Source organism: Ranitomeya imitator, chromosome 6, assembly GCF_032444005.1.
Source record: "Ranitomeya imitator isolate aRanImi1 chromosome 6, aRanImi1.pri, whole genome shotgun sequence".
NCBI lineage: Eukaryota > Metazoa > Chordata > Amphibia > Anura > Dendrobatidae > Ranitomeya > Ranitomeya imitator.
In genome coordinates, this window is record NC_091287.1 from 1,882,275 (window position 1) to 2,016,686 (window position 134,412).

The 134,412-nt window shown below is 46.9% G+C and overlaps 1 protein-coding gene across 1 annotated transcript; it reads right to left on the bottom strand.

Annotated features, from left to right (window-relative positions):
• Positions 1 to 23,437: 23,437 nt before the first annotated feature.
• Positions 23,438 to 120,825, bottom strand: LOC138643525 (tyrosinase-like). Its single transcript, XM_069732422.1, has 5 exons — positions 120,796 to 120,825; positions 70,878 to 71,687; positions 38,328 to 38,541; positions 27,477 to 27,615; positions 23,438 to 24,065 (listed from the first exon to the last, which is right to left on the bottom strand). The coding sequence occupies exons 2-5, from the start codon at positions 71,661 to 71,663 to the stop codon at positions 23,882 to 23,884; spliced, it is 1,323 nt and encodes a 440-aa protein (XP_069588523.1). The 5' UTR covers positions 71,664 to 71,687; positions 120,796 to 120,825; the 3' UTR covers positions 23,438 to 23,881.
• Positions 120,826 to 134,412: the final 13,587 nt, after the last annotated feature.

Here is a 134,412-nt window from a genome sequence, read left to right on the forward strand (position 1 = left end):
TGCCTGATTCTCACCAGATTATACGCACCACGAAGATCTATCTTAGTGAACCAACTAGCCCCCTTAATCCGAGCAAACAAGTCAGATAACAATGGCAAGGGATACTGAAATTTAACAGTGATCTTATTAAGAAGGCGGTAATCAATACACGGTCTCAGCGAACCATCCTTCTTGGCTACAAAGAAGAACCCTGCTCCCAGTGGTGATGACGATGGGCGAATATGTCCCTTCTCCAGGGATTCCTTCACATAACTGCGCATAGCGGCGTGTTCGGGCACGGATAAATTAAATAATCGACCTTTAGGGAATTTACTACCAGGAATCAAATTGACAGCACAATCACAATCCCTATGCGGAGGTAGAGCATCGGACTTGGGCTCTTCAAATACATCCTGATAATCAGACAAGAACTCTGGGACCTCAGAAGGGGTGGATGACGAAATCGACAAAAATGGAACATCACCATGTACCCCCTGACAACCCCAGCTGGATACCGACATGGAATTCCAATCCAATACTGGATTATGGGTTTGTAGCCATGGCAACCCCAACACGACCACATCATGCAGATTATGCAACACCAGAAAGCGAATAACTTCCTGATGTGCAGGAGCCATGCTCATGGTCAGCTGGGCCCAGTATTGAGGTTTATTCTTGGCCAAAGGTGTAGCATCAATTCCTCTCAATGGAATAGGACACCGCAAAGGCTCCAAGAAAAACCCACAACGTTTAGCATAATCCAAATCCATCAGATTCAGGGCAGCGCCCGAATCCACAAACGCCATGACAGAAAACGACGACAAAGAGCATATCAAGGTAATGGACAGAAGGAATTTGGACTGTACAGTACCAATGACGGCAGACCTAGCAGACCGCTTAGTGCGCTTAGGACAATCAGAAATAGCATGAGTGGAATCACCACAGTAGAAACACAGACCATTCAGACGTCTGTATTCCTGCCGTTCAACTCTAGTCATAGTCCTATCGCACTGCATAGGCTCAGGTTTAACCTCAGGCAGTACCGCCAAATGGTGCACAGATTTACGCTCGCGCAAGCGTCGACCGATCTGAATGGCCAAAGACAAAGACTCATTCAAACCAGCAGGCATAGGAAATCCCACCATGACATCCTTAAGAGCCTCAGAGAGACCCTTTCTGAACAAAGCTGCCAGCGCAGATTCATTCCACTGAGTGAGTACTGACCATTTCCTAAATTTCTGACAATATACTTCTATATCATCCTGACCCTGGCACAAAGCCAGCAAATTTTTCTCAGCCTGATCCACTGAATTAGGCTCATCGTACAGCAATCCGAGCGCCAGGAAAAACGCATCGACACTACTCAATGCAGGGTCTCCTGGCGCAAGAGAAAATGCCCAGTCTTGAGGGTCGCCGCGCAAAAAAGAAATAATAATCAAAACCTGTTGAATAGGATTACCAGAAGAATGAGGTTTCAAGGCCAGAAATAGCTTACAATTATTTTTGAAACTTAGAAACTTAGTTCTATCTCCAAAAAACAAATCAGGAATAGGAATTCTTGGTTCTAACATAGATTTCTGATCAATAGTATCTTGAACTTTTTGTACATTTATAACGAGATTATCCATTGAAGAGCACAGACCCTGAATATCCATGTCCACACCTGTGTCCAGAATCACCCAAATGTCTAGGGGAAAAAAAAAAAAGTGAACACAGAGCAGAAAAAAAAAAAAAATGATGTCAGAACTTTTTCTTTCCCTCTATTGAGAATCATTAGTTAGGCTCCTTGTACTGTTATGTATGCTAATGACAGGTGTTATGAAGGCAATCCAGAAACACAGTGTGCTTAGCGATCAGAGCGCACACAGTGATCTGACAAATACCCAAAAATACAAGAACGAGCTCTGAGACGTGGAAACTCTGTAGACTGCACACCTGATCCTATCCTAAACACAACTAAAAGCGGCTGTGGATTGCGCCTAACAACTACCTAGGCAACTCGGCACAGCCTAAGAAACTAGCTAGCCTGAAGATAGAAAAATAGGCCTGACTTGCCCCAGAGAAATTCCCCAAAGGAAAAGGCAGCCCCCCACATATAATGACTGTGAGTAAGATGAAAAGACAAAACGTAGGGATGAAATAGATTCAGCAAAGTGGGGCCCGATATTCTAGGACAGAGCGAGGACAGTAAAGCGAACTTTGCAGTCTACAAAAAACCCTAAAGCAAAACCACGCAAAGGGGGCAAAAAAAAACCACCGTGCCGAACTAACGGCACGGCGGTACACCCTTTGCGTCTCAGAGCTTCCAGCAAAACAAAAGACAAGCTGGACAGAAAAAAAGCAACAAAAAAGCAAAAAGCACTTAGCTATACAGAGCAGCAGGTCACAGGAACAATCAGGAGAAGCTCAGATCCAACACTGAAACATTGACAAGGAGCAAGGATAGCAGCATCAGGCGGAGTTAAGTAATGAAGCAGTTAACGAGCTCACCAGAACACCTGAGGGAGGAAGCTCAGAAGCTGCAGTACCACTTGTGACCACAGGAGTGAATTCAGCCACAGAATTCACAACAGGGAAAACGTTCGATCGGTCGCATTAAGTTACTTGGAGACCGGGATTGGCGTCATGTTCCCCTAACCCTAACCCTAACCCTAACCCGGGGGTGGCGTTTTTAAGATTCTCCTCTAACCCTAACCCCAGGGGTCATTAAGTTACTTGGAGACCAGGGTTGGTTCGGCAAGTTACTTGGGAAAGGGGGAAAACGCAAACTCCTGGGATTAGGTTTAGGCTGCAACTCCAATGGTTAGGGTTAGAGTAGAGAACAGGGGAGGGATAGCACGTTCGATCGCATTAAGTTACTTGGAGACCAGGGTTGGTTCGGCAAGTTACTTGGGAAAGGGGGAAAACGTTCGATCGGTCGCATTGTTACTTGGAGACCAGGGTTGGTTTGGCAAGTTACTTGGGAAAGGGGGAAAACGTTCGATCGGTCGCATTAAGTTACTTGGAGACCGGGATTGGCGTCATGTTCCCCTAACCCTAACCCTAACCCGGGGGTGGCGTTTTTAAGATTCTCCTCTAACCCTAACCCCAGGGGTCATTAAGTTACTTGGAGACCAGGGTTGGTTCGGCAAGTTACTTGGGAAAGGGGGAAAACGCAAACTCCTGGGATTAGGTTTAGGCTGCAACTCCAATGGTTAGGGTTAGAGTAGAGAACAGGGGAGGGATAGCACGTTCGATCGCATTAAGTTACTTGGAGACCAGGGTTGGTTCGGCAAGTTACTTGGGAAAGGGGGAAAACGTTCGATCGGTCGCATTAAGTTACTTGGAGACCAGGGTTGGTTCGGCAAGTTACTTGGGAAAGGGGGAAAACGCAAACTCCTGGGATTAGGTTTAGGCTGCAACTCCATTGGTTAGGGTTAGAGTAGAGAACAGGGGAGGGATAGCACGTTCGATCGCATTAAGTTACTTGAAGACCAGGGTTGGTTCGGCAAGTTACTTGGGTAAGGGGGAAAACGTTCGATCGGTCGCATTAAGTTACTTGGAGACCAGGGTTGGTTCGGCAAGTTACTTGGGAAAGGGGGAAAACGTTCGATCGGTCGCATTAAGTTACTTGGAGACCGGGATTGGCATCATGTTCCCCTAACCCTAACCCTAACCCGGGGGTGGCGTTTTTAAGATTCTCCTCTAACCCTAACCCCAGGGGTCATTAAGTTACTTGGAGACCAGGGTTGGTTCGGCAAGTTACTTGGGAAAGGGGGAAAACGCAAACTCCTGGGATTAGGTTTAGGCTGCAACTCCAATGGTTAGGGTTAGAGTAGAGAACAGGGGAGGGATAGCACGTTCGATCGCATTAAGTTACTTGGAGACCAGGGTTGGTTCGGCAAGTTACTTGGGAAAGGGGGAAAACGTTCGATCGGTCGCATTAAGTTACTTGGAGACCGGGATTGGCGTCATGTTCCCCTAACCCTAACCCTAACCCCTAACCCCTAACCCCTAACAACCCCCTAGCACTTTCGGGCACCAACTAGCGGTGTTAGAGCCCAGGGTCTGCAGTAGGAGCAGAGTGTAGGCCGAAGCCTGCACTGGAGCAAGTTGAAAGGGAACCTTTTTAACCCCAACCTCCCCCCCCCCCCCTTCCCAGGCGTTTGTTGCTGAAAGAGCCATCTTGTACAGCACTAATACTGCACAAGGAAAAGGTGGCTCTTTAAATTATGCTCCTTGCAAACGCTGAACTACACACTCATGTAATGTGTCCCCTCACACCATCAAACCGTCCCAGAGGTGGGAATTTCCTTTGTAATGTGACGCAGCACAGCCGTCATTCCTACCCCCTTGGCTCCATGCGCCGCCTCCTTAGCGTTGTTTGATTCTGTCACGGACCCTGCGCTGTTATGTTATCCCAGGCCCACTGTGGGATCACATTAGACGACACTGCGAGGTGGGATTTCGGGCAGCGTAGACGCACAGGCGCAGCCAGCCCGACAACAAATGATGTCAGAGGACGGCCAGCGCAAACTGTGCTTGGCCAAGGGATAACATAACAGCGCAGGGTCCGTGACAGAATCAAACAACGCTAAGGAGGCGGCGCACAGAGCCAAGGGGGTAGGAATAATGGCTGTGCTGCGTCACATTACGAAGTTAAGTCCCACCTCCGGGACGGTGTTACGGTATTAGTGGACACATTTTATAAGTGTTAAGTTCTGCGTGTGCAAGGAGCTAAACTAAAAGAGCTACCTTTTCCTTGTGCAGCATCACTGCTGCACAAGGTGGCTCTTTCAGTAATAAACACCTGGGGGGGGGACAGGTTCCCTCACATTACAGTTGTTGTGTCAGCGTGGCGGTCGCAGGACACATTGCCGGCTACACAGCTGGGGACCAGCTGACGTTACTGAAACCCAATAACACTGGGTCGTATGTTTTCACTGTGCAGCCTGCACTTCTGCAAGAAAATTTTTCGTGCGTCCGATTTTCGTCAAAAAACGGCGCATGCGTCGCAAAACGCAGCGTTTTTGCGCGCGTTTTGCGCGCGTTTTTTGTGCGTCGTGCGTTGCGTCGCCGATGCACCGGCGCGCAACGCTAATGTGAACGTAGCCTTAGAGACCCAAAACTTGAAAGGGGAAGAGCCGTCTGGGAGTACAGTAAGAGAGCAAGACATGTAGTCTGTTACCATCTGACGGAACCGTTGCCTCCTGCTGACTGGAGCCGCCGGTGATGGTGTAGACATTTGGGGCGGGCACACAAAAGTTTGCCACAGTTGTGCCATACTGGTCTTGCCTTGGGCAGGCATTGCTTCTGCTCCCTCTTTGTGCAGAGCCTCCTCCACTGCCTCGACACCCTGAGCTGCTTTGTAAAGCACTAGCAGCACTCCTCTCAATTGGACTGGAGAAGATGATGGAATTCCCCAGTGTGTCTTGGTACACCCGCATTTTACGCTCCCGGGTCAACGGTGTGATGAGGTTTTGGACGTTGTCCCGGTAGCGAGGATCGAGGAGGGTGTACACCCAATAATCAGGCATGTTGAGAATGTGGTCGATGCGGCTGTCGTCTCTCAGGCACTGCAGCATGAAATCAACCATGTGCTGCAGACTGCCAACTGGCCCAGAAACGCTGTCCCCTGCTTGAGACATGATCTCTGCCCGCTCGTCATCACCCCACCCTCGCTGTACACACTCACCACTGGACAATTGTGTAACTCCCTCCTCTGGATGGAGCTCTTCCTCCTCCATTAACTCCTCCTCATCCTCCTCACAAAGTGGTCCCTGCCTACCCCTTTGTGAGGAACCACGTGGCGCTGACTGACCAGAAGCTGATGGAAATGGTGACTCCTCATCCTCCACCTCTTCCACAACATCATCCCTTAGCGCTTGCAGTGTATGTTGAACCAGGCAGATAAGGGGGACAGTCATGCTGACTAGTGCATCATCTGCACTTGCCATCCACGTGGAATAATCGAAGGGACGCAAAACCTGGCAGACGTCCTTCATAGTGGCCCACTCAGTGGTTGTGAAGTCTGAACGGCGCGGAGTGCGACTTCTTTGCGCCTGATGCAGCTGGTACTCCATTACTGCTTGCTGCTGCTCACACAACCGCTCCAACATATGTAACGTGGAATTCCACCTGGTAGGTAGGTCACATATGATGCGATGTTCCGGAAGGCGGAATCGGCGCTGCAGAGCAGCAATGCGCGATCTTGCCATGCTGGAACGCCGCAAGTGAGCACACTCTAGGCGGGCCTTGTGCAGCAGTGCATCAAGATCCGGATAGTCCCTCAGAAAACTCTGCACAACCAAATTGAGCACATGTGCCAGACATGGGATGTGAGTGAGGTTGCCAAGGGCCAAAGCTGCCCCCAGATTTCGGCCATTGTCACACACTACCATGCCTGGCTGGAGATTCACTGGCACAAACCACACATCGCTCTCCTGCTTGATGGCATTCCAGAGCTCCTGTGCTGTGTGGCTTCGATTCCCCAAAGAAACTAATTTCAAGACGGCCTGTTGACGTTTGGCCACGGCTGTGCTCATGTTGGTCGTAACAGGTAAACGTTCACGGGTCCATGTGGAGGTGGACTATGACGGCTCCTGCAGCGATGATTCTGAGGAACTTGTGTATGAGGAGGAGTCAATGCGTACAGACTGGATTCCTGCAATCCTTGGAGTGGGCAGGACACGTCCTGCGCCACTCGCACGATCTGTACCCGGCTCAACAACATTAACCCAATGGGCAGTGAGGGAAAGGTATCGCCCCTGTCCATGTTGACTGGTCCACGCATCGGTGGTGAGGTGGACCTTGCTACTGACGGCGTTCAGTAGCACGTGTTTTATGTGTCCCTCCACATGCTTGTGCAGGACAGGGACGGCTTGCCTGCTGAAATAAAAGCGGCTGGGCACCTTGTACTGTGGGACTGCCAATGCCATCAAGTCACGGAAGCTGTCAGTCTCCACCAGCCTGAATGAGAGCATTTCCAGTGACAGAAGTTTGGCAATGCCTGCATTCAGAGCCTGTGCTCGGGGGTGGTTTGCCAAGAATGGCCGCCTTTTCTCCCATGCCTGTACTGCCGATGGCTGTGACTGGGCTGGGAGTGTGAGGATGACTGGGAACGTGGTGCTGTGGGTGGAATTACAGTGGGTCTCTGGACAACAGTGCCAGAGGTTCTTCCATGGCGATCCTGGGAGGAAGCCGAACCAGCTGTGTGTGAGCTGGAGGAAGAGGCAACACGAGCTGAAGAGGTGGTAGCTGCCGCTGTTGGTTGGCCTAGGTCTTCAGTGTGTTTTTGTAACTCCACCGCGTGCCTGGTCCGCACATGTTTCCACATATTTGTGGTATTGAGGTTGCTGACACTTTTCCATCTTTTGACTTTCTGATGACACAGCTTGCATTTGACAAAGCAAATGTCATCTGCAACTGTGTCAAAAAAGGACCAGGCACTGCAAGTCTTGGGAGCGCCCTTTTTGTCTTTTGGAAGAGACAAGCTCCTAACGGGTGCCAAAGTGGAGGCTACAGGCTCCGCAGTCTTCCCCCTCCCTCTCCCTCTTTGGCCCGTTCGGGGAATCTCTTCCTCAGAGCTGCTCCCACCACCTTCCTGTACTTCACGCCACGATGGGTCAAGGACCTCATCATCTACACTACCCTCTGCCACCAACTGCTCCTCCTGGGTAGTCTCGGCAGCACAGTACGCACCAGAAAGCGGCACCTGAGTTTCATCATCAGATGTGTACTGCGCTGTGGTGACCGGAGGCACTGGCCCACCTGCCTCTTCAGAGTCAGAGAGACAAAGCTGTTGGGCATCACTGAACACTGCCTCTTGTTCCATTTCTCCAATGCTGCTTGGCTGGCCCCCTGTTTCCAAGCCAAGAGATTCAAAAAACAGAAGTAGAAACGACTCCTGTCCTGGGCTCTCTGACTGCCTGGCCAATTTGACAGGTGGTGAAGAGACAGATGGCTGCTCTCCAGTGCTCTGTGCCTGAGAGGATGTGGCACTAATTGAAGTCGATGCGTTAGCTGCCATCCATCCGACAACGGCTTCTATTTGATCTTCACGCAGCAGCGGTGTACGGCGCTCTCCTACAAAGCTGCGCATGAAGGACTGTTCCCTGCTGAAACTGGGTGATGATGAGTCACCGGTGCCCGCAGCAGGCACAGAATCACCACGTCCTCTCCCTGCTCCTCTCCCTGCTCCGCGCCCACGCCCATGTGCCTTACTCCCTGCCCTCTTCATCTTGGTTCACAGATAAAGATAAGCAGAAAAGTACTAAGGCCTTAGTGTGCTTATTCCTGAAATGCTCCTCCGAACAGGTGTAAGAAACACTAATTTTCTAAAGTGTGGACTAGACTTTATTATGAGTTAATGTGGCCTACACAACTGTTAAGTGGTGTGTTTGGTGAACTTTACTTTTTTTTGGGGGGGGCAGATCGGACTACAGAGCGAGTTTCACTCACACAGAGACCGTGCAGACAGCCGTAAACGGCGCTGCAAGGCCCAAAAACCCTCCTCTATGTTATCCTATGTAGTGTTTTTCCACAATTTAGCTGGATACGGGTGGAAAGCCACTAATAGGAAATTTTTGAAAAAATGTGCAGCAGGCTGCACTATTAGCAAAAAAGAACAATTTATTTTACGGTATGAGGCAGTGACGCACCCTGAGCTGAATACAACCGGCTGTGGCTGAACACAGACTACAGGGCGAGCTGCACTCACACGGAGACCGTGCAGACAGCCGTAAACGGTGCTGCAAGGCCCAAAAACCCTCCTCTATGTTATCCCATGTAGTGTTTTTCCACAATCTAGCTGGATACGGGTGGAAAGCCACTAATAGGACATTTTTGAAAAAATGTGCAGCAGGCTGCACTATTAGCAAAAAAGGACAATAGATAGAACAGTATGAGGAAGTGTGAACCCCCCTGAGCTGAATACAACCGGCTATGGCTGCACACACACACACACACACATACACACACACACACACACACACACACCTTGCAGAACACTGTTAAAACAGTGCTGCAAGGTGAACACACAGCGGTTGCTAAGTTAGCCTGGGAAAAGCGAAATGAAGCAATTCGTTATCTCAACTGGCCCTCAGTCAGAACACAGCATCCTGTCCCTAACTAAATTCACAGCAGAGTGAGTGCAAAATGGCGGCAGCGTTTTTTATAGTGCATCATGACATCATTTCAGCAGCCAATCACAGCCTTGCCAGTAGTTACATGCCCACCATGCTAAACAGGATGTGCCCACACTTCCAATCATTCCTCATTGGCTGCATGCGTGCAGTTTGAATTCTGGGAACTTCCGATTCTGTTATCCGATATGCGGTAAATATCGGAAATTGGTATCGGAATTCTGATACCGCAAATATCGGCCGATACCCGATACTTGCGGTATCGGAATGCTCAACACTAGTAGGAACTCTTTCAAGGAACTTCAACCTTTGGATTACAAATGGGTTGGAGACAGTTTGGTCTAGCGTGGCTACTCCAGTCAGAAGATAGGTTGTCCTTTGGATTACTTCAAGAACTCGTTATAGACATTCGTCTATCTTGTTATACAATATGTTATTGTTGCATTGCATGCGTTGTTTTTATTTTACTGGTTGAGGTATCCCTCCATGTACTTCCGGTAAACACTTCCAATTTGAGACTGTTTAGTATAGTGAAATCCGAGGATTTCAGACGGGGAGTGTGCTGTTCAGTTTATTCTGATAGACTTTCGGTCATACATGGACATTTATGTAATGCTAATATACCTAGTTCTATCATTTATTGTATTTGTTATACTTTGCTGCCATCTACTGGCCTTTGCTGTATTACATTGTAATATTTTGTTATGGTACTTCCCACAATACCTTTCTGTCATAGCTCCTCCTATCTTTTTCCTTCTCTTCCTGTTTTGTACTCCGTGCCATCTTGGAATACACATGTGCTGCAGAGCTGGAGAAGGATTCTCTTGTTACCTCTAACCTGGAGCTTCTATTATCTCTGTCTGGTGATTCTATAACAGCTCTAACCTACAGTCCTCACTCTCACCTCATCTCACCAAGGTACTGTAAATAAATCTGTTGAATGTATCACTGCATCATCCTTCTGAATCACCACGCGCAGCTGATAAGGACTAGGAGCACAGTTTAGCGAGTAACGCTAGCCGCCATTGTTTATATAGCGATTTGTGATCACATCCCTCAGACACATCTCATCCACGTATATCGGTGGCAGAATAACCTACTACGTTACTGTGCGCAAGGGGTAAGCTACTGATTTCCACCTGGATCAGGGGGACTCTGGAATTGCCATCAGACCGGCTGGACTCTGCCTACCCTGTCATCCGGCACTCTGGACTGTGGATGCTGAAGCTTTCAGTAAAGGTAAAGAGACTGCACCCATTGTGTCCTCGTTATTTGCCGCGCCTTACATCATCCACCATCAACATCTACACTTCTGGGAAGCCCTGGGGATATACTTCACCTGTGGGAAGGTATACCATCTAGCTGCCATAACATCACCCCAGCGGACCCCTGAGCAGCGTCAGTCACCCTGAGTGAACACCACAGGTGGCGTCACGAACGCTACCATCATCGACAAACTATTTGAACCCTATTTAATTTGGGCGCCCCTCATAGGGCCACGGTCCGGGTCGGGCCACCGTGACATCCCAACTGTGGGAACTGAAGAACCCGGTACCGAGTACCCCATTGCCCTTACGCAGGGTGCGCTGCACATGTTGTATGTCGTATGGTGCAAGTTGTATGTCGCATGGTTCATGTCACATGTTGCATGACGCATGGTGCATGTTCTATGTCGCATGTTGTATGTTGCATGATGCATGTTGTATGTCGTATGTCACATGGTGCATGTGGTATGTCGCATGGTGCATGTTGTATGTCACATGTCGCATGGTGCATGTTGTATGTCCCATGTTGTATGTCGCATGTTGCATGATGTATGTGCATGTTGTATGTTGTATGGTGTATGTTGTATGTCGCATGTTGCATATTGTATGTTGCATGTTGTATGGTGTATGTTGTATGTTCAATGTTGTATGTTGTGTGTTGTATGTGCACACCGTCTAGACGAGTCCAGCTCTGCTATATCCAGAAGAAGCACAGCCTGTAGTTGATAACTCTCCAGCGATCACCTACACTGCAGCGTTCTCACAATCAGCTGATCAGCTGACCGTGAGAACCAGCCTAGTGACCGGAGATAACCCCGGGTCACATGCACGGCAATTCTCGTAATAAGCTCTTGAAGCGCCCCAGAGACCTTATCTGCAGTATGGCACTCTGTCGCTAAGGAGAGTGGCGGTACATCTGATGGCACTAAGGAGTTCTCCTGACCAGGTATCACCAGAACACATTACACTTCACACTCCGGCCACTAGGGGGAGAAAAAGGCTTTATTTATTGGGCTACTCCTCACATTGGTAAAACTAGGGGCTGGGGAGGAAGTTAGTCAGAAGCTGACTGGGTTGGAACCAGGCAACATCCCGTGGCAGGGGGTGTTGCAGGGAGAAGGCACAGGGGGGTCCCTGTCAGGCGTGGGAACCTGGCAGGTGCCTAGTGAACAGAACAGAACGTAACGGAACCGCGCCTGCACACCCTGCGGCGGTATCCAGGAGAGAGACACGAAGGGAAGGATATTGTGGAACAGTGTAAACGAGATCAAGCACAAAGGAGAGCCAGTAAGAGTCGTGCCGAGAGAGAGAGGCAACATCTTACTGAGGCGCGTAGTCGGTGGCCAGAACACCGCAGGAGTAACTGACTTCAGGCCTTACTTCAAACTCCGCCGGACAGTCAATTATTGCTTGGCTGTCTACCTTACTACACCTATGAAGACATAGGGGGCAACGCGTGGAGAGGGGCATCTCTAGGGTCCCGGAAGAGCTCCGAGCCTTATCGTCAAACGGGTGGCATCCTAGCCATAACATACCTGGGGGACGTTAGAAACTAGAAACATCTGGAACCATAGAACGAGAGAGAAAGAGAGCTGTAGAGAACGAACGAACGAGAACAGCAGTTGTGAGGACTATTCCGAATGCTCAGCAGGGTAGGACTACAATACACAGGCGCTAGTGGTAGGCAACGATTTCCATCTGTGAAGGAAACTCTGGATGTGCCCATCGGACCGGCCGGTCTCTGATAGCCCTGTTAAACGTGCTCTGGATTGAGGATTCTGAAGTCTTCAGTAAAGAGGTAAAGAGACTGCAACCATGTGTCCTCGTTATTGCCTGCACCTCACACCATCACCATCTCCCTTACTGGGAAGCCCTGGGGACATACTTCACCTGTGGGAAGGCATACCATCCAGCTGCCATCCCATCACCCCAGCGGACCCCACAGCAGCGTCGGTCACCCTGACCGCACACCACAGGTGGCGTCACGAACCCCTGACAGACTGTTTCACCATCTTCATTGGACGCCCCTTAGCAGGGTCGCGAACCGGGTCTAGCCACAGTGACAGCCTCAGAGAGGCCCGGTACCGAGAACCCGTGGCCCTGTGTCTGGGGGCGATCCACTGTTATCACGAGAACTGCAGTGGATGAGGGACTTGTGGCGGCGGGACAGGTGAGCCAGCATGTAAATTTGGAGACATGCGTAGTGAGCTGCGTTTATGTAGTTACTACGCATGTGTCTAATCATTAGATGCGATTTTACCGCATCTAATGATTGTCTATGGTAAATTTACGATGCGGCGACGGAGCGTCGCCGCATTGTAAACAGACATGCTGCATTCTCAAAGGTGCGCCGCATGTCCATTTACGCGGGTCAAACGCCTGCGTGTTTTAACGCATAGTGGAGACGGGATTTCATGAAATCCCCTCCACTATGCTGTAACATCTGGACGCTGCGTGTTTGACGCTGCGGCTCTACGCAGCGTCAAACACGTGGTGTTTCCTGACCGTGGAAACACAACCATAGGGACTCTATAGTGACTGGGTATGTTCCACACAACTGGCGCATAGCAAATGTAGTACCAATATTCAAAACCTGGAAATTATAGGCCAGTAAGTCTAACCTCTGTTGTTGGTAAAATATTTGAAGGGTTTCTGAGGGATGTTATTCTGGATTATCTCAATGAGCGTAACTGTGTAACTCCATAACAGCATGGGTTTATGAGAAATCGCTCCTGTCAAACCAATCTAATCAGTTTTAATGAACCTATAGACTGGACCAAGGTGAGTCATTGGACGTGGTATATCTTGATTTTTCCAAAGCGTTTGATACCGTGCCGCACAAGAGGTTGGTACACAAAATGAGAATGCTTGGTCTGGGGGAAAATGTGTGTAAATAGATAAGTAACTGGCTTAGTGATAGAAAGCAGAGGGTGGTTATAAATGGTAAATTCTCTAACTGGGTCGCTGTGACCAGTGGGGGACCGCAGGGGTCAGTATTGGGACCTGTTCTCTTCAACATATTCATTAATGATCTGGTAGAAGGTTTACACAGTAAAATATCGATATTTGCAGATGATACAAAACTATGTAAAGCAGTTAATACAAGAGAAGATAGTATTCTGCTACAGATGGATCTGGATAAGTTGGAAACTTGGGCTGAAAGGTGGCAGATGAGGTTTAACAATGATAAATGTAAGGTTATACACATGGGGAGAAGGAATCAATATCACCATTACACACTGAATGGGAAACCACTGGGTAAATCTGACATGGAGAAGGACTTGGGGATCCTAGTTAATGATAAACTTACCTGGAGCAGCCAGTGCCAGGCAGCAGCTGCCAAGGCAAACAGGATCATGGGGTGCATTAAAAGAGGTCTGGATACACATGATGAGAGCATTATACTGCCTCTGTACAAATCCCTAGTTAGACCGCACATGGAGTACTGTGTACAGTTTTGGGCACCGGTGCTCAGGAAGGATATAATGGAACTAGAGAGAGTACAAAGGAGGGCAACAAAATTAATAAAGGGGATGGGTGAACTACAATACCCGGAGAGATTAGCAAAATTAGGATTATTCAGTGTAGAAAAAAGGTGACTAAGGGGTTAGGGTTACTCTAACCCTAATAACCATGTATAAGTATATAAGGGGACAGTACAAATATCTCTCCGAGCCTCTGTTTATACCAAGGAAGGTGACGGGCACAAGGGGGCATTCTCTGCGTCTGGAGCAAAGAAGGTTTTTCCACCAACATACAACAGGATTCTTTACTGTTAGGGCAGTGAGAATCTGGAATTGCTTGCCTGAGGAGGTGGTGATGGCGAACTCAGTAGAGGGGTTCAAAAGAGACCTGGATGTCTTCATGGAGCGTAACAATATTGTATATAACAGTTATTAGTTTCTTTAGAAGGACGTAGATCTGGGGATTTATTCTGATGGAATATAGGCTAACCCTAACCCTAAGGTCATACATTTCAGGTTGGAGAGAAGGTTTGGCTTTCCACGTGGAATATCAAACTCAAGGTTCCGTCAGCCAAGTTAGGTCCAAAGTTCATTGGTCCATATGATATTGTGGAAATAGTCAATCCTGTAGCCTATAGGTTACGCCTCCCAGCTTCATTTAAGATTTCCAATGTGTTCCACAAGTCTGAGTGTTGCTGTCTGATTCTGTGCCTGCTTTATCTCTCCGTTTGACCCTTGCTACGTCCCTGACTTTACGTCTTATTGTTCCCACCTTGTACCTCGCTGCTCTCTCTGGTTCTGATCCTGGCTAGTTGTTGACCACGTCTTTGTCCTCTTCCTCTGGTAACCATGTCATTCTCTGATCTTACCCATGCCTGTCTGCCACCCTTTTCGGCTTCCTTAGCCAGTGCTCTGCTCTCCAGAGCTCTGGGGTTAGGCTCCACCCCCGGCCACTCCCCCGGTGATCACGTGCTTCAGGTCTGTTCATCTGTTGCACATCTCGCCGCCGCTGCCGCACCACATCTCAAGCATCTCCGAGCTCTGCCAGCTCAGCTCAGGACACACGCACTGACTCAGGTAGTAAGTACAGTGCGGTGTCCCTGACACATTGTTGCTCAAAACCATGCAAGAGATACATTATGTCTGATTGTGCCGGTGATGTGCGTGGTCGCGCTCACAGGGCGCATGCGCAGGTGCAGAAGACTTACTGCAGACCACACGACCGGAAGCCGAGGAGAAGCACGGCGGGACCAGGCAGGATCAGTGCGCCGGGTTGCCAGCACAGCAATGGAAGCCTGGGCGGCAGTAGTGGAGGACCAAGCGACAGCAGCGGCAACCCGAGGAGAAGCAGCAGCAGCAGCGGAGGACTGGGAAACGGCAGCAGCGGGGGACCAAGCAGCGGAGCGGACAGCAGCGGTAACAGGTAATCCTGCCTCTTTCCCTTAAGGAGGCTGCTTCCATGTAAAATGGGACTTGTACATGTTCCTAACATGGGTTTCAGGCCTGATGGACTGACAATACAAACCCTTGCTTGTTACGCTGTATTCAGAATTTAATTCTAATGCTTTTGGTGTCTGGTAGAATCCAATTTCCTGACATTGATCATACAGCCCCCCCCAACTCCTGTATTATATTCACCTTAGGGTACGTTCACACTAGCGTTGCGCCGCCCTGCGTCGGCGACGCAACGCGCGACGCATCGAAAAACGCGCGCAAACGCGCGCAAAAACGCGCGCGTTTTGCGACGCGTGCGTCGTTTTTGACCAAAATCGGACGCACAGAAAATGCAACTTGTAGCGTTTTCGTGCGTCCGACGCCAGCGTCGGAAACGACGCACACGGCGAAAAACGCAAACAAAAAGACGCACGCGTCCCCTATGTTAAACATAGGGGCGCGTCGCCGCTGCGTCGCCGACGCAACAGCGGCGCAACGCTAATGTGAACTTACAGTGGCTTCACCCACTATGACAGTTGTTCCATTGAGATCCCATGGCAAAAATTAACTGTTGAGTTTACAAAACGTAGGTTTCACAGCACCTGCTGGCCCTTTGAAGATGTGAAACGAGGGCCGCGTAATGACATGGCGATGGACGTGGTGGCAGGCAAAGCCCAAAATTAAAATGGACTTGTTTGAAATGACATTGTAAAGTGATGGGGAAAATGTATTCCACTATTTTGCTAACTATTTGGCATGAGGGAGGGACCTCCCAAATGTAGGAGTGAGAGCCCTCACAAATGTTTTTTTTATTTTGTAGTTTAGCATTATATACATCTAATTACGAAGGAATTAATGTTTCTTAGCATTATCCCCTTTAAAAGAAAATTTTGGTTTAGTTTGGTAGGTCTTTTTAAATATCCATAGAAACGACGCAATAGTCTGACAACATTATTCCCAGATACCATGAGTGAGTCAGAAAGGCGTGCAGGCATCTATTCCAAGATAGAAGAACAGCGCTCCAACCGGGTGTTATAATCTTATAATAATAATAATAATTTTTATTTATATAGCGCCAACATATTCCGCAGCGCTTTACAAATTATAGAGGGGACTTGTACATACAATAGACATTACAGCATAACAGAAATACAGTTCAAAACAGATACCAAGAGGAGTGAGGGCCCTGCTCGTAAGCTTACAAACTATGAGGAAAAGGGGAGACACGAGAGGTGGATGGTAACAATTGCTATAGTTATTCGGACCAGCCATAGTGTAAGGCTTGGGTGTTCATGTAAAGCTGCATGAACCAGTTAATTAATTTTTTTTTTTTTTTAATATAGGCCACACAGGGATCGTTAGGTTAATGCATTGAGGCGGTAGGCCAGTCTGAACAAATGAGTTTTTAGGGCACGCTTAAAACTGTGGGGATTGGGGATTAATCGTATTATCCTAGGTAGTGCATTCCAAAGAATCGGCGCAGCACGTGTAAAGTCTTGGAGACGGGAGTGGGAGGTTCTGATTATTGAGGATGCTAACCTGAGGTCATCAGCGGAGCGGAGGGCACGGGTAGGGTGGTAGACTGAGACCATAATCTTCTATATATATAATTGCCTAAGGGTTTTTCCATCTGTCTGTCTGTCTGTCTGTCTGTCTGTCCTGGAAATCCCGGCTCTCTGATTGGTCGAGGCCGCCAGGCCTTGACCAATCAGAGACCGGCACAGCATCGACGTAGAAATCCCGCGTCTCTGATTGGTCGAGGCCGCCAGACCTCGACCAATCAGCAACGGGCACAGCAACGATGATGTCATAAAGGACGTAGAAATCCCGCGTCTGATTGGTCGAGGCCGCCAGGCCTCGACCAATCAGCAACGGGCACAGCGACGATGATGTCATAAAGGAAGTAGACATCCCGCGTCTCTGATTGGTCGAGGCTGCCAGGTCTCGACCAATCAGCAATGGGCACAGCGACGATGATGTCATAAAGGACGTAGACATCCCGCGTCTCTGATTGGTCGAGGCTGCCAGGTCTCGACCAATCAGCAACGGGCACAGCGACGATGATGTCATAATGGTTGCCATGGCGACGATGATGTCATAAAGGTTGCCTCGACCAATCAGCGACGGGCACAGTGTGCCGCGAATTCTGGAATCATCATTGTCCATATACTACGGGGACATGCATATTCTAGAATACCCGATGCCAGGCCTCGACCAATCAGAGACCGGCACAGCATCGACGTAGAAATCCCGCGTCTCTGATTGGTCGAGGTCGCCAGGCCTCGACCAATCAGCAACGGGCACAGCGACGATGATGTCATAAAGGACGTAGAAATCTCGCGTCTGATTGGTCGAGGCCGCCAGGCCTCGACCAATCAGCAATGGGCACAGCGACGATGATGTCATAAAGGACGTAGACATCCCGCGTCTCTGATTGGTCGAGGCCGCCAGGTCTCGACCAATCAGCAACGGGCACAGCGACGATGATGTCATAATGGTTGCCATGGCGACGATGATGTCATAAAGGTTGCCTCGACCAATCAGCGACGGGCACAGTGTGCCGCGAATTCTGGAATCATCATTGTCCATATACTACGGGGACATGCATATTCTAGAATACCCGATGCCAGGCCTCGACCAGTCAGCGACGGGCACAGTATCGACGTAGAAATCCCGCGTCTCTGATTGGTCGAGGCCACCAGGCCTCGACCAATCAGCAACGGGCACAGCGACGATGATGTCATAAAGGACGTAGAAATCCCACGTCTCTGATTCAGCAACGGGCACAGTATCGACATAGATGTCATAATGGTTGCCATGGCGACGATGATGTCATAAAGTTTGCGTCGACCAATCAGCGACGGGCACAATCTGCCGCGAATTCTGGAATCATCATTGTCCATATACTACGGGGACATGCATATTCTAGAATACCCGATGCGTTAGAATCGGGCCACAGTCTTGACCAATCAGCAATGGGCACAGCGACGATGATGTCATAATGGTTGCCATGGCGACGATGATGTCATAAAGGTTGCCTCGACCAATCAGCGACGGGCACAGCGACGATGATGTCATAATGGTTGCCATGGCGGCGATGATGTCATAAAGGTTGCCTCGACCAATCAGCAACGGGCACAGCGACGATGATGTCATAATGGTTGCCATGGCGACGATGATGTCATAAAGGTTGCCTCGACCAATCAGCGACGGGCACAGTCTGCCGCGAATTCTGAAATCATCATTGTCCATATACTACGGGGACATGCATAATCTAGAATACCCGATGCGTTAGAATCGGGCCACAATCTAGGCCAGGCCTCGACCAATCAGCAACGGGCACAGCGATGATGATGTCATAATGGTTGCCATGGCGACGATGATGTCATAAAGGTTGCCTCGACCAATCAGCGACGGGCACAGTCTGCCGCGAATTCTGGAATCATCATTGTCCATATACTACGGGGACATGCATATTCTAGAATACCCGATGCATTAGAATCGGGCCACAATCTAGTCTATATATATAATTGTCTAAGATTTTTTCCGTCTGTCTGTCTGTCTGTCTTTCTTTCTGTCTGTCTTTCTGTCTGTCTGTCTCTCTGTCCTGGAAATGCCGCGTCTCTGATTGGCCGAGGCCGCCAGGCCTCGACCAATCAGGGACGGGCACAGCGACGATGATGTCATAAAGGACGTAGATATCCCGCGTCTGATTGGTCAAGGCCGCTAGGCCTCGACCAATCAGCAACGGGCACAGTATCGACGTAGATGTCATAATGGTTGCCATGGCGACGATGATGTCATAAGCAACGGGCACAGTATCGACGTAGATGTCATAATGGTTGCCATGGCGATGATGATGTCATAAAGGTTGCCTCGATCAATCAGCGACAGGCACAGTCTGCCGCGAATTCTGGAATCATCATTGTCCATATACTACGGGGACATGCATAATCTAGAATACCCGATGCGTTAGAATCGGGCCACAATCTAGTCCAGTATAAAGGTGGCTGACAGCACTCACTTCTTTAGGGCGCTCGTTCCAAGTCAGTATAAAGGTGGTTATACTGTATCGGCATGCGGCATCTTCTCCATGCTGTTGCCATTTAGTTTTAGCTCTTTCCCATACATTTCAGCTTTAACCCTAAGGCCCCCAGACCTGTTTGTTGGGTCCAACTGAAAAATATTCAGCTTTTCCATTAACTTGCATTGGATTTGTTATTAGGTGCAAATACACGGATATTAGAAATTATTTGTGCCGATTTTCACGAATCCGAATATTTCACTATTTGCTCATCACTAGTAATCATTCATCATGCCATGCATCCCACAAGTGTGGGTGATGGTCAACATTAATCATGCCATACATCCCAGGTGTATGAGGAATAGTGATCACTTATTATGTCCTGTATCCCATGTGTGAGTGATGGTCATCATTCATCAAATCCTGCATTCAGGATGTGTCATGAACCAACATTATTCGCCATGCCCTGCATCTCGGATGCATGAGGTGCAGTCATCATTCTGTATATCCTGTATATCTGATCTGTGAAGGGTGAAGAAGTCATTATTCATCATGTCCTGCATCCCAGATGTGTAGGGAGTGGTCATTCACCATACACTGCATGGAGTGTGACGAACCGACATCAATCATTATGCCCTTCATCCCAGATATGTGAGTGATGTTAATTGTTCATCATGCCCTGCATCTCAGATGTTTGAGGGTCAGTCATCATTCAACATACTTTGCATCACATGTATATGAGGCGAAGTCATAATTCATCATGCCCCTCATCATAGTTTTGTGATGGACAGTTATCATTCATCATTTCCTGAATATCAGGTCTGTGAGGGTAAGTAAATATTCATCATGTTCATCATCTCACATACGTGAGGGGCAGTCATCATTCATCATTCTCTGCATCTCAGCTGCATCAGGGACAGTTATTGTTCATCATGCTCTGCATACCAGGCATGAGATAGTCAGCCATCACTTATCAAATCCTGAATTGCAGGTGTGTGAGGCTCAGTAATCATTCTTCATGCCCTCCCTGCATCTCTGGTGTATGAGTGGCAGTCTAAATTCTTCATGCCCTGTATATCAGTTGTGTACGTGCAGTTATCATTCATCATGTTCTGCATCATAGGCATCTGAGGGGAAATCAGCACTCATCCTGCTGGTATCAGGGAAAGTCATTAATAATCTTACCCTGCATCCTAGATATGTGGGTGATAGTCATCATTCATCATTTCAGGTGTGTGAGGTGCAGTCATCTTTTAACATGCCCAATATGACTTCAAAGAATGTAATCTTAATGATCCAAATGTCTATTTTCAGTAAGCCAGGAGGCATATACTTTTATATTTATGTTGACTCTTTTTGTAAGTTGAATTGATATTTGAAAGTGAATGAACGGTTATTCACCTCAGCTCCTACAGTTTACTGTACTGTTATCTTTGTAAAACAGGGATGTAGGGTCACTGAACAATGATATTTGCTGATTTGTAGATTACGCATTATACCAGGCCATGCAGTTTGTGGACTTGCAAACATTGATGAATAAACTAAATAATCAAACAATGTGAGTTAATCTCATCACCCCTTCCCCTTCACCTGTGAATAATGGCTTGAAAAACAGTTGTGAACTGTAAAAAGGGGATATGTCATTGTAACAATATACATACAAGTCATCCAAGACATTTAAAAAACAGAGATTCTTTACAAAACCATAGCCAGGAACACTCTACATGATAGTTGCCAGATTATGGCTTCATCTCGAGGGACACAGGATGTCAGCTTGGTGGACCACGGACCCAGCTGGAAGAAAACAAATTTTCTCCTTTGACCATCACTGAGCTCTCAGAGACATCTTGAATAATCCAGTAATCCAGGTTGGGACAATCAGGTCACCTGGCCACATACCTCACTGCCCTCGGTCAGCTTCCTACGCTTGTTGTTACCTCCTCTCTGTAGTGGCAGCCAAAAGCGGAGTGCCACAGGTGTTGGTAGTCGGCTCTGTAAGTGGCTCTAATCCCTAGGAGTCAATGGAAGAGTGAGACTCTGTAATTTCCACCATCTTGGGTATATTGATGGAACTGTTCTAGGTGTTATTTGCATGTTTTGTAGTTCGATAAAGTATTGCCACACTGTTTTATCCTCACCCTGTGTTGTCTGATTAGTATTATGCCCATGGTAAAAGGAGATCTGGCATTTAGTGGCATGATCTCTGGTCAATGGGGTCTCAAGACAGCGGACTAGAACACCTGTGCTGAACCCTGTGTCTCCACACCCTGCTTATCAGGTGTGTGAAGGATAATTATCATTCATCATGCCCTGCATCTCAAAAGTATGATGGAAAGTCCTATACTTGTAGATTGTAAGCTTGCGAGCAGGTACCTCACTCCTAATGTCACTGTTTAAATTGTCTTAACTCGTACCGAATTTATCCCCGCTTAATTGTAAAATGCTGCGGAATATGTTGGCGCTTTATAAATAAAAATTATTATTATAATATTCCATGCATTCCAGGAATGTTGGAGGAAATCACCATTCATCGTGTGGTGCATCTCTGAAGTGTGTGGGACAGTCCATCATTCATCATGCCTTGCAACCCATGTGTGCGAAAGACAGTCATCAGATATATGAGGAGGAATCATAATTTTTGATACTCTTTATCTCAGGTGTGTGATGGGCAGTCATCATTTATTATACCTTTATCTAGGGTATGAGGGGCGATCATCATTTTTCATGTGCTGCAACCCAGGTGTGTGACGAATGGTCATTATGACTGAGTGCTAAGGTGTGGAAATAAGCAGGCTGCCATGGTATGTGGTAATATCCAAGGTACTATTCCAATTTACAATGCACAACTGTAACACCCCAGGTAACCGGTTGTTACAGTGGTATTGCCTTCCTCTCGGGGAGGGTGATTACATGCTTAGAAGCCAAGAAGGATCCCTTTAGCTCTGATTCCAAGCCAGAAGGGGGAGCTCGAGACCTGGATTCAGGGGAACTTCCCTATTTTTCTGACTGGAGAAGGAATTAGTCTGTCGATGAGAGAGCCGAGATTTAAGAGGAAGCAAACAAATAGGGTCTGTGACAGGAAAGCTGGGGCCGTGCAGACTAGTGGTTCTGCAGCTCCTGGAAGGAGAGAGAAACAGAGCAGTCTGTAGGAGACTAATAGGGGAAGAGAAGAAGAGAAGCAAAGGAGAGTGAAGAGCTGGAGAGAAGCTGCGACTGAGCTTCCTCCACGCTGAAGCGCAGAATACCAGTGGCCGGAAGACCGAGGTTGTGGGGTTAACTGTATGCCCCTCAGCAGAAACCGGCAGACAGGAGATTGCAGATCGCCTGTCCACAATTAACACCCGAAGGCACAGTTACACATAGAGCCTGGAGTCCTCACGAGAGACACCTGTAAAAAGGCTCGAGTTCCCTGCCATGCGGGTAGTGTCCTACCTAAAAGGGACAGAGAGAGAAAGTGAGGACCTTGTGAGAGGCCTAAGGCAGCAAGGGACTACAACACAGAACAGAGAGGAAGGCTTCCAACCCCACCTGGCTAGGGGGATTCCTGAATTGCTTCCAAGCACCTGTGATCCATACCCTTGACTGTGGCTGTCTTACACCAGTAAAAAGGTAAAGAGACTGCACCTTGTGTCCTCTGATTCTTTCTACACCATCTACCATCTGTCCCTACTACACCAGGAGCCCTGAGGACCCAGCTTCACCTGTGAGAAGCCATACCATCCCTGCTGCAGTACCATCACCCCAGTGGACTCCTTTAAGCAGCGTTGGTTAATCCTGACAGAATACCACAGGTGGCGTCACGAACAAACTTTATTCTTTATTCTCCAACCCCTTTAAAGACCTTTCCTTTAATTTGGATGCCCAGCGCCATGGACCGGGTCACTGCCACCGTGCCACATCCCTTTAAGAATCGAGTACCCCCAAGGCCCAGGCAGGCGCTCCACAACCTAAGGTCTATCTTTTCATATCATGACACGGAACAATCTCTGTTTTGTGATTTAATTTTTCTCTTTACTTTTCATTGTCAGATCCCAGTTCTAAGTTTGGTTCTAACCAAAAAGATCACCCTAAAACTCCTTATTCCTCTTAATTACATATTACTAGTTTTCTCCTTTAAAATGTGTGTAAACTATTATATAATTCCATAAATTACTTAAAAGAGTTCTTTATTCATTTTAGAATTTTCCTAAAATAAAAGCATCGCTTCATATGACCAGGGTTCATGTACTTGGCAGCCTTTGGATACAGTTACGTGTTCAGTGTGGTCATCACTAGGGTGGATGGACGGGGACAGCAGGATTCCTTAGTTAACTAAACTTTTGTTTTTATTCAAAGGTTTCAAAAGTTTTAATATAGTGAGAAAGAATATGTCTGATTAGATGATCATATTATTAGCTCATAGAACTTCAGAAGACTTAATAATGAAATTCACTTTCATTCTCAGATATAATGATCAATTGCGTCTCTGTATTTAATCCAGAAATAAATATAGATGCATCAATGAGCAGGTTAGTCCCCAGATGTCTGAACCAAATGTATATCCAGTGATGATAGTGGAGATGTGATTCTCAGGGCTGCACCAGATTCCTGGGCTCAGATTTTACCAGAAAAAGAAGAAAACTCATATCCAAACTCTGCTGATCTGAAGATGAGATCCCTGTTCTTGTAACATGGGAAATAGGGTGTAGCACAATCATTTGGACCTTGTCCAGGCTGGTTATTTTCAGGGTAAGTGAGCGGCGATCCATTGTACTGTGCAATCCATGACTCAAATATCCTGTGGAAAAAAAAGATATATGTTCTATGGTCATAACGTCATGGAATCATGTCTTTATTACTAACTAAAACCTAAAAAAATGTAACTATCTGCCTTGTTATTGTAGACATTGGTCCCCATTCATCAATCAGTGTTTTTCTAGTATTCTGGACTAAAACTTCTTGAAATGTCACAAACTGTTTGGAAAACTCATATTTGAGCAAACTTTTGTGACTTTTTGTGTGTTTACACAAGACCCAGCCAGATCCAATGATTTTTTGAAAAGTAGGCAGAGCTTATCCAAGAGGGGGAATATCCAAGCACAGCCCACACATATATCATAATTTAGGCCAAAAAATGGGCCTAATGATGACAGAAATGTGCTTCAGTATATGACTGAGTGTACTTCCTCTGGATCAACATGTTAGGGCATGTTAGGTTAGGCTATGGGTTGAACTAGATGGACTTAAAGTCTTCCTTCAACCTTAATAGCTATGTAACTATGTAAAGCAATGTGGAAGGAAAAATTAACATTTTACTTTTTTCACAAAAATTTACTTTGGAACAATTTTTTTTTTATTCACACAAGGGTATTGGTATCAGGAGAAAATGGAACACAAAATTTGTTGTGCAATTTCTCCTGAGCATGCCAATACCCCGTATGTGGGGGAAAGCCACTGTTTGGGTGCATGGCAGGGCTCAGAAGGGAGGAAGCACCGTTTGACTGTTTGAACGCAAAATTGGCTTGAATCAATGGTGGTGCCATGTCGCGTTTGGAGAACCCCTGATATATATAAGCAGTGGATCCCCCCAATTTTCACCCCAACCCTATCCCCAACACACCGGGTCTCACAGTATTTCCAGTGCTGGACTGTTGAATGCCATAGTGCCGAGTGCCAGATATGTGGACGTTCATCTGTCTGGCACTGGCACTCGCAAAGCAAGAAAAAAACAGCTGTTCTCAACTCAGGTGACCTTAAAGTTTTTTTGACAAATAAAAAAGAAATGGAAAAAAACTCTGTGGGGGTATCCCATAATTTTCAGAATCAGCAGAGGGAAATCCAACGGCTGGGGGCTGATGTTAATATTCTGGAAAAGAGACAATTTGCATAAAGGTTCCCAAGCGGTTAATATCGGCTCACAGTTGTATACTTAGCCTTTCCTGGTTATTAAAATGGGGGATCCCCCAAAAAACTGACATAGGGTCCTTTTATGGTTAATAACCAGCAAAGGCTAGGCAGACAGCTGCTCTGGAATGTAATTCATCTGCACCAGGAAATTTAAATTCATGTAAATTAGCCAAGTGTTCCCTCACCATCTCTCTGTTTATGGATAGAGTGGATTCTTTTATTACTTCAGTGGCACCATGACGATCAGTTGATGTTACATTTGCTTTCTTAGAGAACACAGATGCAAAATAGGAATTTAAAAGTTCGGCCTTCTCAATATCATTTTTGACCACTTCTCCTTTTTCATCCTGTAAAACTCCTATAGCATCTTTGACTTTCCTATTAAATCTGTGATCCAAGAAGTATTGTTTCTCCTTTCGGAGAGTGACATGTAAGCATGTCGAGGTGAGGAGACTTTAACGAGCCTTGTCACATGACTTAGGATAAAAGCCAAACCAGAATCTCAAATTGCAGACACTGTGTTTCGGTGTACTGCCCGTGATCAGTGCAAAGTGGAGATTTGGATTGGCTGAATGACAGGGGTCTGACCGGGATCCGAGAAGTATCGTTTCTCCTTTCGGAGAGTGACATGTTAAAGGGAAGGTGCCACCAGTTTTCTTGTATTTTTTTTTTTTTGTGAAATTAAGCTTAAAATAGTAATTAAAATGTATTAATGCACTGTTTGCAAACATTTCTATATGAAAAATATACATATTTACCACTAGGGGGAGCATTTTCCGTTTTAGACCTCAAGCAGCTATAGTAAGATTTAGCAGCTCTGCCCCAGGGATATTAGACCACCCAAAAGGGGAGGGAAATGGTGATGTCAGCAGTTACTGCCCCAACAGTAAGAATGAAGAGCAGCATCACAGGGCAGTGCCATTTTGTGTGTGACTGCCCTGTGACCTGCTATCACCAGCAGTTACTGCATCAGAGGCACAGCTTGTTTACAGAGGAGCAGAACACAGTGGGCTCAGCAGCATTTTTTGTGACTAACATTCTTGCCATCCCCCTTCCCCCACCTTAATCCCTGTCCTGTCAGCTGCCCTGCTCTCTCTCTGCAGGCTATTAGTGCAGCTTACCAGAGATCACAGGGACTGTGTGTGAGGGGGAGGGGGAGACACAGCAGGAGAAGCACACAGGGCAGCGTGTGAGGAGCAGAGGACGTGTGCCTGCTTGGAGTACAGAGGAGCAGTGAGGGCTTCTTCTGTCCTGCGATAGAGAGCACTGGGCTATAATAAAATGGCAGCTAGTCACACCTACAGCACTGAGTTGTGCAGCCCACATAGGCGTGCCCAGCTCACTGCTAATGCTGCTGCAATGTTGCAGATAGGGTCAGCGCCGGTCTATTATCTTCTATGTCCATGGGGTTCCGTAATCTGACACTGCTACTGCTGCAAAACCAAGATGTCAGCCCCCAGTGCATTCTTTAATCTCATATAACACATGAAATCTGTTTCACATGAATTTCAAACTTGCTTATAGCAGCATGTTATGCTACATTGCAGTGATTTATTAATGACCTACAAACGCGGTACCTTCCCTTTAAGCATGTCGAGGCGAGGAGACTTAAAGCCGCAATGCTCCTCTGGGAAATATGCAAATTGTCTCTTCAAAGAGGAAGAGGACTAGAACTCTAGTGCCACCTATTGGAAGTAGCAATCCTAACAGTCAATGTCGACCCTTTAACGAGCCTTGTCGCATGACTTAGGATAATAGCCAAACCAGAATCTCAATTTGCAGACACTGTGTTTCGGGGTCCTGCCCCTCGTCAGTGGAAAGTGGAGATTTGGTTTGGCTGTGTGAGAGGCGTCTGACCGGGATCCAAGAAGTATCGTTTCTCCTTTCGGAGAGTGACATGTTAAGCATGTCGAGGTGAGGAGACTTAAAGCCGCAATTTCCCAGAGGAGCATTGCGGCTTTCATTCTCCTCACCTCAACATGCTTAACATGTCACTCTCCACAAGGAGAAACAATAGTTCTTGGATCCCGGTCAGACGCCTCTCATTCAGCCAAACCAAATCTCTGCTTTGCACTGATCACGGGCAGTACACCAAAACACAGTGTCTGCAAATTCAGATTCCGGTTTGGCTTGTGATAAGTCATGTGACAAGGCTCGTTAAAGGGTCGACATTGACTGTTAGGATCGCTACTTCCATTAAGTGGCATTAGAGTTCTAGTCCTCTTCCTTTCTGAAGAGACAATTTTCTTATTAAATCTGTGAATGATATTAATGGATGTAAATGCTTTTTCTATTCACTCACTTGTCAATAAAACTGTGATGTAAAATGAAGATTGGGTCATTACTGGAGATGGGAATCTGCGACATGGTGCCCCCCAAGTAGATGTGGACAAGGTTGTGCATACTCCTTTTTAATGTCACTCCATCTGGCGATAAGAAACCTGTAAAAAGAAATAGAATGATAGAAGGTATCAGATACAGAAGATTTAATGGAATCCTAATATCATCTTTAGACTGAAATAGAATTTCTCAAACACTCAGAAGGATCAAAATATTCTCTTAAAACATGAGACCTTCCTCTGCTGGTCACTGGGATATCAACACTTCTCTTTTTTGTACCTCTTGACCAATACTGTGTGAAAATTGTGGAATTATTGGAATTATTATTCTATAGACTGTAGCTACATCCTGAGGCCTTCAGTGTTGTGAATTCTGCTCTTGGGCTCCCTCCGGTGGTTATGAGTGGAAGTGCTGCTGTCTTTGGATCGCAGCATTCATCAGGTGTGTCCACTTAGTGCTTTGGACTGGGCTATTTAGTCTTGCTTGTTTCTTTAGTCAGTGCCAGTTGTCCATTGTTTTTGGAGGATTCACATCCTGCCTGGTCTCTCCTGCTTTTGCTGTTCTTTTCAACAAAGATAAGTTCTGGCTTTGTTTTTGCTGTCCACATGCTGTGGGCCTTATAGTTCAGTGCATTTACAGTATATGTTTTGCCTTGTCCAGCTTGGTCTGTGTAAGGATTTATTCAGCCAAGCTGTGTCTCTGTAGATGCAGATTTACCCTCCATGTCTTTAGTCAGATGTGGAGATTTTGTATGGTCTGTGGTGGATATTTTCTAGTGTTTTAATACTGACCGCATAGTACTCTGTCCTATACTTTCTTTCTAGCTAGAATGGCCTCCTGTGCTAAATCCTGATTTCAGTCTGCGTATGTCATTTCCCTCTCCTCTCACAGTCAATATTTGTGGGGGGCTGTCTATCCTTTGGGGATTTTCTCTGAGGCAAGATAGTTTTCCCGTTTCTATCTTTAGGGGTATTTAGCCGTCAGGCTGTGTCGAGGGGTCTAGGGAGAGTTAGGTACATCCCACGGCTACTTCTAGTTGCGGTGTTAAGTTCAGGGTCTGCGGTCAGTACAGGGACCACCTTCTCCAGAGTACGTCTCATGCTGCTCCTAGGCCACCAGATCATAACACTTCAGATACAGAAAGGCCATAGATAAAACAGCATGCAGCAGCTAACAAATCCCCTAATTGCTATTTTGGCTCATTAAAGGGACTCTGTCAACAGGTATTTTGTTATTTAATTTGAAAGCAGCATGATACCCTAATTCCAGAGGTGTGTCACTTACTAGGCTGTGTTTTGCTGCTTCAGTACAGTGTTTTATCAGCAGCATTATCAATATAGGACAATTGGCCTCGTACCTCCTAGCCCAACCCTGCTGGCAACACTTTTCAACTTCTCTCTACCATCATACAATGTACACAGAAAGCTGTGGCGGGGATACCCACAGCTCAACATCTGAGCTCTACTGAATATGCTACAGAGAAAACTGTGATTCTATCATAACTGCTTCACCCAGTAAAATAAGTAACACATCACTGTAATCAGGATCGCTGTCCATAGCTTATGCTGCTGTCAGATTACATAGCAATGTCCTGCAGATTCCATGTAATACCTTGGGGATTTTATATGGGTTTTACAGGTGCCTTATGTGGAATTTTTGTGTTTTTACAAATTTGTCATATTATTTTTTCTAATAAGGAAAAACTGAAACAGACCTATACCGTGACCACATTTTATGGTAATAATAATCCTAAAATTGGCAAGATGTTGAAGTTCAATTTTACAATTTTTTGTGGGAAGGAAAGACTCTTTCGTAATATGCGAGTCAGAATGATGTTACGGTCTGGGTAGTTTCCCTATGATTTCTGCTGGAGTCAGCCTCTCTAACGTTATAACCAATGTCCCAGATTGTAATAAAAGCAAACAAACCTCTATCATAAAATCAAGGATTTTTACACATCCTACACACGAGGAAGGTCTGGTTACCCATATCTCATTGAACTGGCATATCAAAAACTCTTTTGATGTGGCAAAATTTTTTAGACTTGATCCATTTAAATTGGGATAATTGTGACTTGGAATAAGGTGTCTAAGTGGATAGCACAGCAGCCTTGCAGCGCGGGAGTCCTGGGTTCAAATCCCACCAGCAATGTCTGTTCTCCCGTGTTTGCATGGGTTTCCTCCGGGTTCTCCGGTTTCCACCCACATTCCAAAGACATACTGATAGGGAATTTAGATTGTGAGCACCATTGGGGACAGCGATGATAATGTGTGCAAGCTGTAAAGCGCTGCGTAATATGTTAGCGCTATATAAAGATTATTATTATTATTACCCCAGGGCTAATATTTCATCAAGGATTCAAGAATGAAAAAAGGAAATAGTTGGAGGGTTTTACTTAAAATGTAAAACAGCATTGTGGGAATACAAATCTATTGATACAAATGTGGCCATACTGATTGTTGGATTAATTACATTTATTATAATGACTACAATTGTTGGCTTTTACATTTATTCCTTTATTTTAAATCTTTGAATGTTGTGAAGGGGTTTAATGTTTCAATCTCATCTCTTGTGAGTGTGCACGGAGTAGGACAGAGAGCACTGGGAATCTCTGAGTACAAGAGGAACAAGTTGCAGTTGTGTACCCCAAAATGACTGACAGTGATGTGGGAAATGAAACCTGTGAAGCTGACACCCTATTAGAAAGGAACTTGAGGGTTCACCATACTGTGGGGTGTGACACAGACTCAGGGGGTGACTGTGACGTGTCCTTGTCAGTAGCAACCGCTGGGACTGAGTACAATGGTGTGCTGACAGAAACACTGACACAGGGGAATGACAGTGCTCCACAAGGTGATGTCAGGATGGCGGGGGTAACCATACCAGAAAATGTGACCTGTTTAGGTGGTGACTCCCATTCAGACGGTGACGAAAGCGGAAAACAGGGTAGTAAGACTGACTCTGGTATAAATAGCAGAACCTCCTCCGGTCGCCGGAGACGTAAAAGAGGAAAACGGGCTGAACAAATTGCACCCTCAGAGAAGAGTGATAAAGAAGAGACAGGGACAGGTGCCAAGAAAGATAATGTCCTTGAGATAAAAGACACTTTGTCCTTGGCAAAACTCAGCACTGAAGTAGCTGAGGAAGGGGGAAATGTAAAACTGTCCCAGGGTGGTGGTAGGGCTCCAACAGCTGGTATCGCAGTTGGAGATCAACTCCAAAATAAAATAGAGAGCCTGCAGGGGAAGCTGTCTAATTCGACCGCTATCACCCGACAACTAGAGGATAAAGTTGACAAGCTGACCAATGAAATGTGCACATGGAAAGAGCAAGCTGACAGCTTTCGCCAGGTAGAAGCGCACGTACAAAGCTTAGAAAAAGAGCGTGAAAAGGTCTGTCAACAGCTAGCAAAGGAAAGTTTGAAGGTGGTGAGTATGGAAGTCGCCAACTCTGCGCAGCTGGATCAGGTGCATCACCTGGAGTCCGAGCTCTCAGCGGTCAAGGCCTGGCTTGTAGCAAAGGAAGCACAGGGGTTCCAGGAAATCGCTAAAGGATTATCTCGTGAGAAGGAAATTGTGGCAGATTTACAGGCCGAATTAAAAACACTAAAAGGGCATCTGGAACAAGAAAAGGCCCTGATACAAATGGTGGAGAACAGGTTGGATGAGCTGGAGAAGGACGTCTCTGAGCTCAGAGGTCACCTGACAGCGTCGCACAGTGTGAATAAGGCCTTAGGTGAAAATGTGGTAGTGCTCCGAGAAGCAGTATGAGGTCTTCTTCTAGAGGAGAAGTTACGGGTCAGAGACGTACAGCAGCCATGCCCCAGTGATAACAAGGCGGAGCTGCAGATGCCCATCTTGGCAAGGAATGTTGAGAAGTGTGAAGCGGAGGAAGAATTGGCGCTAAAAGCAGAACAAGACAGTTGTCCGGTCGCGGCAGATGTCTTGATGGAAAGGTCCGAGGTAAAACGGGAGCCACCCATCCATGAAGAGAGTGAGACACCACTATTCAAGTGTGTGATAGATGTACCCGAAGATGTGTAAGAAGCCTGAACTGGTGAAGGTGTGCATGAGGCCTTTAAGAAGGGGGTCGAAGCGAATAGTGTGAACTGGGCCCCAGAGATGAAACAGTTGGTGATACTGTCAACTAAGGAAGTCACAGTGAAGCGGGTGGCTATCCTGAAGGATATGCACCTACAATGTCTTCGCATGAAACAAATGATCCTGTTGAGGAACAAGGAAGCAGCGCGACGTTTGGAGCATGCCAGGAAAGCGCAAAGTCGGCTGGGCTTTGTGGAAGACGTCGTTCGAGTACCCAGAAGTCTGGTGGGGAAATGTCATTGGTAGGTTTGGAAAAGTGATGCAGGACCTGGTGAATAGATCCGGCATGGCAAGAGTGAGGATTCCAGATGTTGGCGAAGTCCAGGTAACTGATGAAGATGAGATGGTTCCATTTGTTGTAATTGGCTCAGTAGATAGCCTTAGGAACATTCAAGTGCTTCTTGAATACCGGGTGACATATCTAAAGGAGATAGAGCAGCTAAGACTGAAACGTCTGAAGATTAATAAACAGCTGCAGAATATAAAATGGTGACCACTTCCAACCCAGGGTATGGAGGTACGAAAAGGTACCCTAAAGAATAGAAGAGTTCAAAGTAGTGACTCCTCTGTTAGCTCGAGGCTGAGTGACCCAGGTGGGAGACTTGGTAGCAGACGTAGTAGCAAAGGGTCACTCTCAGACCAGACAGTCAGCTCGACTGTAAGTGGGTTGACCAAAAAGGGTCTGCTGACACAGACAGGAGGTGACTCAAGGGTTGAAGCCCAAGGCCGACAAACTGACTGCTGGGAGCGGGAGAGGCCTATCAAAGGTGACGTGGGTTCCCGGTATCGGAACCACTGGTTTATGTCATGTGTCCACCCCAATAGGGTTGAACAAAGGGGAAGGTATGTGGTGCAGTGACCAATGTTACAGCCAGGGGGCGCTACGTGTGCACTTCAAGATGCAATTGGAGGCACTGTTGTGATGAGACAAAGTCCAACAGAATTGTAGATGGCTGGTATGTGTGTCGCAGAGGAGGACACTCTGCGCTGTCAGTCGAAAGTTATATTGTGGTCTGGGACCTGTAGTCCCACATGTAAATGTGTAAGTTCTAATGGGAGATTGGCAGGGCTAGTTATGTGATATGGGCGGGACAAACTAGCCACACACACCCACACTCCCACCCAAGAGAGTGGTTACGGGTATGTAATGTGACCAGGGTGTGGGTCACATGGTTCCTGTGTTTGGATCTGAATGGTCCAGTGCCCTGGAAGCCTGTGTTGGAAATCCTGGGAATTCCTGAATAGCACATGGTTGGGCTTTGGCATTGAGTAGCCTGTGTGCTGTAGGTCCTGGATGGTCAGTGTTGGAGGCTCCTGGGAGTGGAGTCGTCCTGGAAGCACTGTGAGACCATCAACCTGGACGGTCCTGTTGTGGACCTTGGACTGGCGTGGAGTCAACCTGTGGACCAGGAGCTCCTAAGAGGTAACCCCTGGTATGGGGAAAAGAACTGTGGGCACTAACATAGGACAGTTGCTGAACTGAGCAGTCACCCAGTGATTGGAGAGATACCAGTGTGACCACTGAAGGATTTGTAAAGCCATATATGATGAACTAAAGGACTATGTGAGGTCTGTGATATGTAACATGGCCTACAGTGGTTTATGCTTAGAGTATAATAAACCACATAGATTGTTTATCTGAAAAAAACGTGCCTGTCTATGATTATTCTTCTGCCAAGCAAGTGTCCCCCAAGACACGTAGTGGGTGAAACACTACAGGTAGGAGAGAAAACAAGGAGATCTGCTACATTTGATCTAATCCTCATAAACAGGGAGGAAATGGTTGAGGAGGTAAGAGTGGCTGGGACCCTAGTGTTGTGAATTCCGCTCTTGGGCTCCCTCCGGTGGTTGTAAGTGGCACTTTTGTGAGTTCTGCTCTTGGGCTCCCTCTTGTGGTTTCTAGTGGTATGGCTGCTCCTTGGAGTTAGCTGTCATCAGCTGCCTCCACTTATCGTCTCTTCTGCTCGACTATTTAGTCCTGGCTCTTTCTTCAGCCAGTGCCACTTGTAAATGGTTCCTGGTTGGATTCACATCTCTTTGGAGTTCCCTGACCAGTTCAGCTAAGCTAAGTTTTTGCTTGCCCTTTTCTGTCCATAGATTGTGGACTTATCCATTCTGTGCTTTCTATGTTTGTCCAGCTCATCAGTGTGAATTAATTCTGTCTTGCTGGAAGCTCTGGGAGGCAGATTTGCCCTCCACACCTTTAGTCAGGTGTGGAGATTTTTTGCAAACTCTGCATGGATTTTTGTAGTGTTTTATACTGACCGCACAGTATTCCATCCTGTCCTATCTATTTAGTTAGACTGGCCTCCTGTGCTCATCCTGGTTTCATTCTGTGTATGTCTTTTCCCTCTCCACTCACAGTCATTATTTGTGGGGGGCTAATCTATCCTTTGGGGATTTTCTCTGAGGCAAGATAGCTTTCCTGCTTCTATCTTTAGGGGTAGTTAGCTCTTAGGCTGTGACGAGATGCCTAGGGAGAGTTAGGAGCATTCCACGGCTACTTCTAGTGTTGTGTTGAGCTTAGGGACTGTGGTCAGTACAGGTTCCACTTCCTTCGGAGCTCGTTCCATGTTGCTCCTAGACCACCGTATCATAACACCTAGAAGGTGACCATGCTATTTTAGAAATTTAAAATTAGAGGAGGAAGACCTGTGAAGACTCAGACGTCAAGGTTAGATTTCAGAAAGGCAGATTTTAAAGGGATTCACAAAGAGAATCAGAGGGATCCAATGGCTATATATCCTTAAGGACAAAAATGTCCAGGAAGGATGGGAAATCTTGAAAAATGAGATTCTCAAAGAACAATTGTTAACAATTCAAAAAAAGGGAAGAATAGGAAGCATTTAAGGAAACCAGGAAGGATGAACACAGAACTTAAACACATGCTAAAAAGGAAGAAAGAAATGTTTATCAAATGGAAAGAGGAAGGCATATCTAAAGAAGAATAGAATCCTGTCTGCAGAACCTGCAGGGCCCAAATCAGATTAGCTAAAGCTGACAATGAATTAAGGCTTACAAGAGATGTCAAAAGCAATAAAAAAGGATTTTAGGGATATGTCAAAAGTAAAAGAAAAGTTAAAGATGCTATAGGATTTTTACAGGGTGAAAATGATGAAATGGTGAGAAAGTGTTACGGATCTGCAACACAGGACTAAGGTAGAAGGGGGAAAACTGACCCTGCACTATGACTAAGCTGAAACCCTACGATGGAGTGGGCGACCCATTCCTAGCGAATAGATCCACCGGCGATCCTAGGTTAATCTCAAGCAAAGATCTATAGATAAGGGGAAGGGGTATCCTAAAAGAACTCAGGACTGGGTACAAAAATGGGTCACCTCCTAGTAGAAAACACAGAGAAGGCTGCAGAAACCAATAGAAAACAGAAACTAAGGCGAGCCGAACCAGAGGTACCAGCACTGCACAAATAACACACACAGAACAGCAAAGCACCAAGCTAGAGCTCAAGCAGATTAACACTGTTGTCCAGCAAGGACTGGGAGGCAGGTGCTGGTTAATAAAGAGTGATACAAACACCTGACCACCGGAGGAAAACGACCAGCAGCCAGAACTCCACAAGAAAATGGCGGATAGTCACAAGCTAAACAGATTCTAACAGTAGAAAGTTCAGAGGGTGGAGGCAGAGTTGGGGTGGAGCCTGGGCTGAGTCTTATGGGGTCCCACAAATGTTGCCAGTATGGGACACTATAGTATATACAGACAGATCCATGTATAGCATATGCAGAGAGCCTTATTATATTCTATAATATTGGATATTTTGTAGACATGTGTTCAGCCCATTTATGAGCAGCAGGATAAATATTCATAGCGTTATACCAGTTACAACCCATAGAGGTCATTAATTACCCATTTATCCTGTTAATACATACATTAGTATTTCTCCATTAAAAAGTAGTGTGTTCTGATTAGAACCACCCCCTTAGTTTCCCTGGGAGAAGAAGAGCTCCAGACATCTTTTCCCGGGCTTTCTGAAGTGATACACGTGTGTTTCTGGCTCTCTCTTCCCTACAATCACTCTTCCTGTCCAGCGCATCCTCGTGAGGGTCTTAATGCAGTTATGTGTTTGTGTCAGAATCTGTATATGCCAGACGTTATGCAGCCACCATGTAGAATATTGTTAAGTGTGGCATAGTGTGCTCTGTATCCTCCAGTTTAGTTTTAATGCAATTTGCACTGCATACAGATGGGTGCATTTCTGTATAGAGTAGAACAGTGCTAATTAGTGATGAGCGAGTATATTCGTTGCTCGGGTGACATCCGAGTATTTATGACTGCTCGGAGATTTAGTTTTCATCGGGGCAGCTGAATGATTTACAGCTACTAGCCTGCTTAATTACATGTGGGGATTCTCTAGCAACCAGGCAATCTCCACATGTACTCAGCCTGGCTAGTAGCTGTAAATCATTCAGCTGCCGCGATGAAAACTAAATCTCCGAGCAGTCATAAATACTCGGATGTCACCCGAGCATGCTCGGAAAAACCCGAGCAACGAGTATACTCGTTCATCACTAGTGCTAACAGCAAGAACTCTGCCACTATAACTAATGTTAATTGCACCCTGTATCATGCTGTTTCTGTGATGGGCCAGTACTGATACACTGTTTATTCTTTGCAGCTTTTACCCATTATCGTTCACATAGACCAAGTTCACATTATTACCTCAATAAATACAGACTTAAAAATCCATAGAGTCTGTTTACTGGGGAAGTGGATGAGGGTTAAGCTGCATGGTGAAATGCACCCAGCATCATACGTGGAGGAAGGCAGAACAACCTGTGTATACAGTATGATACTGTTTATGAAGAAAAAAAATCAGACACACACAGTTATACTCACCCACACTGCTGGACAATACTTCTTCTTCTGCCATGATACTCAGAGGCAGAAGGTTCAAATGGAGACCCAGAATGGTCAGCGGTGATTGGATCCTCTAGCTAACATCCTTCCTGTGCACTCAGCAGTATTTTAACTCTTATTGCTATTATTTTACTGAGGGGTGACATAGTGATTGAGAAGAGGTTGTGGATAGTGTTGAGCGATACCGTCCGATACTTGAAAGTATCGGTATCGGATAGTATCGGCCGATACCCGAAAAATATCGGATATCGCCGATACCGATATCCGATACCAATACAAGTCAATGGGACATCAAGTATCGGAAGGTATTCTCATGGTTCCCAGGGTCTGAAGGAGAGGAAACTCTCCTTCAGGCCCTGGGATCCATAGGGAGGTGTAAAATAAAGAATAAAAATAATAAATATTGATATATTTACCTCTCCGGAGGCCCCTGAACTCAGCGCGGGTAACCGGCAGGCTTCTTTGTTCAAAATCAGCGCTTTTAGGACCTGAGAAACACGTCCCGGCTTCTGATTGGTCGCGGGCCGCCCATGTGACCGCCACGCGACCAATCACAAGCCGCGACGTCACCGCAAGCTATTAGCGCGCTCATTTTTGAAAAATGAGCGCGTTAATGACTTTCAAAGACGTAGCGGCTTGTGATTGGTCGCGGCCACGCGACCAATCACAAGCCGCTATGTCTTTCAAAGCCATTAACGCGCTCATTTTTAAAAATGAGCGCGTCAATAGCTTGCGGTGACGTCGCGGCTTGTGATTGGTCGCGGCCGCGACCAATCACAACCCGCTACGTCTTTGAAAGCCATTAACGCGCTCATTTTTAAAAATAAGCGCGTTAATAGCTTGCGGTGACGTCGCGGCTTGTGATTGGTCGCGGCCGCGACCAATCACAACCCGCTACGTCTTTGAAAGCCATTAACGCGCTCATTTTTAAAAATAAGCGCGTTAATAGCTTGCGGTGACGTCGCGGCTTGTGATTGGTCGCGGCCGCGACCAATCACAACCCGCTACGTCTTTGAAAGCCATTAACGCGCTCATTTTTAAAAATGAGCGCGTTAATAGCTTGCGGTGACGTCGCGGCTTGTGATTGGTCGCGTGGCCGTGACCAATCACAAGCCGCAACGTCTTTGAAAGTCATTAACGCGCTCATTTTTCAAAAATGAGCGCGCTAATAGCTTGCGGTGACGTCGCGGCTTGTGATTGGTCGCGTGGCGGTCACATGGGCGGCCCGCGACCAATCAGAAGCCGGGACGTGTTTCTCAGGTCCTAAAAGCGCTGATTTTGAACAACGAAGCCTGCCGGTTACCCGCGGACTCACCAGGGGCCGCCGGAGAGGTAAATATATCAATATTTTTTATTTTAATTCTTTATTTTACACATCTCTATGTATCCGATACCGATACCCGATACCACAAAAGTATCGGATCTCGGTATCGGAATTCCGATACCGCAAGTATCGGCCGATACCCGATACTTGCGGTATCGGAATGCTCAACACTAGTTGTGGACAAACTCTGTAAAATAAAACTCATAATTATCTGCCTATTTCCATGCTGTTGCCACTGGTCCCACTCAAATACTACTGCTAAATAGCTGCCACTCTAAAGCTGGGTTGCCAACCATCTGTACATTTACTGTTTCAAAATTATTTGATTTTGCAGAGAAAGCAGCTGTTTCACCTATAAAACCACTCAGCTGATTTTTGCAGGGATTTTTTTTAGGATAAAACACTCAAAATGGAAGAAATGAAATTAATAAAAAGCTATGGAATGAGAACACATACATACTAGTGTGTAGTAAGGATGTTCTGCTTTACAGTGTTAAATGATAAATCCCACCTTCCAGGGCATTTCTGAAGCTGTATATGGAGGTTTCATTATAAGGTGGAGTGTCAAAGTTCTTCAACTTCAGTGTATTCTCCACATCCTGCATAGTGGGCATGTTGGGGGCATATGGCGTGGTCCCTGGCTTTCTGTGCAGTCTTTCCATCTTGTACTCCGAGTCCGCCAAAGGACAATATTCATCAGGGAAGTTAAACCCGCTACAAATTGCCTGAAAACAAAGGCAACACAGAGACCAATATAGATTAAAAAACAAGTCTAGAGATTTATGGATTACTATATACAGTATAATTCATCTAATAATACTGAGGATTATTACATACAGGCTGTTCCCAGGTCACAAACCAGATGCGTTCTTAGCTTTGCTCTTAACCTGGATATGTTTGTAAGGTAGAACAGGGCTGGAAAAAAATAACAGTCACCTCACCACTGACTGCTCCAGCCGCCCCACTGCCACTGCTCATCGCTAGAGTTGAGCAACTTTTACTTTTTTCAGATCGAGTCAAGTTTTGCGAAACACGACTTTGTCAAAAGTCGGGTCGGGTGAAATCGGCCGATTATTGCGAAAAGTCGGGGGCCGACCGAAACACGAAACCCAATGCAATTCAATGGGGGATCAAAGTCGGCAGTGAGTGGAGGACAGGAAAACACCTACAGTGCCCATTTTAATGCCAAAAACATCAATTCGTATTACTGAAGCTTGTCAATCTTAATTTACTTTATAATAATAGTTAGGCATTGAAAACTGGGGGTCATTTGGCTAAAGTTGTGGGGGGGTAGGGCTGGTTCAAGATTTTTGTGGGCCCAGGAAACGCGGAATACGTCACAGCCGTGGAGCAGGGAGAGGTAAGTATTTCAACTTTGCATGTGCTGTGATCCTGAGCAAGCAGTGGGGGCCCACTCGTTGGCATTGGCACTGGCACGAGGCCCCTCATAGTATGGCGGTGTGTTTGACAGCGGGTAGCGCCTCCCATTGGCAGAGATACTTTTGCGTACTATGAGGTGCCAGTGACGTCGCCAACGAGTATGCCCCCCCACCTGATGAAGGGACCTGCACTTTCATCTGCACCCTCCTCTTTGTCGCCGTGTAAGGTGGTATAGTATGCGGGAAGGGGAACCTCACTTTCAGCAGGGTCAGATTCTGGCTGTGTAGAGTGCAAGGGGAATGTAGTGGTCTGGGTCAATATACCAGCAGACTCATCTAGCAGTGGCTGGCCAATGGGCAGGATGAGGAGGAAACACAGATATAGGCCCAAATAAAAAAGTAGGCTAAATCCAGTTCAAAATTGGTAACAGGACTAAACAGGCGGCATTGCTTTGTTCAGTGGAGGACAACTGTAATGAGAGGCTGACACAGGTAGTAGGCCCAAATAAGTAAGTAGGCTAAATGCAGTTCAAAATTGGTAACAGGACTAAACAGGCGGCATAGCTTTGTTCAGTGGAGGACAACTGTAATGAGACTGAGTGTCCCGTTGTTGGCTAAGCTCCTGCTGAAGAGCAGCCAACTGTGAGGTGTTGCCAGGATCAGAGGACTATAAGGCCGCTAAGCAAGACTCCATATTTTTTAGAAAAGACATGATCCTGATTTGGTTCTCCCGCAAAAAGAGCAACTCTTTCTGAGTAGCAGAAACACCAGCAGGGTCCATGGCCTATGGTACTGTGACGCTTAGGGTGAAAAAGTGGACCCTCTGGACCGCGGCAACGAACCCCTCACGGACGAGCTAACCAGATGGACCACCCCCTATACAGGGATAGCGAGGGGAAGGCCCATGAGGGACTATCACCACGGGAGCTGGGGGACCAAGACGGAAAAGAAGAAACACTAGGCTGATGAGAGTGACAGAGGCTAGGGAAATGGCAAGGACCCAACAGGAGACACAGGAGATGCAAGGACACAGTGACTGACAGGAGTACCGCAGAGACACAGGAGCTGACAGGTACATCACAGGGACAGAGGAACCGGCAGGGTACTGCAGAGACGCAGAGGCTGGCTGGAACAACACAGGAACACAGGAACGGACAGGGTACAGGAGTGACAGAGAGACTGGCAGGAACAACGCAGGAACACAGGAACGGACGAGGTAATGGAGAGATGGAGAGGCTGGCAGGAACAATGCAGGGACACAGGAACGGACAGGGTACTGCAGAGTCGGAAACAGAAACCAAAAGTCAAAGTACACAAGAATGCACAAATGACCAAAGGCACAGGAGAGAGGAAGAGGCGGGTATATATAAAGCAGCGCTGCGCATTACCTCCGGGTGAGAGTCTTCCAGAATGATAGACAGGACAAGGCAGGAAGTGCAGGAGGGAGACTAGAAGTGTGCATGCGCATAACTGAAACTGGTGTGCGCACGCACTCGACGGGCAGCAGGGGGCGGGAGCGGACGCCGAAGAGAAGACGCTGCAGAAGAGGAGCTGCGCCATGACGCCGAGGACAGGTAAGTATGAGAGGACACGGCAAGCGGCGGCAGCGGCGTGACACTGGCTTCTTCGCTTTCTCTCGGCTGACATTCCCACCATCATCATGGGTGACTTCAACATCCCCACTGATACCCATCATCCAACAGCCTCCAAACTTCTGTCCCTTACTTCATCTTTTGGACTTACTTAGTGGTCCTCCGCAATCACCCACACAGACGGACATACGCTAGACCTGGTCTTCACCCGTCTCTGCTCTCTATCTAACTTCGCAAACCTCCCCACTCCTTCTATCTGACCACCATCTGCTCACTTTCTCATCCCTGTCTTCCACACTGGTCACTCATGTCCAGCAACATGCGCACCTCTGCAGAAACCTTGCACACTTAGACACCCACACGCTCTCTGACTCTATCCTACCTCTGGCATCCATATCCTCACTCCATGACACAGACACTGCCACTGCTTTCTACAATGCCACTCTCGCATCAGCTATTGACACAACCCTTGTATCCTCCCTATCCTACAACCCCAAACAGTTATTCAAAACCTTTATCTCCCTCCTCCACCCCCACTGCCCCCCCCAACCTCCCTCAACTCTGCTGATGACTTTACCACACACTTTAAAAATAAGATCGACCAAACAAGGCAAGCCTTCATTGTTGAACCACCACAACCCCTTTGTATACTAGACCAATGCCCAAACCCTATAACTTCTCTCTCCAACATCACTTAAGGGGGGCTTAATTGTCTCTTCTCCAAATCGCACCTTACCACCTGCGCGCTCGACCCTATCCCATCCCACCTCCTCCCCCCCAACCTTATCCCATCCCTAACCCACCTCTTCAACCTATCACTAACTTCTGGCACCTTTCCTTCTGCTTTCAAACATGTCACAATCCTTAAAAAAACAACCCTTGATCCAACTGCTATGTGCAGCTACCGCCCAATATCGCTGCTCCCATTCACTTCCAAATTCCTGGAGCAGCACGTCCACGCTGAACTTTCCTCCCACCTCTCATCTAACTTGTTCTTTGACAATCTACAATCTGGTTTCCGCCACATCACTCAACTGAGACAGCCCTGACCAAAATTACTAATGACCTACTTATAGCCAAAGCTAACGGACAATACTCTGTACTCCTCCTTCTAGACCTGTCCTCTGCTTTCGACACTGTTGACCACTGTCTCCTACTACAGATCCTCTCCTCCTTTGGCATCAAAGACCTCGCCCTATCCTGGATCTCCTCATACCTTTTCAACCGCACATTCAGCATCTCACACTCTCACACCACTTCCTCATCCCACCCTCTCTCTGTTGGAGTCCCCCAAGGCTCTGTTCTAGGACCCCTTCTCTTCTCAATCTATACACTTGGCCTGGGACAACTCATAAAGTCCCATGGATTCCAGTACCACCTTTATGCTGATGACACTCAGAACTACCTCTCTGGCCCAGATGTCACCTCTCTGCTGTCCAGAATCCCGGAGTGTCTATCAGCCATATCTTCCTTTTTCTTCTCTCGCTTTCTCAAGCTCAATGTGGACAAATCTGAACTCATCATCTTTCCTCCATCTCACAGATCTTCCTTACCTGACCTTTCTATCACTATTAACGACATCACGCTTTCCCCCGTACCGGAAGTCCGCTGCCTCGGAGTAACCCTTGACTGCCCTATCCTTCAAACAGCACATCCAAGATCTTTCCACCTCCTGTAGCCTCCAACTCAAAAATATCTCCAGAATCCGTCCTTTCCTCAACTGTCAATCTACTAAAATGCTTGTGAATGCCCCCATCATCTCCCGCCTTGACTACTGTAACATCCTTTTCTGTGGCCTCCCTGCTAACACCCTTGCACCTCTCCAGTCCATCCTTAACTCTGCTGCCCGACTAATTCATCTCTCTCCTCGCTACTCCTCCGCTTCCCCCCTCTGCATATCTCTTCACTGACTCCCATTCCCTCAGCGTATACAGTTTACATTACTTATACTAACCTACAAAGCCATCCATAGCCTGTCTCCTCCATATATCTCCATATATCTCTGAACTAATCTCCCGATATCTTCCCTCACGTAATCTCCGGTCCTCCCAAGACCTCCTTCTCTCCTCACTTATTCGCTCCTCACCCAACTGCCTCCAAGAATTCTCCTGAATATCTCCCATCTTCTGGAATTCTTTGCCCCAACACAACTGACTATCAACCACATTCGGAGCCTTCAGACGGAACCTGAAAACCCACCTCTTAAGGAAAGCCTACAGCCTGCAGTGACCACGCTGCCTCCTCACCACTACCGGAGCTACCGCATCACCAACACCGAAGCTCCTGCAACCATCAACCTACTGTCTCCTTGCCCACCATCCTGTAGAATGTAAGCCCGCAAGGGCAGGGTCCTCGTCGCTCTGTATCAGTCTGTAATTGTTAGTTTGCTTACTGTAAGTAATATCTGTAATTTGTATGTAACGCAGTCTCATGTACAGCACCATGGAATCAATGGTGCTATATAAATAAATAATAATAATAATAATCGTTTGGGATGCTAGGCTAGCGCAGATACAAGACTTAATTTCATAACCCAAATTGTTTGGGATATTAGTCTAGTGGAGACATCAGACCTCATTTCAGAACTCAAATTATTTTGGATAATAGTCTGTTGCAGACACCAGGCCTCATTTCATAATCAAAATCTTTTGTGCTAATTCTGTTGTCTAGCCACACAATATAAGCCAAAAATTATTTATTTAAAAAAATAAAAAGACTTGAAAAAGGTTCAGTGTGAGCCGAAACATCGCCACGCCATGTGGGTCTGAATTAAAACCAATTTTTTTCACCACAAATCTAAGGAGTGCTGCCTTAATTTTTTCTTTATTTTTCTTTATTTGGATTGGAGCAAGTATTGGATCCTTTGCTGGGGAGGCTTGTGCACCCACTTATGTAACACCCAAGGTAACCGGTTGTTACAGTGCTATTGCCTACCTTACGGGGAGGGTGGTGCCATGCTTGGAAGCGAAGAAGGATCCCTTTAAGGGCTCATACTCACTTGCGAGAAACTCGGATGAGTCTCGCACGGCAATACCTGGCTCTGCACCCGGCACTCAGGAGTGGAGCGTGCGGCTGCATGTATTCCTATGCGGCCGCATGCTCCAGTCTGAGTGCCGGCAGCAGCACCGGGTATTAACATGCGAGACTCTTCCGAGTTTCTCACAAGTGAGTATGAGCTCTAACAGGTATTCAGCACATGCAACACTGTTCTGACTCCAGGCCAGAAGGGGGAGCTGTGAACCCAGTTTCAAGGGAGCTTCCCTAGATAATATATATATACTGGCTTGGAGGAGGAGTTAGACAGTTGGTCAGAAAGACAGAAGTGAGAGGAAGCAGACAGAGAGAGTCTGGGAAAGGAAAGCTGGGGCCGTGCAGATGAGTGATTCTGCAGCTCCTGGGAAGGGAAGAGGAAAGTAGAGCAGTCTGTAGGAGACTGATAGGGGAAGAGAAGCGAAGGATAGAAAAGGGCTGGAGGGAAGCTGCGATTGAGCTTCCTCGACGCTGAAGCGCAGATACCTGTAGCCGGAAGTTCTCCTTCCATGGAAGTTTTCAAACAGAGGCTGGATAAACATCTGTCTGGGATGATTTAGTGAATCCTGCTTTGAGCAGGGGGTTTGACCTGATGACCCAGGAGGTCCCTTCCAACTATATCATTCTATGATTCTATGATTCTAGGATGGACCGACCTGAAAAATCGGGTCCTGTGCACTATGGACTGTATTTAATTGTTAATGGTCGCCATTGTTACACCACGAGGCGGGTAAGGAACGAAGAAGATGTGCTGTCACGGGTGAAGCCCGTGGATGGGCGCGAAAGCTGGACCCACCCACTGCAGAGACTTTAATGTAAAAAGAACATGTCCATAAGAAGGATGGATCTGCCCCTGGAGAAGGCCGGCGGGAAAGTGGAGCAGAGACCACCCACGCAAGAGAGAGAAGGAGGAAGATGCGGGAAATTGTGGCAGGAACCTGACTGCACGCTACCCGGTTGATGCAATGGCAAGGAGGTGAGGAGCCGCAGAAGCAGATGGAAGGAGAAGTGGATGTCCCCGGTCGGCCAGAAGAAACCCCGGACCAGAAAACAACATTGGTTCCGGAGCTCCTCGGTGCAGAAATGGAGGAGCTGGCCCAACAACCCCTGCTGACCCAAGTAGCAGCGGTGACCGCATGGAAGGAGTCCCTGATAAAAAGGATGATGACCGCACAGCACCAAACCTTATGAACAGTGCTCACAGCCCCAGCGGAGCCGGAGAAGGAGACGCAGCTGAAGACACAGCAGAAACAGACCCTGCAACCAGCGATCCTGACCCCAGCGGAGGCTGAGAAGGAGTCTGGCACTGGAGGAGCAGGTATGGAAACTGCCCCAGTAGCTGTGGAGACCCCGGTGGGATCCTTAGAACCCCTGCCAATTCTAATACCCGGCCAGGTAGTAACAGCAGTAACCTGGGACCACATGGCAGTCCTGGGGGTGTACTGACAGACCCACTGGTACCCGGACCCTTGTCCCTGGGGGCATGCAGGCAGGAGGAAGCCATACACTGGAGGTACCCTAAGACAGACTTGATGGGATTCCCAGAAGAGGCCAAGGAAGGGGCAAATCATGTAGAGATTGTAGAGAAGGAGGCTACTGCTGGCGGCAGATCTTGAAGCTAGTCGCAGAGGAGAAGGAGCACAGGGCCAAGTGGGAGGCTATGGAGGAGCGCAATATGCTGGCCAAAGCCCGGTCCCCCAAAGCCAGACCCGCAGATCAAGGTCAGACCAGACAAGGAACTGTGGTCTTCTTTAACCTGGATAGAGGATGGGGTTCATTAGAGAGCAAGGCGAGCCTTCAGAACTCTTTGTTAACCGTAGAGACATTGAATCGCATCTCTTAAAGGGAGACCCATACCGTGACTTTTACCATGGAGACAAAGTGACATTCATCCGGCACAAGGGAGAAAGGGGATACTATGCCCTGAATGTAAATAGATGTACAGGACAGAGAGATGATCTAGATATAGTGACTGAGAGTAAAGTGCAAACCCAGCCTACACAAACTCCAGTTGCCGAACTGTTTTCAATTGAGTCACCTGTAAACCTGAAAACCTGCCCTGCAAGAGAAAATAAAGAACAAGAACGAACAGAAAATGACAGCTGTGATTTAGAGTTAGTTACCTGGTTCAAAAAAATTTGAAAATATTTATTAAAGTTTATAGGACAGTATGGTAATGAACGGTGAAATACCTGAAAACTTTCCTTTGTAAGTAGTTGGCACCTCTTAAGGTACACCTTATTGGTTTTACAATGCGCTGGCAGCGTGAGTAGAGCCTGAGTTGTTTCAAAGACCTGAAGAAAAACCGTTTGGTGTGGTCGAAGACAAGGTCTACATGTTATGCCTTGCAGCCCGCCCAAAGCCTACGTTGGGGATTTAAAACGGGTCCCAGCATTAAAGTATCAATGGATCAATGCTGTTGTTAGTGAGACAAATCTCACAATTTGCTAACTAAAACTATTATAATGTGAAGTACTTGAATTTTTGCACCTTTAAATGCATTACCTCAATTTAGAGAATGTTGACCGTGTTGCACTTTATTAAAGTGACAGTATATGATATTGCTAGAGAAGTTAGTCAGTAAAAAAGAATAGGATCATATTTTATATGTCAGATAGTTAATATATGCAATATTTTTGGTAAAGCTAATGTTTTGCCCTTATACAGTCATGGCCAAAAGTATTGACACCCCTGCAATTCTGTCAGATAATACTCATTTTCTTCCTGAAAATGATTGCAAACACAAATTATTTGGTATTATTATCTTCATTTAATTTATCTTAAATGAAAAAACACAAAAATAATTGTCCTAAAGCCAAATTGGATATAATTCCACACCAAACATAAAAAAGGGGGTGGACAAAAGTATTGGCACTGTTCGAAGAATCATGTGATGCTTCTGTAATTAGTGTAATTAACAGCACCTGTAACTTACCTGTGGCACCTAACCGGTGCTGGCAATAACTAAATCACACTTGCAGCAAGTTGACATGGATTAAAGTTGACTCAACCTCTGTCCTGTGTCCTTGTGTGACCACATTGAGCATGGAGAAAAGAAAGAAGACCAAAGAACTGTCTGAGGACTTGAGAAACCAAATTGTGAGGAAGCATGAGCAATCTCAAGGCTACAAGTCCATCTCCAAAGACCTGAATGTTCCTGTGTCTACCGTGCGCAGTGTCATCAAGAAGTGTAAAGCCCATGGCACTGTGGCTAACCTCCCTAGATGTGGACGGAAAAGAAAAATTGACAAGAGATTTCAACACAAGATTGTGCGGATGTTGGATAAAGAACCTCGACTAACATCCAAACAAGTTCATGCTGCCCTGCAGTCCGAGGGTACAACAGTGTCAACCCGTACTATCCGTCGGCGTCTGAATGAAAAGGGACTGTATGGTAGGAGACCCAGGAAGACCCCACTTCTTACCCCGAGACATAAAAAAAGCCAGGTTGGAGTTTGCCAAAACTTACCTGAAAAAGCCTAAAACGTTTTGGAAGAATGTTCTCTGGTCAGATGAGACAAAAGTAGAGCTTTTTGGGCAAAGGCATCAACATAGAGTTTACAGGAGAAAAAAAGTGGCATTCAAAGAAAAGAACACGGTCCCTACAGTCAAACATGGCGGAGGTTCCCTGATGTTTTGGGGTTGCTTTGCTGCCTCTGGCACTGGACTGCTTGACCGTGTGCATGGCATTATGAAGTCTGAAGACTACCAACAAATTTTGCAGCATAATGTAGGGCCCAGTGTGAGAAAGCTGGGTCTCCCTCAGAGGTCATGGGTCTTCCAGCAGGACAATGACCCAAACACACTTCAAAAAGCACTAGAAAATGGTTTGAGGGAAAGCACTGGAGACTTCTAAGGTGGCCAGCAATGAGTCCAGACATGAATCCCATAGACCACCTGTGGAGAGATCTAAAAATGGCAGTTTGGAGAAGGCACCCTTCAAATATCAGGGCCCTGGAGCAGTTTGCCAAAGAAGAATGGTCTAAAATTCCAGCAGAGCATTGTAAGAAACTCATTGATGGTTACCAGAAGCGGTTGGTCGCAGTTATTTTGGCTAAAGGTTGTGCAACCAAGTATTAGGCTGAGGGTGCCAATACTTTTGTCTGGCCCATTTTTGGAGTTTTGCGTGAAATGATCAATATTTTGCTTTTTGCTTCATTCTCTTTTATGTGTTTTCATTTAAGACAAATTAAATGAAGATAATAATACCAAATAATTTGTGATTGCAATCATTTTCAGGAGGAAACTGAGTATTATCTGACAGAATTGCAGGGGTGTCAATACTTTTGCCCATGACTGTATATATAGTTACTGTAAAGTTAAAGAAAATAACCTCCCATAAAGGGAAGCAAAAATTTTCATAACCTGTTTAACCTGTTGTATGCACGTAAAAAATCTTGTATGTCTTTAGCCAACCTGTTATTGTTGTTTTTGTTTTCCCAGTCCGGGAGTACTGGATTTAACGGAGGGGTGGGGGGGTAAACCCTAACCGGCAGTTACAGGGGTATTGCCTTCCTTACCGGGAGGGTGATGCCATGCTTGGCAGCAAGGAAGGATCCCTTTAACAGGTATTCAGCACATGCAACACTGTTCTGACTCCAGGCCAGAAGGGGGAGCTCTGAATCCAGTTTCAGGTGAGTTTCCCTAGATAATATATATTCTGGATTGGAGGAGGAGTTAGGCAGTTGGTCAGAGAGACAGAAGTGAGAGAAAGCAGACAGATAGAGTCTGGGAAAGGAAAGCTGGGGACGTGTAGATGAGTGATTCTGCAGCTCCTGGGAAGGAAAGAGGAAAGTAGAGCAGTCTGTAGGAGACTGATAGGGTAAGAGAAGCAAAGGATAGAAAAGGGCTGGAGGGAAGCTGTGACTGAGCTTCCTACACGCTGAAGTGCAGATGCCGGTAGCCGGAAGACCGAGGTTGGGGAGGTAACTTTATGCCCCATGGCAGAAAACAGCGGACAGCAGATTGCAAGTCTCCTGTCCACCATTAACACAGTAATGGATAGAGCCTGGAGTCATCTGAGAGACCCTGTTAAAAGACTCGAGATACCAGCCATGCAGGTAGTGTCCTACCTAAAGGGGGACAGAAAGAAAGTGAGGACCTTGTGTGAGGCCTAAGGCAGAAAGGGAGTACAACACAGTGCAGAGAGAAAAGCTTCCAACCCCACCTGGAGTCCTGAATCACTTCCAAGCCAGCCGGACCATACCAGCACCTGTGATCCGGTACCCTGGACTGTGGCTGCCTTCAGAGGTGTATCTAGCCTTTACTGCACCCGGGGCAAAGGATCAGTTCGGCGCCCCCCCTCCAACCTCTCCCCCCTCCAACCTCTCCCCCCACCTCCCCCATTTGAACATTAACTGTAGCTCTGCTACATCTGACATATCAGGACTACAAGAGCTGCTACATGTGAATTAGGGTATGTGTCCACGTTCAGGATTGCATCAGGATTTGATCAGGATTTTATCTCAGTATTTGTAAGCCAAAACCAGGAGTGGGTGATAAATACAGAAGTGGTGCATATGTTTCTATTATACTTTTCCTCTAATTGTTCCACTCCTGGTTTTGGCTTACAAATACTGACATAAAATCCTGACCAAATCCTGATGCAATCCTGAACGTGGACACATACCCTAACAGGTTCAGGTTTGCTACATTTCACAAATTTAGATAGGTGGCACTTAACAAACTCAGCTCTACAATATCAGACAATCTCAGCTCTGCTACATCAGATCATCACATCTCTGTTGCATCAGACCATCTCAGCTCTGCTGCATCAGACCAACTCAGCTCTGCTTCATCAGACCATCACAGCTCTGCTTCATCAGACCATCACAGCTCTGCTACATCAGACCATCTCAGCTCTGCTTCATCAGACCATCACAGCTCTGCTTCATCAGACCATCACAGCTCTGCTACATTAGACCATCACAGCTCTGCTGCATCAGACCATCTCAGCTCTGCTTCATCAGACCATCTCAGCTTTGCTTCATCAGACCATCACAGCTCTGCTTCATCAGACCATCTCAGCTCTGCTTCATCAGACCATCTCAGCTCTGCTACATCAGACCATCACAGCTCTGCTACATTAGACCATCACAGCTCTGCTGCATCAGACCATCTCAGCTCTGCTTCATCAGACCATCTCAGCTCTGCTTCATCAGACCATCTCAGCTCTGCTTCATCAGACCATCACAGCTCTGCTGCATCAGACCATCTCAGCTCTGCTTCATTAGACCATCTCAGCTCTGCTACATCAGACCATCACAGCTCTGCTCCATCAGACCATCTCAGCTCTGCTACATCAGACCATCACAGCTCTGCTTCATCAGACCATCACAGCTCTGCTACATCAGACCATCACAGCTCTGCTGCATCAGACCATCTCAGCTCTGCTTCATCAGACCATCTCAGCTCTGCTTCATCAGACCATCTCAGCTCTGCTTCATCAGACCATCTCAGCTCTGCTTCATCAGACCATCTCAGCTCTGCTGCATCATACCATATCAGCTCTGCTTCATCAAAACATAACAGCTCTGCTGCATCACACCATCTCAGCCCTGCTGCATCAATCTTGGCTCTGCTGCCTCACACAATCTCAGCTCGGCTGCCTGTGAAAAATCAAACACACCAACACAGTTCTGCTGTGCAGTGTATATTACAGTGTCTCTTGGGATGTGGGCTGTAGCTGCCTATGACAATCAGGGAACTTGGAGTCACCCGGTGGTCCCCGCGGCCGCAGTCTGGAGTAGTGGAGCACGACGCACCTGTCCTGACCCTGACCTGACCTACCACCGACGACGTCACCGTCCAACCACGCAACAACAGCACCTACACACTGTGAGTGACTACTGACTAAACACACAGGAGGAGTGTGTCTGGAGGAGAGAAGGTTTTTCCACCAACATAGAAGAGGATTCTTTACTGTTAGGGCAGTGAGAATCTGGAATTGCTTGCCTGAGGAGGTGGTGATGGCGAACTCAGTCGAGGGGTTCAAGAGAGGCCTGGATGTCTTCCTGGAGCAGAACAATATTGTATCATACAATTAGGTTCTGTAGAAGGACGTAGATCTGGGTATTTATTATGATGGAATATAGGCTGAACTGGATGGACAAATGTCTTTTTTCGGCCTTACTAACTATGTTACTATGTTACTATGTTACAGGACACCCGCGGCCGCGAACCTAGTCACCGGCGCTGCGGCGCAACGACGAACGATGCAGCAGCAGCCTGTCACACTCTCCATGACGTCAGCCGCTGCTGGCGCTTCCCTGATACGGAAGTGCCAGCGGCGGTCAGAGCACCTCTCAGCGGTTGTCAGGGTCCAGCCCAGGGCGCAGGCAGCAGGCTTTAAACAGAGAAGGAAGGGACTCCTCTTGTCTCACAAAACAAGAAAGCGAACCGCAACCGCCGGGTACTAGCGCAGCAGCACGGGACTATTATCTCACTGGTCTGTGGGGCCGGCAGAAGGCTGCCGACGAGGAGCCTGGCTTATGACAGCTGTAATGCCGCATCACATCAGGCGGCCCGCTGGCGCCCCCCTGTCAGCTGCGCCCGGGGCACATGCCCCGGCTGCCCCCCCCTGGATACGCCACTGGCTGCCTTGCACCAGTAAAGAGTTAAAGAGACTGCAACCTTGTGTCCTCTGATTATTTCTGGCACCACACCATCTTTATCTACTACACCAGGAGCCCTAGGGACCCAACTTCACCTGTGAGAAGCCATACTATCCTTGCTGCAGCACCATCACTCCCAAGAGGACCCCTTTAAGCAGCGTCGGTCATCCCTGACCGAAAACCACAGGTGGTGTCACGAACAAACTTTATTTAACATATCCTTAAAGTCCTTAGGGTTCCTTAGGCTTCTTTCACACTAGCGTCGGGCCCGGCCCGTCGCAGTGCGTCGGGCCGAGGTTACCGACGCTAGCGTTGCCTCCGCCGCACAACGGGTGCAGCGGATGCTGCTTTTCAGCGCATCCGCTGCCCCATTGTGAGGTGCGGGGAGGTGGGGGAGGAGTTCCGGCCGCGCATGCGCGGTCGGAAAAGACGGTCCGTCGGCTGCAAAAAATGTTACATGGAACGTTTTTTGCGGCCGACGGTTGGCCGAAAAACGGCGCAACCGTCGCGCGACGGTTGCGACGTGTGGCAATCCGTCGCAATGCGTCGCGTAATGTTAGTCAATGGAGAAAAAACGCATCCTGCAAACACTTTTGCAGGATGCGTTTTTTCTGCAAAACGACGCATTGTGACGGATTGCAGTTAACGCTAGTGTGAAAGTAGCCTTAGGTGCTCCACTTATTGGTATTGCGCTGTTCCATTTTTTGTATATGATTATTAATTTAGTCACAGGTGACTAACAGGTCTGGGCCTAGGGTTGTAAAACAGCTGGTTAAAAGAGGGGAATGCCACATTTAACATGAGTGTGAAAAAGCGAGGTTATGGTGGGAGCAGTGGGGACTGCAGGGATCTCTACTGGGAGCAGCAGGAACCGCAGGGATCTGTACTAGGAGCAGTGGTGATCACAAGGATCTGTACTAGTAGCAGTGATGACCATAAAGTTCTGTGCTGGGAACAGTGGGGACCACATGGATCTGTACTGGGAGCAGTGGGGACTGCAGAGATCTTTACTGGGAGCAATGGGGGACCACAGGGATCTGTACTGTGAGCAGTGGGGACTACAAGGATCTGTACTGGGAGCAGTGATGACCTCCGGGATCTCTACTGGGAGCAGTGGGGACCACAAGGATCTGTGCTGGGAGCAGTGGGGACCACAAAGATCTATACTTTGAGCTGTGTGGACCACAAGGATCAGTACTGGGAACAGTGGGGACCTCAAGGATCTGTACTGGGAGCAGTGGGGACCATAAGGATCTGTACTAGGTGCAGTGGAGACCACAAAGATCTGTACTGGAAGCAGTGATGACCATAAGGATCTGTACTGGGAACAGTGGTGGCCACAAGGATCAGTACTGGGAACAGTGAGGACCTCCGGGATCTCTACTGGGAACAGTGCGGACCTCAAGGATCTGTACTGGGTGCAGTGGAGACCACAAAGATCTGTACTGGAAGCAGTGGCGTAGGAAGAGGGGTGCGGGGGGGGCGGTCCGCCCCGGGTGGCACAATGCGGGGGGCGGCCGGCGCTGCAGGAGAAGAAAAAAAAAAAAAAAAGACGCCCCTTTAAATCTTCGGGCGGCGCCGTCCGCCGCCACGACCAGGGCCAGCTCCCCCCACCACCGGACCCCGCCCCCCGCTCTATACTCACCTCTCCTGGTTCCTGCGGCGCCGGCAGCTGCAGCGTCCTCTGACTCTGCGACGTCTCAGAGCAGAGGGCGCGATGACGTCACTACTGTGTGCGCCGCTCTGCCTCTCTGTCCTGTGCGTCGCAGAGCCGGAGAGACGCTGACTGCACCGGACCTGCGCTAGGAACGGGAGAGGTGAGGATTTTACTTTTTTTTTTTTTTCTTTATGTCTGACTGTCTGGGGCTGGGGCAATGCTGGAGACCATGGGGCAGATTGCTGGACACACTGGGGCAATACATGAGACCATGGGGCAGATTGCTGGACACACTGGGGCAATACATGAGACCATGGGGCAGATTGCTGGACACACTGGGGCAATACATGAGACCATGGGGCAGATTGCTGGACACACTGGGGCAATACAGGAGACTATGGGGCAGATTGCTGGACACACTGGGGCAATACTGGAGACCATGGGGCAGATTGCTGGACACACTGGGGCAATACAGGAGACTATGGGGCAGATTGCTGGACACACTGGGGCAATACTGGAGACCATGGGGCAGAATGCTGGACACACTGGGGCAATACAGGAGACCATGGGGCAGATTGCTGGACACACTGGGGCAATACAGGAGACCATGGGGCAGATTGCTGGACACACTGGGGCAATACAGGAGACCATGGGGCAGATTGCTGGACACACTGGGGCAATACTGGAGACCATGGGGCAGAATGCTGGACACACTGGGGCAATACAGGAGACCATGGGGCAGATTGCTGGACACACTGGGGCAATACAGGAGACCATGGGGCAGATTGCTGGACACACTGGGGCAATACAGGAGACCATGTGGCAGAATGCTGGACACACTGGGGCAATACAGGAGACCATGGGGCAGATTGCTGGACACACTGGGGCAATACAGGAGACCATGGGGCAGATTGCTGGACACACTGGGGCAATACAGGAGACCATGGGGCAGAATGCTGGACACACTGGGGCAATACAGGAGACCATGGGGCAGATTGCTGGACACACTGGGGCAATACTGGAGACCATGGGGCAGAATGCTGGACACACTGGGGAAATACTGGAGACCATGGGGCAGAATGCTGGACACACTGGGGCAATACAGGAGACTATGGGGCAGATTGCTGGACACACTGAATACTGGAGACCATGGGGCAGATTGCTGGACACACCGGGGCAATACTGGAGACCATGGGGCAGAATGCTGGACACACTGGGGCAATACAGGAGACCATGGGGCAGATTGCTGGATACACCGGGGCAATACTGGAGACCATGGGGCAGAATGCTGGACACACTGGGGCAATACAGGAGACCCTGGGGCAGATTTCTGGACACATTGAGGCAATGCTGGAGACCCTGGGGCAGACTTCTGGACACACTGGGGCAATGCTGGACACTGGGGCAGATTGCTGGACACACTGGGGGTAATATGCTGGACACACTGGGGCAATGCTGGACACTGGGGCAGATTGCTGGACACACTGGGGGCAGTGCTGGACATACTGGGGCAGATTGCTGGACACACTGGGGGTAATATGCTGGACACACTGGGGCAGATTGCTGGACAACATGGGGGTAATATGCTGGACACACTGGGGCAGATTGCTGGACAACATGGGGGTAATATGCTGGACACACTGGGGGCAGGACTTGAGGCATGGGCAGAATGTAGATACGGGGCATGATTGGAGACACGGGGCAGGATTGGATCATGGGGCAGGACGGATACGATGGAGGCTGGTGGGGCAGGATGTAGAGATCATATGGGGTAGAATGGATACTCATGAGGGCAGGATGCGAGAACATATGGCTGGAGCCAGGAATGAGAAACGGGGCCAGGGTGGGGAATATTATTACCATAGGGGCTAATTAAGGGATATTATTACTGCAGTGATGTATTTATTTTATTTTTTGAGTATACTGTTTTAAATGGGGGGGCGGTCCTGTTACTGTGCAGAGTGACACTATATCACCTTTTTTTCTTCATGTGATGTAATGTAGAAGTTGTGAAAAATTAAGTAATGTGTTCTGCAAGCGGAGCTCGAGATAACTGTGTTATTTCCTGCAGAAACGAGTCCTGGCTGGAAGGAATGATGGCGGTCTGTGCTGGATGAAAGATGAAGGACTTCACCTAGAGACGTCACTGGTGAGTCAGTGTTACCTATACACTGACACTATACACTGTATACTATATAGAGGTCCTGTGTATAATGTCACCAGTGATCTCTGTATTACCTCTACACAGACACTGCATACTAAGTACAGATCTCCTGTGAATACTGGCACTTATGGTGATAGTATTGTGTTTTTTTTTTTATTACTGATCAGTATTGTAGTATTCAGTCACTATGTGGTGGTAATATGTGGTCTGGAAATGGTGTTGTGGTATTTGTCCCTTGTATGTAGTATTATTCGGTCACTATGTGGCCTGGTCATGGTGTGGTGGCATTAAGTCACAGGTGTGGCATGTGAGGGTGACACCATTAGGCCCAGTTTAAGTTCTACAAAACAGGAAAACTGTTTTTGGTAACCTTTGTGTGTATTGAGCCGGGGGGGGGGGGAGGGGGGGCGCCAAACTCGGGAACAGCCCCGGGCGGCAAAAGCTCTAGCTACGCCTCTGACTGGAAGCAGTGATGACCATAGGGATCTGTACTGGGAACAGTGGTGGCCACAAGGACCTGTACTGGGAACAGTGGGGGCCACAAGGACCTGTACTGGGAGCAGTGATGACCACAAGGATCTGTACCGGAAGCAGTGAGGACCGCAAGGAAAAGTACTGGGAGCAGTGGAGACCACAGGGATCTGTGCTAGGACTTATTCTCTTTAATCTCTTTATAACTGACTTTGTGGATGGGATTGAGAGTAAAGTGTCAGTTTTTGCTGATTGCACAAAACTATGTAGATAATAAAATCCGAGCTTGGCAGTATAACATTACAAAAGAATCTGGACAAGATGATTGCATGAGCAAACAGAAGGAATATGGAATGTAATGATGATAAATGTAGAATAATGCACCATGGCCCTAGTAATCCTTTTGTTGCATATAGATTTAATGGAAATTTACTAGGGAATATAGAACAGAAGCACTTGGGTATTCAGGACCCATGGAAGGTTGAGCTCTGTTACTAAACCCAAACTTTTTTCCAAAGTTTGATTTGGGAACCAGAACAATACCTGAACTTGAACCCGAACCCCATTGAAAACAATGGGGACTCACACTTTTGAGCTAGAAACACACACTTTCTCTCTCCCTCTCCATCCCTCTCTCTTTCTCTCCTCGGAGCTCTGAACATTGCTGCGGACATCCGGGAGACACCCGTGATCAGCAATTAGCTCTGGATCGCAACTGTCCAGAGTTGAACTTGGGAGTTTGGGTTTGCTCATCTCTAGTTATAATTAAATGAAGCAGAAAAACGTAATGTCATGCAGCAGTCGCCAAAGCAAACAAGATTTTAGGGGATATAAAAAGAGAGATAAAATCCAGACATCCCAAAGTATCCAAAGCCCCTCTATAAATCACTTGTGAGGCCAAATCTAGACTACGCGATCCAACCTTGTGCTCCACAGTTTAAACAGGATATTGGGAAGTTAGTCAATAGGGTGGGCAACTAGATTATTAAAGTTGTGAAAATAGATTTTTCAATCCAGCAAAGTGATCTAAAAGCACAAATACAGTATTATGACTTTATTAAAATAGTAGCATGGGCATAAAATATGTATCTAAAACATTTCAAGTCTAGCTGACTCTTAATCGCAGAAATAGTTAAAAAAAGACAAAATTCCTTGTATAAAACACATAAAGCCACTAATCAGATGACAACACACATTGACAGCACCTGAATAACTAAGTATTAACCATAGAATGAAATGTTGTGGATGTGTGCCATAGACAACCATGCAACAAGAAAAATGAAAAAGACCCCTATTGAATGCGTCTTCCCACAAGGTTAATTTTAATCAATATTTTGAATTAACATTAAATGTGCCCTGCTGTGTACTGTGCAATGGCTGTGTCTGATCGTGCAGGAACAGGGTCTGATCACAGCTGATTCTTTCTTTGGGATAAAACATTGCCTAAAAAATAGGCAGGGAATGTTTTGCCTCACAAGAAGAATCATCTGTGATGCTGTAAAGTCTGTACTTTCTTTTGTTTTGTTCCCTGCGCAGGAGATGTGATATGATCAGGTATGATCAGACCATGACCATGTCCCGAGATTCGAACTCGGCTTCAGGAAAATGGGCGCTGCGATGTCCATCTGAGCACACGCGTGCATCCCGCGGCCATTTTCCTGAAGCCCCGGGAAGCAGGAGACTCCATCTGCGCACGCGCGGCCTCAGGAAGATGGCCGCGCCCACCGAGAAACCGCTGAATAGCGGCGAGCGTGCTCTTTTTCTACAGCTGCGCAGTGCATTCGGCACTTGCGCATGCGAGAAGCACTACGCCACCAACGGGAACATAAGCAAGATGTGGGGGAGAAACAGCGCTGGGACCATGCCCATCTGACCTGACCAGCCTGATTGACAGGCGAAAAAGGCCACTTTTGTAAGGTATTTCGGCAGCATAGGTGGGGAATCAGGGGACAAAAAATACCCTATTGTAAAGCACAGCTCAGGCCCTATTTAACGGTATTTTTATCTCCTACTGAAAAAACGGGGTGACAGGTTCCCTTTAAGTCTTATATAATTATACAGTGTGTAGGGATTTCACTCACTCAGCTGCGACGGCTGACACTCAGGAGACGTGTTCCTTTAAAGTTCACTGGGTTTATTGCTTCATAAACCATGTGGCAAACAACAGAAAACAAATAGCCTTTGGTTCAGGTAAAGAAAAACAAGTGTCCAGTTCATCCGGCTCAGTCCTGAAGCCGTAACACACTCAGGAGGGTTTCACCTCCACACATACCTACCTGTGTTAAGCATTAGGCTTTCTTTTATATGTCTAACCACACCCAGAACCCATCACATGACCAGACATGTGGTTGTGACATCACCACAGGTCCTGAAACACATATAGGTAGCCATGGTTACATCACAGTAACAAGCCATCTATAAGACACATATCTCCCATCGATTAGACATCCTTTAGCCACGCTACATACCTCCCCCCTCTGCCTAAAGCCGTGGGGCTTGGCACTTTCTCCCACTAGACAAGGGATTCTTGACAGGGCATCAGCATTACCGTGCAGCTTTCCGGCCCTATGTTCCACATGGAAACAGAAGTCCTGCAGGGCTAAGAACCAACGGGTGACCCTAGCATTTCTACCCTTCGTTTCCCTCATCCACCTAAGTGGGGCATGGTCGGATATCAGTCTAAATTTACGTCCCAGCAAATAGTACTGTAATGTGTCGACTGCCCATTTTATGGCCAAGCACTCCTTTTCAACGACTGAGTAGTTCTTTTCAGACGAGGACAGCTTCCTACTCAGATAGAGAACAGGATGCTCCTCTCCATGTAGTTCTTGGGAAAGGACTGCTCCCACCCCAACATCTGAGGCATCTGTCTGAAGAATAAACTCTTTCTTGAAGTTTGGGGCCATCAGAACGGGTTGCTTACATAAAGCCTCTTTCATTTCTTGGAAGGCTGAATCTGTTTCTTCGGACCACTTAACCATTACTGATTTTGTCCCTTTTAGCAGGTCAGTCAGAGGCGCCGCCATTGTGGCGAAGTTTGGGATGAACCTCCTGTAATATCCCACGATTCCCAGGAAGGCTTTAACTTGCTTCTTGGAAACTGGTTTTGGCCATGTTTGAATTGCCTCCACTTTACTGATTTGGGGTTTTATTTCTCCATGACCCACTATGTATCCAAGGTACTTAGCTTCTTCTTTACCCAATGCACACTTCTTCGGGTTTATTGTAAATCCGGCCTCTCTTATAGCATCAAACACCGCTTGGACTTTCTCCAGATGACTCTCCCAGTCCGGGCTAAAGATGACGATATCATCTAGGTACGCAGCAGCGTATGCCTTGTGGGGTGCAAGGACTCTATCCATAGCCCTTTGGAAGGTGGCCGGAGCTCCCTGTAGGCCAAATGGCATCCGGACATACTGGAAGCATCCATCTGGTGTAGAAAACGCCGTCTTCTCCTTGGCTTCCTGTGCCATGGGGATCTGCCAATACCCCTTCGTCAAATCCAAGGTGGTTATGTACCTGGCGGGCCCAAGCCTTTCGATGAGCTCATCAACTCGGGGCATGGGATATGCGTCGAACTTGGAGACCTCATTCAACTTCCTATAGTCGTTGCAAAATCTCCACTCCCCATCAGGTTTTGGGACCAGGACAATTGGGCTCGACCAACCGCTCTTGGATTCCTCAATGACTCCAAGCTTCAACATACGCTCCACTTCCTTGGAGACTATTTCTCGACGGGCCTCAGGAATTCTATAGGGCTTCACGTTCACGCGCACATGGGGCTCTGTCAGGACCTCATGCTCTATGACCTTCGTGTACCCAGGCAACTCGGAAAACAGGTCCCTGTTTTTCTGGAGTAACTCCCGGCATTGCTGTTTCTGGGACTCCGATAGCGTCTCCGCTATAGTAACCGCTCCAACCTCATCTTCTGGGTTGCTTAACAACGATGGAGTTACTGTCGGCTCTCTATCTTGCCACGGCTTGATAAGGTTGACATGGTATACTTGGAATGGTTTCCGTCTTCCTGGTTGGTGAATTTTATAGTTTACTTCACCAAGTTTCTCGACAACCTCATATGGCCCTTGCCATTTGGCCAAAAACTTGCTTTCCACTGTCGGAACTAACACAAGAACTCGGTCTCCCGGATTGAATTGCCTCACTCTTGCAGACCGGTTGTAGACCCTGGCCTGAGCTTCTTGTGCTTGGAGAAGGTGTTCTTTCACGATAGGCATCACCTTTGCAATCCTCTGCTGCATCAGGGCCACATGCTCAATGACGCTTCTGTGGGGCGTGACTTCGACTTCCCAGGTTTCCTTGGCTATATCCAGGAGTCCTCGTGGATGTCGGCCATACAGAAGCTCAAACGGTGAGAAACCTGTGGAGGCCTGTGGAACTTCACGAATGGAAAACATCAAATAGGGTAAGAGACAATCCCAGTCTCTACCGTCTTTCTCTATAGCTTTTCTCAGCATGCTCATCAGTGTCTTGTTAAATCTCTCAACAAGGCCATCTGACTGGGGATGGTACACCGAGGTCCTCAACTGGGAGATTTTCAGGGCTTTGCATAGTTCCCTCATCACCTTGCTCATGAAAGGTGTCCCCTGGTCAGTCAGGATTTCCTTCGGCAGACCTGTCCGGGAAAAGACATGGACCAACTCGCGAGCTATACTCTTTGAAGAAGAATTTCTCAAGGGAATTGCCTCAGGATAGCGTGTGGCATAGTCCAGGATGACTAATATATACTGATGGCCCCGGGCTGATTTAACTAAGGGACCGACCAAGTCCATGGCAATTCTCTCGAATGGCACCTCAATAATGGGCAGTGGCACAAGGGGGTTCCGGAAATGAAGAGTGGGAGCAGTTAGCTGACATGTAGGGCAGGACCTGCAATAGTTCACTATTTCCCGGTGGCACCCAGGCCAATAGAACCTCTGCACAACCCGTTCCTGTGTTTTTTCCACGCCTAGGTGTCCACCCAAGATGTGTGAATGGGCCATGTCCAACACCTTCCGTCTATATGGACCCGGCACTACCAACTGCTCTACCAACTCCTCCCTTATTTTCGTGACCCGGTACAACAACTCCCTGCTCATTAGAAAATGGGGAAATCTTGTGTCTGCCCCCGGCTCCTGTACCACCCCGTCAATAACTGTGACATTATTAAAGGCTTCCCTCAGAGTGGGGTCCCTATGTTGGGCAGTCCCAAAATTTTCACCGGATACCTCTAACTCCAGAATGTCAGATGCAGGGGACACTTCCTCCTCATCTCCAGCCAGGACACAAAAAGGAAATCTGTCTGACTCTGGGTGTGGCACCACCCTTCCCGGGTTCACTGGTTCCCTACTCTTGCTAGGGAGCTCAGAACCTTTCCCCCACAAATCCCAAAACAAACAGAAATCCCGGCCAATAATTATAGGGTGCAACAAGTCCTGAACGACGCCGACTATGTGGGACTCCGTGCCACATGTCGTTTCAATGTTCACACTGGCCACAGGGTAGTCCTTTGCATCACCATGTATGCACCGCACTCCGACCTTCTTTCCCGGGAGCAGGTGGAGAGGAAAAGTGGCCCTCACCAGGGTCACTAGGCTCCCCGAGTCTAACAGTGCCGTTACTGCTTGACCGTTCACCTTCACGGGACATGCTTGAGGTCCCTCATTGGGCGGAGAGTTCACACTGCAAGCTGGATACGCATAGTATGAACAACGGCGTCCCATGCTGCAGTCCATCTGCTCAGTGGTTTGGGAACAACGGGCAGCTATATGTCCTGGCTTGTGGCACCTCCAACAAATAATATCACCCGTGGGGACCTTGGGCACCACCTCCCCCGCCCTTTGTGACCTTGGACGCACCACCCCTTTTTGGGACTCAGCTGCCTTCTGGGATCCCCAGTACGGCATGGGCTGCCTCCCGAAGGAGCCTTCCAACCCTTGGTACCTCTCAACCAGTCCGATCAGCTCGTCGGCATTCTGGGGATCACCCTGGGCAACCCAAGACTGTATAGGCCTCGGGAGGGAATGGACAAACCGATCCATCATCACCCGTTCTACCATCTGTGCAGGCGCAGAGGACTCTGGCTGCAGCCATTTCTGGACCAGGTGCAACAGATCAAACATTTGGGAACGAGGTGGTTTGTCCCGGTGATAGCCCCAGGAGTGAACTCGCTGTGCCCTGACAGTCAGTGTCACCCCCAAACGTGCGAGAATCTCGGCTTTCAATTTGTGATACTCTTTGGCATCCTGCAAGGTCAAATCATAGTACGCCTTCTGGGGTTCTCCCGTCAGGTATGGCGCAAGTACCTCTGCCCACTGCTCTGGCGGAAGTTTTTCCCTCTCAGCGACCCTCTCAAACACCGTCAGGAAGGCCTCAACATCATCCCCGGGAGTCATTTTCTGCAATGCGCGTCTTACCGTTTTCCGGACGTGGGTGTCATCAGCCAAACCTGGGGTTGGGGCGCTCGCCTTGCCCTGGATGGCGGTTGCCAGAAGCTGCATCTGCTGCTGATGCTCCTGCTGGCTCTGCTGCATCTGCTGCCGTTGCTCCTGCTGGCTCTGCTGCATCTGCTGCTGGCTTTGTTGCATCTGCTGCCGTTGCTCCTGCTGGCTCTGTTGTATCTGCTGCATCAACAGCCTGTTGGTCTCTTGCTGCCTTTTCTCCTGCTGTGACTGCATCTGGACCAATTGTTTCAGCAGGTCCTCCATTTTCTCCGGCAATGCTTGCTGGCTTGCAACAGCCTTGACCCAGGACATTCAAAATAAACTCACGTCTCCGCTGGGAACGCTGCTCGCACGTCTACCACCAATTGTAGGGATTTCACTCACTCAGCTGCGATGGCTGACACTCAGGAGACGTGTTCCTTTAAAGTTCACTGGGTTTATTGCTTCATAAACCATGTGGCAAACAACAGAAAACAAATAGCCTTTGGTTCAGGTAAAGAAAAACAAGTGTCCAGTTCATCCGGCTCAGTCCTGAAGCCGTAACACACTCAGGAGGGTTTCACCTCCACACATATCTGCCTGTGTTAAGCATTAGGCTTTCTTTTATATGTCTAACCACACCCAGAACCCATCACATGACCAGACATGTGGTTGTGACATCACCACAGGTCCTGAAACACATATAGGTAGCCATGGTTACATCACAGCAACAAGCCATCTATAAGACACATATCTCCCATCGATTAGACATCCTTTAGCCACGCTACAAGTGGTATGTAAAAGTTTGGACACCCCTGGTCAAAATTACTGTTATTATCAACAGTTAAGCAAGTGGAAGATGAAATGATCTCTAAAAAGACCTAAAGTTAAAGTTGACACATTTCCTTTGTTTTTAGGCAAATAAAAAAAATATATACATATATCTACTATATAATTGTCTAAGGGTCACTTCCGTCTGTCCTTCTTTCTTTCTGTCACGGTTATTCATTCGCTGATTGGTCTCGCCAGCTGCCTGTCATGGCTGCCGCGACCAATCAGCGCCGTCCCCGTCCGAAAGAAAATGGCCGCTCCTTACTCTCTGCAGTCAGTGCTTGTCGCCCGCATACTCCTCTCTGGCCACCGCTAACACAGGGTTAATGCCGGTGGTAACGGACCGCGTTATGCCGCGGGTAATGCTCTCCGTTACCGCCGCTATTAACCCTGTGTGTCGTCAACTTTTTACTATTGACACTGCCTATGCGGCATCAATAGTAAAAAATTTAATGTTAAAAATAATAATAAAAAAAATAAACCTGCTATACTCACCCTCTGTAGTCCGCTGAGCCGCTCCCGCCGGCCGCCATCTTCCGCTGCAGTTTCCGCTCCAAAGATGGTATGGCAGAAGGACCTGCCATGACGTCACGATCATGTGACCGCAACGTCATCACAGGTCCTGCGCCCATACCAACGCTGGGACCGGAAGCTGCCGTGGACTACGAGGGGCCTTCAGAAAGGTGAGTATATGTTTATTTTTTATTTTTTCACCTGTGACAAACTTGGCTGGGCAATATACTACGTCGCTGTGCAATATACGTTACTGGCCAATATACGTGGCTCTGTGCTGTATACTATGTCACTCGGCAATATACTACGTCACTGGGCAATATACGTTACTGGCCAATATACTACGTGGCTCTGTGCTGTATACTACGTAACTGGGCAATATACTACGTTACTGGCCAATATACTACGTGGCTCTGTGCTGTATACTACGTAACTGGGCAATATACTACGTGGCTGGGCAATATACTACGTTACTGGGCAATATACTACGTTACTGGCCAATATACTATGTGGCTGCGCAATATACTACGTCACTGGGCAATATACTACGTGACTGGGCAATATACTACGTTACTGGGCAATATACTACGTTACTGGCCAATATACTACGTGGCTGCGAATATACTACGTCACTGGGCAATATACTACGTGGCTGGGCAATATACTACGTTACTGGGCAATATACTACGTTACTGGCCAATATACTATGTGGCTGCGCAATATACTATGTCACTGGGCAATATACTACGTCACTGGCCAATATACTACGTGGCTGCGCAATATACTACGTGGCTGGACAACATACTACGTCACTGGGCAATATACTACGTGGCTGGGCAATATACTACGTGGCTGGACAATATACTATGTCACTGGGCAATATACTACGTGACTGGGCAATATACTACATGGGTGGACAATATACTACGTGGCTGAGCAATATACTACGTGGCTGGGCAATATACTACGTCACTGGGCAATATACTACGTGGCTGGGCAATATACTACGTAGATGGGCAATATACTACGTGACTGGGCAATATACTACGTGACTGGGCAATATACTACGTAGCTGGGCAATATACTACGTCACTGGGCAATATACTACGTGGCTGGCCAATATACTACGTAGCTGGGCAATATACTACGTGGCTGGGCAATATACTACGTGGCTGGGCAATATACTACGTCACTGGGCAATATACTACGTGGCTGGCCAATATACTACGTAGCTGGGCAATATACTACGTGGCTGGGCAATATACTACGTAGCTGGGCAATATACTACGTCACTGGGCAATATACTACGTGGCTGGCCAATATACTACGTAGCTGGGCAATATACTACGTAGCTGGGCAATATACTACATGACTGGGCAATATACTACGTCACTGGGCAATATACTACGTCACTGGGCAATATACTACGTCACTGGGCAATATACTACGTGGCTGGGCAATATACTACGTGACTGGGCAATATACTACGTCACTGGGCAATATACTACGTGGCTGGGCAATATACTACGTGACTGGGCAATATACTACGTGGGTGGACAATATACTACGTGACTGGGCAATATACTACGTCACTGGGCAATATACTACGTGGCTGGGCAATATACTACGTGACTGGCCAATATACTACGTAGCTGGGCAATATACTACGTGACTGGGCAATATACTACGTGACTGGGCAATATACTACGTGACTGGGCAATATACTACGTGGCTGGGCAATATACTACGTGACTGGGCAATATGCTACGTCACTGGGCAATATACTACGTGACTGGGCAATATACTATGTGGGTGGACAATATACTACTTCACTGGGCAATATACTACGTCACTGGGCAATATACTACGTGGCTGGGCAATATACTACGTGACTGGCCAATATACTATGTAGCTGGGCAATATACTACGTGTCTGGGCAATATACTACGTCACTGGGCAATATACTACATGGCTGGGCAATATACTACGTCACTGGGCAATATACTACGTGGCTGGGCAATATACTACGTGGCTGGACAATATACTACGTCACTGGGCAATATACTACGTGGCTGGGCAATATACTACGTGGCTGGACAATATACTACGTCACTGGGCAATATACTACGTGGCTGGGCAATATACTACGTGGCTGTACAATATACTACGTCACTGGGCAATATACTACGTGGCTGGGCAATATACTACGTGGGTGGACAATATACTACGTCACTGGGCAATATACTACGTGGCTGGGCAATATACTACGTGGCTGGACAATATACTACGTCACTGGGCAATATACTACGTGGCTGGGCAATATACTACGTGGCTGGACAATATACTACGTCACTGGGCAATATACTACGTGGCTGGGCAATATACTATGTGGCTGGACAATATACTACGTCACTGGGCAATATACTACGTGGCTGGGCAATATACTACGTGGCTGGACAATATACTACGTCACTGGGCAATATACTACGTGACTGGGCAATATACTACGTGGGTGGACAATATACTACGTCACTGGGCAATATACTACGTGGCTTGGCAATATACTACGTGACTGGCCAATATACTACGTAGCTGGGCAATATACTACGTAGCTGAGCAATATACTACGTAGCTCAGCAATATACTACGTGGCTGGGCAATATACTACGTAGCTCAGCAATATACTACGTGGCTGGGCAATATACTACGTAGCTCGGCAATATACTACGTGGCTGGGCAATATACTACGTGGCTGGGCAATATACTACGTGGCTGGGAAATATACTACGTAGCTGGGCAATATATTACGTAGCTCGGCAATATACTACGTGGCTGGGCAATATACTACATGGACATGCATATTCTAGAATACCCGATGCGTTAGAATCGGGCCACCATCTAGTATATATATATATATAGTCATATTTTTTATTTTTAAATTTACAAAGAGGAGAATGGGCCAATGCACATGGTGGGGCACCCTTTGAGATTTGTGTGCTCTGATGACTTTGACCAAGGTTTCAGACCTTAATTTTCCTGTTAGGGTTATGGCTTGTTCACTATCATCATTAAAAGAAGGCCAGGTGATGCAAATTTCCCAGCTTTATAAAAACTCGGCCTCCTCTAACCTTGTGCCAAAAAACAGCAGCCATGGGTTCTTCTGAGCAGCTGCCTAGCGCTCTGAAAATGAAAATGGTGGAGGCCCACAAAGCAGGAGGAGGCTATAAGAAGAGAGCAAAACATTTTCAAGTTTCCCTTTCCCCAGTTCAAAATGTAATTAAGAAATTACAGTTACCAGGAACAGTGGAGGTCAAGATAAGGTTTGGAACACCAAGCAAAATTTCAGTGAGAGCTGCTCATAGATTTGTTAGAGAGGCAAATCAGAACCCCTGCTTGACTGCAAAAGACCTTCAGAAAGATTCAGCAGACTCTGGAGCTGTGATACATTTTTCTACTGTTCAGAGACACCTGCACAAATATGGCTTTCATGGAAGAATCATCAGAAGAAAACCTTTCCTTTAATGATCCAAAAGTATTGTTTTAGTAGGCCCAGGCACATGAGTTATGTTCATGAGAGAATGAATGTTGACTCTTATTGTCAATTTGATTAATGTTCAATGGCTGCCATTTGTTGAATGGCTGCTGAATAGCTATTGTATGTGTCATAGTACTGCAGTCCTAGTACTGTTCTACTGTCCTTGGGAAACAAAGGCACATGATAATAGAACAATGTTTGTTAATATGCTGATGTCCTATTAGTGCTCAGCAAATATGAATGACAATCTTTGCATGTTGTTTGAACACTCCAGAAGTGAGGGATGTCCCTCCCCCCAAGCCTATAGAGGAATGCCTGGATGAGCAGTTGAGGACTATAAGAAAGATCTGCCTGTGTTTAGAGAGACTCTATTATACAGTAGCCATGGCATCATGGCTCCAACTGAAGAAATACAGAGCTTCTTCATTGACCATCACTGAACCCTAAAAGACGTTTAGATAATCCAGGTTGGGACAATCAGGTCACCTGGCCTCATACATCTATCGACTGTCAGCTTCTTAAGCTTGTCGTTACCTCCTCTCTGTGCAGGGAAGCTTTGAAGTCACAGCTGCTTTTATCCAAGTGAGTCAGTGGAAGTGTGAGGTTCTGTAATTTGCTCCTTCCTGGCTATTTTGTTGGGACTGTTCTATGTGTTATTTGCTTGTTTTGTGGTTCAATAAAGTAGTGCAAAGCTGTTTTACCCTCATCCTGTGTTGTCTGGGTAGTATTACGCCCATAGTAAAAGGAGAGCGGGCATTCGGTGAGATGATTCTTGGTCCATGCGGTTTCGGCTAGCGGACTAGGGCACCCGCTTACCCCCGTGTATTCACATGAGGCATCTGAACTGAAAGCAAGAGCTTCAGTGGAGTACACAATCAACAAGGTCACTTGGCTCTCGGCAAAGAGAGGATGTGACACCACCACCCTCACCAGCAGGATCACTGAGCATCTCCACACTGTCTCATGGAAGCATTCAACTGTCCATCCCCCATACACTGGAGAAAAAGAGAAAGTACCCCTTACCCACCCACGAGCTCTGGTCCTGAATGACAGCATTTCAAAAATTCCTGGCCTTTGAAATGCTGCCATTCCAGCAGGTGGAGATGGTAGGTTTTAAAAAACTAATGGCAGTGGCTGTACCACAGTGTGTGCTTCCCAGCTGCCACTTCTTTTCCAAGTGAGCTATCCCTGTCCAGTACACACATGTTTCTGACAAAATCAGGTGTGCACAGTGCAACTCCATCAGTGGCAAAGTCCATATAACCACTGATATGTGGACTAGTAGGCACAACTAGGGACATCACTGGGATCGAAACAACTGACCGATAAGTGGTTGATGCCACTGAATCTCAAGCCCAACCTGGTGGTGTGCGATAACGGAGAAAATCTCAGAGCAGCTTTGGACATAGCCGGTTTGATGCACATCCCTTGCCTGGTGTATGTACTGAATTTGGTGGTGCAGAGCTACCTTCAAAATTACCCTGATATGTCAGAGCTGCTGCTTAAAATGCTGCTCATCTGTGTGCGCTTATTTCTTCCTTCCCGCTCACTGCCTCATATGCAACATACCCACAAGGTGGAACTCCAACTTGCATATGCTGGAGAGAATGTGCGAGCAGCAGCAGGCATTAGTGGAGTTTCAGCTGCAGCACGCACAGGTGAGTCATTCTGCAGAACAACGCCACCAATGAGTGGGCCTCTATGGGGGATGTATGAGTGCTTGGAGTACTCCACCAACATGACCAGCCCTGATGATGCCATCACCAGCATTACTATCACACTTCTCTGCTTAAAAAAATGCTTCAGGCGATGATGGATGAGGTGCTGGCAGAGGAGGAAGAGGAACAGGGATCATTCATACCCTTATCAGGCCACTTGCCCACACATGGCTCAGAGGGTGGGTTCCTGTACCAACAATGGCCAAGTACACAACTGTCCAGCCAGGGGACAGTTCTGTAGAATGATGATGAGTATGAAGTGCCATGTTCACAGCAGGGTGGCACTCAAAGCAAATGATGAGCATCACTGGAGTATTGCTGGGGGGATACAGAGGAGCCAGACGATGCAACTTCCAGCGAAGACAGCTTGTCATTGCCTCTGGGCAGCCTGGCACACATGAGCAAATACACGCTGCTGTGCCTGTGCAACGACTGCCAAGTTGCCCGGATAATTATCAGTGCTGATTACTGAATACAGTATTTTGGGTTCTGGCTACAACTCGACTGCCAAGCTGCCCGGATAATAATCAGTGCTGATTACTGTGCATGTTGGATTCCCACTACAAGAACAACATATTATCCTTACTTCCGTCACTGTAGCAGGATCAGAAAATGCGGGAAGACAAGCTTACGCTGGTAGATACACTACTGACAGAGTTCCCACCTGACAGTGGAGGCTCAGTGGAAGAACAAGAGGGAGGACAAGGAAGTCGACAACTCAGCTATGACACCAGCACCACCTTAGAAGACAGGGTTAGCATGGCCAAAATGTGGCAAAACTTAGCACGCCACAACATCTGGCACCACCATCTGATATGGTCAATATTAGAAGAAGGCAGCATTTCAACAATATGGTGGAAGAGTACATGTCCACAACTCTCCATGTACTGAGTGACCGGTCTGCCCCATTTAATGTCTGGGTCTCCAAATTGGACACATGACCTGAGCTTGCCCTTTACGCCTTGAAGGTGCTGGCCTCTCCTGCCGCAAGTGTATTGTCAGAACATGTGTTTAGCACTGCAAGGGGTGTGATCACAGACAGGCCCATCCGCCTGTTCACAGCCAATGTGGGCAATCTCACATTCGTTGAAGGGAAGCTGTCATAAATATGGGCTTATTCAGCTCCTATGCTGCATGCCTATGTAACATCCTGACTCCCCACTGTATAACCCCCAAAACCTTTTTAAGTTCTCCCGTGCTGTAGGGAAATTGTGTCAGTCCAGTCAGATTGGCATGGATTCAGGCATTTCAACCCTCCCCACAGCAGCTGCTCGCCTCCTTCTTTAATTGAAATGTAAGATGCCTTGCGTCATCCATATTGCCAGACGATATCTCTCACCTGTGCACAGAAATTGCGGCTTGTGCCTGCGCAGATTGCATTGCCCTACTGTGAGCGCATGCACACTTATGTTTTTGACTCTATCTGCAGTAGGGCAAAGCATAGTACACAGGCTGTTTTCGACCGGCAATGTGAATGACGCTAGATGTCATTCAGAGAGCAGCAGAAATGGTAAAGAATGGAAATGCCTGAAAACATGCCCTTCGAACCGGACCAACCAAATTTCCATACAGCTCAGGAGAACTTAAAGATATTTTTTGGGCAATAAGGGCCTTCAGCTGGCTTACTGCCACGGCATCCCTTCAGAACACATGTAGAGGCTGATGGCTACCCAGACAGTTATCCCACTGGAATCTCTGGAAGTTAGATACTGTCAGAGATAGACCGTGGCATTTTAATGATTAAAGTAAAGCAACTGGAGCTAATTGTAGTTGCTGCTCTTAGATGCAGGTGCATGATATATAATACAGTTGTCACCCACTATGTATGGAGCAGGCACTACTCTCATTTAATCGATGCAATTCAGTGGTACTTGCCACTCATTGACTCCTATTGTTGATAAAAGTATACTGAGCTGTGGGTATTCCTGTGCTCCATGGGATGTAATGGCGAATGCTTAACTCATTATTATTATCACATACAGGCAACCTTTTCATTGTGCCATGTTTCTTGCCACAGTGATGTCAAAATTTATGGATTCTTAAAAACAAACGCAGGTCAGCCACATCTGTAGGAAAAATGTACCAAATTATTCATTATAAATAATTGAATCCACATAAGATGATGCATGAAGCTTGGCTTACCTTCCAGAAAGAAAAGTGGGAGTAAGGGTTGAGTTCCCCCTGTTCATCATTAGTGCCCATCAGTTCATCAGTACAGATAGAACAGCCCTTATCACTCCTCCAGTCATAGTATGGGATGGCGAAGTCATCATCTCTTGTCATTAGCTGAATTTGTCTTTCTAAAAATAAGAGATTTAATCGATGCCATCCAGGAAATACGGGGCCCTGGTGGGCAAAGTTCTTGTCAGGGATAAATGTGCTATTAATCATGATGGGCTTCATGGAGTAATAATGCATCCAAACAAAGACATCATATAGAGAAGCATCTACAAAGCGGTAAGTCTCACGATGATACCGGTCTCCTGTGCTCAGGACAACAAAATCTTGACTTTTTGTGGTCTTGGCCAAGGCTAAGTAACTGAACAATCTTTTCTGCTCCAGAACCGTCAGTTCCCGGATTTCTCGCCTTAAGACTATTTTCTTCCTGTCACATTTCTCGCCATGAAAGCCAAATTTGCAATCACCACAATCAAAACCGCTATAGTTTCCAAAGCACTCGCAAGTATAATCATAATAATGTCGTGGCCAGTCGAGACGGTCATCGTTGTACTGCGGAATCTTTTCTCCTGATGAAGCTATCCAGTCTTTACATCTCCCACGACCAGACAGGGAACCACATGGGCTTTTATCTTTCCAAAGTGGACAGCAACTCTTGGTGCGAAAGGAAGCTTCAGTAGTGCAGACTCTAGGGAACTGTCCTTCCACAAAGCCAAGACTAAACGTGAGGATGACTATGAAGCTAAACATGATTTTCTGATCTTGTAAGGAAACCTAGTCGAAAAAAAATTGGTTAGGGTATTGTCAGTATAATAAAAAGTCTTCCAAATGTCAGACTTAGAGTAAAAATATCACAATTAGGGAATAATGATGAGCAAACGTGCTCAAATAATGATCTAAGCATACTCAGGTGTTATCCGAGTATTTCGGGCATTCCCAAATAATATGTTCGAGTCCCTGTGGCTGCAAGTTTTGAGGCTGTTAGGCTAGGTTCAGATTGCGTTAGAGCAATCCGTTTAGCGCCTAGTGCTAGCGGATTGCGCTAACGCAATTTCTTTTAAGGGGTCGCGTTAAACATCCCCGCTCTTGCAGATCTCCGATCGGCGAGAGCGGGGAACGGACCTCGGGCGCGCCTCGGACGCTGCAAGCAGCGTCCGCGGCGCGCCACAAAACACTGGCGCATCGCTAGCGCGTGCCAAAAATGGCACGCGCTTGTGATGCGCGTTCCCATTGCTGTTAATGGGCATGCTAACGGACACGTTGCACGGCGTTAATTTCGCCGTGCAACGCTATCCGTTAGCGCTGTCCCATTAACGCAATGGGAACCTAGCCTTAGACAGCTGCAATACATGTAAGGATTGCCTAACAAACAGGTAATCCCCCCAAGGGTTGCGACTGTCTAACAGCCTCGAATCATGTAGCCACAGGGACTCAAGCCAATTGTTTGCGCATGCCCAAGATACTCGGATAGCACGCGAGTATGCTCAGATAATTATTCGAGCATGTTCGCTCATCACTATTAAAGATCTCAGCATTCAGCTCAAATCACATTTTGGATATAAAGTCAGAGTAATAACACTAGACTTAGACTGAAATACATTTATGTGAAAATACGCTATTGCGGTCAGCACACTGACCAATGTTAATCAATGCGATTACTGCTATGAATGATTTTCCACAATGACTGATGCTCTGTCAAAAAAATCAATGCATTTCGTGTAAACTAGTTTTATCAAACTATATTTGGAAATATGAAAAAGCCAGATTAGCCCACAAAATACTTTCCCTCCCCCCAAAAATGGGTGGTCTGGGACTTCCTGATCTTATGAATTATTACAAAGCAGTACATATGGCTAAATGGCTTAATTTAACACACCTGTATAGAATTGGGGAATGTAATAAATCGGACTTAGTCCTGCTAGGTAAAGACGCTAGTAGATTTTTATGGTCATACAATGTACCATCTGACTCCTCTAATTTAGATGAAATGATATTCACTACCTTAAAAATTAGAAGAGAAATTGTGCAGAAGTCTTCACCTTTTTTCCAATTCGCTGAACTGGCCCCCATTAGTGCAATACCTTACCTATTAAACTCTAACTACAGAGACATCTATGACCTTTGTTCTCTCTTCCAAACCTACCTATTTCCCTCCTAAAAGCCAATAAAATACCATGTATAAATCTCTGGCCAAGGGATGCCAAAAAACATCCTGCTGATTTTTTACAATACCAACACATTAAGTATGTTTTAGACCAATTCCAAGCAAAAGTTAAAACTCCAAGAGATTGGGCAGGGATAGATTTCTTATCAAAACCTTAATTTCCTATCCGTAAAATTATTTCTAGAATATATAATAACATTTCCTCTCCAACTACCCAATTTAAGCCTTTATTCTTATCTTCCTGGGGAAAAAAACATAACATCAATGTCCTTAACAACTCGCACGGTTTTTCTAGATGCATACTGTTATATTAAAATTCCTACAAAATAACTTCACATTGGTATAGGACTCCAGAAAATTTGCACTATCTAGGATTAGCGGAGTCAATTATGTGTTGGAGGTGTAGAAGCAGTGGCAGAGTATAATGAGGTCAATATGGGCGGCAGCCCAGGGCCCAGTGGTGTGGGGGGGCCCTGGGCTACCACTGAGATTGACCTCGGCCGCCATCAGGGCATTGCTTCCCTGACTGGTGTATGGAGCCCGGTGGACAGAGGGGGCCCGCATCGGGCCCTGTCTCATCTGCTCACCAGGCCCCTACCGGCGCTGCGGCACTTTAATGCTATTGACATGCGGGTGCAGGCCCGCGCCTGCAAGCCAATAGTTAACAACTGCCAGCCAGTCGGAGGCTGGCAGCTGACGTCAGCCGCAGAGCGCACGTCGCCGGCATCTGACGTCATTGTGAGTTGCCGGCGAGTGCGCGCTTCAGCTACGTGGAGGGAGCTTTGCAGCAGGAGCATTGCCAGGTAAGAAGAACTCGTTTTTTGTTTTTTTAATTTATTGACAGCAGCAATCTGGGGGGTCCAGGGCGGAGTGCTGGAGACACGGGGGGAGGGAGAATGCTGGAGACATTGGTGGGGCAGAATGCTGGACACACTGGGGATGCTGGACACACTGGGGGCAGAAATGCTGGACACACTGGGGGCAGAAATGCTGGACACACTGGGGGCAGAATTGCTGGACACACTGGGGCAGAAATGCTGGACACACTGGGGGCAGAAATGCTGGACACACTGGGGCAGGAGGGGGCAGGACTGGAGACAGATGGGGCAGGATTGGAGACAGATGGGGCAGGATTGGAGACAGATGGGGCAGGATTGAAGACAGATGGGGCAGAATTGCAGACATAGGGGCAGAATGGAGATACAGGCATGATTGGAGATACGGGGCAGAATGGAGATACGGGGCATGATTGGAGACACGGGGGGCAGGATTGGAGACAGATCATGCAGGATCATGGGGCAGGATGGATACGATGGAGACAGATGGGGTAGGATGGGGAGATCATGTGGGGCAGAATGGATACTCATGAGGGCAGGATGGGAAAAGATATGGCTGAAGCCAGGAATGAGACACACGGTGGCCAGAATGGGGAATATTATTACCATAGGGGCTAATTAAGGGATATTATTACTGCAGTGATGTATTTATTTTATTTTTTGAGTATACTGTTTTAAATGGGGGGGGGCACACCTGTTACTGTGCAGAGTGACACTATGTCGCCTCTTTTTCTTCATGTGGTATAATGTAGAAGTTGGGAAAAATTAAGTAATGTGTTCTGCAAGCGGAGCTCAAGATAGCTGTGTTATTTCCTGCAGAGACGAGCTCTGGCTGGAAGAAGTGATGGCGATCTGTGCTGGATGTAAGATGAAAAGCAAAGATGAAGGACTTCACCTAGAGACGTCACTGATAAGTCAGTGTGTTACCTATACACTAATACTATACTTTATACAGAGGTTCTGTGTATAATTTCACCAGTAGAGTTGAGCGACCTTGACCTTTTTAGAGTCGAGCCGGGTTTTGCGAAACCCGACTATGTCCAAAGTCGGGTCGAGTGAAATCGGCCGATTATGACGTAAAGTCGGGATCGACCGAAACACGAAACCCAATGCAAGTCAATGGGGCAGCATAGTCGGCAGTGAGTGGGGGCCAGGAAAACACCTAGAGTGGCCATTTTAATGTCAAAACCATCCATTCTTCTTAATGAAGCTTGTCAAGCGTAATTTACCTTATAATAATTGGAAGGCATTTGAAATTGGGGGTCATTTGGCTAAAGTTGTGGGGGGTAGGGCTGGTTCAAGTAATTAGTGGGCCCAGGAAATCTGGACCACGTCACGGCAGTGGAGCAGGGAGAGGTAAGTATTTCAACTTTGCAAGTGCTGTGAACCTGAGCAAGCAGGGGGGGCCCACTCGTTGGCATTGGCACTGGCACAGGGCCCCTCAAAGTACAGCGGTGTGTTTGCACGGCGGGGGCGCCTCCCACCGGCAGCAACACTTTTGCGTACTATGAGAGGCCCTGTGCCAGTGACGTCGCCAACTAGTATTCCTCCCCCCACCTGATGAAGGAACCTGCACTTTCATCTGCACCTTCCTCTTTGTCCCCGTGTAAGGTGGTATGGTATGCGGGAAGAGCAACCTGACTTTCAGCAGGGTCACAATGTTGTTGTGTAGCGTGCACGGGGAATGTTGCGTTATGGGTCAATGTACCAGCAGACTCATCTATCACTGGCTGGGCAATGGGCACGATGAAGTGGAAACACAGATATAGGCCCAAAGAAGAAAGTGGGCTAAATGCAGTTCAAAATTGGTAACACAGGAATAACCAGGGGGCATTGCAGTGGAGGACAACTGGAATGAGAGGCTGACACAGAGAGTAGGGCCAAATCAGTAAGTAGTCGAAATGCAGTTCAAAATTGGCAACCGTAGTAAACAGGCGGCACAGCTTTGTTCAGTGGAGGAGAACAGCAAGGAGTGGCAGACACCGATAGTAGGCCCCAAACCAACTAGTACGCCAAATGCAGTTGTTCCATTTAACCACAATTTAATGAGAGCCTGAAGATAGAAGCTCAGGAAAGGCAACCTGGGGAACACCTTGGAGTGTAACACACCATCTCTCTCCACCCCATACCCATTTTGTATGGCCTAATGCAGTGTACTTTTCTACAACTACTAAACGAGAGTCGGAAGACCGAAGCAATGGCAAGGAAACCTGGGGAACACCTTAGAGTGTAACACACCCTCTCTCTACACCCCATACCCAATTTGAAGGCCTAATGCAGTGTAGTTTCCAAGAACTACTAAACGAGAGCCGGAAGATCGAAGCTCAGGAAAGGCAACCTGGGGAACACCTTGGAGTGTAACACACCCTCTCGCTACACCCCATACCCAATTTGAAGGCCTAATGCAGCGTAGTTTCCAACAACTACTAAACGAGAGCCGGAAGATCGAAGCTCAGGAAAGGCAACCTGGGGAACACCTTGGAGTGTAACACAACGTCTCTCTACACGACGGAAGGGCTGATTCTTAGGAAGGAAGGCTGTTGGAAATAAGCATTGCGCGTCCGAGGGTGATTATATTCTTATTAGGTATATACTCACCCTCGGACGCGCCCTGCTTCTTTATTTGGAATGAATGTTTATTTGCAATGTGGTGTTGACTTTCTCTATTATTTTGGTAATTAATGATTTTATTATTTTCATTATTTTGCATCTTCTCGGCAATAATATAAAGAAGACGCGACAGGACAACACTCGGTGGATGCCATATGTGTGTTTTCAATTTAAAAAAACTTTCAGTTAACTACTTGCAGGAGAAAGTAATTGTAGCTGGTGGCCATTTTTAGTACTGTACCAGATTAGAGTTGTGTGTTTGTTTTTAATGTTAAAATGTCTGCATTTGATATCTCACCAGTATTTTCTTTTTTATAAGCAAAATACTTATTTTTATATTTTCTGATGTTGGTTCCAGGGGTACACGGCCAGCAGTGCCCTGGTCAGTGTAGTAGTAGTTGAAAGAATGGACCGCAGACAGGCATCGAAGGCCTAAAATAATAACACATGGCTGTAGGCAATTTTAAATTGGTTCCAGGGGTACACGGACAGCAGTGGTGTGGTCAGTGGAGGCCTAGTGGAAGGAGTGACCGCAGACAGGCATCGAAGGCCTAAAATAATAACACATGGCTGTAGGCAATTTTAAATTGGTTCCAGGGGTACACGGGCAGCAGTGACCTGGTCAGTGTAGTAGTAGTTGAAAGAATGGACCGCAGACAGGCATCGAAGGCCTAAAATAAAAAAATTGGGCTGGCTGTAGGCAATTTTAAATTGGTTCCAGGGGTACACGGGCAGCAGTGGTGTGGTCAGTGGAGGCCTAGTGGAAGGAGTGACCGCAGACAGGCATCGAAGGCCTAAAATAATAACACATGGCTGTAGGCAATTTTAAATTGGTTCCAGGGGTACACGGGCAGCAGTGACCTGGTCAGTGTAGTAGTAGTTGAAAAAATGGACCGCAGACAGGCATCGAATGCCTAAAATAATAACACATGGCTGTAGGCAATTTTAAATTGGTTACAGGGGTACACGGACAGCAGTGACCTGGTCAGTGTAGTAGTAGTTGAAAGAATGGACCGCAGACAGGCATCGAAGGCCTAAAATAAAAAAATTGGGCTGGCTGTAGGCAATTTTAAATTGGTTCCAGGGGTACACGGACAGCAGTGGTGTGGTCAGTGGAGGCCTAGTGGAAGGAGTGACCGCAGACAGGCATCGAAGGCCTAAAATAATAACACATGGCTGTAGGCAATTTTAAATTGGTTCCAGGGGTACACGGACAGCAGTGGTGTGGTCAGTGGAGGCCTAGTGGAAGGAGTGACCGCAGACAGGCATCGAAGGCCTAAAATAATAACACATGGCTGTAGGCAATTTTAAATTGGTTCCAGGGGTACACGGACAGCAGTGACCTGGTCAGTGTAGTAGTAGTTGAAAGAATGGACCGCAGACAGGCATCGAAGGCCTAAAATAAAAAAATTGGGCTGGCTGTAGGCAATTTTAAATTGGTTCCAGGGGTACACGGGCAGCAGTGGTGTGGTCAGTGGAGGCCTAGTGGAAGGAGTGACCGCAGACAGGCATCGAAGGCCTAAAATAATAACACATGGCTGTAGGCAATTTTAAATTGGTTCCAGGGGTACACGGACAGCAGTGGTGTGGTCAGTGGAGGCCTAGTGGAAGGAGTGACCGCAGACAGGCATCGAAGGCCTAAAATAATAACACATGGCTGTAGGCAATTTTAAATTGGTTCCAGGGGTACACGGACAGCAGTGACCTGGTCAGTGTAGTAGTAGTTGAAAGAATGGACCGCAGACAGGCATCGAAGGCCTAAAATAAAAAAATTGGGCTGGCTGTAGGCAATTTTAAATTGGTTCCAGGGGTACACGGACAGCAGTGGTGTGGTCAGTGGAGGCCTAGTGGAAGGAGTGACAGCAGACAGGCATCGAAGGCCTAAAATAATAACACATGGCTGTAGGCAATTTTAAATTGGTTCCAGGGGTACACGGACAGCAGTGGTGTGGTCAGTGGAGGCCTAGTGGAAGGAGTGACCGCAGACAGGCATCGAAGGCCTAAAATAATAACACATGGCTGTAGGCAATTTTAAATTGGTTCCAGGGGTACACGGACAGCAGTGACCTGGTCAGTGTAGTAGTAGTTGAAAGAATGGACCGCAGACAGGCATCGAAGGCCTAAAATAAAAAAATTGGGCTGGCTGTAGGCAATTTTAAATTGGTTCCAGGGGTACACGGGCAGCAGTGGTGTGGTCAGTGGAGGCCTAGTGGAAGGAGTGACCGCAGACAGGCATCGAAGGCCTAAAATAATAACACATGGCTGTAGGCAATTTTAAATTGGTTCCAGGGGTACACGGACAGCAGTGGTGTGGTCAGTGGAGGCCTAGTGGAAGGAGTGACCGCAGACAGGCATCGAAGGCCTAAAATAATAACACATGGCTGTAGGCAATTTTAAATTGGTTCCAGGGGTACACGGGCAGCAGTGACCTGGTCAGTGTAGTAGTAGTTGAAAAAATGGACCGCAGACAGGCATCGAATGCCTAAAATAATAACACATGGCTGTAGGCAATTTTAAATTGGTTCCAGGGGTACACGGGCAGCAGTGACCTGGTCAGTGTAGTAGTAGTTGAAAGAATGGACCGCAGACAGGCATCGAAGGCCTAAAATAAAAAAATTGGGCTGGCTGTAGGCAATTTTAAATTGGTTCCAGGGGTACACGGACAGCAGTGGTGTGGTCAGTGGAGGCCTAGTGGAAGGAGTGACCGCAGACAGGCATCGAAGGCCTAAAATAATAACACATGGCTGTAGGCAATTTTAAATTGGTTCCAGGGGTACACGGACAGCAGTGGTGTGGTCAGTGGAGGCCTAGTGGAAGGAGTGACCGCAGACAGGCATCGAAGGCCTAAAATAATAACACATGGCTGTAGGCAATTTTAAATTGGTTCCAGGGGTACACGGGCAGCAGTGACCTGGTCAGTGTAGTAGTAGTTGAAAGAATGGACCGCAGACAGGCATCGAAGGCCTAAAATAAAAAAATTGGGCTGGCTGTAGGCAATTTTAAATTGGTTCCAGGGGTACACGGGCAGCAGTGGTGTGGTCAGTGGAGGCCTAGTGGAAGGAGTGACCGCAGACAGGCATCGAAGGCCTAAAATAATAACACATGGCTGTAGGCAATTTTAAATTGGTTCCAGGGGTACACGGGCAGCAGTGACCTGGTCAGTGTAGTAGTAGTTGAAAAAATGGACCGCAGACAGGCATCGAATGCCTAAAATAATAACACATGGCTGTAGGCAATTTTAAATTGGTTACAGGGGTACACGGACAGCAGTGACCTGGTCAGTGTAGTAGTAGTTGAAAGAATGGACCGCAGACAGGCATCGAAGGCCTAAAATAAAAAAATTGGGCTGGCTGTAGGCAATTTTAAATTGGTTCCAGGGGTACACGGACAGCAGTGGTGTGGTCAGTGGAGGCCTAGTGGAAGGAGTGACCGCAGACAGGCATCGAAGGCCTAAAATAATAACACATGGCTGTAGGCAATTTTAAATTGGTTCCAGGGGTACACGGACAGCAGTGACCTGGTCAGTGTAGTAGTAGTTGAAAGAATGGACCGCAGACAGGCATCGAAGGCCTAAAATAAAAAAATTGGGCTGGCTGTAGGCAATTTTAAATTGGTTCCAGGGGTACACGGGCAGCAGTGACCTGGTCAGTGTAGTAGTAGTTGAAAGAATGGACCGCAGACAGGCTTAGAAGGCCTAACATAACAAACTTGGGCTGGCTGTAGGCACTTTTAAATTGGTTCCAGGGGTACACGGGCAGCAGTGGTCTGGTCAGTGGAAGTCTAGTGGAAGGAGTGACCGCAGACAGGCTTCCAAGGCCTAACATAACAAACTTGGGCTGGCTGTAGGCACTTTTAAATTGGTTCCAGGGGTACACGGGCAGCAGTGGTCTGGTCAGTGGAAGTCTAGTGGAAGGAGTGACCGCAGACAGGCTTCCAAGGCCTAACATAACAAACTTGGGCTGGCTGTAGGCACTTTTAAATTGGTTCCAGGGGTACACGGGCAGCAGTGGTCTGGTCAGTGGAAGTCTAGTGGAAGGAGTGACCGCAGACAGGCTTCCAAGGCCTAACATAACAAACTTGGGCTGGCTGTAGGCACTTTTAAATTGGTTCCAGGGGTACACGGGCAGCAGTGGTCTGGTCAGTGGAAGTCTAGTGGAAGGAGTGACCGCAGACAGGCTTCCAAGGCCTAACATAACAAACTTGGGCTGGCTGTAGGCACTTTTAAATTGGTTCCAGGGGTACATGGGCAGCAGTGGTCTGGTCAGTGGAAGTCTAGTGGAAGGAGTGACCGCAGACAGGCTTCGAAGGCCTAACATAACAAAATTGGGCTGGCTGTAGGCACTTTAAATTGGTTCCAGGGGTACATGGGCAGCAGTGTATGGTCAGTGGAAGTCTAGTGGAAGGAGTGACGGCAGACAGTCTTCGAAGGCCTAACATAACAAAATTGGGCTGACTGTAGGCACTTTTAAATTGGTTCCAGGGTAACACGGCCAGCAGTGGCCTGGTCAGTGTAGTAGTTGTAGAAAGAAGGGACCGCAGACAGGCTTCGAAGGCCTAACATAACAAAAATGTCAAAACAATGGTATTGTCAGTGCCAGGCATTGAAGGATGTCAGCGGCTAGACTACACATTGGTGAAGCTGTGAGAGATAATTTTGCTAGTGGTAGAGCACTGTTTGAGCTGGGGGGGGGAACTGTCTTGTGGCCGGCGGTACAGGCACAGGGCCCCTCATATTACAACGGTGTGTCTGACGTTGGGTGCGCACCACCACCGCCAGAGACACTTTATTGTACTATGAGGGACCCAGTGGCAGTGCCGTCGACCAAAAGCGGCCACACCCACCTCTTCAGACAAACAGCACTCTCAAGGGTCCAAGCGCAAAGTGGCGATAGCACGGCCCCGTGTGGGGAGTTTGGCCATTTCGTGAGGTGGAAACATGTCGTATGCTGGACAATCAGGTGAAGAAAATTACGAGATTGGAAAAGTCATTCAGAATAGTCCACAGGCAAGACCTTTTCATAGGAAAGCTAGGTGTCAGCCGGGCAGGGTGGGGCAAAAGATTTTGAAATCCAGTTGTGGTTCATTTTAATGAAGGTTAGATCATCTACATTTTGGGTAGCCAGACGAGTCCTTTTTTCTGTTAGTATTGAACCTGCAGCACTGAATACTCTTTCTGATAGGACACTAGCTGCCGGGCAAGCAAGCTCCTGCAATGCATATTCTGCCAATTCTGGCCAGGTGTCTAATTTGGATGCCCAGTAATCAAATGGGAATGACGGTTGAGGGAGAACATCGATAAGGGATGAAAAATAGTTTGTAACCATACTGGACAAATGTTGTCTCCTGTCACTTTGAATTGATGCTGCAGTACCTGTCCTGTCTGCGGTCATAGAAAAATCACTCCACAACCTGGTCAGAAAACCCCTCTGTCCAACGCCACTTCTGATTTCTGCCCCTCTAACACCTCTGGTCTGCTGGCCCCTGGAGCTCGTGTGAGAACGATCACGGGCGCTGTGTGCAGGGAATGCCAGAAGCAAACGGTCAACAAGAGTTGATTGTTTTGTTGCTAATATTAGTTCCAAGTTCTCATGTGGCATAATATTTTGCAATTTGCCTTTATAGCGAGGATCAAGGAGGCAGGCCAACCAGTAATCGTCATCGTTCATCATTTTTGTAATGCGTGTGTCCCTTTTGAGGATACGCAAGGCATAATCCGCCATGTGGGCCAAAGTTCCCGTTGTCAAATCTGCGGTTGTGCTTGGTTGAGGGGCAGTTGCAGGCAAATCTACGTCACTTGTGTCCCTCAAAAAACCAGAACCCGGCCTTGCCACGCCACCAATTTCCCGTGCCCCCGGGAAAGCTTCCTCATTAAAAATATACTCATCCCCATCATCCTCCTCATCCTCCACCTCCTCTTCGCCCGGTACCTCGTCATGTACACTGCCCTGACCAGACAATCGCTGACTGTCATCAAGGCTTTCCTCTTCCTCTGGTGCAGACGCCTGATCCTTTATGTGCGTCAAACTTTGCATCAGCAGACGCATTAGGGGGATGCTCATGCTTATTATGGCGTTGTCTGCACTAACCAGCCGTGTGCATTCCTCAAAACACTGAAGGACTTGACACATGTCTTGAATCTTCGACCACTGCACACCTGACAACTCCATGTCTGCCATCCTACTGCCTGCCCGTGTATGTGTATCCTCCCACAAAAACATAACAGCCCGCCTCTGTTCGCACAGTCTCTGAAGCATGTGCAGTGTTGAGTTCCACCTTGTTGCAACGTCTATGATTAGGCGATGCTGGGGAAGGTTCAAAGAACGCTGATAGGTCTGCATACGGCTGGAGTGTACAGGCGAACGGCGGATATGTGCGCAAAGTCCACGCACTTTGAGGAGCAGGTCGGATAACCCCGGATAACTTTTCAGGAAGCACTGCACCACCAGGTTTAAGGTGTGAGCCAGGCAAGGAATGTGTTTCAGTTGGGAAAGGGAGATGGCAGCCATGAAATTCCTTCCGTTATCACTCACTACCTTGCCTGCCTCAAGATCTACAGTGCCCAGCCACGACTGCGTTTCTTGCTGCAAGAACTCGGACAGAACTTCCGCGGTGTGTCTATTGTCGCCCAAACACTTCATAGCCAATACAGCCTGCTGACGTATGCCAGTAGCTGCCCCATAATGGGAGACCTGGTGTGCAACAGTGGCAGGTGCGGATGGAGTGTTTGTGCGACTGCGGTCTGTGGACGAGCTCTTGCTTCTGCAGGAGGACGAGGAGGAGGAGGAGGAGGGGGTGCGAACGGCTACAGACAACTGTTTACTAGACCGTGGGCTAGGCAGAACTGTCCCAAACTTGCTGTCCCCTGTGGACCCTGAATCCACCACATTTACCCAGTGTGCCGTGATGGACACGTAACGTCCCTGGCCATGCCTACTGGTCCATGCATCTGTTGTCAGGTGCACCTTTGTGCTCACAGATTGCCTGAGTGCATGGACGATGCGCTCTTTAACATGCTGGTGGAGGGCTGGGATGGCTTTTCTGGAAAAAAAGTGTCGACTGGGTAGCTCGTAGCGTGGTACAGCGTAGTCCATCAGGTTTTTGAAAGCTTCGCTTTCAACTAACCGGTAGGGCATCATCTCTAACGAGATTAGTCTAGCTATGTGGGCGTTCAAACCCTGTGTACGCGGATGCGAGGCTAAGTATTTCCTTTTTCTAACCATAGTCTCATGTAGGGTGAGCTGGACTGGAGAGCTGGAGATCGTGGAACTAGCGGGGGTGCCGGTGGACATGGCAGACTGAGAGACGGTGGGAGATGGTATTGTTGCCGCCGGTGCCCTAGATGCAGTGTTTCCTACTACGAAACTGGTGATTCCCTGACCCTGACTGCTTTGGCCTGGCAAAGATACCTGCACAGATACAGCAGGTGGTGCGCTAAATGGTGGTCCTACACTGCCGGAAGGGATGTTGCGTTGATGACTAGCTTCATTGGCCGAGGGTGCAACAACCTTAAGGGACGTTTGGTAGTTAGTCCAAGCTTTCAAATGCATGGTGGTTAAATGTCTATGCATGCAACTAGTATTGAGACTTTTCAGATTCTGACCTCTGCTTAAGGAAGTAGAACATTTTTGACAGATGACTTTGCGCTGATCAATTGGATGTTGTTTAAAAAAATGCCAGACTGCACTCTTTCTAGCATCGGATACCTTTTCAGGCATTGCAGACTGAGCTTTAACCGGATGGCCACGCTGTCCTCCACCAGGTTTTGGCTTTGCCACGCGTTTTGGGCAAGATACGGGCCCGGCAGATGGAACCTGTGGCGATGTTGATGCCTGCTGCGGCCCCTCCTCCTCCTCTGCTTCAGAACTGCTGCCGCCTGCACCCTGTTCCCCCAATGGCTGCCAATCGGGGTCAAGAACTGGGTCATCTAATAACTCTTCTTGTACCTCCTGCGCAACTTCGTCTGTGTCACCGTGTCGTTCGGTGGTATAGCGTTCGTGATGGGGCAACATAGTCTCATCAGGGTCTGATTCTTGATCAGCACCCTGCGAGGGCAATGTTGTGGTCTGAGTCAAAGGACCAGCATAGTAGTCTGGCTGTGGCTGTGCGTCAGTGCACTCCATGTCAGATTCAATTTGTAATGGGCATGGACTGTTAACTGCTTCACTTTCTAAGCCAGGGACGGTATGTGTAAAGAGCTCCATGGAGTAACCCGTTGTGTCGCCTGCTGCATTCTTCTCTGTTGTTGTTTTTGCTGAAGAGGACAAGGAAGTGACTTGTCCCTGACCGTGAACATCCACTAACGACGCGCTGCTTTTACTTTTACCAGTTTCACGAGATGAGGCAAAAGAGCTAGAGGCTGAGTCAGCAAGATAAGCCAAAACTTGCTCTTGCTGCTCCGGCTTTAAAAGCGGTTTTCCTAATCCCAGAAAAGGGAGCGTTCGAGGCCTTGTGTAGCCGGACGACGAACCTGGCTCCACAGCTCCAGACTTAGGTGCAATATTTTTTCCCCCACGACCACCTGATGCTCCACCACTACCACTACCCTCATTACCAGCTGACAATGAACGCCCCCGGCCACGACCTCTTCCACTAGACTTCCTCATTGTTTTAAAAACGTAACCAAACTAACGTTATTTGTTGCAGTCACACAACTTACACGGTGAGCTATAACTTCAGTATGATTTAGCTACCCCTTTACAGGTTGGTGAGACCACAGCGAAAATCAGGCCCAATGTTACACACTCTTTTTTTGGTGGCTGCAAATTAGAGAGATGCCCCACACGCAGGACTGTCACTGAAGCACAAATGTTAATATTAATGTCACACTATTATTTTTTTTTTATTTTTATTTTTTTCAGGAACACTTTAGAAACCCCCCAAAAAAAAAAAAATAGATTTTTGCAGGGAGAATTTAGAAAACAAATGTAACAAACTATATGCTTTCTATGGGCCACTGAGTGAGAGATGACGCACACAGGAATCAGGAGTGGCACACAAGCCCAGAGGCCAATATTTTTCTACCAATGATTGATGGAGTTATTTTCTCTGGTAGATTTTGGAACCCAAATCAAGGAAAAAAAATGTAGGCTTTCTATGGACCACAATTGGAGAGAGAGAGAGAGAGAGATGGCACACCCAGGAGTCAAGACTGGCACACAAGCAGAAAGGCCAATATTAATCTCCCACTGTTTTTTTTTTGTTTTTTTTTTTTGTTTTTTTTTTCAGGGAGACTTTAGAAAAAAAAATAATAAAAAAAATATGATTTTATCAGGAAGAATTTAGAAACCAAATAAAATAAAATGATTTTTTCAGGGAGAATTTATAAAACAAATAAAAACAAAAATAGGCGTTCTATGGCCCACTGACTGAGAGATGACGCACACAGGAGTCAGGAGTGGCACACAAACCCAGAGGCCAATATTTTTCTACCAATGATTGATGTAGTTATTTTCTCTGGTAGATTTTAGAACCCAAATCAAGGAAAAAAAATATAGGCTTTCTATGGACCACAATTGGAGAGAGAGAGAGAGAGAGAGAGAGAGAGAGAGAGAGAGAGAGATGGCACACCCAGGAGTCAAGACTGGCACACAAGCAGAAAGGCCAATATTAATCTCCCACTGTTTTTTTTGGTTGTTTTTTTTTTTTTTTTTTTCAGGGAGACTTTAGAAAAAAAAATAATAAAAAAAATATGATTTTATCAGGAAGAATTTAGAAACCAAATAAAATAAAATGATTTTTTCAGGGAGAATTTATAAAACAAATAAAACCAAAAATAGGCGTTCTATGGCCCACTGACTGAGAGATGACGCACCCAGGAGTCAAGACTGGCACACAAGCAGAAAGGCCAATATTAATCTCCCACTGTTTTTTTTTTTTTTTTTCAGGGAGACTTTAGAAAAAAAAATAATAAAAAAAATATGATTTTATCAGGAAGAATTTAGAAACCAAATAAAATAAAATGATTTTTTCAGGGAGAATTTATAAAACAAATAAAACCAAAAATAGGCGTTCTATGGCCCACTGACTGAGAGATGACGCACCCAGGAGTCAAGACTGGCACACAAGCAGAAAGGCCAATATTAATCTCCCACTGTTTTTTTTGGTTGTTTTTTTTTTTTTTTTTTCAGGGAGACTTTAGAAAAAAAAATAATAAAAAAAATATGATTTTATCAGGAAGAATTTAGAAACCAAATAAAATAAAATGATTTTTTCAGGGAGAATTTATAAAACAAATAAAACCAAAAATATGCGTTCTATGGCCCACTGACTGAGAGAGAGAGAGATGGAACGCTTAGTACTGGCACACAAGCCCAAAGGGCAATATTAATCTCCCTTTTTTTTTCCAGGGAGAATTTCTGAAACCCAAAAAAAAAATAAAATAGGCTTTCTATGGCCCACTATTTGTGAGAGAGATGGGACGCTCAGGACTGGCACAGATGGCACGCTCAGGACTGGCACAGAAGCCCAGAGGCCAATATTAATCTCCCTTTTTTTCTGGGAGAATTTATAAAACCAAAAAAATATTTAAATAGGCTTTCTATGGCCCACTATTTGTGAGAGAGATGGCACGCTCAGGACTGGCACAGATGGCACGCTCACAACTGGCACACAAGCCCAGAGGCCAATATTAATCTCCCTTTTTTCAGGGAGAATTTCTAAAACCCAAAAAAAAAATAAAATAGGCTTTCTATGGCCCACTATTTGTGAGAGAGATGGGACGCTCAGGACTGGCACAGATGGCACGCTCAGGACTGGCACAGAAGCCCAGAGGCCAATATTAATCTCCCTTTTTTTCTGGGAGAATTTATAAAACCAAAAAAATATTTAAATAGGCTTTCTATGGCCCACTATTTGTGAGAGAGATGGCACGCTCAGGACTGGCACAGATGGCACGCTCACAACTGGCACACAAGCCCAGAGGCCAATATTAATCTCCCTTTTTTCAGGGAAAATTGATAAAACAAAAAAAAAAATTAAATAGGCTTTCTATGGCCCACTATTTGTGAGAGAGATGGCACGCTCAGGGCTGGCTGGCACAGATGGCACGCTCAGGACTGGCACACAAGCCCAGAGGCCAATATTAATCTCCCTTTTTTTCTGGGAGAATTTATAAAACCAAAAAAATATTTAAATAGGCTTTCTATGGCCCACTATTTGTGAGAGAGATGGCACGCTCAGGACTGGCACAGATGGCACGCTCACAACTGGCACACAAGCCCAGAGGCCAATATTAATCTCCCTTTTTTCAGGGAAAATTGATAAAACAAAAAAAAAAATTAAATAGGCTTTCTATGGCCCACTATTTGTGAGAGAGATGGCACGCTCAGGGCTGGCTGGCACAGATGGCACGCTCAGGACTGGCACACAAGCCCAGAGGCCAATATTAATCTCCCTTTTTTTCTGGGAGAATTTATAAAACCAAAAAAATATTTAAATAGGCTTTCTATGGCCCACTATTTGTGAGAGAGATGGCACGCTCAGGACTGGCACAGATGGCACGCTCACAACTGGCACACAAGCCCAGAGGCCAATATTAATCTCCCTTTTTTCAGGGAAAATTTATAAAACAAAAAAAAAAATTAAATAGGCTTTCTATGGCCCACTATTTGTGAGAGAGATGGCACGCTCAGGGCTGGCACAGATGGCACGCTCAGGACTGGCACACAAGCCCAGAGGCCAATATTAATCTCCCTTTTTTTCAGGGAGAATTTATAAAACCAAAAAAAAAAATAAATAGGCTTTCTATGGCCCACTATTTGTGAGAGAGATGGCACACTCAGGACTGGCACACAAGCCCAAAGGCCAATATTAATCTCCCACTGTATTTTTATCAGGGAGAATTTATACACCCCACAAAAAAAAATACAGAAAAATGAAAAGGCTTTCTATGGCCCACTATGTGAGAGAGATGGCACACACAGGGATGGCACTCTAGCAGAAATGCCAAATTGCCAATCTTAATCTCCCACCAAAAAAAAAAAAAAAAAAAAAACAGGGAATGTCCTACAATTACTATCTCCCTGCCTGCAGTAATCTCAGCCAGGTATGGCAGGCAGCTACTATCTCCCTGCCTGCAGTAATCTCAGCCAGGTATGGCAGGCAGCAATAAGGAGTGGACTGATGCACAAATGAAATAAAAAGTGTGGACAAACAAAAAAGATAGCTGTGCAGAAAGGAAGGAACAAGAGGATTTGTGCTTTGAAAAAAGCAGTTGGTTTGCACAGCGGCGTACACACAGCAATGCAGCTATCAGGGAGCCTTCTAGGGCAGCCCAATGAGCTACAGCGCTGAGGGGAAAAAAAAAAAAAAAAAAACTTCCACTGTCCCTGCACACCGAGGGTGGTGTTGGACAGTGCAAATCGCTGCAGCACAAGCGGTTTTGTGGTTAATGGACCCTGCCTAACGCTATCCCTGCTTCTGACAAAGCGGCAGCAACCTCTCCCTAAGCTCAGATCAGCAGCAGTAAGATGGCGGTCGGCGGGAACGCCTCTTTATAGCCCCTGTGACGTCGCAGACAGCAAGCCAATCACTGCAATGCCCTTCTCTAAGATGGTGGGGACCAGGACCTATGTCATCACGCTGCCCACACTCTGCGTTTACCTTCATTGGCTGAGAAATGGCGCTTTTCGCGTCATTGAAACGCGACTTTGGCGCGAAAGTCGCGTACCGCATGGCCGACCCCGCACAGGGGTCGGATCGGGTTTCATGAAACCCCGACTTAGCCAAAAGTCGGCGACTTTTGAAAATGTTCGACCCGTTTCGCTCAACCCTAGTCACCAGTGATCACTGTATTACCTATACAATATATACAGAGCTCCTGTGTATAATATCATCAGTTGTTAGAGGTCGAGTTCCCGCCTCTGCACAGGGGGAATCTTGGTCCATCTCCACTGTGGTCTCCCATTCTTCTCCTGCCGCAGTGGAGGCTGCTCAGCGGATACATTGGTCCCTATGTCTTGCTCAGTCTGACATTGTGTGGCTTTCCGCCTGTAACATCAGGCTGCGAGTTGAGTCCACTAAGTTTGCTACTCACTACTTGGGTCCCTTCAAGGTTCTCGAACAGGTTAACCCTGTGGTCTACCGTCTGGCCCTTCCACCACGCCTGGGTATCACCGACACCTTTCATGTGTCCCTCCTGAAGCCCGTATACATGTCCTGGTTTTCCGAGTCATCTGCCAGGACATCAGGTTCGTCTACGGACGATTACGAGGTGAATGCTATTTTGGGGTGCAAGGTGGTACGTGGCAAAAAGTTTTATCTGGTGGACTGGAAGGGTTATGGTCCTGAGGACAGGTCCTGGGAGCCTGCTGAGAATATTCGGGCTTCGCAGCTCATTGCTGCCTTCGAACGTGGCGGGGTCCAAGGAGGGGGGGCCTACGAGGGGAGTAATGTTAGGGGTCGAGTTCCCACCTCTGCACAGGGGGAATCTTGGTCCATCTCCACTGTGATCACCCATTCTTCTCCTGCCGCAATGGAGGCTGCTCAGCAGAGACATCGGTCCCTACATCTTGCTCAGTCTGACTCTGTGCAAAGAGATACTGCTGCCTCTCCAGCTTCTGCCATTGTAGCCAGTACTGGGCAGCGGAAAGCAGATGTTTTTGGGACTAAGTCCTGCTTTTTCCCTTCTGAGCATGCCCAGGGCAAGATCTCTTGTTGGAGATCAAGGTGTTATGAAAGGTAATTCAGTACCACAATGGACATAGAGGTCAGCGCACATACAGTGACCTGGCAATAACCCAAAAAACAAGAACGAGCTCTGAGACGTGGGAACTCTGTTGACCGCAATCCCTAATCCTCTCAAACCACACTAAAGGCAGCCGTGGATTGCGCCTAACGCTCCCTATGCAACTCGGCACAGCCTGAGAAACTAGCTAGCCTGAAGACAGAAAATAAGCCTACCTTGCCTCAGAGAAATACCCCAAAGGAAAAGGCAGCCCCCACATATAATGACTGTGAGCTAAGATGAAAGGACAAACGTAGAGTTGAAATAGATTTAGCAAAGTGAGGCCCAACTTTCTGAACAGAGCGAGGATAGGAAAGGTAACTTTGCGGTCAACACAAAACCCTACAAAAACCACGCAAATGGGGCAAAAAGACCCTCCGTACCGAACTAACGGCACGGAGGTACACCCTCTGCGTCCCAGAGCTTCCAGCAAGCAGTAAAAAACAAATTGACAAGCTGGACAGAAAAAAACAGCAAACAAATAGCAAAGAGGAACTTAGCTATGCAGAGCAGCAGGCCACAGGAACGATCCAGGAGGAAACAGGTCCAATACTAGAACATTGACTGGAGGCCAGGATAAAAGCACTAGGTGGAGTTAAATAGAGCAGCACCTAACGACTTCACCACATCACCTGAGGAAGGAAACTCAGAAGCCGCAGTACCACTTTCCTCCACCAAGGGAAGCTCACAGAGAGAACCAGCCGAAGTACCACTTGTGACCACAGGAGGGAGCTCTGCCACAGAATTCACAACATCAAGGGTCACATGCTCAGATACTGCAGCAAATCCCTAAGGTCCTCTAGGAAGGTCCTGAAGGTGCTCAACTTCTGTGGCAGCCTCCCATTGGTTCTTCTGGGAAGGTCCTGTACTTGCTGCAGCTATAAAAGGTTCACATGGCCGCACGGCCATGCGCTAGTGTACATTTGAAAACATGTGTGTGTTGATGAGTGCAAGTCGTTCTTTAAACATCCCCTCCCTTGTTTATGACTGTTCGCAAAAGGTGGATGTATGCTGCCTAGCGCCCGGCTGAGCTATCAGCATTATACACACGTTACAGCATCTTTTGCTGTGACCGCCAGTGCGGCGCCGTGCATTACTATAGCGCTTTCCAACCCAAGTCTGAGTGGTTAGTGGCATATGCCAGTGCGGCACTGCTCGCACTGTTGTGCTTAAAATTACCTTTTGTTTATTCTTACACCCAGTAGCGGTGTCGTGCGCAAGTGGTCTAGACGAACCCAATCCCGAGTCTTGGAATTGAGTTCTGTGACTTCTTGCTTGCGCTCTTTGTGCAGTACCACGGCTCTGTGACTTAACAGAGTTCGCTTTCACCGCCATATAGTGCTGCCATTTGTCAGCAGCCGGTTTTCTCTTGCACGGTGGACCCCGGGCTGGGAACGCACAAAATATCATCTTATTATTTACTTGGTGCGTTACGCCAGTCCTAACAGAACACTAGCGCCAGGGTCTGGCTAGTAAATGGCGGACAATCAGCGTCTACAGCGGTACATCCAGCAGCTGGAGGGTAGGTTGATGGCTCTAGAACGCACAACCTCAGCTGTGGATGTTACCGCAGTCGCTGTTCAGGCTGCAAGTGTAGCAGCAGCCAGTTTGTCCTCTGCCATCCCTGCTCCGACTTTATCCCGTCTCCCGCTTCCAGACAAGTTTGCTGGTGACAGTAAGCTATGTCGGTGATTCGTGAGTCAGTGCTTCATACATCTAGAGCCTCTGGCTGCATGTTTTCCTATGGAACAGGTGAAAGTGGGATTTATTTTATCTCTTTTGTTGGGCAGGGCATTGGAGTGGGCAACGCCGCTGTGGGAGCGTGACGATCGTGTGGTGCAGAGTGCTCTTCTCTTCCTGGACTCTCTTAGACAGGTCTTTTTAGGACCTCATGTCACCCACGATACCGCGCTCCAATTGTTCGCAATAACACAGGGTTCATCCATTGTCAGCCAGTTCGCCGTCCAATTCCAGACTCTGGTCTCTGAGCTGGAGTGGTCGGATAAAGTCCTTATTCTGGTGTTCTGGAATGGACTGGCAGAACATGTGAAGGACGCCTTGGCCACAAGGGAGATTCCCGCCACACTGGAGGAGCTCATTACAATATCTACCTGCATCGACCTCCGTTTTAAAGAGCGGAGGTTAGAGCGGACCCAGTGTAGGCAGAGGTTCTGGCTGCCTCCCACCTTCGCCAGACCTCTAGAATCTTCCGTGCAGGCGTCCGACTCCCATAAGGCCATGGAGGTTTCTCGAGCGGGACCTAAGTCCCGGGCCGCTCGAGTACCCGTGGCTTGTAATATTTTCCAACAGATAGGACATTATGCTAATAAATGTCCACAGCGGTCGGGTAAACGATCGTGTCTAGTATCCATTTGATACTAGTATCCATTAGACACAGCGGCATTTTCCTCAAAGCTGTCCCTTAAAGGGACAATCACTTTAGGCTCATCCACTCTAACAGTCAAGCTTTGTGTGGACTCTGGAGCAGAGGGGAATTTCATGTCCTCTGCTTTTGCTCTGAGCCATGCAATACCTCTGTTGATGCTCGCCAAACCGGTGACTGTTAGAGTAGTGAATGGGTCGACACTTCCTTCACAAATCACACACCAGACTGTCCCTTTCACGTTATCCATGTCCCCTTCGCACCAGGGGATAATTTCCCTTCTTGCCCTGTCCGAGGGAATGGACGAGATTCTGCTGGGAATACCCTGGCTTCGTTTCCACTCCCCACATATTGAGTGGACCTCTGGGAGGATATTGGGTTGGAGTGAATCTTGTAAGGGCAGATGTGTGAGGGAGTGCCTTCAGGTTTCCACTACCGAAATACCCGCTGATCTTTCTTTCCTTCCCAAGTGCTATTGGTCCTATGCAGACGTGTTCTCCAAAAAGGCTGCAGAGACCCTTCCGCCTCACCGCCCCTATGACTGTCCTATTGATCTCATGCCTGGAGCAGAACCTCCTCAGGGACGAGTCTATCCCCTCTCTCTCCCGGAAACGGAGCCTATGTCCCAATACATCCAGGAGAACTTGGCAAGAGGGTTCATTAGGAAGTCAGTGTGACCTGCAGGGGCGGGGTTCTTCTTCGTGCAGAAGAAGAACGGAGAATTACGTCCATGCATAGATTACAGGGGTCTTAATGCAATCACCGTTCAGAATAAGTATCCGTTGCCCCTGATTTGAGCTCTTTGATAGGCTACAGGCTGTGATGGACTGGCAAGAACCCCATTCTCTTAAAGCGGTGCAGCGCTTTATGGGGTTCATTAATTACTATCGCCAGTTCATTCCCCACTTCTCAACCTTGGTAGCTCCCTTGGTAGTGATATAGAAGGGTTAATAGTTTGCCTTTGAGTGCCTTTTGCCTTTAATTGCTAGAATTACTAGAATCTGTTGATGCAGTAGACTGATGGTCTCCTCTTCAAGGAGACTACACTTCTTATCATGTATGTTCTCAATAGTCAGCCACAACATGCTCTGGGTACGTGGTGAGAAATAAAGGTCAGTATGACCCTGGGTGATGGTGGGTAGGGTTGAGCGAAACGGATCGGTCATTTTCATAAGTCGCCGACTTTTGGCAAAGTCGGGTTTCATGAAACCCGACCCGATCCCTGTGTGGGGTCGGCCATGCGGTACGCGACCTTCGCGCCAAAGTCGCGTCTCTATGATGCATTCAGCGCCATTTCTAAGCCAATGAAGGTGGACGCAGAGTGTGGGCCTCGTGATGACATAGGTCTCAGTCCCCACATCTTAGAGAGGGGCATTGCAGTGATTGGCTTGCTTTCTGCGGCGTCACAGGGGCTATAAAGGGGCGTTCCCACCGACCGCCATCTTACTGCTGCTGATCTGAGCATATGGAGAGGTTGCTGCCGCTTCGTCAGAAGCAGGGATAGCGTTAGGCAGGGTACATTAACCCCCAAACCGCTTGTGCTGTAGCGATTTCCACTGTCCAACACCACCTTTTGTTTGCAGGGACAGTGGAGGCTACATTTTTTTTCCTCAGCGCTTTACCTCATTGGGCTGCCCTAGAAGGCTCCCTGATAGCTGCATTGCTGTTTGTACACTGCTGTGCAAACCAACTGCTTTTTTCACAGCACAAATCCTGTTGCTTCTTCCTTTCTGCACAGCTATCTTGTTTGTTTGTCCACACTTTAGACTTTTTTGTGCAGCAGTCCACTCCTTGTTATTACTGCCTGCCATACTTTGCTGAGATTACTGCAGGGAGATAGTAATTGTAGTACAGTCCCTTTTTTTTTTCGTTATATCTCTTCAAGACACTTTCTGCCACAGAAAATATACTCTAATACAGTGGCCCAGATTTATTCACTAGTCTCCCTGAAGAAAAAAAAAAAAAAGGGTGCAGATTAAAATTGGCAAATCTGTATCAGTGGCAGTCCTGTGTGTGGCATCTGTGTCTCATTTTCTGGCACAGAAGACATACAGTCTAACAGTGAGCCTGATTTCTTGCCAATGCTCCCATAAATAAAAAAAAAATACTGGGAGATTAAGATTGGCATTTCTGCCTCAGTGCCAGTCCAGTGTGTGCCATCTCTCTCATTTTGTGCCACATAAAACCTAGTGTGTAACACAGTGCCAGATTTTTTGACAATTCTCCCATAAATAAAAAACAAATAGTGGGAGATTAAGATTGGCATTTCTGCCTCAGTGCCAGTCCAGTGTGTGCCATCACTCTCATTTTGTGCCACATAAAACCTAGTGTGTAACACTGGGCCAGATTTTTTGACAATTCTCCCAGGAACCAAAAAAAATTGTGGGAGATTAAGATTGGCATTTCTGCCTCAGTGCCAGTCCAGTGTGTGCCATGACTCTCATTTTGTGCCACATAAAACCTAGTGTGTAACACTGGGCCAGATTTTTTGACAATTCTCCCAGGAACCAAAAAAAATTGTGGGAGATTAAGATTGGCATTTTTGCCTCAGTGCCAGTCCAGCGTGTGCCATCTCTCTCATTTTGTGCCACATAAAACCTAGTGTGTAACACTGGGCCAGATTTTTTGACAATTCTTCCAGGAACCAAAAAAAATTGTGGGAGATTAAGATTGGCATTTTTGCCTCAGTGCCAGTCCAGTGTGTGCCATCTCTCTCATTTTGTGGCACATAAAACCTAGTGTGTACCACTTGGCCAGATTTTTTGAACAATTCTCCCATAAATAAAAAAAAAATAGTGGGAGATTAAGATTGGCATTTCTGCCTCAGTGCCAGTCCAGTGTGATCCATCTCTCTCATTTTGTGCCACATAAAACCTAGTGTGTAACACGGTGCCAGATTTTTTGACAATTCTCCCATAAATAAAAAACAAATTGTGGGAGATTAAGATTGGCATTTCTGCCTCAGTGCCAGTCCAGTGTGTGCCATCTCTATCATTTTGTGCCACATAAAACCTAGTGTGAAACACGGTGCCAGATTTTTTGACAATCCTCCCACAAATAAAAAAAAAAATAGTGGGAGATTAAGATTGGCATTTCTGCGTCAGTGCCTGTCCAGCGTGTGCCATCTCTGTCATTTTGTGCCACATAAAACCTAGTGTGTAACACTGGGCCAGATTTTTTGATAATTCTCCCAGGAACCAAAAAAAATTGTGGGAGATTAAGATTGGCATTTTTGCCTCAGTGCCAGTCCAGCGTGTGCCATCTCTCTCATTTTGTGCCACATAAAACCTAGTGTGTAACACTGGGCCAGATTTTTTGACAATTCTTCCAGGAACCAAAAAAAATTGTGGGAGATTAAGATTGGCATTTTTGCCTCAGTGCCAGTCCAGTGTGTGCCATCTCTCTCATTTTGTGGCACATAAAACCTAGTGTGTACCACTTGGCCAGATTTTTTGAACAATTCTCCCATAAATAAAAAAAAATAGTGGGAGATTAAGATTGGCATTTCTGCCTCAGTGCCAGTCCAGTGTGATCCATCTCTCTCATTTTGTGCCACATAAAACCTAGTGTGTAACACGGTGCCAGATTTTTTGACAATTCTCCCATAAATAAAAAACAAATTGTGGGAGATTAAGATTGGCATTTCTGCCTCAGTGCCAGTCCAGTGTGTGCCATCTCTATCATTTTGTGCCACATAAAACCTAGTGTGTAACACTGGGCCTGATTTTTTGACAATTCTCCCAGGAACCAAAAAAAATTGTGGGAGATTAAGATTGGCATTTTTGCCTCAGTGCCAGTCAAGTGTGTGCCATCTCTCTCATTTTGTGCCACATAAAACCTAGTGTGAAACACGGTGCCAGATTTTTTGACAATTCTCCCATAAATAACAAAAAAAAATAGTGGGAGATTAAGATTGGCATTTCTGCGTCAGTGCCAGTCCAGTGTGTGCCATCTCTCTCATTTTGTGCCACATAAAACCTAGTGTGTAACACTGGGCCTGATTTTTTGACATTTCTCCCAGGAACCAAAAAAAATAGTGGGAGATTAAGATTGGCATTTCTGCGTCAGTGCCAGTCCAGTGTGTGCCATCTGTCTCTCATTTTGTGCCACAGAACATTTTATTGTATAAGAGTGGGCCACATTTCTTCAATATTCTCCCTGAAAAAATAAAAAGGGGGAGATTTTTATTGGTAGTGTGTGCATCTGCGTCAGTCCTGTTAGTGGCATATATGTCTGCCACTGAAGCTGTGTACTGTTATACATTGGGCCTGATTTTCTCTGCAGTCTCACCCACCTATAAAGGGATATATAAATCCAACAGAAGTTAGAGTTCACCTTGTAACTGGTTTTACAGTAAGCAATACCGTTAGCTTTGTTACGTTTTTCAAACAATGAGGAAGTCTGGTGGAAGAGGTCGTGGCCGTGGGCGGTCATTGCCAGCTGGTAATGATGGTAGTGGTGGTGGAGCATCAGGTGGTTGTGGGAAAAGCAATATAGCACCTAAGTCTCGAGTTGTTAAGCCAGCTTCGTCTCCTGGCTACACAAGGCCTCGAACGCTCCCTTTTCTGGGAGTAGGAAAACCGCTTTTAAAGCCGGAGCAGCAAGAACAAGTTTTGGCTTTCCTTGCTGACTCTGCCTCTAGCTCTTTTGCCTCCTCTTCTGAAACTGGTAAATGTAAAAGCAGCGCGTCGTTAGTGGATGTTCACGGTCAGGGACAAGTCGCTTCCTTGTCTTCTTCACCAAGAGCAACAGAGAAGGATGCGTCAGGCGACACAACGGGTTACTCCATGGAGCTCTTTACACATACCGTTCCTGGGTTAGTTAGTAAAATAGTTAACAGACCATGCCCATTACAAGTTGAATCGGACATGGAGTGCACAGATGCACAGCCACATTACTATGCTGTTCCTTTGACTCAGACCAGAACATTGCCCTCGCAGTGTACTGATCCAGAATCAGACCCTGATGAGACTATGGTGCCCCGTCACGAACGCTATACCACCGGCTTACACGGTGGCACAGACGAAGTTGCACACGAGATAGAAGAGGAGGTCATAGATGACACAGTTGTTGACCCCAATTGGCAGCCATTGGGGGAACAGGGTGCAGGCGGCAGTAGTTCTGAAGCGGAGGAGGAGGAGCCGCAGCAGGCATCAAAATCGCAACAGGTTCCATCTGCCAGGCCCGTATCTGGCCAAAAACGTGTGGCAAAACCAGTTGTAGGACAGCGTGGACATCCGGTTAAAGAAGCTCAGTCTGCAATGCCTGAAAAGGTATCCGATAGTAGAAAGAGTGCAGTCTGGCATTTTTTTAAACAACATCCAAATGATCAGCGCAAAGTCATCTGTCAAAAATGTTCAATTACCTTAAGCAGAGGTCAGAATCTTAAAATTCTAAATACAAGTTGCATGCGTAGACATTTAACCACCATGCATTTGCAAGCCTGGACTCAGTACCAAACGTCCCTTAAGGTTGTAGCACCCTCGGCCAATGAAGCTAGTCAGCAACGCTACATCCCTTCCCTCACTGTAAGCCCACCATTTCCCCCACCACCTGCAGCAAATGTGCAGATTTCGTCGCAAGGCCAAAGCAGTCAGGGAATCAACAGTTTCGTAGTAGGAAACACTGCATGTAGGGCACCAGCAAGAATACCATCTCCAACCCTCTCTCAGACTGCCATGTCTACCGGCACCCCCGCTAGTTCCACGATCTGCAGCTCTCCAGTCCAGCTCACCCTACATGAGACTCTCGTTAGGAAAAGGAAGTACTCATCATCGCAACCGCGTACACAGGGTTTGAACGCCCACATTGCTAGACTAATTTCATTAGAGATGATGCCCTACCGTTTAGTTGAAAGCGAAGCTTTCAAAGCCCTCATGGACTACGCAGAACCACGCTACGAGCTTCCCAGTCGACACTTCTTTTCGAGAAAAGCCATCCCAGCCCTCCACCAGCATGTAAAAGACCGCATCGTCCATGCACTCAGGCAATCTGTGAGTACAAAGGTGCACCTGATAACAGATGCATGGACCAGTAGGCATGGCCAGGGACATTACGTGTCCATCACGGCTCACTGGGTTAATGTGGTAGATGCAGGGTCCACAGGGGACAGCAATATTTGGACAGTTCTGCCTAGCCCAAGGTCTAGGAAACAGTTGGCTGTAGGCGTTCGCCCCCCCTCCTCCTCCTCCTCGTCCTGCAGAAGCGAGAGCTCGTCCACAGACCGCATTCACACGAGCACTCCATTCGCAGCTGCCACTGTTGCACACGAGGTGTCCCATTATGGGACACCTAGTGGCAAGCGTCAGCAGGCTGTATTGGCAATGAAGTGTTTGGGCAACAACAGACACACCGCGGAAGTTCTGTCCGAGTTCTTGCAGAAAGAAATTCAGTCATGGCTTGGCACTGTACATCTTGAGGCAGGCAAGGTAGTGAGTGATAACGGAAGGAATTGTATGGCTGCCATAGCCCTTTCACAACTGAAACACATTCCTTGCCTGGCTCACACCTTAAACCTGGTGGTGCAGTGCTTCCTGAAAAGTTATCCGGGGTTACCCGACCTGCTCCTCAAAGTGCGCAGACTTTGCGCGCATATCCGCCGTTCGCCCGTACACTCCAGCCGTATGCAGAACCATCAGCGGTCTTTGAACCTTCCCCAGCATCGCCTAATCATCGACGTTGCAACAAGGTGGAACTCCACACTGCACATGCTTCAGAGACTGTGCGAACAGAGGCGTGCTGTTATGTATTTGTGGGAGGATACACATACACGGGCAGGCAGTTGGATGGCAGACATGGAGTTGTCAGGTGTGCAGTGGTCGAAGGTACAAGACCTGTGTCAAGTCCTTCAGTGTTTTGAGGAATGCACACGGCTGGTTAGTGCAGGCAACGCCATAATAAGCATGAGCATCCCCCTAATGCGTCTGCTGATGCAAAGTTTGATGCACATAAAGGAGCAGGCGTCTGCAGCCGAGGAAGAGGGAAGCCTTGATGACAGTCAGCCATTGTCTGGTCAGGGCAGTCTACAGGACGAGGTAGCGGGCGAAGAGGAGGAGGACGAGGGGGATGATGGGGATGAGTATTTTTTGAATGAGGAAGCTTCTCCGGGGCCAATAGCAACTGGTGGCGTTGCAAGGCCGGGTTCAGGATTTTTTAGGGAGACAAGTGTTGTGAATTCTGTTGTCGGGGTCCCTCCTGTGGTCATGAATGGTACTTTGGCTGGTTCTGTCCATGGACTTCCTCTGGTGGGTGTTTCTGAGTTTCCTTCCACAGGTGACGAGGTTAATTCGTTAGCTGCTGCTCTATTTAACTCCACTTAGATCTTTGCTCCATGCCACCTGTCAATGTTCCAGTATTGGTCTAGTTCACTCCTGGATCGTTCTTGTGACCTGTCTTCCCATCAGAAGCTAAGTTCCAGCTTGTATTTCTTTGGTTTGCTATTTTCCTGTCCAGCTTGCTATTTAATTTGTTGTCTTGCTTGCTGGAAGCTCTGGGACGCAGAGGGAGCACCTCCGCACCGTGAGTCGGTGCGGAGGGTCTTTTTGCGCCCTCTGCATGGTCTTTTTGTAGGTTTTTGTGCTGACCTCAAAGTACCCTTTCCTATCCTCGGTCTGTTCAGTAAGTCGGGCCTCACTTTGCTAAATCTATTTCATCTCTGTGTTTGTATTTTCATCTTTACTCACAGTCATTATATGTGGGGGGCTGCCTTTTCCTTTGGGGAATTTCTCTGAGGCAAGGTAGGCTTTATTTTTCTATCTTCAGGGCTAGCTAGTTTCTTAGGCTGTGCCGAGTTGCATAGGGAGCGTTAGGCGCAATAAACGGCTATTTCTAGTGTGTTTGATAGGTTTAGAGATTGCGGTCAGCAGAGTTCCCACATCCCAGAGCTCGTCCTTATTATCAGTAACTATCAGGTCATTCCGTGTGCTCTTAACCACCAGGTCCATTATTGTCCTGACCACCAGGTCATAACAGTACAGGTGGCCCAAAGTACTAATGCATCTCAATAGAGGGATAAGAGAAGTTCTGAGACCATTTTTTTTTCTTTGCAGTGTGTTTTGTCTCTTTTTTCCCCTTTACCTCTTGGTGGTTCAGGACACTGGTGTAGACATGGACATTCAAGGTCTGTCCTCTTGGATGGATAATCTCACTACAAGGATACAAAACATTCAAGATTTTGTGGTTCAGAATCCGATGTCAGAGCCTAGGATTCCAATTCCTGATTTGTTTTTTGGTGATAGATCTAAGTTCTTGAATTTCAAAAATAATTGTAAATTGTTTCTTGCCTTGAAACCTCGCTCCTCAGGTGACCCTGTTCAACAAGTAAAGATCATTATTTCTTTGTTACGTGGGGACCCTCAAGACTGGGCATTTTCCCTTGCGCCAGGAGATCCGGCATTGCGTGATGTTGATGCGTTTTTCCTGGCGCTTGGATTGCTTTATGACGAACCTAATTCAGTGGATCAGGCAGAGAAAATCTTGCTGGCTCTGTGTCAGGGTCAGGATGAAGCGGAGATATATTGTCAGAAGTTTAGAAAGTGGTCTGTGCTCACTCAGTGGAATGAATGTGCCCTGGCAGCAATCTTCAGAAAGGGTCTCTCTGAAGCCCTTAAGGATGTCATGGTGGGGTTTCCCATGCCTGCCGGTCTGAATGAGTCTATGTCCTTGGCCATTCAGATCGATCGACGCTTGCGTGAGCGTAAAGCTGTGCACCATTTGGCGGTACTATCTGAGCATGGGCCTGAGCCTATGCAATGTGATAGGACTTTGACCAGAGCTGAACGGCAAGAACACAGACGTCGGAATGGGCTATGTTTTTACGGTGGTGATTCCACTCATGCTATCTCCGATTGTCCTAAGCGCACTAAGCGGTTCGCTAGGTCTGACACCATTGGTATGGTACAGTCTAAATTTCTATTATCTGCTACTCTGATTTGCTCTTTGTCTTCCTATTCTGTTATGGCTTCTGTGGATTCAGGCGCTGCCCTAAATTTGATGGACTTGGAGTATGCTAGGTGCTGTGGTTTTTTCTTGGAGCCCTTACAGTATCCTATTCCATTGAGAGGAATTGATGCTACGCCTTTGGCCAAGAATAAGCCTCAGTATTGGACCCAATTGACCATGTGCATGGCTCCTGTACATCAGGAGGATATCCGCTTTCTGGTGTTGCATAATCTGCATGATGTGGTCGTTTTGGAGTTGCCATGGCTACAGGTTCATAATCCAGTATTGGACTGGAAATCTATGTCTGTGTCCAGCTGGGGTTGCCAGGGGGTACATGATGATGTTCCATTTTTGTCTATTTCGTCTTCCACTCCTTCTGAAGTTCTGGAGTTTTTGTCGGATTATCGGGATGTATTTGATGAGCCCAAAGCCAGTGCCCTACCTCCTCATAGGGATTGCGATTGTGCAATTAATTTGATTCCTAGTAGTAAGTTTCCTAAGGGCCGATTGTTCAATTTATCTGTGCCAGAACACGCCGCTATGTGGAGTTATATAAAGGAATCCTTGGAGAAAGGCCATATTCGCCCGTCGTCATCACCGTTAGGAGCAGGGTTCTTTTTTGTGGCCAAGAAGGATGGTTCTTTGAGACCTTGTATTGATTACCGCCTTCTTAATAAAATTACAGTCAAATTTCAGTATCCTCTGCCGTTGCTGTCTGATTTGTTTGCTCGTATTAAAGGGGCTAGCTGGTTCACCAAGATAGATCTTCGAGGGGCGTATAATCTTGTGCGTATTAAACAAGGCGATGAATGGAAAACAGCATTTAATACGCCCGAGGGCCATTTTGAGTACCTGGTTATGCCATTCGGGCTTTCCAATGCTCCATCAGTATTTCAGTCCTATATGCATGACATCTTCCGAGAGTACCTGGATAAATTCCTGATTGTGTATTTGGATGATATTTTGGTCTTTTCGGATGATTGGGAGTCTCATGTGAAGCAGGTCAGAATGGTGTTCCAGGTCCTTCGTGCGAATTCCTTGTTTGTGAAGGGGTCAAAGTGTCTCTTTGGAGTTCAGAAGGTTTCATTTTTGGGGTTCATTTTTTCCCCTTCTACTATCGAGATGGACCCTGTTAAAGTCCAGGCCATTTACGATTGGACTCAGCCGACATCTGTGAAGAGCCTGCAAAAGTTCCTGGGCTTTGCTAATTTTTATCGGCGCTTCATCGCTAATTTTTCTACTGTTGCTAAACCGTTAACTGATTTGACCAAGAAGGGTGCCGATGTGGTCAATTGGTCTTCTGCAGCTGTAGAGGCTTTTCAGGAGTTGAAGCGTCGCTTTTCTTCTGCCCCTGTGTTGTGCCAGCCAGATGTTTCGCTCCCGTTTCAGGTTGAGGTTGATGCTTCTGAGATTGGAGCAGGGGCTGTTTTGTCGCAAAGAGGTTCTGATGGCTCGGTGATGAAGCCATGTGCTTTCTTTTCTAGAAAGTTTTTGCCTGCTGAGCGTAACTATGATGTTGGTAATCGTGAATTGTTGGCCATGAAGTGGGCATTCGAGGAGTGGCGTCATTGGCTGGAAGAAGCCAAGCATCGCGTGGTGGTCTTGACAGATCACAAGAATTTAACTTATCTTGAGTCTGCCAAACGGTTGAATCCGAGATAGGCTCGATGGTCGTTATTTTTCTCCCTTTTTGATTTTGTGGTTTCGTACCTTCCGGGCTCTAAGAATATGAAGGCTGATGCCCTGTCAAGGAGTTTTGTGCCTGACTCTCCGGGTGTTCCTGAGCCGGCAGGTATTCTCAAAGAGGGGGTAATTTTGTCTGCCATCTCCCCTGATTTGCGGCGGGTGCTGCAAAAATTTCAGGCTGATAGACCTGACCGTTGCCCAGCGGAGAAACTGTTTGTCCCTGATAGATGGACTAATAGAGTTATCTCTGAGATTCATTGTTCAGTGTTGGCTGGGTGTCATGATCCCAATGGCAGGGGATCACAAAAGGACAAGCACACAAAAAACAGAACAAGCTCTAGGGTGATGGAAACTGAGCTGACCGTGATCCTGAACCTAATTCACAACACTAGCAGTAGCCGGGGAACGTGCCTACGATGATTCTAGACGTCTCGCGCCAGCCGAAGGACTAGCTTCCCCTATTAGAAGAAACAAAGACCTCTCTTGCCTCCAGAGAAACACCCCACAGAAATAGCAGCCCCCCACATGTAATGACGGTGAAATGAGAGGAAAGCACATACGTAGTAATGAAAACAGATTCAGCAAAATGAGGCCCGCTAAAACTAGATAGCAGAGGATACAAAAGTGAACTGCGCGGTCAGCGAAAAACCCTACAAAAAACCATCCTGAAATTACCTGAACTCATGTGCCAACTCATGGAACATGAGGAGTAATATCAGCCCACTAGAGCAACCAGCAACAAGGAATCACATAACTGCAAGCTGGACTAAAACAAAAATAAAGCAAAACGTGGAACAGGAAAATCAAAAACTTAGCTTGTCCTGAAGATTACAGAAGCGGGAAGCAGAGGTAACAAGACACACTGATTACATTGATCGCCGGCGAGGAAATGACAAGAAAGCCAGGTTAAATAGGAAACTCCCATATCCTGATAGAACAGGTGGACACCAGAGACCGCAGAGAACACAAGTCACCCAGTACCATCTGTAACCACCAGAGGGAGCCCAAAAACAGAATCCACAACAGCTGGGCATCCTGGAATCTTTGGTACCAGAGATTTGGTGGCTAGATCCTTCTGGTGGCCGTCTTTGTCGCGGGATGTGCGTTCTTTTGTGCAGTCCTGTGGGACTTGTGCTCGGGCTAAGCCCTGCTGTTCTCGTGCCAGTGGGTTGCTTTTGCCCTTGCTGGTCCCGAAGAGGCCCTGGACGCATATTTCTATGGATTTTATTTCGGATCTCCCCGTCTCTCAAAAGATGCCGGTCATTTGGGTGGTTTGTGATCGCTTTTCTAAGATGGTCCATTTGGTACCTTTGTCTAAATTGCCTTCCTCCTCTGATTTGGTGCCATTTTTTTTCCAGCATGTGGTTCATTTACATAGTATCCTGGAGAACATCGTTTCTGACAGAGGTTCCCAGTTTGTTTCAAGGTTTTGGCGATCCTTTTGTGCTAGGATGGGCATTGATTTGTCTTTTTCCTCGGCTTTCCATCCTCAGACAAATGGCCAAACTGAACGAACTAATCAAACTTTGGAAACATATCTGAGATGCTTTGTTTCTGCTGATCAGGATGATTGGGTGTCCTTTTTGCCGTTGGCTGAGTTCGCCCTTAATAATCGGGCCAGCTCGGCTACTTTGGTTTCGCCGTTTTTCTGCAATTCTGGTTTCCATCCTCGTTTCTCTTCAGGGCAGGTTGAGTCTTCGGACTGTCCTGGTGTAGATACTGTGATGGATAGGTTGCAGCAGATTTGGACTCATGTGGTGGACAATTTGACATTGTCCCAGGAGAAGGCTCAACGTTTCGCTAACCGCCGGCGCTGTGTGGGTCCCTGACTTCGTGTTGGGGATTTGGTTTGGTTGTCGTCTCGTTATGTTCCTATGAAGGTTTCCTCTCCTAAGTTTAAGCCTCGTTTCATTGGTCCGTATAAGATTTCTGAGGTTATCAATCCTGTGTCATTCCGTTTGGCCCTTCCTGCTTCTTTTGCCATCCATAATGTGTTCCATAGGTCGTTGTTGCGGAGATACGTGGCGCCTGTGGTTCCATCCGTTGATCCTCCTGCCCCGGTGTTAGTTGAGGGGGAGTTGGAGTATGTGGTGGAGAAGATTTTGGATTCTCGTGTTTCGAGACGGAAACTCCAGTACCTGGTCAAGTGGAAGGGTTATGGTCAGGAAGATAATTCCTGGGTTTTTGCATCTGATGTTCATGCTGCCGATCTGGTTCGTGCCTTTCATTTGGCTCATCCTGGTCGGCCTGGGGGCTCTGGTGAGGGTTCGGTGACCCCTCCTCAAGGGGGGGGGTACTGTTGTGAATTCTGTTGTCGGGCTCCCTCCTGTGGTCATGAATGGTACTTCGGCTGGTTCTGTCCATGGACTTCCTCTGGTGGGTGTTTCTGAGTTTCCTTCCACAGGTGACGAGGTTAATTCGTTAGCTGCTGCTCTATTTAACTCCACTTAGATCTTTGCTCCATGCCACCTGTCAATATTCCAGTATTGGTCTAGTTCACTCCTGGATCGTTCTTGTGACCTGTCTTCCCATCAGAAGCTAAGTTCCAGCTTGTATTTCTTTGGTTTGCTATTTTCCTGTCCAGCTTGCTATTTAATTTGTTGTCTTGCTTGCTGGAAGCTCTGGGACGCAGAGGGAGCGCCTCCAAACCGTGAGTCGGTGCGGAGGGTCTTTTTGCGCCCTCTGCGTGGTCTTTTTGTAGGTTTTTGTGCTGACCTCAAAGTAACCTTTCCTATCCTCGGTCTGTTCAGTAAGTCGGGCCTCACTTTGCTAAATCTATTTCATCTCTGTGTTTGTATTTTCATCTTTACTCACAGTCATTATATGTGGGGGGCTGCCTTTTCCTTTGGGGAGTTTCTCTGAGGCAAGGTAGGCTTTATTTTTCTATCTTCAGGGCTAGCTAGTTTCTTAGGCTGTGCCGAGTTGCATAGGGAGCGTTAGGCGCAATCCACGGCTATTTCTAGTGTGTTTGATAGGTTTAGGGATTGCGGACAGCAGAGTTCCCACCTCCCAGAGCTCGTCCTTATTATCAGTAACTATCAGGTCATTCCGTGTGCTCTTAACCACCAGGTCCATTATTGTCCTGACCACCAGGTCATAACAGACAAGTGACGTAGATTTGCCTGAAACTGCCCCTCAACCCAGCACAACCGCAGATTTGACAACTGGAATTTTGGCCCACATGGCGGATTATGCCTTACGTATCCTCAAAAGGGACCCACGCATTATTAAAATGATGACCGAAGACGATTACTGGTTGGCCTGCCTCCTTGATCCTCGCTATAAAGGCAAATTGCAAAATATCATGCCACATGAGAACCTCGAACAAATATTAGCAACCAAACAAGCAACTCTTGTAGACCGTTTGATTCAGGCATTCCCAGCACACAGCGCCGGTGATGGTTCTCACACGAGCTGCAGGGGGCAACAGGGCAGAGGTGTTAAAGTTGCACAAATAAGAAGTGGCGTTGGACAGAGGAATTTTCTGACCAGGTTGTGGAGTGATTTTGCTATGACCGCAGACAGGACAGGTACTGCAGCATCAATTCAAAGTGACAGGAGACAACATTTGTCCAGTATGGTTACTAACTATTTTTCATCCCTTATCGATGTTCTCCCTCAACCGTCATTCCCATTTGATTACTGGGCATCCAAAATAGACACCTGGCCTGAATTGGCAGAATTTGCATTGCAGGAGCTTGCTTGCCCAGCAGCTAGTGTGCTATCAGAAAGAGTATTCAGTGCTGCTGGTTCAATATTGACCGAAAAAAGGACTCGTCTGGCTACCCAAAATGTTGATGATCTAACCTTCATTAAAATGAACCACTCATGGATTTCTAATTATTTTGCCCCACCTTTCCCGGCTGACACCTAGCTTTCCTAGAAAAAGGTCTTGCTTGTGGACTCGTCTTACTGACTGTTCCAATCTCTTAATTTGCAGCAGCTGTTTGTCCAGCATAAAACATGTTTACACCTCCCTAAATGGGCTAACTTCCCCCACAGGGCCGTGGTCGCGCCACTTGGCGCAAGCACCCGTGAGAGTGCCTTTTGTCTGAAGAGGTGGGTGTGCACGCTTTTGGTCGACGGCACTGCAACTGGGTCCCTCATAGTACAATAAAGTGTCTCTGGCGGTGGTGGTGCGCACCCAACGTCAGACACACCGTTGTAACATGAGGAGCCCTGGGCCTGTACCGCCGGCCACAAGAGAGTTCCCCCCCAGCTCAAACAATGCTCTACCACTTGCAAAATTATCTCTCACAGCTCCACCAATGTTTAGTCTATGTGCTGACATCCTTCAATGCCTGGCACTGACAATACCAATTTGTTGACATGTTTGATGCTAGTTAAAATAGTCAGGGTCAGTGTCCTATATTGACACCAGTAAATACTTAGCGCCAAATTACTATGTTTGAAACTGAGCAGAGGAGCCCACCCCTGTACCTAAGTATGCCACCCTTTTGTTTTTTGGTTTTGTTGTTTTGCGAGACATTAACATCTATTTATTTTTTGGGAGTACTAACTGTGTCAGACACTCCTTCCAATCGTCCTCCACTGAACACACCAATGCTGCCCGTGTACCTCTGCAAGATAATTCAAACAGCTTTGAGCCTAATTTTTTTTATTTTAGGCATACTAAGTCTGTCTGCGGTTCCTCCTTCCAATTGTCATCCGCTGAACACACCAATGCTGCCTGTGTACCTCTGCAAGATAATTCAAACTGCTTTGAGCCTATTTTTTTTTATTTTAGGCCTACTAAGTCTGTCTGCGGTTCCTCCTTCCAATTGTCCTCCGCTGAACACACCAATGCTGCCTGTGTACCTCTGCAAGATAATTCAAACTGCTTTGAGCCTAATTTTTTTTATTTTAGGCCTACTAAGTCTGTCTGCGGTTCCTCCTTCCAATTGTCCTCCGCTGAACACACCAATGCTGCCTGTGTACCTCTGCAAGATAATTCAAACTGCTTTGAGCCTAATTGTTTTTATTTTAGGCCTACTAAGTCTGTCTGCGGTTCCTCCTTCCAATTGTCCTCCGCTGAACACACCAATGCTGCTTGTGTACCTCTGCAAGATAATTCAAACTGCTTTGAGCCAAATTTTTTTTATTTTAGGCCTGCTAAGTCTGTCTGCGGTCCCTCCTTCCATTTATCCTCCGCTGAGCACACCAATGCCGACCGTGTACCCATGTAACTTTTTGTCATCCTGCAGTGAGCCAACTTTGTGGTGTAAGGCCTACTAGCCGTGTCTGTCTGCGCCACTTAATACAGCTGTCCTCCTATAAAAAAAATACCAAAAAAGGCGGATTTTCAGCTTGTCAGAATTATAAAACTGCATTGGGGCCACAAGTTTTGTCGTGGTCTACAAACTGAGTCTTCCGCTCCAAGGTGTTCTCTCTGTTGCCTCTCCCTCGCTTCTAGCTTGAAGCTCTTGTTAAGTAGTTGTTGAAACAACACTGCATTAGTCCTACAAGTTGGGTCTGGGTTGTAGAGACGGTGTCTGCCGCTCCAAGGTGTTCTCCTGGTTGCCTATCCTGAGCTTCAATCTTCAGGCTCGTCTTAAATAGTTTTTTAATCGAACAACTGCAGTGGGGCTAATAGTTTGGTTGGGGCCTACTAACAGTGTCTGTCGCTCCAAGGTGTTCCCCTGATTTACTTTCCTGAGCTTCAATCTTCAGGCTCGTCTTAAATAGTTTTTTAATCGAACAACTGCAGTGGGGCTACCAGTTTGGTTGGGGCCTACTAAGATTGTCTGTCGCTCCAAGGTGTTCTCCTGGTTTACTTTCCTGAGCTTCAATCTTCAGGCTCGTCTTAAATAGTTTTTTAATCGAACAACTGCAGTGGGGCTACTAGTTTGGTTGGGGCCTACTAAGATTGTCTGTCGCTCCAAGGTGTTCTCCTGGTTTACTTTCCTGAGCTTCAATCTTCAGGCTCGTCTTAAATAGTTTTTTAATCGAACAACTGCAGTGGGGCTAATAGTTTGGTTGGGGCCTACTAAGATTGTCTGTCGCTCCAAGGTGTTCTCCTGATTTACTTTCCTGAGCTTCAATCTTCAGGCTCGTCTTAATTAGTTTTTAATCGCACAACTGCAGTGGGGCTACTAGTTTGGTTGGGGCCTACTAAGATTGTCTGTCGCTCCAAGGTGTTCTCCTGATTTACTTTCCATAGCTTCAATCTTCATGCTCTTGTTAAGTAGTTGTTGAAACAACACTGCATTAGGCCTACAAGTTGGGACTGGGTTGTAGAGACGGTGTCTGCCGCTCCAAGGTGTTCTCCAGGGTGCCTCTCCCTAGCTTCTATCTTCATGCTCTCGTTAAGTAGTTGTTGAAACAACACTGCATTAGGCCTACAAGTTGGGTCTGGGTTGTAGAGACGGTGTCTTCCGCTCCAAGGTGTTCTCCAGGTTGCCTTTCCCTAGCTTCTATCTTCAGGCTCTCATTAAATTGTTTTTAATATAACACTGCATTTGGCCTACTTGTTTTGTTGGCCCTACTAACGGTGTCTGCCGCTCCTTGATGTTCTCCTCCACTGAACAAACCAGTGCCGCCTGTTTACTTCTGTTACCAATTTTGAACTGCATTTAGCCTACTTACTGATTTGGGCCGACTCACTGTGTCAGCCTCTCATTACAGTTGTCCTCCACTGAACAAAGCAATGCCCCCTGGTTAGTCCTGTTACCAATTTTGAACTGCATTTAGCCCACTTTATTCTTTGGGCCTATATCTGTGTTTCCTCCTCATCCTGCCCATTGCCCAGCCAGTGATAGATGAGTCTGCTGGTACATTGACCCATAATGCAACATTCCCCGTGCACGCTACACAGCAAGATTGTGACCCTGCTGAAAGTCAGGTTCCCCTTCCCGGATACCATACCACCTTACACGGGGACAAAGAGGAAGGTGCAGATGAAAGTGCAGGTTCCTTCATCAGGTGGGGGGAGGAATACTTGTTGGCGATGTCACTGGCACAGGGCCCCTCATAGTACGCAAAAGTGTCGCTGCCGGTGGGAGGCGCTCCCACCGTGCAAACACACCGCCGTACTTTGAGGGGCCCTGTGCCAGTGCCAATGCCAACGAGTGGCCCCCCCCTGCTTGCTCAGGATCACAGCACTTGCAAAGTTGAAATACTTACCTCTCCCTGCTCCACTGCCGTGACGTGGTCCAGATTTCCTGGGCCCACTAAATACTTGAACCAGCCCTACTCCCCACAACTTTAGCCAAATGACCCCCAATTTCCAATGCCTTTTTATTATTATAAGGTAAATTAAGATTGACAAGCTTCAGTAACAAGAATGGATGTTTTTGCCATTAAAATGGGCACTCTAGGTGTTTTCCTGGCCTCCACTCACTGCCGACTATGCTCTCCCATTGACTTGCATTGGGTTTCGTGTTTCGGTTGATCCCCGACTTTTCGCGATAATCGGCCGATTCCACTCGACTCGACTTTTGAGATAGTCGGGTTTCGCGAAACCCGACTCGACCCTAAAAAACTAAAAGTCGCTCAACCCTAGTCTTGAACGGTTTCATGAAATTTCTAGAGTACTGCGGTTTGATTCTAAAACAGATAGAATGGAAAGAAGAGCTAAAGATAAACTAGCACCTATTAGAAATGTTTGGAATCAATGGGTAGAGATTCTACCAAAATTGTATAATAGTGGTGAAAATGTAACTGTTGATGAGCAACTGGTGGCATTCCGAGGTAGGTGCCCATTCAGACAATATATACCAAGTAAGCCAGCAAAATACGGCATCAAGATCTGGACACTTTGCGACAGCAAAAGTTCATATGCTCTAAATGTCCAAGTGTATACAGGAAAAACCCCTGGTGAAAGATCTGAAAAAAATCAGGGTATGCGTGTTGTTCTCGATTTGACTCATGGACTAAAAGAACAAAATGTCATGTGACAACTTTTTTACATCCTATCAACTAGGCCAGATGTAGAAGAAAAAACAACTTACCATGCTGGGTACTATAAGAAAAAAACAAACCTAAACTACCGCAAGGTATCCTTAGCAAGAGAGAGGTGTACAGTTCTACTTTTTTTTCTGGAAATACAATATGTTGTTTCTTATGTTCCAAAAAAAACCAAGCAGGTAATTCTAATGAGCACAATGCACCATGACAATGCCGTAAGTGATAGAGAAGACAGAAAGCCTGACATTATTTTGGATTATAATGCCACAAAGGGAGCAGTTGATACTTTAGACCAAGCAATATCAACATATACATGCAAACCCAAAACCAATGAGTGGCCAATGATTTTATTTTATAACATACTGGACGTTTCTGCATACAATGCATTTGTCTTATGGAGAGAAATCGACCCCGATTGAAACCGGAATAAGCTGCATAAAAGAAGATTATTTCTCGTGGAATTGGGCAAATCCCTGGTTAGGCCATATATTGAGAGCAGAAAAGTGACCCCATAGCCATTGTAAAAAGTGTCCAGCATGCTCAAGAAAGAGACTCCACATCCACGGCCTCCACCAGCACAGCTACCAGCAAAAAAAGGAAGAGATGTAGCTTCTGTCCATCTTCCTGTGACAATAAGACTAATCTGACAAAATATCTGTGTAAAGGACATGTGTCTTATTATTGTGTTCAGTGTAAAAACGCATCAACATGTTCAGCTTTTCTTTTTTCTTTCTAAAAAGGTTGAAGTTTTTATGATTTTTCATTTGTTGATTTATAAATATTGTTTTCAAAAAGTTAAATTTCATGTTTTAGTAATAGTAATGTAAAGCTTTTTTGTTATTTGTGTGCAGAATGCTAACAATCAAAGATAATTGTAAAAAGCCTGTGTAACCTTTTTATGAAAAAAAATAAATTATTAAGTTTAAATTTAAATTTTTCATTTGTTTATGATCAACCATGTTCACATACAGTATAATAATGAAAAAAAGTATTCAAATAAAACACTTAGAGTAGCTAAAAATCAAGAATTAATATATCGGGTCATATTGACCAGGAACAGTAAAAGTGTATAGCAAATGCGAACAGAACAGCAGGGTTAACTCTTTTCACTCCATCCATATCGGCCCCTCTGTCCTTCCCTCTCCTATGTATAGCACTCACGCTCTGTTCACATTGCTCAACAGCGCAGATCCATTCAGTCCCACCATCCAACACAAGAGACGCTCTCACAAATCAGTTAACCATCTGCTTACTCTTTCTATCCTCCTTCTCCTAGTCGCTGGAGACATCTCTCCCTACCCCGGCCCCCCATGTTACAGCAAGTCTAACCTCCCAACTGCTACACTCAGAAACCCCTCTAATCTTATGAATATTCCATGCATGCCTTCTGCCTCTTTCAATTGTGCCCTTTGGAATTCTCACTCTGTGTGTAATAAACTTCCTTTCATCCATGAGTTCTTCCTTTCTAATTCTCTTAACCTTCTAGCTTTTACTGAAGCCTGGATCCAGCAGTCAGACACCACCGCTGCTGCTGCTCTCTCATATGGTGGACTACACTTTTCTCATACCCCAAGATCGGACAATAGAGCAGGTGGAGGCGTTGGCCTGCTCCTATCAACCAAATGCACCTTTCAGGTTATCCCCCAAGTACCCTCACTTGTATTCCCTTCTTATGAGGTCCATGCGGTCAGACTCTACATCACCTTCTCCATGTGAGTGGCAGTGGTTTATCGTCCTCCCGGCCCCTCTCATCAGTTCCTGGATCACTTTGCCACCTGGCTTCCTCACTTTCTTTCCCTTTCCTGTGACATCCCCACCCTCATCATGGGTGATTTCAACATCCCCATTGCTTCTCCCCTCTCCCCATCTGCTTCTCACCTTTTATCTCTAACCTTTTTCGGCCTCTCGCAGCATACTAACTCTCCAACGCATGACGGCGGATACTCCCTCGACTTGGTCTTCTCCCAGCTTTGCTCAGTGGACGATTTGACTAACTCCCCTCTCCTGCTCTCTGACCACAACCTTCTTTCATTCTCTATCAAGAACTGCCATCCCGCCCAGGTCACCCCCACTTTCCACACTTATAGAAACATACAGGCCATTAACACCCAGAAACTTGTGAAGAACTTGCAGTCCTCATTGGCCCCTATCTCCTCCATCTCATGTCCTGATTCTGCACTGAAGCATTACAATGATACCCTGCAAAGTGCCCTGGATGAAACTGCACCTCCTATACATAGAACAACTTAGCACAGATGGCGACAACCATGGCACACGCTGCAAACATGCTTCCTGCAGCGGTGCTCCAGGTGCGCCGAACGTCTGTGGAGAAAATCTAATCTACCCAAAGATTTATCCATTATAAGTTCATGCTTAAAACATACAACTCTGCCCTTCACCTTTCCAAACAAATCTATTTTAACACCCTCATCACCTCCCTGTCCAATAACCCTAAACTTCTCTTTGACACTTTCCAGTCTCTACTCAAACCAAGAGTGCAGGCCCCAACCACAGATCTCCGCGATGACGATCTGGCCAATTACTTCAAAGAAAAAGTTGACCACATCCGACAGGAAATTATCTCCCAATCCCTTCATACCATGCACTGTCCTCCCTCCCCCACAGCATCTAGTTCACTCTCTGACTTCGAACCAGTTACAGAAGAAGAAGTAATCAGGCTCCTTGAAACTTCTCCCCCAACCACTTGCACCAGTGACCCCATTCCATCACATCTCCTACAGTCCCTTTCCCCAGCTGTCATGTCTTATTTAACAAAAATATTCAACCTTTCGCTCTCTTCCGGTATCTTTCTCTCCTCATTTAAGCATGCCATCATACATCCACTACTTAAAAAAGCATCCCTCAATCAAAACTGTGTCGCTAATTATAGACCTGTCTCTAATCTTCCCTTCATCTCTAAACTCCTCGAATGCCTGGTCCACTCCCGTCTCTATCTCTCAGATAACTCTCTTCTCGACCCTTTTCAATCTGGTTTCCGCTCTTTACACTCTACTGAAACTGCCCTCACTAGAGTATCTAATGACCTACTAACAGCTAAATCTAATGGTCTCTACTCCATGCTAATTCTCTTGGATCACTCCGCAGCAGTCGATACGGTGGATCATCAGCTCCTCCTCACTATGCTCCGCTCCATCGGCCTCAAGGACACCGTTCTCTCCTGGTTCTCCTCCTATCTCTCTGACCGATCCTTCACTGTATGTTTTGCTGGTTCCTCCTCCTCTCACCTTCCCCTTACTGTTGGGGTTCCTCAAGGATCAGTCCTAGGCCCCCTTCTCTTCTCTTTGTATACTGCCCCATTGGACAAACAATCAGTAGATTTGGTTTCCAGTACCATCTCTATGCATCTCTATGCTGATGACACCCAATTATACACTCCTTCTCCTGATCTCACTCCTGCCTTTTTAGAAAACACCAGTGATTGTCATGTCCTCCCTCTATTTGAACTCCTCATGTTCTCTCCCTCTACTAACCTGTTATGAAAGGTAATTCAGTACCACAATGGACATAGAGGTCAGCGCACATACAGTGACCTGGCAATAATCCAAAAAAACAAGAACGAGCTCTGAGACGTGGGAACTCTGTTGACCGCAATCCCTAATCCTCTCCAACCACACTAAAGGCAGCCGTGGATTGCGCCTAACGCTCCCTATGCAACTCGGCACGGCCTGAGAAACTAGCTAGCCTGAAGATAGAAAATAAGCCTACCTTGCCTCAGAGAAATACCCCAAAGGAAAAGGCAGCCCCCACATATAATGACTGTGAGTTAAGATGAAAAGACAAACGTAGAGATGAAATAGATTTAGCAAAGTGAGGCCCAACTTTCTGAACAGAGCGAGGATAGGAAAGGTAACTTTGCGGTCAACACAAAACCCTACAAATACCACGCAAAGGGGGCAAAAAGACCCTCCGTACCGAACTAACGGCACGGAGGTACACCCTCTGCGTCCCAGAGCTTCCAGCAAGCAGAAAAAAACAAATAGACAAGCTGGACAGAAAAAAACAGCAAACAAATAGCAAAGAAGAACTTAGCTATGCAGAGCAGCAGGCCACAGGAACGATCCAGGAGGAAACAGGTCCAATACTAGAACATTGACTGGAGGCCAGGATCAAAGCATCAGGTGGAGTAAAATAGAGCAGCACCTAACGACTTCACCACATCACCTGAGGAAGGAAACTCAGAAGCCGCAGTACCACTTTCCTCCACCAACGGAAGCTCACAGAGAGAACCAGCCGAAGTACCACTTGTGACCACAGGAGGGAGCTCTGCCACAGAATTCACAACAGTACCCCCCCCTTGAGGAGGGGTCACCGAACCCTCACCAGAGCTCCCAGGACGACCAGGATGAGCCATATGAAAGGCACGAACAAGATCGGGAGCATGGACATCAGAGGCAAAGTGATCGGGGCCCTCACTCCTCTTGTATCTGGTGATCGGGGCCCTCATTCCTCTTGTATCTGGTGATCGGGGTCCTCACTCCTCTTGGTATCTGGTGATCGGGGCCCTCACTCCTCCTGTATCTGGTGATCGGGGCCCTCACTCCTCCTGTATCTGTTGATCGGGGCCCTCATTCCTCTTGGTATCTGGTGATCGGGGCCCTCACTGCTGCTGTATCTGGTGATCGGGGTCCTCACTCCTCTTGGTATCTGGTGATCGGGGTCCTCACTCCTCTTGGTATCTGGTGATCGGGGCCCTCACTCCTCTTGTATCTGGTGATCGGGGTCCTCACTCCTCCTGTATCTGGTGATCGGGGCCCTCACTCCTCCTGTATCTGGTGATCGGGGCCCTCGCTCCTCCTGTATCTGGTGATCGGGGCCCTCGCTCCTCCTGTATCTGGTGATCGGGGCCCTCACTCCTCTTGTATCTGGTGATCGGGGTCCTCACTCCTCCTGTATCTGGTGATCAGGGCCCTCACTCCTCCTGTATCTGGTGATCGGGGCCCTCATTCCTCCTGGATCTGGTGATCGGGGCTCTCACTCCTCCTGTATCTGGTGATCGGGGCCCTCATTCCTCCTGTATCTGGTGATCGGGGCCCTCATTCCTCCTGTATCTGGTGATCGGGGCTCTCACTTTTCCTGTATCTGGTGATCGGGGCTCTCACTCCTCCTGTATCTGGTGATCGGGGCCCTCACTCCTCCTGTATCTGGTGATCGGGGCCCTCACTCCTCTTGGTATCTGGTGATCGGGGCCCTCACTCCTCCTGTATCTGGTGATCGGGGCCCTCACTCCTCCTGTATCTGGTGATCGGGGCCATCACTCCTCCTGTATCTGGTGATCGGGGCCCTCACTCCTCCTGTATCTGGTGATCGGGGCCCTCACTCCTCCTGTATCTGGTGATCGGGGCCCTCATTCCTCCTGTATCTGGTGATCGGGGCCCTCATTCCTCCTGTATCTGGTGATCGGGGCCCTCACTCCTCTTGTATCTGGTGATCGGGGCCCTCACTCCTCTTGGTATCTGGTGATCAGGGCCCTCATTCCTCCTGTATCTGGTGATCGGGGCCCTCACTCCTCCTGTATCTGGTGATCGGGGCCATCACTCCTCCTGTATCTGGTGATCGGGGCCCTCACTCCTCCTGTATCTGGTGATCGGGGCCCTCGCTCCTCCTGTATCTGGTGATCGGGGCCCTCATTCCTCCTGTATCTGGTGATCGGGGCCCTCATTCCTCCTGTATCTGGTGATCGGGGCCCTCACTCCTCTTGGTATCTGGTGATCAGGGCCCTCACTCCTCTTGGTGTCTATTTTAAACTGTGATCTCTGTTATGCTGTAATGTCTATTGTCTGTACAAATCCCCTCTATAATTGTAAAGCGCTGCGGAATATGTTGGCGCTATGTAAATAAAATTATTATTATTTATTGGTATTGTTATAAATGTTCAGTTGCTAATAAAAGAGAAGAGAAGATGACATAAGACAATTAGATCAATGGAGAACTTCTTCAATAAACTTCCTGACTTATCTGAATAGATTTGCCACATGGCTAACACAAAGAAGATTTTATAAATGTGGAAGAAACAAACATTCATCCTGCAGATATGCAAAAGAACTGAAAATTATTAGAAATACTATTGATAATAAAATATACAAAATCACACAGCAACAATGTCCTTTGTAGCACCATAACTTATGGAGGATGTTCTATACATCATAAAAAGAATTCATGTTCTAGATTCCTATAATTCCCATGTTGTTAATTCACTAATTCGCTGAATCCGACTGTGGATAAACATGTTTGTCTGTTCTTGTAGGTGATTTTACAGATATTGAGAGGATTAACAGATCAGCACGTGGTAAACATTGGAGAAGGCTGAGTTTCAGCAGGAAAGCCTTTCGAAGATTTACATTATTGCTCTGACTTAATGTTACACTATTAATTAAAACCTGTAATGCTAAAATTGTTCTAACTTTGGTTCTAAAATACTCAATCATATTGAAAATGGTGCACACAAAACGAGCATAGATCAACATAAATTTTATAAAGCTGGTACCATACAACTGATAAAAAGAAAAGTGAAGGCTTGAGCTGAACAAGCGCTGGGGCTGGCGTCATTCCAGCAGGCGGAAACTGAGTAAGGTGGTCTACAATTACCTCCACAGAATGTGTATTGTATTGCCACCCACCCTGGTTCTTCTTTATCTCTCTAAGGGTCACTATACCATTTCGATCGCTACGACGGTACGATTCGTGACGTTCCAGCGATATCGTTACGATATCGCTGTGTCTGACACGTAGCAGCGATCAGGGATCCTGCTGAGAATCGTACGTCGTAGCAGATCGTTTGGAACTTTGTTTCATCGCTGGATCTCCCGCTGTCATCGCTAGATCGGTGTGTGTGACACCGATCTAGCGATCTAGCGATGCGATCCAGCGATTCGTTCGCTTGTAACCAGGGTAAACATCGGGTTACTAAGCGCAGGGCCGCGCTTAGTAACCCGATGTTTACCCTGGTTACAAGCGTAAAACTAAAAAAAAAAAAACAGCACATACTTACATTCTGGTGTCCGTCAGGTCCCTTGCCGTCTGCTTCCTGCACTGTGACTGCCGGCCGTAAAGTGAAAGCAGAGCACAGCGGCTGTGCTTTCACTTTCACTTTACGGCCGGCAGTCAGTGAGTGCGGGAAGCAGACGGCAAGGGACCTGACGGACACCAGAATGTAAGTATGTGCTGTTTGTTTTTTTTTAGTTTTACGCTTGTAACCAGGGTAAACATCGGGTTACTAAGCGCGGCACTGCGCTTAGTTACCCGATGTTTACCCTGGTTACCCAGGTACCTCGGCATCGTTGGTCGCTGGAGAGCTGTCGGTGTGACAGCTCCCCAGCGACCACACTACGATTTACCTACGATCACGGCCAGGTCATATCGCTGGTCGTGATCGTAGGTAAATCGTATAGTGTGACGGTACCCTAAGCCTCACACAACTATTCCCACATACTTCATAGCATATATCATGCCTGGGTTTGGTGCCTTTATTCTTATATATATATATATATATATATATATATATACACATATATAATGTGTATATATATATATGTATATATATATATATATATATACATACATACATACATGTATGTATGTATGTATGTATATATATATATACATATATACATATATATATACACATTATATATATATATATATATACACACATATACATACACACACACATATATTATATATATATTCTACCTCGCTCCTACTACTGTGTTTTTTGCCCTCTTGTGTGCCCCTATTTTAATTCACTTGTATGTTATCAGCTTAGTAGAAATTGTATTGATTTGTAGTCGTTTTGGCTGCACTATTTCTTGTAGGTTAGATGTAATTACTGCGAGGTCAGAAACGAGTCAGCCTAGAGGTGATTTCTTCATCAATGACTATGGCAAAATGTTTTTAATACATTCAGAAATAAACAACTATTTCAGCAAGTCCACTATAGTGTGTCGGAGCCATTCCCTGTGCTCTCATATCATGTATAACATAAAACACCTGACCAATACTTTCTTCAATCACAATTATTAATGATTATGATTCACAATGGGTGTAAATGGGTTAGTAACTGGCTTAGTGATAGAAAGCAGAGGGTGGTTATAAATGGTATAGTCTCTAACTGGGTCGCTGTCACCAGTGGGGTACCGCAGGGGTCAGTATTGGGACCTGTTCTCTTCAACATATTCATTAATGATCTGGTTGAAGGTTTACACAGTAAAATATCGATATTTGCAGATGATACAAAACTATGTAAAGCAGTTAATACAAGAGAAGATAGTATTCTGCTACAGATGGATCTGGATAAGTTGGAAACTTGGGCTGAAAGGTGGCAGATGAGGTTTAACAATGATAAATGTAAGGTTATACACATGGGAAGAAGGAATCAATATCACCATTACACACTGAACGGGAAACCCCTGGGTAAATCTGACAGGGAGAAGGACTTGGGGATCCTAGTTAATGATAAACTTACCTGGAGCAGCCAGTGCCAGGCAGCAGCTACCAAGGCAAACAGGATCATGGGGTGCATTAAGAGAGGTCTGGATACACATGATGAGAGCATTATACTGCCTCTGTACAAATCCCTAGTTAGACCGCACATGGAGTACTGTGTCCAGTTTTGGGCACCGGTGCTCAGGAAGGATATAATGGAACTAGAGAGAGTACAAAGGAGGGCAACAAAATTAATAAAGGGGATGGGAGAACTACAATACCCAGATAGATTAGCGAAATTAGGATTATTTAGTCTAGAAAAAAGACGACTGAGGGGCGATCTAATAACCATGTATAAGTATATAAGGGGACAATACAAATATCTCGCTGAGGATCTGTTTATACCAAGGAAGGTGACGGGCACAAGGGGGCATTCTTTGCGTCTGGAGGAGAGAAGGTTTTTCCACCAACACAGAAGAGGATTCTTTACTGTTAGGGCAGTGAGAATCTGGAATTGCTTGCCTGAGGAGGTGGTGATGGCGAACTCAGTCAAGGGGTTCAAGAGAGGCCTGGATGTCTTCCTGGAGCAGAACAATATTGTATCATACAATTATTAGGTTCTGTAGAAGGAAGTAGATCTGGGGATTTATTATGATGGAATATAGGCTGAACTGGATGGACAAATGTCTTTTTTCGGCCTTACTAACTATGTTACAATATAAAATCCAATCCAGAAGATATAAATAGAAAACTCTTTTCATATGGATGTGTGGAATGAATCCTGCATGGAGACGCTGGGGAAGAGGATCCAGATGCAGACACCCAGGTGTGAGGATGTCTTGATCCTCTGCAGCAAAGTCTCCTATGGACTCACAGCAATGTCGATTTACTGTAGCAGTACGCACCTTTGTGAAATGCTTTTTGTATATGTATTTTATGGATTGGATTGTATATTTGGAATCACAATCAATAATAATTGCAGTTGAATAAAGTATTGGTCTGGAGTTTTATACACGAGATGTTTGTAATGTCAGAAGAAGTAAAGGCTGATTTTAGGGAACAGTGTGCATAGAATTTGAATGTAAATTCAAGGAATCATGTGATATGAGAATAGAAGAGATACCCAGATATATAGATAGTTTCTCTGACTAGTCAATCTAACTATTTCAGGCTTCCATACCCCACCATCTCACCTCTCGTGGAGCAGATCTGGGATCCTCAGCCTCCTGCTGTCACACAGCATCAGCGAAAGTCCCCCGTTTATAAGCTACCAGGGTGGGGCAACAGGTGTGTCTTGGCCACATGTAGACCCGCTCCCACCGCTTTTCTCTGTTCCTTATGCGACCTGAAGCTTCTGCTGCACATAATTCTGTATGTGAGACACGCTCATTTCGTCAAGTTATTGCTCTTCCCATTATCTCTTCTCTCACTACTTTTAAGTCAGATTAAAGTGCAGATTCTCATAATTATCCCTCACAGTTTATGAGACGCTTACCATGCTACTTTGATTTGAAACGATGCAACTGAAATGACAGATGATGAGAGTTTAGGTGTTTTATAGTCATGAAACCAGCACACACCCCACTTCCACATCCATCTATTTGGGAACGCACTTTAGGGAAAATTAACCAAAAAGGGTCTCTGTGAAAGATTAACCAGCTTGGAGTAAGGCCGGAGTCACACTAGAGAGGAATATGGACGAGTGCTATGCGAGAATAAATCGCATAGCACTCGGCCCAAAGTTAATCTATGGGGCAGCTCCCATCATCCGTTTTTTTCTTGGCTATATGATATGTGCAAGTGAAATCGCAGCATGAGATTCGCCAACACAAGTCTATGGGTGCGAGAAAAAAATGATAATTACCGGTAATTTGATTTTCCAGAACCATGACAGCACCGTACGTGAGAGATGGCATCCACCCCCAGGAACAGGAAACCTGCAGTAGAGATAAAAGAAGGGGGCGGCCCCTCTCTCCTCAGTTTGCTTCAGAGTATGGAAGATGACCGCCTTGTTAGTACACACACATATGCCACATTCATTTTGTATAGTCACTTATTTGTTTCTATATACGTATATTCCTTTATTATTATTATTAGGGTTGAGTGAAACGGATCAGACAATTTCAAAAATCGCCGACATTGGGCAAAGTTGGGTTTCGTGAAACCCGACCTGATCCCACTGTGGCATCAGCCATGAGCTCGGTGATCTTCGCGCCAAAGTTGCATTTCGTATGACGCTTTAAGCGCCATTTCTCAGCCAATGAAGGAGGACGCAGAGTGTGGGCAGCGTGATGACATAGGTCTCGGTCCCCACCATCTTAGAGAAGGGCATGACAGTGATTGGCTTGCTGTCTGCGGCGTCACAGGGGCTATAAAGGGGCGTTCCCGCCGACCGCCATCTTACTTCTGCAGCAGCTGACAACTACACGCTTGTACTGTGTACTACCAGGTGAGCAGTTCTCTCACAATTGATTAAGAACAATCCTGGGGATAAGACCCTATTTGCGCTTTTTTTGTCTCCTATCTTTCAAGACTTCTGCCAATCTAAGCATAGGGAGAGGTTGCTGCCGCTTCATCAGAAGAAGGGATATAGTTAGGAAGGGAAGATTAACCCCGAAAATGCTTGTGCTGTAGCGATTTCCACTGTCCAACACCACCTTTTCTTTGCAGGGACAGTGGAGTTTTTTTTTGGTGCATCAGCTCTGTAGCTTATTAGGCTGCCTTATAAGGCTCCCTGATAGCTGCATTGCTGTTTGTACGCCGCTGTGCAAACCAACTGCTTTTTTAAAAGCAAAAATCCTGTTGCTCCTTTCTGCACAGTTCTCGTGTTTATTTGTCCACTCTTTTGTGTGCAGCAGTCCTTGTTATTGCTGCCATACTTGTCCTTTGATCATTGTAGGGAGATTGAAATAGTACTACAGCCCTTGTATTTTTTTATATATCTTCCAGCCACGTTCTGCCACTGACATTGTGTAGTGTAATACACTGGGCCTGTTTTTGGCTGCATTCTCCCTCCAAAAAAAGGGAGATATAAATTCTCCAAAAGTAAATATGCACCTTCTACCTTGTTTTACAGTACCATATAACGGTTGTTATTTTGGTAACATTTCCCCAAAAATGAGGAAGTCTGGTGGAAGAGGCCGTTGGCGCTCGTTGCCATCTGGTACTGATGGTGGAGCATCTGGTGGTACTGGGAAAAGCAAGATAGCACCAAAGGCTGGAGGTGTTGAGCCAGCGTCATCGTCTGGCTACACAAGGCCTTGAAGGCTCCCTTATCTTGGAGTTGGAAAACAGCTTTTAAACCCAGAGCAGCAGGAACAAGTTTTGGCTTTCCTTGCTGACTCAGCCTCTAGCTCTTTTGCCTCCTCTTCAGAAGGTTCGACATCTAAAAGCAGCGAGTCGTCAGTGGCTGCTCCTGGTCCAGAAAAAGTAGCTTACTTGTGTCCTTCACCCAAAACAAAAGTGAAGGATGCGGCAGGCAACACAACACTTTACTCCATGGAGCTCTTTACACATACCATGCCTGGGTTAGAGAGGGAAATTGTTAAAAGCCCATTACAAGATGAATCGGATATGGAGTGCACTGATGCACAGCCACAGCTAGATTATTATGCTGTTCCATTGACTCAGATCACTACATTGCCCTCGCAGTGTACTGAGCCAGAATCTGACCCTGCTGAGACTATGGTGCCCCGTCCCGAACGCTATAGCACCTTACACGGTGACACAGAGGAAGGTGCACATGACATTGAAGAGGTGATAGATGACCCAGTTGTTGACCCAAATTAGCAGCCATTGGGGAAGAGGGTGCCGCTGCCAGTAACTCAGAAGCGGAGGAGGATGATCTGCAGCAGCCATTTACATCGCAAAAGCTGTCATCTGGCAGGCCGGTATCAGGCCAAAAACGTGTGTCAAAAACCACAACAGGTGTAGGACAGCGTGGCCATCCGGTGACAGTAGCACAGCGTGCAAAACCTGAAAAGGTATTCCATAGTAGGACGAGTGCAGTCTGGCAATTTTTTAACCAAGATCCGAATGATCAGTCCAAAGTTATATGTAAGAAATGCTCCAAGACCTTTAGCAGAGGGAAGAATGTTCAAAATTTAAATACAGCGTGCATGCGTAGACATTTAACCAGCAGGCACTTGGAAGCATGGACTAACTACCAAACGTCCCGTACCGTTGGTGCACCTGCTCATATTGAAGCTAGTCAGCAACGCAACATTGCTTCTCTCGCTGGATTCCCACCGGTTATGACACCACCAGTAGCAAATGTGGAGGTATTGTCGCAAGGCCAAAGCAGTCAGGGAATCACAAAGTTCTTGGTTGGAAACACTGTAGGTAGGCCCACATCAAGAATACCATCACCAAGCCTCTCTCAATCTGCCATGTCACCACCACCCCCGCTAGTTCCACCATATGCAGCTCTCCAGTCCAGCTCAGCCTACAAGAGACTCTCGATAGGAAAAGAAAGTACTCTTCCTCTCATCCGCGTACACAGGGTTTTAACGTATACATTGCTCGACTAATCTCGTTAGAGATGATGCCCTACCGATTGGTTGAAAGCAAAGCTACGCAGTACCACGTTATGACCTACCCAGTCGACACTTCTTTGCGAGAAAAGCCATCCCAGCCCTCCACCAGCATGTGAAAGACCGCATTGTCCATGCACTCAGGCAATCAGTCAGTAGAAAGGTGCACCTCCCAACAGATGCATGGACTAGTAGGCATGGCCAGGGACGTTACGTGTCCATCACGGCGCACTGGGTTAATGTGGTGGATGCAGGGTCCACAGGGGACAGCCATAGTGGGACAGTTCTGCCTAGCCCACGGTCTAGGAAACAGTTGGCTGTAGGCGCTCGCCCCCCCTCCTCCTCCTCCAGGAGCGAAAGCTCATCCACAGAGCGCAGTCGCACGACCACTCCATCCGCTGCTGCCAGTGTTGCACATGAGGTGTCCCATTATCGAACAGCTTGTGGAAAGCGTCAGCAGGCTGTGCTGCAAATGAAGTGTTTGGGCGACAACAGACACCGCGGAAGTACTGGCCGAGTACTTGCAGCATGAAACTGAGTCATGGCTGGTGTCACGGAGTTACCACGACAGAGCAATACCAGAGGACCATGGTGTCTGACGGCTTCTGCTTCATCGCTGAGCAGAAGCACTTCTCCTGTGTATTAAAGGTGTTTTGTTTTATTTCAGCAGGACAGGAGTTAATAGGCCATGTGGAAATTCCTGCTTTCAGCTGTGCTCAGTTAGCCACTCCTTTCTCCTATAAAAGCTAGGCCTTCTGGTCAGATCCTTGTCTGAGATAGCACTTGCTTGATAGACCTGGAGTAGTGAGGTGCTGGTGTTTGGAGAGCTGGAGGAATTTATTGTGCGACAGTTGTATGGTTTGTACGCTTGGAATATTCCTCATCCTTACCTGCTTTATCTACCCTCCCCGTCCTTCACACCCTGGTGGATACCTTTGTTATTTGTGAGAGCATATTTTGTGTGAGTGGAGTTTTCTTTTTACCCTTGTCTTTGTTTCCCTGTTTGTCGGGTTGGTGTACTGTTGTACACTGTAGCGCCTCTCTTCCCCGGGTGGGGGAGGGGGACAGACACAGGGCAGCAGTCAGGAGACAGGGTGAGGGCGGAGGCCCCGGCATCCTCGCCATCTGACGTATCCCGGGGAACAGGGCGAGTTAGGGCGCCCCCCAGAGCTAGGGCCAGGAAAGGTGCCCCTGGTTCCAGTTTACTCGCCAGTCCAATCGTGACATTATTTCAGACCCGAAAGCATTTTCTGATCCGTAATGGATCCAATCACAGCGCTGACAGGGCAGTTGCAGCAGCTCAGTCTGGAGGTGGCGGATTTACGCACGGTGGTTTCACAGCACTCTGTTACGTCTGGTGTAGGGATCTCACTTTCCAAACAAACCATTGTGGAGCCCAAGGTCGCGCTGCCAGACAGGTTCTCCGGAGGGTGGGACAGGTTTGTTGTGTTCTGGGAGGCCTGCAAACTTTATTTCCGGCTGCGTCCGGTATCCTCTGGTACGGAGGAGCAACGGGTGGCGATTGTTATCTCGCTCCTACAGGGGGACCCGCAAGCATGGGCATTCTCTCTTCCATCTGACTCACAGTCACTTCAGTCAGTAGAGGGCTTCTTCCAGGCTTTGGGCTTAGTGTATGATGACCCTGATCGTGTCTCCTTGGCTGAGTCGTCTCTGCGCCAACTTCAGCAAGGAAACCGTCAGGCAGAGGAATACTGCTTTCCTGGGGGAGGCGATAAGTGCAAACCGGTACCTATACTACAAAAAGGGGTAGTAATGGCGTCCATATGCTCCAATCTGGAAAGAGAGGTTGCGGACGCTCAGGGGGACGCCCCTGCTACCTCTCCTCTTGGTAAACTATTTGTACCAGTCAATCTCCGTCTTAGAATCCTCAGTGTACATCATGATACGGTGCTGGCTGGACATCCAGGGATTAAGGCTACCGCGGATCTACTTACTCGGCGTTTTTGGTGGCCAGGTGCTTTTAAGAATGTTCAGGAGTATGTCGCCACCTGCAATGTCTGTGCGCGTTCTAAGACTTCACATACTCGTCCATCAGGGGCCCTCCTACCTTTGGAGATTCCCAGCAGACCTTGGACCCATTTGTCAATTGATTTTATTACGGATCTACCTGTGTCTGCAGGGAACACTGTAATCCTGGTGGTGGTGGACAGGTTCAGTAAAATGTCTCATTTTATTGCTTTGCCAGCTTTGCCTAATGCCAAGACTCTGGCACAAATCTTCGTCAGGGAAATAATAAGACTGCATGGGGTTCCTACGGATATTGTTTCTGATCGGGGGGTGCAGTTTATCTCCAAATTTTGGAGGGCGTTTTGTACCTGTTTGGGGATCCATTTGTCTTTTTCTTCTGCATTTCACCCACAGTCTAACGGGCAGACTGAACGGGTTAATCAGAATTTGGAGATATATCTTAGATGTTTTGTATCTGAGAATCAGGAGGACTGGGTGACCTACTTACCGTTGGCCGAATTTGCAGTTAATAATCGCTGTCAGGAATCAACTGGTAAGTCCCCATTTTTTGGGGCATATGGATTTCATCTGCAGTTTAGTTCGTTCAATGGTGATCGCCTTTCTGGTTTACCGGAGGAGGAACGTTTCTCTTCTTCTATTTCTACGATTTGGCAGGGGGTGATTAATTTGCAAAAGATGGGCTCCAAATATGAGTGTGGCTGATCGGAGACGTTTGGTGGGTCCGGACCTGAGTGTTGGTGACTTGGTGTGTCCGTCCTCAAGGAACATTAAGCTAAAGGTTCCATCTTGGAAATTGGGTCCCAGGTTTATTGGTCCCTAAAAGATCCTAGCCGTCATCAATCCGGTAGCATTCCGCCTTGCTCTGCCACCTACTTTTAAAATCCACAATGTGTTTCACCGTTCTCTTCTCAAGAAGTACGTGGCATCTGCAGGATCTTCACCTCTGCCACCTTCTCCTGTCATTGTCGATGGTAATCTGGAGTTCCAGATAGCCAAGGACTTAGATTCTCGTCTGGTTCGTCGGTCACTTCAATACATGGTACATTGGAAGGGGTACAGTCCTGAGGAGAGGATGTGGGTTCCAGCTTCCGACGTTCATGCGAGCAATACCAGAGGACCACGGTGTCTGACGGCTTCTGCTTCATCGCTGAGAAGAAGCACTTCTCCTGTGTATTAAAGGTGTTTTGTTTTCTTTCAGCAGGACAGGGGTTAATAGGCCATGTGGAAATTCCTGCTTTCAGCTGTGCTCAGTTAGCCACTCCTTTCTCCTATAAAAGCTAGGCCTTCTGGTCAGATCCTTGTCTGAGATAGCACTTGCTTGATAGACCTGGAGTAGTGAGGAGCTGGTGTTTGGAGAGCTGGAGGAATTTATTGTGCGACAGTTGTATGGTTTGTACGCTTGGAATATTCCTCATCCTTACCTGCTTTATTTACCCTCCCCGTCCTTCACACCCTGGTGGATACCTTTGTTATTTGTGAGAGCATATTTTGTGTGAGCGGAGTTTTCTTTTTACCCTTGTCTTTGTTTCCCTGCTTGTCGGGTTGGTGTACTGTTGGACACTGTAGCGCCTCTCTTCCCCGGGTGGGACAGATGCAGGGCAGCAGTCAGGAGACAGGCAGAGGCCCCGGCATCCTCGCCATCTGAGGTATCCCGGGGAACAGGGCGACTTAGGGCCCCCCTAGAGCTAGGGCCAGGAAAGGTGGCCCTGGTCCCAGTTTACTCGCCAGTCCAATCGTGACAGCTGGGCAGTGTACATCTTGAGGCAGGCAAGGTAGTCAGTGATAACGGAAGGAATTTTATGGCTGCCATAGCCCTTTCAGAACTGAAACACATACCTTGCCTGGCTCACACCTTGAACCTGGTGGTGCAGTGCTTCCTCAAAAATTACCCTGATTTACCAGCCCTGCTCCTGAAGGTGCAGAGACTTTGCTTGCACATCCGCCAGTCGCCCGTACACTCCAGCCGTATGCTGAACCATCAGCGATCGCTGAATCTTCCCCAGCACCGCCTAATAATCGACGTTGCAACAAGGTGGAACTCCACACTGCACATTCTTCAGAGGCTGTGCGAACAGAGGCGTGCTGTAATGTATTTGTGGGAGGATACACATACACGGGCAGGCAGTTGGATGGCAGACATAGAGTTGTCTGGTGTGCAGTGGTCGAAGCTCCAAGACCTCTGTCAAGTCCTTCAGTGTTTTGAGGAATGCACACGGCTGGTCAGTGCAGACGACGCCATCATAAGCATGAGCAACCCACTAATCAGTCTGCTGATGCAAAGTTTGACGCACATCAAGGAGCAGGCGTCTGCGGCTGAGGAGGAGGGAAGCCTTGATGACAGTCAGCCATTGTCTGCTTAGGGAAGTCTCCGGGACGAGGTGGCGGATGAAGAGGAGGAGGAGGAGGAGGATGATGGGGATGAATATTTATGGGAGGAGAATGCTTCTCAGGGGGCAATAGAAACTGGTGGCATTGCAAGGTGAGGTACAGGGTTTTTTGCGGGCCACAAGTGATGTTGATTTGCAAGAAAGTGCTCCTCAACCCAGCACAAGCAGTGAATTGACACCTGGAACTTGGGCCCACATGGCAGAGTATCCCAGCACACAGCGGCGGTGATGGTTCTCACACGAGCTGTAGGGGGCAACAGGGCAGAGGTGTTAGAGGTGCACAAAGCCGAAGTGGCGTTGGACAGAGGGGATTTATGACCAGGTTGTGGAGTGATTCCGCAATGACCGCAAACACGACAGGTACTGCTGCATCGATTCAAAGTGACAGGAGACAGCATTTATCCAGTATGGTTATCAACTATTTTTCCGCCATTAACGATGTTCTCCCTCACAGGTCATTCCCCTTTGATTACTGGGCATCTAAACTAGACACCTGGCCCGAATTGGCAGAATATGCATTACAGGAGCTCGCTTGCCCTGCTTCTAGTGTGCTATCAGAAATAGTCTTCAGTAGGGTTGAGCGAAACGGGTCGAACATTTTCAAAAGTCGCCGACTTTTGGCTAAGTCGGGGTTTCATGAAACCCGATCCGACCCCTGTGCGGGGTCGGCCATGCGGTACGCGACTTTCGCGCCAAAGTCGCGTTTCAATGACGCGAAAAGCGCCATTTCTCAGCCAATGAAGGTAAACGCAGAGTGTGGGCAGCGTGATGACATAGGTCCTGGTCCCCACCATCTTAGAGAAGGGCATTGCAGTGATTGGCTTGCTGTCTGCGACGTCACAGGGGCTATAAAGAGGCGTTCCCGCCGACCGCCATCTTACTGCTGCTGATCTGAGCTTAGGGAGAGGTTGCTGCCGCTTTGTCAGAAGCAGGGATAGCGTTAGGCAGGGTCCATTAACCACAAAACCGCTTGTGCTGCAGCGATTTGCACTGTCCAACACCACCCTCGGTGTGCAGGGACAGTGGAAGTTTTTTTTGTTTTTTTTTTCCCCTCAGCGCTGTAGCTCATTGGGCTGCCCTAGAAGGCTCCCTGATAGCTGCATTGCTGTGTGTACGCCGCTGTGCAAACCAACTGCTTTTTTCAAAGCACAAATCCTCTTGTTCCTTCCTTTCTGCACAGCTATCTTTTTTGTTTGTCCACACTTTTTATTTCATTTGTGCATCAGTCCACTCCTTATTGCTGCCTGCCATACCTGGCTGAGATTACTGCAGGCAGGGAGATAGTAGCTGCCTGCCATACCTGGCTGAGATTACTGCAGGCAGGGAGATAGTAATTGTAGGACATTCCCTGGTTTTTTTTTTTTTTTTTTTTTGGTGGGAGATTAAGATTGGCAATTTGGCATTTCTGCTAGAGTGCCATCCCTGTGTGTGCCATCTCTCTCACATAGTGGGCCATAGAAAGCCTTTTCATTTTTCTGTATTTTTTTTTGTGGGGTGTATAAATTCTCCCTGATAAAAATACAGTGGGAGATTAATATTGGCCTTTGGGCTTGTGTGCCAGTCCTGAGTGTGCCATCTCTCTCACAAATAGTGGGCCATAGAAAGCCTATTTTATTTTTTTTGGGGTTTTATAAATTCTCCCTGAAAAAAAGGGAGATTAATATTGGCCTCTGGGCTTGTGTGCCAGTCCTGAGCGTGCCATCTGTGCCAGCCCTAGGCGTGCCATCTCTCTCACAAATAGTGGGCCATAGAAAGCCTATTTATTTTTTTTTTTGGTTTTATAAATTCTCCCTGAAAAAAAGGGAGATTAATATTGGCCTCTGGGCTTGTGTGCCAGTCCTGAGCGTGCCATCTGTGCCAGCCCTGAGCGTGCCATCTCTCTCACAAATAGTGGGCCATAGAAAGCCTATTTAATTTTTTTTTTTGTTTTATAAATTTTCCCTGAAAAAAGGGAGATTAATATTGGCCTCTGGGCTTGTGTGCCAGTTGTGAGCGTGCCATCTGTGCCAGTCCTGAGCGTGCCATCTCTCTCACAAATAGTGGGCCATAGAAAGCCTATTTAAATATTTTTTTGGTTTTATAAATTCTCCCAGAAAAAAAGGGAGATTAATATTGGCCTCTGGGCTTGTGTGCCAGTCCTGAGCGTGCCATCTGTGCCAGCCCTGAGCGTGCCATCTCTCTCACAAATAGTGGGCCATAGAAAGCCTATTTAATTTTTTTTTTTGTTTTATCAATTTTCCCTGAAAAAAGGGAGATTAATATTGGCCTCTGGGCTTGTGTGCCAGTTGTGAGCGTGCCATCTGTGCCAGTCCTGAGCGTGCCATCTCTCTCACAAATAGTGGGCCATAGAAAGCCTATTTAAATATTTTTTTGGTTTTATAAATTCTCCCAGAAAAAAAGGGAGATTAATATTGGCCTCTGGGCTTGTGTGCCAGTCCTGAGCGTGCCATCTGTGCCAGTCCTGAGCGTCCCATCTCTCTCACAAATAGTGGGCCATAGAAAGCCTATTTTATTTTTTTTTTGGGTTTTAGAAATTCTCCCTGAAAAAAGGGAGATTAATATTGGCCTCTGGGCTTGTGTGCCAGTTGTGAGCGTGCCATCTGTGCCAGTCCTGAGCGTGCCATCTCTCTCACAAATAGTGGGCCATAGAAAGCCTATTTAAATATTTTTTTGGTTTTATAAATTCTCCCAGAAAAAAAGGGAGATTAATATTGGCCTCTGGGCTTCTGTGCCAGTCCTGAGCGTGCCATCTGTGCCAGTCCTGAGCGTCCCATCTCTCTCACAAATAGTGGGCCATAGAAAGCCTATTTTATTTTTTTTTTGGGTTTTAGAAATTCTCCCTGAAAAAAGGGAGATTAATATTGGCCTCTGGGCTTGTGTGCCAGTTGTGAGCGTGCCATCTGTGCCAGTCCTGAGCGTGCCATCTCTCTCACAAATAGTGGGCCATAGAAAGCCTATTTAAATATTTTTTTGGTTTTATAAATTCTCCCAGAAAAAAAGGGAGATTAATATTGGCCTCTGGGCTTCTGTGCCAGTCCTGAGCGTGCCATCTGTGCCAGTCCTGAGCGTCCCATCTCTCTCACAAATAGTGGGCCATAGAAAGCCTATTTTATTTTTTTTTTGGGTTTTAGAAATTCTCCCTGAAAAAAGGGAGATTAATATTGGCCTCTGGGCTTGTGTGCCAGTTGTGAGCGTGCCATCTGTGCCAGTCCTGAGCGTGCCATCTCTCTCACAAATAGTGGGCCATAGAAAGCCTATTTAAATATTTTTTTGGTTTTATAAATTCTCCCAGAAAAAAAGGGAGATTAATATTGGCCTCTGGGCTTCTGTGCCAGTCCTGAGCGTGCCATCTGTGCCAGTCCTGAGCGTCCCATCTCTCTCACAAATAGTGGGCCATAGAAAGCCTATTTTATTTTTTTTTTGGGTTTTAGAAATTCTCCCTGAAAAAAGGGAGATTAATATTGGCCTCTGGGCTTGTGTGCCAGTTGTGAGCGTGCCATCTGTGCCAGTCCTGAGCGTGCCATCTCTCTCACAAATAGTGGGCCATAGAAAGCCTATTTAAATATTTTTTTGGTTTTATAAATTCTCCCAGAAAAAAAGGGAGATTAATATTGGCCTCTGGGCTTCTGTGCCAGTCCTGAGCGTGCCATCTGTGCCAGTCCTGAGCGTCCCATCTCTCTCACAAATAGTGGGCCATAGAAAGCCTATTTTATTTTTTTTTTGGGTTTTAGAAATTCTCCCTGAAAAAAGGGAGATTAATATTGGCCTCTGGGCTTCTGTGCCAGTCCTGAGCGTGCCATCTGTGCCAGTCCTGAGCGTCCCATCTCTCTCACAAATAGTGGGCCATAGAAAGCCTATTTTATTTTTTTTGGGGGTTTTATAAATTCTCCCTGAAAAAAAGGGAGATTAATATTGGCCTCTGGGCTTGTGTGCCAGTCCTGAGCGTGCCATCTGTGCCAGCCCTGAGCGTGCCATCTCTCTCACAAATAGTGGGCCATAGAAAGCCTATTTAATTTTTTTTGTTGTTTTATAAATTTTCCCTGAAAAAAGGGAGATTAATATTGGCCTCTGGGCTTGTGTGCCAGTTGTGAGCGTGCCATCTGTGCCAGTCCTGAGCGTGCCATCTCTCTCACAAATAGTGGGCCATAGAAAGCCTATTTAAATATTTTTTTGGTTTTATAAATTCTCCCAGAAAAAAAGGGAGATTAATATTGGCCTCTGGGCTTCTGTGCCAGTCCTGAGCGTGCCATCTGTGCCAGTCCTGAGCGTCCCATCTCTCTCACAAATAGTGGGCCATAGAAAGCCTATTTTATTTTTTTTTTGGGTTTTAGAAATTCTCCCTGGAAAAAAAAAGGGAGATTAATATTGCCCTTTGGGCTTGTGTGCCAGTACTAAGCGTTCCATCTCTCTCTCTCTCTCAGTCAGTGGGCCATAGAACGCCTATTTTTGGTTTTATTTGTTTTCTAAATTCTCCCTGAAAAAATCATTTTATTTTATTTGGTTTCTAAATTCTTCCTGATAAAATCATATTTTTTTTATTATTTTTATTTCTAAAGTCTCCCTGAAAAAAAAAAAAAAAAAACAACCAAAAAAACAGTGGGAGATTAATATTGGCCTTTCTGCTTGTGTGCCAGTCTTGACTCCTGGGTGTGCCATCTCTCTCTCTCTCTCTCTCTCTCTCTCTCTCTCTCTCCAATTGTGGTCCATAGAAAGCCTATATTTTTTTTCCTTGATTTGGGTTCTAAAATCTACCAGAGAAAATAACTACATCAATCATTGGTAGAAAAATATTGGCCTCTGGGTTTGTGTGCCACTCCTGACTCCTGTGTGCGTCATCTCTCAGTCAGTGGGCCATAGAACGCCTATTTTTGGTTTTATTTGTTTTCTAAATTCTCCCTGAAAAAATCATTTTATTTTATTTGGTTTCTAAATTCTTCCTGATAAAATCATATTTTTTTTATTATTTTTTTTTCTAAAGTCTCCCTGAAAAAAAAAAAAAAAAACAGTGGGAGATTAATATTGGCCTTTCTGCTTGTGTGCCAGTCTTGACTCCTGGGTGCGTCATCTCTCAGTCAGTGGGCCATAGAACGCCTATTTTTGGTTTTATTTGTTTTATAAATTCTCCCTGAAAAAATCATTTTATTTTATTTGGTTTCTAAATTCTTCCTGATAAAATCATATTTTTTTTATTATTTTCTTTTCTAAAGTCTCCCTGAAAAAAAAAAAAAAAAAACAACCAAAAAAAACAGTGGGAGATTAATATTGGCCTTTCTGCTTGTGTGCCAGTCTTGACTCCTGGGTGTGCCATCTCTCTCTCTCTCTCTCTCTCTCTCTCTCTCTCTCTCTCCAATTGTGGTCCATAGAAAGCCTATATTTTTTTTCCTTGATTTGGGTTCTAAAATCTACCAGAGAAAATAACTACATCAATCATTGGTAGAAAAATATTGGCCTCTGGGTTTGTGTGCCACTCCTGACTCCTGTGTGCGTCATCTCTCAGTCAGTGGGCCATAGAACGCCTATTTTTGTTTTTATTTGTTTTATAAATTCTCCCTGAAAAAATCATTTTATTTTATTTGGTTTCTAAATTCTTCCTGATAAAATCATATTTTTTTTATTATTTTTTTTTCTAAAGTCTCCCTGAAAAAAAAAAAAAAAACAGTGGGAGATTAATATTGGCCTTTCTGCTTGTGTGCCAGTCTTGACTCCTGGGTGTGCCATCTCTCTCTCTCTCTCTCTCTCCAATTGTGGTCCATAGAAAGCCTACATTTTTTTTCCTTGATTTGGGTTCCAAAATCTACCAGAGAAAATAACTCCATCAATCATTGGTAGAAAAATATTGGCCTCTGGGCTTGTGTGCCACTCCTGATTCCTGTGTGCGTCATCTCTCACTCAGTGGCCCATA

What these genes read in the sequence shown, in the direction of transcription:
- LOC138643525 (XM_069732422.1), bottom strand. Translation starts at nt 71,663, where the DNA reads ATGTTTAGCTTCATAGTCATCCTCACGTTTAGTCTTGGCTTTGTGGAA. An exon ending in CCCACTTTTCTTTCTGGAAG is followed by an intron (nt 38,542 to 70,877) that starts GTAAGCCAAGCT and finishes CTTTGTTTTCAG; the next exon opens with GCAATTTGTAGCGGGTTTAA. An exon ending in CTTCAGAAATGCCCTGGAAG is followed by an intron (nt 27,616 to 38,327) that starts GTGGGATTTATC and finishes TTCTTTTTACAG; the next exon opens with GTTTCTTATCGCCAGATGGA.